Genomic DNA, 144,179 nt, shown 5'->3' on the forward strand with positions numbered 1-144,179 from the left:
CTGCCCATTGGCGCTATATAAATGGTCAAACTAGTTTGACCAAAATGGTATTTTCAAAACACATTTGAAAAAGAAACACCATGGCATGGTGTTTTTTACAAAAACACAACAAAAAACACATTAATTACCAAAGTGATTTCTCACTGGTCAAAATATCAAAACAAGTTGCAGATTGACATGCATCACATATTTAATGTGAGGCCACGCATGATTGGCAACAATAAAAAATCCGAAATTATTTTGGATCGTATTTCCATTTTTGGTTCATTTAGAAGATGCGGAGTTCGCAATTGCTCCCTTTGTTCAATAGTTAGCTAATTCGTGGTCAATCGCAGTCATAGCTTTTGTTTCTATAAACACTAGTGTGAACATGGCAATTTTTTCCCGCTACAATAATCTTGGTTTAACTGCTACAGTTTTTTTTGGATTTTTTGAATTGCTACAGGTATCCCCGTCTTTGTTAAATATTCCTCTGTGCTATAATAATATTTTTTTAATCACAGTGTCCAGTTTCATAATGCTATCGTGTATACTACTTGTTAGAATTAATATAAAACAATAATCATTGATCCTCACCATGACTTTCGAGTTTTGGTGTAATGGTTAAAGGAACTAAATTTAAGATAGTATCAGAACAACCCAGGTTCAAATCTCACAGGCCACGAATTAAAAGCGGGTTTTCTAAAAAAAATTGACATCGCTACGTGAGTCCAAGTTTCGACCCATAAAAAAAGGGCGTTCAACCTGCGGGGCCATGTTAGAATTAATATAAAACTATAATCATTGATCCTTACCATAACTTTGGAGTTTTGGTCTAATGGTTAGAGAAACTAAATTTAAGACTACTGTAGCATTTACTGTATCATGAGTAGTGAATCTTGGGTTCTCCCGTTTGTATAGAGGAGTAGAGCATGTGATATATATAGATGGACTGGCAGACTAATAAGAAATCTTGCATGAAATAGCCATCTTTTTTTAAAGGCATTCTCCTTCCTACATGTTATAAACAGGAAAATGACCGAAGCATGGCATCTGAAGATAACTAGTGTTTTACTTGTAATAGTTATCCATAAATATAGCAACAATCAATAACTGTGAATGTGTTTCAAAAATAGTTCGGATTGGACGCTTGGTAGCTTGTGACAACTACCTTATCTTTCATTCTACATCACACAAAACACAAGAATAATCAAATATCATTTTAGACCCTAGGATGCTTGTTTAAGCACAATACGTTCATATAGTAGTAAATGGAAATATTGAAAAAGCTACCGAAGGAGGAATTACTGAGGGGCTATTTAGATATTAGTCCCTCAAATCTTCAATAATTCTATAGCCCACTCAAATCTATAAATTAACTCTTTAGTCCCTCGAGTCCTAGGAGTCTTTCGATTTGGTCCCTCGAAAACGAAATTACCCTTAGCTAATAGTCTTACAAGGGTTATTCGCAATTTGACTCACCTTTTTAAACTTTGTTTGACTCACCCCTTTTAAACTTTGATACCCTAAATTTTTTTTGACACTTTGATTCCTTAAAGTTTGTACCTTATTAACTTTGATATCCCAAAATTTTTTAACATTTTGATACCCAAAAGATTACACATTTGTATCTTTTATACCCCTAAAGATTCCATATTTCTTCACTTTATTACCTCAAATTTTACTTTTCTTTTTAACTTTGCGCATGAAAAGCATTATTGAAATTTATTTCCACTTCATACGAGAAAAGGTCGTTCAGAAACAATCGCTAGTTCGTCACATCAACCCGAGTAAACACTTAGGATCCCTCCTCAATCAAGAGAATCCCATGTAATCTGAGTTGTTAGCATGAGAAGTGGTCGAGATAACAAACCTGTACATTTGAATTTTAAATTTATACATCTAATCTATAAAAATATGATGATGCCCATTATAAAGGGAAATCTCTTCTTGCTCCTTCAGTATTGAAGTTAAAAAGATGTAAACTTTAGAGTATCAAAGTTCAAATAACCTAATTTGAACAAGATGCGCTTCAAGAGAGAGATCGTAACTAAAGAGTATTTTGGTCAACGAGGGACCAAATTGCAAGACCCCATGGGATTTGATCAGAGACTAATGAGCAATTTTAAAGATTTGAGGGACTAATATGGGATTATTAAATATGTGGGGGACTAATGTCTGAATAACCCATCAGTAAGATATATTTTCTGATAAGAGGTTATAAATTCAAGAAACATTACTAAATACTCTCTCTTTTGTGTGAGGGTTTTTTTTCTCCGCCTCTATCTCAAGAAACAAACATTTGGGGATGTTTGCCTAAATGTTTGGTTGTATGTTTTTACCATGTAAAAGGATGGAAAGTGTAAAAAAGTGGGTCCCAATGTCAGCTTTCATCACTTTACATTGTTTGTTTAAATTCCTTTTACATGAAAAGCTTACACCTTTTGATGAGGTGTCACTGAAAGCAAAATCATCAAAATTAAGAGTGATTTTGTTGGAAAGCTGACACAATGTCATAAATGTGTCAAAAAAATAATAAAAAAGTCAAAACCTTGTAGAAAGTGGTGAAGTGAATAACCACTTTCCATTTTGTGTCATAAATACTCTAGTTTACATTATACTATCCAAACAATGTAATACTATTATTTTAGGATTCATAAAGATTCCTAACCAAACAATATAAACACTCGAATGGAAAGTGGTGAGGTGGATAACCACTTTCTATTTTGTGTCATAAATACTCTAGTTTTCTAAAGGCATCCAAACAGCCCCTTAAACTTCTATACTTTGGGAAGTGAAACTCTCACCATAAAGGGACTGTTTGGTTGTTGTTGGTAAAGTTGTGTATTTATGACACAACTTGGAAAGTTGTTGTCCATCTCATCAATTTCAGTTTCATACTTTTCTTTGTTTGTTTTTTATTCCATTGGAATCATAAATGGCTTGTTTGGTTTGCAAATGTAACTTTAATTGTTTGTTTAGAAAGTGTAAAAAGTGGTCCCTACTCAAATAATCATATTCGTTGGAATTATTTTTTATTATTTTTTCCTGGCTTCAATGGCAGCTTTCTCCTAAAATCATGTTTTTTTTTTATGAAATCGCTTTACAAGCCACATCAGCATATGAAATTACTTTACACTATTTTCACAACTATAAACAAACAATTGAAAGTGATGAAAGCTGACATTGGGACCCACTTTTTTACACTTTCCATCCTTTTACATGGTAAAAACATACAACCAAACAGCCCCAAACTATGCAAGCTGTGTGAAACTCTCACAATGAACTATGCAAGCTACAACTCTTAATTCATTTTTGAAAATTACACCTTGACTTGATATTAAATAAACATGTGGACAAAGAGTGCAGTATTAAAACTCCTACAGCTAGATATTTCTAGTATCTTCTATGAACGAGAGGTCTCAGGTGCAGTATTTAATAGCACAGGTGCTGTATCTCAACCACCATGCTATAGTTTAAGGTAACCAGTCAAACCCCATGAAGAACAATTCCCAACGGAAACATGAAATCACGCCATTTCCAACGGAGTACTCATTAAATTTAGGGCCCGCTAAATCTTTAATATATCTGAAATTAGTCCCTGAATTAATTTATTATGAGGGCTTATTTTTGAGTCATTAAATTTGAAACAACATATGAGAATTGCAGACCTAATAACAACATTTTGGGGAACTGTTAGAAACGACCTATAAAAATTGGGATCTAATAGTAATTTCAATGATTTTAGGGCTACTTTCTAAATATTTAAAGTTTTAAAGGACTATATACCCACAACTTACTATGCTTTAGACTATAAAAAATTTGTGTCGTAGTCGAAGTGTCAAGCTAAGGACAAATTTTCAAAACCGACCCTTTTGGGTTTTTAATTACAAAAAACGACCGGTTTTGAAAATATTTACAAAAATCGACCTATTTAGCTGAAAACAGGTCGGTGTTTTTAAATTTTTTTGGAAAACTTCACGGGAGTTGAACTCCCGTGAAGTTTTTCTCATAACAAAACTTCACGGGAGTTGAACTCCCGTGAAGTTTGGAAGAAAAAATTTCAAAAACCGACCCAGTTTCAACCAACTGGGTCGGTTTTTATAAATAAAACTGAAATAGGTCGTTTTTTGCAATTAAAAATCCAAAGGGGTCGGTTTTGAAAATTTGTCCGTCAAGCTAATGAACGATATTATGTTAGATTTTTGGAATTTTCCCCAAATGTGAGGGCGCGCTTCTTTAGTTTTTCTTAGCGTGTGGTGTTCTAAAATTGTGGCTCACCCGGACTAGAAGAGATGCTTCTCTTAATATATAGTAAAGTATTAGAACATAAAACAAATATGTTCACGTGCAACGCACGTGCACTATACTAGTATATAAGTCCTCAAATGTTGTTATAATTACATTCAAAATGAAACTCTTCCATTAATTAAATAATGAATTGTGTAAAGTATTAGAACATAAGACAAATATGTCTACGTGCAACGCACGTGCACTATACTAGTATAGTAAAATATAGGTTAATGAACTCAGTTACAACAGTAGTCGTAAACGAACTCTCCATTTACGGCGGATGAGTTGCAGAAATTGTAGTTATAATGCAAAATACTGCTCAAAATGAAAATCAACCCCCAACAGAAATACAAAAAGATTTGTATTCAAAATTATTCTATGCGATTATAAAATTTAAAAATTAAATCAAACAATTGCTAACTAGAACAAATTTTGAAAAAAAAACATTTTAATATTTAATAACAAAAAGTCAACTCACTTTTAACTTATTTATAAATTTTAGCCCATTTTGGCCACATTATCAACCAACTTTGGGTCGAATTTGGGAAATCTTGATATGTAAAATGATTGGGGTTGTGATCCCCCTATCTTTTGTGAAACAAATATTAGGAAACGAAGTGAAAAAAAGAGCAGCACGTATATATGGATATAAATTTAACTTGATTGGGATTCTTGAATTTTTATTGTTTAGAGGCTTTTGATTGAGATTAATTTTTATTTGATGAGGAGTCTTAAGTAACAAAAATTTGAAAAAGAAGCAATGACAATAATGTTAGCATTTTCTTAAGGAAAAGGCAATTTTGCCTTGTGAATAGTCCCACATTGGAAGTTGAAGAGAAGTTCAAGTGGTTTATAATGGTTCACTTCCTAATGGGCTTTGAGTAATGTTTTGGGCCTACTAGTGTTTGTGCTCTTTCTCCACACACGCGCGCACGCACGCCACGCCTCGCCACGACGCGACGCGCGCCACGACGCACCGCACTCGGGTTTTGCTTCTCCAGCTTTTATTTTTTTGTAACGGCAACATTTATTATGTAACGGCAGCATTTATTATGTAACGGCAGCGTGATTTACGCCCAACGGACGAGGAGATTCAGCATCGGTTACTGGTTCATGAGGCTATATAAGGAGGCAGAGTTCATTCGGGAAAACACACAGAAATTCACAAAGAATTTCATAGCTCCCTCTTCCTCCTTCTGCTACTCTTAGTACTCAAAGATTTTCGGCTACATATTTTGAGGATTATTTTTGGGCAATCATCTTCATCTGAGCAGAAGCTCTGCTACTCGCGCCCGAGTAGAGAGGCCGGCCGTTTCCGGGGGGCTTTTACCGCTAGGGGGGAGGATCAACTACGCCAGGGCGACAGGCGGGTCCTCTATCTTCTAGGGCAGTGTATCACGACTGCACCCCGTTCAGGCCTGATTTTTCATAACTCATTTATTTTCAGTTAAACTAATATTGTTTATTGATAGCAATCTAGAAGATAGATAATTTATTGCTGTTAATTTAAATCTGAAAATAAATATATATTAAAAAAAAAAAATTTGTTACTGTTCACCCGAATTTCATATTTGTTTAACTGTTTTAATTTGTTAACCTTTTGCATCTAAGTAGTTAACAAATTATTTTACTGCAATAGTACTGAATTTTATATCTGTCAATTTTCATATTCAGTATCTGTCATAAAAAAAAAAAAATAAAAGAAGATAATAAAAACAAGCAGAGAAAGAGCTTCACCCCAGAGATTTATCAGGTGCTCCTGAACTGAGTAACTACAGTACGCATGCCATTAGGTTCTGTTTTTCTTCAGCTACCCTCGTTAGACTGTGGTGTACTAGGGAGGCAGTAACCGCCAGAATAATACCCGTGTTCTTGGCAAAATTCAGCATATAATTGAGGTATACTCCCCCCCACGATCAGATCTTTAGAGATCTTGATCTTTTCCTGTCTTAAATGGTTCTCTAGATCAGCTTTATAGAACCTTAAACGCTATCTAGGACTTCATCTTAGTCATGAGAAAATATGTGAAACAATATCTGAGTGATCGTCTATAAAAGGTCGACAAAATATCTCTAACCCCCTCGTGAGAACTCGATTCGAGTCCACCACAGCCACTATGAAATTCGAGGGTCAGAGTTTCTATGTTATAGACTTGAAGGTTTTGTTTGTTTCCCTTGAACACAAATCTCACACACTTGCGATGAGCAGGTCACTAGATGATTTTAGGAATAAGATCAAATTGATCATTTCTGGTAACAGTTTGAAATTGACATGTCCCAAGTCGTCCATCTGCCACATCACAAGATTTAACAATTTGAATAACAGGACGACTTAGATTTTCATTAAGACACTGAATTGATTACATGAGTTTTGAAAGAGCCATATAGATAAACTTTTTCCTATAAATATTACTTTGTAACAAATCTGTTGGATTCTTTTACAATCCTATAACCAGCTTCTAAACAAGAAGATTCACTAAAATCCAGAATTTCGACGAGAGAAGGGAACAAGGAGACCCTGTGCAGATGTAGGGCTTTCCCAGAAGTCAGTTAGGAGCTTTTATACTTCCCTTCCTATTATGGTTAGTGAGTCATATTCTGCAAGTTATGGCTCGCTCCCACGAGATCCTGATTAATTTGAAAAACCAAGAAGCGATCATTACACGACGTGTATATTTGCTCCGAATCAGATAACCAATCAGTGGAAGAAGTTAGCAGAATTTACAAGATGAGGTGATGGCAACTGAAGGAGTTGGATACTCTTCAATCATATTAACTTTATTTGATCGCCATTTCCTTAGAGGCAGGTTTAGCCGGTTCCTTCTTCCGAAAGAAACAGTTGAAGAATGTGGTTGGTTCTAACCACAGGACAAGAGCAGACTTTCAATCAACTTATGGCTGAAGAATGCGAATTGGAAGAATTTGATTGAAAGAAGATTTTATTGAAAGATTGTTGTTTTTTCTTGAATTCTTCATATTGAGTTTGAAAATTCCTAGATTAGGCTTTTCCATCTACAAGTTTAGCTTTAGCTTTGATTCATCTTCCTTGGTTTTGGAATTTAGCTATGCTGGTCTCAATAAGAATGGCCTTAAGGGCCTCAGTTAAGGTAGATCTGCACCTGCTTTGTCGGAGATCTCCAGCAAATCTAAGCGCAGGAAGGAGGGAGTTATCATCAAACCAGGAAACTTAATAGTCATCAGTCAAATGGTTTCCTGTTTGATGGAGATGAGCGATGAAATCTAAAATCATGGAATTTTTCAATTAAGGCTTGTCATCTACCCATCATGACTTATTGAAGGAGCGAAGCGTGTACGCGGCAGAATCCGGCATCATCATAAGCCATATTCTGCTTCAGAGCTGCATAGGTCTTTTGCATCTTTGAACTCAAGTATATATGTCATAAAGGTTGTCCTCAAGGCAAACATAGAGATTCGCATGACAACAAGAAATAATATCTTGCTGGTTTCATAGAGCTAGAAGTAGAGCTAGCACCTGAACCAGAAGTGGAAGATACAGACTGTTCAGGATCAGAGTCAAAGCTTGAGTACCACTAGTAAGAGACTCAGGAAAGCAATGGCTATAAGGACCTAAGGTATGGAGCCAGTATCTCATACTGATTAGCCCACCGTTTAATAGTTATAGAACCGAGTGAACTTCTCAGGTTTGACAGCTTTTTGAATGATCAATGCCATACAGTCCAATTTGAGTTAGATAGTCTAGGTAGTTGAAATCTGAACAGGTAAGATTTTATTATACACTAACCCAGATAACTTATTAAACCTGCTCTTAACCAAAAACTCTAAAAGTGAAAAGATTAAAGTTTTCTCTCGGGTAGTTGGCCAGTAAGTAGTACTTAGAGGTGATCAAATGATCGATAAGTATCGTTTCTGGGCAGACGCTTTACGCACCTTTAAACACTTTCCTTATAGACACCAACTAATACCAAGAAAACTTGAACTCAATAGGATTCCCCAAAGAAATTCCAATACAACTTCCTTATGAATATTGGAAAGGGAGATCTCCTAATCTGAACTTTCTTCCGAGTTGGGGTGCTGGCCTAGGATAGCTGATTCCCGAACTAAGAGAGGAAAATTGGTTCCAAAACTATTGATGTGCTTTCATTGGATATGCAGTCTAGGAATAGCGCCAATGTAATAGCATTATCTAGTCATAACTCTGAAATCAGTGACATAGTCCAACTAAACACTAATCACTTGAAGCTCAGAGTGCAGTCTTCTTTTGAAAATATCTTCTTTCAAATCCAATAATCTCAGAAAATCTAGAACATCTATTTCCTTCTGATCTTCATCATTTAGTTTGTCCCAACTTTTAATTAGCCCGAAGAAGCAAAAGAGGCATAGATTCAAAAGGATTTTGAGAGAAGACTTCTTGTACCTTCTTGTTGAAGGTGATCCAACGCTCATTTCACAGAAGCAATGGATTACCTGAATCTCCTTTCTTGGAAAAGAAGCCATTAGATAATGAGGATTAAATCATATCATAGGAAAACATACTTGGATACTCAGCTGACTAGCTCCAGCTGAATCCTGTTGCTGTAAGTGATATTCAAAAAAACTTAGAGCTGATGTTCCAGTAGATAATTTAAAGCGAGATTAGTAGCTTTAAAAAAACAAAAAAAAAAAAAAAAAAAAAAAAAAAAAAAAAAAAAAAAAAAAAAAAAAAAAAAACAAAAAAAAAAAAAAAAAAAAAACAAACAACGCATTATACTCAAAAAAGGGCATTGCATTACTTTGATACCTATCTCCTGCTAGCCCGAATTTTACTATTCAGAGATTCTTTTAGCCTTTGCCTGCTTATCCATAAACTGATCATACATCAGATGTGATGTCAAACTTGTTTCCTGAATGGTGATCTAGATGAAGAAATTTATTATGCCACCAACTGAAGGCTCATTCCCAAGGGTCAGGAAACAAAGTTTGTAAAACTTGTAATCTCTGTATGGGTCTATAAACAAGCCCTAAACTAAGGGCACCAGGAAATTTAACAAATTCATTTGCACAATATGGGAATTCACGTGTGAATGAACACGACAAATGTGTTATTACTCAAAACTGAATAAACAATGACTAGTTAGCCGAGTCTCTATGTTGATTCCTTGATTTTAGAACTACTCTTGAAACTAATCATTAAAAGTTAAGGATTATCTCTCCAAATTTTAATGAAAGACTTAGGTCTTGCCTCCGATATGATACTTTGGAATGAAAATCATGAGACACTAGAGGAATATCCTATGAGTCTTTTCTCACAGTATTTGAAAATCCTGACATAAATTCAACTTTCATAATTTAAATCTGTTTTCCATCACCATATGATTCCTTCATATACCTTTGAAGAAGAAATGAAGCGGAACCTGTCTCTCAGTGAAATATTCCCAATGATTGGATCCCTTTTATACATATAAAACCGGACTAGACCCGATATAAGCTTTATGCTGAGGACGAGATTGAGTTCGGCTATAACAGTAACCTTAACCCAGATTCAATTGGTCTGCCATTAGAAAGAGTATTTGAATACATTAAAATGAGACAGTTGACTATTGCTAACTTTACATCTGGATACCCTGATTGCCCATTGAAGGGTATAGTGACGCCATTGGGTCACAGATTCCAATCAGTAGTAAAGTCAAACATCTGCCGGTATGATATTTCTTTTGGTGCGTGCTGTGATATCTGCGAATCATGTAAGCAGATAGTAATTGCCAGGGGCACCATGGAATCGAATTGATTTGACTTGATGAACTACTTGCTCAGAGCCGAATGGTTTAACAAGATCTTATCTCTTAACTTCCCTTTGCGTCCACAAACCTTTCTCCAATTTCCATTCATTCTGATTCTAGATCTTTCCTCTTCATTCTTCTACCATAGAGACCAATTAGAGCTTTAAGCAAGTTAATGCTAATAAAAAACTAACAGACATTCAAATAAAGATATATAAAGTCGCTACAACGCCTGTTAGGCGCAAAGTTGTGATCTTGCGATTATATGTAAAGTCTGAGAAAAATATTGCTGACCTTTGACTAAGGGAATTATCCAGGAGTGTTAGTCCTGCGATTCATTCCGAGGGAGATGGAGTTAAGTCATTAAAGAGCGTCAACTGACATGTGGGAACCCAACCATTATTTGAAGACGTTGTCCCAATGTCGTGCAATGTCGGAGTAGAAACAAGCTGGACTCGATGATACTCGGGTGGAGCAGTCGGACCATATATATTATTCATAATCATTATGTAGTGTGAGCTAGCTACCCCTTCGTCTATGATGACGATTTGATGCTCCTATGATACAGCCTGGTTAGCGCCCTCTGAGTTTTTTATCTTAATAAGTCCAACGATGTCAATTATTGGGGGGGGTAGTTAAATAAACAGGTTTGTAGTACCCTTTGAGGACTTACCTACTGTGAGAGGAATCGTGATGGCCGGCGGTTTGGGCGGCTGGACTACTGAACCGCTAGAACTCTCATGAGTCGGTTATTGATGCATGCCTTTTAACGCCTCAACACCGCTTTCGCTCAATAGATGAAGTGGTATTGTGATGTGTTTTGGCATACCTCGATTCAAGGGGCGCTAATTCAAGGCCTTAGTCCATTATGTCCCTCAGTGTGCGCGCCGCAAATCTCACTTAAGGAAAGGTTCAAAGCCGAGGACAGCTACCTTTCCCGAATCACGATACGAAAGGTGCCAACCGTATATCATATATATATATATATAGTATTAAATATATTAGTATACTATATTATATCAATATATTTTTACTAATTGTTTTGTGTCAATATTGCCTTTGGGGGGGCACTGTTAGCATTTTCTTAAAGGCGAAAAGCGCATTTTTGGGCTTGTGAATAGTCCACATTGGAAGTTGAAGAGAAGTTACAAGTGGTTTATAATTGGTTCACTTACTAATGGGCTTTGAGTAATGTTTTGTGCCTACTAGTGTTATTGTGCTTCTTCTTCGCACAGCACGCGCTGGAGAGGCATTACGGGCGCACGCACGGACGCCTCGCTCGCCACGCCACGGCCCTCGCCTCGCACGCTACGCCTCGCCTCGCCACGACACGACGCGCGCGCCACGCCGCACCGCACTCGGGTTTTGCTTCTCCAGCTTTTATTTTTTTGTAACGGCAGCATTTATTATGTAACGGCAGCATTTATTATGTAACGGCAGCGTGATTTACGCCCAACGGACGAGGAGATTCAGCATCGGTTACTGGTTCATGAGGCTATATAAGGAGGCAGAGTTCATTCGGGAAAACACACAGAAATTCACAAAGAATTTCATAGCTCCCTCTTCCTCCTTCTGCTACTCTTAGTACTCAAAGATTTTCGGCTACATATTTTGAGGATTATTTTTGGGCAATCATCTTCATCTGAGCAGAAGCTCTGCTACTCGCGCCCGAGTAGAGAGGCCGGCCGTTTCCGGGGGGCTTTTACCGCTAGGGGGGAGGATCAACTACGCCAGGGCGACAGGCGGGTCCTCTATCTTCTAGGGCAGTGTATCACGACTGCACCCCGTTCAGGCCTGATTTTTCATAACTCATTTATTTTCAGTTAAACTAATATTGTTTATTTTGATAGCAAATAAGGACTTGTTTGGCAATCAAAAAGTAAATGAAAGATAGAAAACGAAGAGAAAGTACATTTTCGAGAAAGTATTTTCTATTCGCAAATATTGTTTGGTAACTAAAAAGTGAAAATGTGAAAAGTTGATGCGGCAATGACATGACATCCACTTTCTTCATATGAACTGTTTCGTTTATGTGGAAATCAGACAATGGAAAATAGACTTTTTTAAACAAGAGTGTATAATAAAACATAAAAGATATATTAGCACGTACAATATATCAATGTCACAAAGAGAATAGATACCAAATATGAATATTTTGCCATATTAATTCAATCAGACCCATCAAATACTAACTGTAAGCATGTAATTGGCTTTTTCCTTATTTTTAAATTGGGTATCCTAGGAGGTATCCTCACATCTTGTTATGGATGAGACTAATTTCCACTCATGCTTTGTGGCTGGTTTTGGCTCGAGGGTTTTTACCTGCTGGGGGGTGACTTTTTCCTATTCAATGTTATAGTATCTAATAAAATAGTGTTTGAATGATTTCAAGTAATTTGTATGTATTGTAAAAGACGTTAAGTCGGTTAGGTTTTTTTCTCATTTTTCTTGTGGGAGCATGGTTAGACACTATCAAGATATTCATGTAATCATCAAGTTTTCTTCTATTTGAAATATATTGCAGATGGTAGAATAAACGTCATGAACAAATATTTAGAAGTTGTGGGCGAGACAATTGAACCACACAAAAGTATGAAGCAATGACTAGATTAAAATAAAAAAGCAATTTTATAAAGTGAAAAGATATGAAAAATACTAAAATAATATTTTCTTTTTCCTCTCCCGTCACTTTCCATTCACTTTCTCCATATTAAAAAAAAGTGAAATTGGTTAAAAAACTGATGTGGCACTCCTCACTTTCCAGTTATTTTCAATTGCTTTCCAAGTGCCAAACAGTCAAAGAATAGAAAGTTGTCTCACTTTCTAATTTTTGATTCACCTTCTATTTAGTTTCTGACACGCCCTAATTAACAGTTTAGCCTGGTAGAGATTCTTAAAAATTTTAGAACTTTTTCATTGATGATTAGTATTATCTGATTTAGATTTTAAGAGATATCCACAATCTCATTTTTCACTTTGGGCCTGTTTGTTTGCACGGAAGTAATTATGAAGTAGCTGAAGTAAAAAAAGTAGATGCTACTTCTGCTAGGGCCTGTTTGTTTGCACGGAAGTAATTATGAAGTAGCTGAAGTAAAAAAAGTAGATGCTACTTCTGCTACTTCCAAGCAAAAAAGTGTGTTTGGTTAATGAAGTAGCTGAAGTAAAAAAAGTAGATGCTACTTCTGCTACTTCCAAGCAAAAAAGTGTGTTTGGTTATCTGAAAAACTTACTTATAATACTTTCTTAAACGCTTATGCGGCACCTACGTGTCATCCTTACTTTCAAAATATTTTTCCAATCCTCAATACTCAGAAGTAGCTCGGAAGTAGTTGAAAATCATATTAATTAGGAAGTAAATAAATTTTTTATTAATATTTTCTTTATTAGTTACTTCTAACAATTTTTTATTGATAAAATTACTCTTAATTTTAACAATTATTTTATAGTAATTTGTGATGGTCGTCGGCCAGGTTTTTTTTGGGATGAAGAGAACAGTCTATTAATTCTTTGTCTAAATACCACTATGATGTTACGATCAAAGGAACGAGAGAGGAGGAAAATTAGAGATTCATAGGAATTTATGGTCATCCGAAGTCTCATTGTAGGTGAGAGATAAACAATTATTTTGAAGCTATATGGTTGAATGATTCTTCTTGCTCTCAAGTGACGAGGGGTCATATTGGTATGAAACTGGTTGTAACGTGCTAGATCGAATTAAAGAGCGTAGCGTGACTTTGGAATTGTGGAAGCAACATGTGTTAATTACTTCCTAGTAATATTTTTAAATATTATCCAAACAAAAAAAGTAAATGAAGAGGAGGAAGTTCTACTTCCATTACTTCTAAAAATATATGAAACAAAAAAAAATGTTATTTCCACTACTTCCTCCTTCATAGTTTTAAAAGTTACTTCTATAACATATTTCATACTTCCAGTACTTCAATTATCCAAACGGGCCCTTTGCAGAAAGAGTAATAGCCGGGGATGGTATCCCTGGTTATTTCTTTCGAAGCCCGAAGCCTCATTGGTTGATCCAGCTCCTGCTGCTCTGTCAAATGCCGTCACGAAAAAGCCCGAAGCCTCATTGGTTGATCCAGCTCCTGCTGCTCTGTCAAATGCCGTCACGAAAATCACGCTTATTCTCAATAAGAGTATGCCTTGATCCAGCTCCTGCTGCTCTGTCAAATGCCGTCACGAAAATCACGCTTATTCTCAATAAGAGTATGCACGTCCATTAGATTCTTAGCAATCCTTTTTCGGTGAAGCGATGGAATCGAAAAAAAAAAGTTCTTCTTTGGAGCTACTCAAGAGAATCGCATGGAAATTAAACAACAAGAGACCTACTGCATAAGGCTTATGTTCGTTATCGATCAGTATAGTCTCGGTATCGGCAACTATGAATGGTTCTCGCTCTGTGCGAGATGGTTTGAGTGCCTCGAAAGAGACTTTGGCTAAAAAAGAGACTGTTCACGGAATAGATCTAGTTGTGAGTCTCCAGTGAAAATCAAAAATATTTATCCATTTAAAATCCTCCTCCAATTGAATTAATGGATCGTCCAATTGGAATCCTTTTTTCTGTCATTAAGGTGGAGAACTGAACCAAGAATTCTCTTTCTTCATCATCAATCGAATCACTGTTCGCGACCCAGGATTCGATTATTTCACATTAATTTCCAAGTACGGAACCATTTTTGTCTGTAATGGCCAAAATGGGTCAAATTTTGTCATTAAACAAAAAGTGGGTAGGTTTTCGTAACTAAATTTTAAAATGGGTTTTCTTCAAAATTTGACCTTTCTATGTAGGGGTGCATTCGGTCCGGATACGGCTCGATGCTTACCATATTCATATCCGCTTATCCATCTCAAAAACGGATATGGATACAGATATAGCTCAGTAAGGAAAATTCATATCCATGTCCGTCAAAATCGGATACAGTTACGAATATATATGTGGATATATAAACGGATATGCATGCGGATATAAGACAAATATGAGAAAACTAAATAGTATTGAGAAAAGTATAGTTCATGTGATACAAAAGAGTTCGTTAATATGTCCATTATAACTGAAAAGCTAAGATTAGACATCTTGATCATCAAAATTAACCACAAATCCATAATCTAATAATCGAAACTATCATAAAAGTATGACCAATATGTTTTCGGATATTTCAGATACGGATACAGATATTTCACTACAAAATCATATCTTTAACAATATCCTATCGGTTATAGATTTGAGTAACTATATCCATATCCTAACAAATACGGTTACGAATATTTCCTCGGATTCGGGTACAGTTTAGCACCCTAATTGCCAGCCACAATACAGTTGGAAAGAACTAAATATAATACCCTAAAGCCATTTGTATAAGCCTACAGCTTCGGTGCTCCATGAAAAATTGTTAGAGCACTGGTGGCATATATGTAAATATATTCCTTAAAGATAGCTCTCACATTTCTAGATAGATAGATTTGGTAGTTAGGAGGTGTTCTACACCCAAAATTGTAATTAACTACAGGTTAAAAGGTTACTTTAGGAAATACAATTTAGGAGAGAAACCGAATTGTTGATTAGTTACAATTCTTCAACTAACTAATTTCAATTTAGCATAATCCTCTACCGTGGTTTTGCTCTTGTGCTTTCAACTAGAACTTTTAATTTTGATTGCTGAAGGAAATTAGTTAATTGCTTACATTCACTAGTATCCACAGATTCATTCTGATGTCTTGGTCATTTACTCGGTGGTAGGTAGCTTTGTTCTGTTTGTCCATGGGAGAAATCAACCGCACTTTCCATAGTTCAAAGAAAGATAAAGGCAACGACTCATCCTATTTCCCTAGTTTATAAGCTAATTTTTGCTAGTCTTATTTGTCCTCTTGATTAATTACCTTTTATATATTGTTTATAAAAGGCAACGACGCATCCTATTCTCCAAAATTTCTCGTGAAGGGGCGCTATGAAAGGTATCCCCATCTTTTTCCTTTTAATTTTTTTTAATTATATAGAACACTATGCTATGCTCATTGTTCTTCGCCTCTATAAAGGCATTGGATGATGATTAAAAGACTCTAAAGTAATTATGTCATGTGATGAGAAAGGAAAAAAACAACAGAGTGGTTGCGTTTAGGATAGAAAGCAATTAGAAGAGAATTTTGAAAGACTAAATTACCCTTTCTTATTTTAGCTCATTTGTTATTTTTGTCAATTTAAAAATTAAAAAAAAGCCTATTTTTGGAGCACGGAAGCAAACCTCTTTGTATAAAGAGTTTATTTAAAGGAGTCCACCGTCACTCAACCGAACAATGCAGTGAGATCTGAGATCCAAAAACCTTCATCATTCCTGAGGCGCTCTTTAATTTTATTATTGTTTTTTTATCTCTCTTTTCTCAGTTGTATTTTTCTATGGCGAATTCAATGAGAGTGTCTGTCCCAGTTCTTTTTTTTCTCATCACGTGCAACTCTTTTTCTTCATTGTGGGGATAATAATGAGAGAGCTCCATTCCCAAACCTGAGTAAGAAAAAATTTTCTAGAAGCATGATGTAAACGGGCCGGGTCTGATTCGGACGTAATTGGGGGTAACGGATGCCATACTTACCGCATGTGATACTTAAAAGAGTATTTGTCTCGGTTTACTACTTTCGGATGTATATGGCAAAACTTAGTCAATATTTGCCAATATCAAATACAGATACAAATAAAATAAATAGAAATATGTATGGATATAAAATGGATATAAGGAAAATAAATAAGCTTGAACAAAATCGATAGACATATTCTTAAGTGAGAGTCCATCAGTATGATAGACGGATTCGAGAAGCTAAGGTTAAAATCTGGACCATCAAAACTGATCTCAAATTTATAAATCTAAAATTCAAAATAATTTCAGTTGCTTTTTAGATACATATATTCAGATATTTGGATATTTGGTATCCATATTCGAATTCGTATTTTATTCAAAACTATATGTCCGTAGATATTTGTATTCGTTTTGTATCTCTAATCCAAATCCAGAAAATTATTGAATCTGCACTTGAGTTTCAGATATTTCTAATATGTGATACTTTTTGTTAGATATATCAAATCTTATAAATAATAAATATAAATTTAAGAATTCGTATTGCCTTTTGTATTGGTTTTTCTCGATTCTGACAACACTAATTTTGTTTCGATATGATTAAATAGCATTGTAATTTGTAAGTATCAATTTTTCTTATAGCGATTTTGGCGCAGACGAGAATTGAACCCAAACTCCCTACAAGAGAGCGACACGGCTTTGCCATGTGACCTATTAGGCCGCCCCTCAAGTATCAATTATTTTATATGAGTACTTATCAACTTATTTGTTTAGATCGCTAAAGTTTCATAGATACATGACATCCAATAACAATATACATGTTTCTATGATTCATAGTTAGACCCGATAAGTTATCGAATATTATTTAAGAATCCAATATGATAATTTAGATTGTTAAATTACACAACCTTCTCGCCATCTTTATATATATATATATATATCTATACTTGCAAATTCATTCATAATGTATAAAACGCCTCAATATTCTTTATGGTTTGAATTGACAATTTGACTAAAATGAAGAAACATCTTTAGATGTCCAACCAAGCAAGATCCCTGGTATCCATGTTACATGCTCCCCGCAACCATCATCAAAATATGTGGTCATAAGTCACTCACATCCTGCTGGCTATTAAAAGAGCATCAAGACTTTGCATAATATTCACTGTGACGTTAATAGATAAATTTATGCATGCCTTAGTGGACCTAGAAAATGAATGTGGGCCTTTGGCCCATGTTGTCCTACAGATAACTATGCACCCAAATTTATGATTTCCTTTCGGAGGTGGAAAAAAGAAAAGAAAAGAAAAGAAAAGAAAAAAAAAAGGAATCTTTAGGAGCCTCTATACTCTATAGAAATTAGAAAATCATTGACGGAACAAGGAAATTGGGATGTGTCTTTTGCACACATTTTCAAATAGTTTATCAGACCCTGCAATATTAATGAATGTATTAATTTAAAATTGACAGTAAAACATGCATCGTATTCTTCTTCATTATTGGATGATTATTTTTAATATATTGTTGGAGACGATTCCTTCGTACTAACTAGTATTGACGTGTGCCCCTCATCAAAAAAAAAAGCTAGTATTGACATGTGAAGTTCATGTACTTAAAATATGAATAAGACAAGACGAAAAAGGAAACAAATTTTTTTTCTTTTTCTCCTAATTTTCCCCAAAATAGCTTGTGGGTTGTTGAATGTATATGCCTTTTAAAACCACAAATGATAAAATTAACTCCCAACGTACTTGGCTTGATTATAAAGTAGGATGGAAAAAGGTTAACTTTGTAAAACGAATTAATCTCTTTAAATATTCACACTTTCACTACGCTAAATGACGCATCAAACCTAACGCCTACCTTCACTGTATTCTAATACGAAAAGAAACAAAGAACAACAATGAAAGCAACCCTGAATACCATGAAAAAATCCTTTCCTTGTTCTAAATGAAAAGCACAAGTACAATATTAACGCATGCAAGTCCAATGAGAACCATAATCTCCATACTCTTTTTGTTGCTCACACAATCAGAAAACCAAACAATTGAACCATCTCCAAGTGTAAATAAGACAAATCCAATAACCAAGTGTCTTGAGGTTTTGGAGAAAACCAAGATTTCATTCATCAAAATCTTCACTAATCCAAAAAGATGTTTCAATTCTACCTTGGTTACATCTGCAATGTTTGCAAATACAAAACCTAAGCCCCTACTCAAAGCCTATTATAGAAATCAATATGTTTTCAAGCTTACTACCATCTTGGGGCTCAAGCTTAATCTACCTCTTTCTCACAGTTTGCACAATCTTTGTCATTCTTCAATGCTACAAGCTCATCCAAAAACAATTCTTCCCCTCCGTTTCCCACCGAAACAATCAAATGCAGCTTCCAATAGACAACAGTCTCGGTGAAACTCCATGGCACATTCATAGCGTCGGCTTGGCTTCTGCTGTTATTCATTCACTTCCAGTCATTCAATTCAAAGAGGAGATCAAGAAAGCTAAAGACCAAGAAACAGAAGATTGCGTCGTTTGCTTAGGAGAGTTCAAAGAAAATGAATGGTTGAGATTGCTACCGAACTGTGCTCATGTGTTTCATGTTTCTTGTATTGATACTTGGTTCAGAGATCACTCTACTTGCCCTCTTTGTAGAATGGGTGTTCTTTATGATATCAGTACCTGTAGCTCATCCCTTTCGCCTGTTGCTTTGTTGGCGAGCTTACGAAGAGAAGATCCTGGTCAAGAGAGAATGACAGGTCACCGTCTTTCGGAGGATCTGCATGAAGGATCACAGAATTATAAGGGAGAATCCTCCATGGGTGATAGAAATGTACAGACTATAGATGCTCCTGAAAGTCACACATTAAGCAATGAGAACTCATAACAAAGAGCTGAAAAGAGACTACATTATCCAATATATTCATACAATCAAATCGTTACAATTGTTCCCATTTATTGGATAATAGTCAGAAGAAAGGAACAGATGAGAAAGAGTTTCTGTAAACTCGGTGTAATATTTTTTGAATGCATTAATGTTCTCTACCAGCGACTCCATATAAATATCATCTGAAATGATCTCCTTTTACCTCCTATCGGTTACTCGTGTCATTAAAAAAAACACCAAAACAAAAGATCGCATGATATGAAATTTTTGCTCATGTGTAAGGAATAGTTTATATGTCCTGCGAACTTATTTTTTGAAGTAAACATGTCCTGCAAATTTGAATATCGAACAAATAAACATGTCCCCAAGATCACAAGAAAACACTTGAACACCTACTTAATCATAGATGTCGAGTATCACTAATGAGACACGTTGAAACATTGTCATGTTAGAATTTAGATGCGATGTATATTATTGCTAGCTTTTAACTACAAATATGCAGTTGAAACATTGTCATGTTAGAATTTAGATGCGATGTATATTATTGCTAGCTTTTAACTACAAATATGCAGTTTTGTTTCAGTTACTTACCTCTTCAGATGCGATGTATATTATTGCTAGCTTTTAACTACAAATATGCAGTTTTGTTTCAGTTACTTACCTCTTCAGTTCACACCCAGGTTCATGCCAAAACACTGCGACAGCAGGCATATGCAAGGCAATGATAATATGAAAAGAAATCAATGTAATAAAGGAAACAATCTCAATACCTGAAGCAAATATCACCAACAGTACTGCTGCTTTTATGCGTATAATGCAGGAAATATCCATCCAAATCGGTTAAATCCTTTCTTGAACCTGATTTAAAAGCGATGATGCGCGCGCACAATGTATTCAGATGGTAGAAACACACAAGTGCACTGATCCACACATAAACAAGAACGAAGCAGGAATCAATAAACTAGGACTAGGATGGTATATTTCCGCTCATGAATCCAGTAACTTCAATTTTCTGGATATGAAACTTGATGTGCAAGTTAAAAAGCAGAACGTGCAGAAGCAGCAGCTTCTGGTGTACAACACTTGCCCTCCACAAAGGACGACACTGATATCATAACATTACATCTCAGCTTTTACACTAACAATTAAATACAACATGGACAATGGAGGCAGCATCATCCCTATAAAGTACATATACAAGCCTCCCAAAAGAATGCAACCCAGAGTTTCCAATAATCTCTCAAACCCGAAAACTAGCCTGAATCCTAAATCCTGAAAACTGTCAGCTACCAAATACCAAACCTTGTTACAAAGCCAACAAGCAGTTCTCAATCCACCCTTATGCACATTTTCCACCTCCATCAAAAGAATTCTCTTCTTGGGTCCGGATGGGGGTTTTCACATCTCCGATAGCCCATAACGGGAGAGTGAGAACTCAACAATTTACACGGAAATAATTTACACAACCATCAAATGGAGCTGTTTAAACTAACCGATTGTGCCTAAGACCCTTGTTGAAATGAGGCTGCATCAACCGTACATACAACCCATTCATCTGAACCAAAGAATCATGGGTTCCCTGTTCTACAATCTTGCCGCTATTAAGAACCACAATATTATCCACATGCCTCATCATCGCTACTCTATGTGCTATGAGAATGGTCGTCTTGTTTCCCATGATTAGGGTATCAAGGGCCTCTTGCACTACTCTGCTTGATTCTGATTCAATCGCTGAGCTAGCCTCGTCCAATAACAAAATGGGAGCATTCTTCAGCACAACTCGAGCAATGGCTATTCTCTGCTTCTGCCCAGGAGTCAAATCGACTCCTCTCATGCCAACATGAGTATCATAACCATGAGGAAGACTGCTGATGAAATGATGGGCATTTGCAATTCTTGCTGCTTCTTTCATCTCAGCCTCTGTCGCATTGTGCCTCGCATATATAATATTTTCTTTGATGGTTGTTGAGAAGATGATGGGATCTTGTTGTACTAGACCCGTGTGGTTCCTCAACCATCTCACGTTAAATAGCTTCAAATCCCGAATCTCTCGATCAAGGAAATAATCGTGCTCTTTCCAGATCCTGATACACCTACAACTGCTACAGTTTGTCCTCCACTGACTTTAAGACTAAAATTGCTCAGTACATTGACCTCGGGGCAAGTTGGATAACAAAAGTCTACATTCTTGAGCTCAATGCTTCCATAGACATTGGGAGGTTTTAGGCCAGCAGTATCATCGGGATCTATCTTTGGGACTCGGTCGATAATTTCAAACACCGAAACAAGAGACTTGCGTCGCTTCAGTATGTATGGGGCAAGCCCGAAAGGTTCCACAAGCGCAAAGGTGGCAAAGGAGAATACAATGTATTCTTTGAGCGCTGTGGCAATTGTGAGATGGCCGTCCCTTACAGATACAGCAGTATACCACAGAAGAACAGCATTACAGGCAAAGAGAAGGAATTGTGAAAAGCCAAAGGCAAAACCAATGCCCATTCCATGAATAAAGCTCTGCTTGAGTATTTTTCCAAGCTGCCATCTGTACAGTTCCATCACCTTGTTGCCTGCACAGAATGCCACAACAGTATAGATGTTTCTAACTGCATCCTCGAGGACCAAAGAAGCCTTCCTGTGCATCTCCTGAATGCCCCTTGAGAACCCAGCAAGCCACATTTTCTGCAAGTACATCATAATCATAATTCAAGACCACATGTTCTGCAATTTTTATTACTGTTATGTAATTATTATCAGTTAAATAAATTTAATATACAGAATAAGACCAGCGAGCGCTTTATGCATGTAGAATTGAGTATAAAGCACCCGGAACATTTAGGCATAAGTTCCCACAGATAACTAGCATGCTAGCTTTCACAAGATAACCAGTAAATAACATTTGAATAAGATGTATTGGACAACTAATGCTATACATGTCACAAAAAGCTTTAGCTCTTTATCATTACAAAACCCATGTCATGTCCGATGTTGCATACTCAGATCCAAAAATTTCACACACACATTCATAGCAGATGATGGAAATGAGCTATCACCTCATTTCTTGGGGTTCACACCGAATCTATTTGATAGATGATTTAGTAAAATAAGCAACTGAGAGATACAATGCGGCCCAACATGTTAGTCACATCTAGCTCATTTTACAAAATAAGGTGGCAAGCGCGTACACAAATATACACACACAAATGGGCAAGGTTAATGCACATAGCATGCAACTAAAAAGTTAACAATTATCAATATGCATTTGCTGATCCATATCATTTACCAATGGAGGCACTCATCCATATTGTTAATCCAAACCATTCATTGTTATTCGCACATCATCAAAGACAAGTGAACCGAAACTTATGTGTTTTGAGTTTTTTAACCTGCGAGTCAAGCAAATTACCAGCCGTTCATTTATAGATCATAAGATGTATACACTAGAAATTTGCAATCGTTGTGATTTTTTTCAATTGTATATAGGTCACAGTGAACAGTTTAGATCATCAACATATATGGTCGAACATTAAATTATATAAAAATAGCCAACATTTTTTTAGGGAACCACCCACTTTTCAAGTTTTCATGAATTGCTCTCCAAAGTTCTCATTTCGCTTGATAGAAACTAAGTGACACCCATACCCAAAAGAACCTAGATGCAAATCGACAATATTTTTTAAAAGTGAGCGCCTAGCCCGACTAAGCCTAAGCAGTACCTAGTTCGCCCACCTAGTTCTTTGGAGCACCTAAGAAGCATGGATTGCTTATGCGGATTGCATCATTTAGATCTTGGTCGTGATTCTCTCCATTACCACCTCCGACCTCCTACGGCCTCCTCCACCAACTATGAACACCTCCTTCACCACCTCCATGTAGAAATGGCAGGATTCAGGAAGACAGATTGGCGGTCGACCGCGGCGGTGGACCCTAGTTGTATCCCTAGTTGTATTTGTTGAGGGTTTATGAGAGATTTGTAACCCTAGTTGTATCCCCTTGATTTCTAATAGTGAAAACTCCCCCCTCCTTGCCCCGTGGACGTAGGCATCTCGCCGAACCACGTAAAATCTGGTGTTGACTGTGTTTGTGCTATTGTTTGGTGTGGTTGTTTATCTCTCTCGGCTATTTGTTTGGATCTCGGCATAGGGGTTTCTTCCCAACACTCCAACCTTCAGCAAAACCACCTTCACCACCACTTAAACAAACCAAAACAGAATAAAAAAAAGAAAGAAATCCACCTAGGTCCTGTAGGGTCAAAATTGTCTATCTTAATTAGTTGCATATAGGCACATCAGGCACATCCAATTAAGGTAGATAACTTTGATTTGCATATCAATCCCGTCAAATTCACCTTACAGGAGAGAGTTTTATTTTTTATGTGGGTTATTGGTTTCCAATAGACTCAAGAGTCTATTGTTAATTACCATTTATTAAAAAAAAACCTTCAATTAAGAGTCAACAAATGTCATCAAAATAAAAGAAAACTCATAAAGTAAGAAAGCACCATAATTTTATTTAAAAAAAAAGATCATATACATGGCTTAACCAGGGGCATATCCCCAATGTACAACTTTCATGTAAAATCTTATACTAAAAATGCGACAATTGAATTTGGATTTGGGTTTGCCTTTGAGACATGAAATAGAGTTTGGATTTTGAGTCTAGTTTAGAGATGCAGAGGTCAAGTTTGGATTTGAGATTTTAGTTTAGTAACATAGATATCAATTTTGTATTCGGAATTCCAGTTTAGCGACGTAAAGGTCAATTTTAATTTGAAAGAGGTTAGTGACATGAAGGTCAAGTTTGGTTTGGCATAATTTAACGACGTAGAGATCAAATTAGATTTAGCCTAGTTCAGTGACGTAAAGGTCAAACTTAAAATTTTCCTAACCACACTCAAATTAGACATCCTCTTCCAGTTGAATTCACCAATGCAAAACTCTATAAGTTAGCAACATAGCTAGGCTTGAAATCTTAAGAATAATGTCGCATAGGTGTTTGTGAAATTTTTAAAGATTGTAGGAACGAATCGGCTGAGAGCATATACTGCAATTGAGAAGGTGCATATAATTCTCTTATTCCATTTCTTCTTATCAATTGTCAAAGTTAACTCGCATTAATCGTGCATCATGATAGGCACAATACTCACGCAATATCTTTATAGTCAATTATTGGTTCTTTCCTTCTCCTTTTCTTTTCCTTTATTTTTGATTTAGTCATGACCCAACGACGATTCTTTACGCTTTATTTTGCTTGCAAGATTCGGCTAACTTCTCATCTTAATGTAATTAACTTTTCTAGTTTCTTATTTTTTTAAATATATAATCACAAAATTAGGACCAAGGAAACTCAAGATAAGGAGTACAAAAACTCCGAATCATGACGATTTCTTTTCATTTTATTCTCTTTGCCCTTAAGAACAAACACCATGGTATCTCCTCTTTTTTATGTTTATTTGGTGGGAAGATGGCTGGAAGACTTAGGCTTGAAATGAGATGACATGAGAAAGAAACAAAGCAAGAACACCTGATTATCGTTTTTGCTGGGAAAGAGGAGCTTTAGGCTTTGTTCTTCTGTGGAGCAATTCAGCGATATTTTTTCTTTTTGTCTCTCTTCTTTTTTTTTCCTTTCTAAGATCGCCCGAGGCTTTTATATATGATATGCTATAGGCGGTGGCTAAATTAGATGAGTATGATAATATATGATTTATTGGGAAGATGATGTCAAACTCAAACTGTAAATATCTATTCTTTTAACATGTCTCATAAAGAGTGAATTCTAATTTAAAATCTTACTTTATATTCAACCCTATGAGATTGGATTTTTTTTAACTGGGTTCTAAACTTGATTGGATGTTGTGGATAGATTTGATAAAAATCAAATTCAATGCAAACAGTTCCAATTTGCTTTTGCTCATCCTCTTTGGTATAGGCTATTGGATAAAAAAGCATCCAACATATAAGCTCTTTTATCCTCTTGTTATCACCATGTTGATATAATTTGGAGTTTAATTTTCTTTTATGGGAGTGCATTCGAGAACCAATGTGCATCAATTCTCTGTGAGTTATCCACAGCTTGTAAATACCCCTTATAGCAATAATTTAAATTTGTTAACATTATTATAGCCAATAAAGTCCAATTTAATTCCTTGTTTATGTTGCTCGATATGAACTATTCACCCCTACCTGCCCACATCTCTCTTTTATTTGAACAAATCAGGAACCGTAGGAATCTTGTTGAATGATGAAGCTAGTTTGTAGCTTTTTTAAAAAGCTTCAAAAAATGCCCCCCAGTGGGGTTCTTCAGTGTTAGCTATACATGAGAAGCCCATTGTATACATCATATTTTTTTATTGCTATCATGAAATTTTCCGCTTATATGTTTATGAGGCCTTTTTAGTTGTTGCAGGTCATGGGATTCAATGGAACTCAATCACCCGAACGCCCCTCGCATAATCAAGCGTTACGTAAGAGATGTTGATTGCGATGGTTGTTTTAAGCTTGACAAATGGAAATAGGTCAATTCTATGTTGGATGGCCGAGACAAGTACAACAGGCTCTTCCTTTGTAATAACCTGTTTCCTTGGGAATATGAAAACTGTGAGCTTGTACCTCTCATTGAGAATGTGGAGGATTAGACTCTATTAGTTCAGAGAGCGACTGCATTATTGTTCAAAGGAGAGAGTAAAGGAGACTGAAAATTCAAGAGATCTGAGTGCTACAACTATGCAATAACCCGATCAGCTTGCTAAGCAACAAAGTTATTAGGTGGAGAGATAGCGTAAGAGAAGGCAGAGTAATGAGGCACCTCTTTTTGCATCCACGACGCACCAAAATACAACAAGATCAAAGGTTTCGCAGAATGGACAAGATATATGCTCATCAAAGCACGGAGTACTCTTATTAAATCTGGTACAACAAGATCAGAGGTTTTGTAAAATGGACGAGGTATATGCTCATCAAAGAACAGAACACTCTTATTAAATCTGGTGTTTACAGGGCTGTGTATATCTCATTGTTTAACTACGAAATGACTACCACAAAATTTTTGAAAGGCTTTGCTGCAAATTGGAATCATAAGACGAATATTTGTATCATACAAGATCGTGAGTGGACAATGACGCTATGGGATTTACGGGTGATTTCAAGCTTGCCAAGTTATAGGGATTAGTATGATGAGTATGTTCCATCTAACTCGGAATTATTCGAAGTGGAGGAGTCTACAGAGGAGGAATGTGAGATTTAGAAATGGCCTAACTCAATGAGAAAAGTCTAGGAAATCAAGTGTGGGTTTTAGTGGGTGGATCACTCATTCCATCACTGCAAATGGAGCACTTAAGAAGGGTTAGGGCGACCCAAGGAATCCCCTTGATATGGGAGATAATATGCTTGAATTTTCTAGGAGACCCTAATAAAGTGGACAAGGTTACACCGGAGACCCTAATAAAGTGGACAAGGTTACACCGCGAGGATTTGATGAGGAAACATTCTCAACTGCTTATTCCACGTTATGGTTGAATTCATTTGTCTTGCCTTTTGGCTCAAGATCTATAAAACCTGAAACCTTCGTGATGGCTAATAAAATGGCTCAAGGAATAAAGATATCACTTACTCCACCTACACTACATTGCATTTATCATGGATTACAGGAGGTCTCAACCACTACGGCTTCAAGGCAGAACAACGTGACTCTTCCTCTACATTACTTGTTCAGTTTCTTTGCGTATTATATCCCGAGTTTGTATACAAACCTTGCTCCAAAAAATTTGAGAAAGCGTTTCACAGAATTGGTCGCTATAGCAGGGAGTATTTATGCAAATATTTCTTCTTATGACTTCTCTTTATTTTTCTTGAATACCATCAAGCAAAAACATTGTTTTGTCATGCCACCGCTACGTGTTGGTACAATACAAAAAACAACGCCAATTTAAAGATGGACTTTCCTGACAGTTCTTCTGTAGCAGAACTAAATCTCAAGATGGATTTTCTGATTAGTATCAGAATGAGTTGGCTTCCATATAAGAGTAGTCCCACCTATATTTTAGAGGCATACAACCCTCATCGCGTTGCAAATTAGTTTGGTCTTTTACATGATACCCCAATTGATTTTCTTGACAAATCTCAGATTGAATGTAACCTAGGCTTCCTTGCAAAATCATAGGTTTCCCTTTTGAGAAAAGACACTAACTCCTCTTTCGTAATTCTGGGCAATGCAAGCGATTTTTATATCACAGAAAAATATGCATTAAATATTCATATTGCCTATACAACATACAGATAATTCATGAGAAATCGACTAGGCATTGGTAATTCTAGTCATCAAGCTAAGAGGAAACGAAAACTCAGGACGATTCTGACAAGAAGAATGATAAGAAGCTAAAGATTGACCGCTTTCTTCTCATGGGAACTCAAAATCAACCGCTTCAACTCCTCGACCTCGTTGACATCCACCACCTCTTCTAATCAATCCTAACCTAATTGACAGGTATTTCTATTTCATTGTTGTGAACTATGACAATTTGATATGTTAAATCCTACCATTATAATTTATATCCCATTTTATTTGGTATTGTTTTAATTTGCCACGCTCTTTTACGTATATTGCTCACATGTCAAAAATTTCTATCTGAGCAATGTCTTTATTTGCTTCTTCTTTTTCTTCTTTTCTTTTCTTTAATTTTTTTATGGTTGCTTCTTATTAGTTAGAAGGCTAACAAAGATATTAGTTGTTATCTGATTAACACACGTCATTTCGAAAAATATTTTCTACACAAGATATTATTAAGTTGTGAGACGTCACTTTTTGCAATAAGTTTTCATACAAATATTTATATTAGCACTGAGTGTGTAACATGTAATGCACGGATTTGCTATGTTGAAGTCATTATTAATTTATCATCAATTATTAAGCTGTTAACTCTTTTCACATAAATATGAACTATGTTATGCACACATTGCATGCACCGGGAGTACTAGTTACATTTAAACTAAACCTTGACCCGTGGTTAATTGGAACTACCATATTATCTCATAGTCTCCATATGTATATCATGGTTCTACACGTTAAGAACTAATCTAACTTCCGCATTTTTAACAGAGGAAAGATGTTTGAAAAAATCCACCATTAAGCATGCTTGGATAGGCATAGTACTAGGATGGTGAACTACTAGAAATGCTCAGTTGGATATCCCAGTCAGTTTCCAATTAGACTTGAAATTCAACTTTTAGTTTTATTAACAGAACAAAATGCCAAGTTCATAAATGAATGAGAGATTAGTATAAGTGATTTACAATCCTTCCATTGAGATATGTGCTTCAATCCCCTCATCGTTTTCCAATTTGAATTGTGGAACGTGACACCCAAAGAAAGATGATACTTGGAATGCAATGCACATCTGAACTAAATTAATAAGAATAAGCCAAAGTTAAAGGGACTTGTGTAAGGATAGTTCAATGCAAGATGGATCAATAAAAAAACAAGTCAACAAACAGATAACTCAATAATGTCCAAAAGATCACAGTGTATAATGTATAGTGAATACCTGTGCTATAGCAGAAACCATAAGCACGGGTATTGTTGCCAATGCCACAAGTGCAACTCGCCATTCCAGCAACATCCCAATACCTAGGGCTACAAGAACTGCTGCAGTGTCCTGTATAAATATAGAAAGTCGATTGCTGAAAGCAGCACGCACAAATGTTGCATCATTTGCCAAACGCATGGATAATGTGTCTGCACCGTTCTCTTCTTCATCAAACCATCCAACCTCATTACGAAGCATCGCTGAAAGTTACAAGTGATCAGATAAAATCAATCTACACTGCAGTCACATGATATGCTACAAATATGTGAAAGTACAACTGCCAAGAAAAAATCTCGCATCATTACCTGAAAACATCATCCTTCGTACTCGCTCAGTCATCTTCTCCCCCATTATACCAAAATAGAAGTGCTGCAGAAAGTTAGCAAGCACAGTGATAAAACCCATGCATGCTATGATCAAGCACCATCTATTCACTTCATCGCGTATATCCTCGATATCAAGTCTATAATATGCTGATACTATAAGTGCGATAGTGTAAGCAAGGAGCGGATTAAATGAACCAAAAATAGCAGCACCGGTACTCCCCAGAAGTGCATAAAGCCATTCCGCAAAACTGAGCTGTGCAAGCCTCCAAAATGATGGTGGCTTTTGGTGCTGTGAGTCCTTTGCCTTCCTCTGTTTAACAGGGAAGTCGTCAAATTGATTAAGGGGGCGACTAAAGGTTTTTGAATGGGATCGTTCATTTTCCGGATCAGATGTCAAAAGTGGTGAAATAGGTGATTCTGGATCAGAATTATTTGAAGTTTGCCGATGTAAAGCTTGAACATCAATTTTGGGTAGCTCAGGCAATTTGATTTCAAAACTATCTTGCCTTTTGATAGATGGTGCTCTTTCTACTGCCACCAAGGGCATCCCATTTTCCACCATTTGCTCAGAAGGTGGGCTTTGAACATCTGGTGACTCATGAGCGCTGTAATTAGCATCTGACTGCTGAAATGCATGAAATCCATGTGTCCTCTGGAGGGAGGGTGACTTTGCCATCTTGGGAGAAGATGGATCTTGAAAGCTATGACTTGCTGATGAATCCTTCTCAACCTGAAAAGCTGACGGCTCTTTGTAATTCTTGATAGGCGTCCTGAAAATGTTTGAGAAATGGTTTTACTGATAGAAATTTCAGGGTGCAATTTTTATTGGCCTAGTTTCTGTACACCTATTCAGGCATGTATATATACATGCTCCGGTCATGTTAAACTATTACTACTATTATTATCAACGATCTAAATGGTTTTCTAATTTTCTTTTATGTTTAAATATAATCTTACATAAAAATCATGCCAGCAAACCAGACCCAGTATAGCACAAATGTGGATTATACAAGGACCACATGCTTTTTAACATCCAACTAACAGAGGTCCAAAATAGCATTATGGCCAAAGAACTGTAGAGGATAACGCATGCAAAGATAATGCAGTTAATGATCTGTAATAGGTAGTGCATGCCACAAAGGTTTCTAATTCAACAGTAAGACACGAAGACAACGCAAGCAAAGATAAATATTAAAAGTGCAAATGGAATCATATTGAGAACAGAGAAGGTAATCAAGTCAGACCACACACTTGAGAAGGCACTTGTTAGAGAACAAGGACTATACAGATAAGATGCAAATATGGAACTTTATGAAGGCAACAGTAAAGAACTGGAGGTGCGTCCTTTGGCAAGTTTACCTTTTGGGGAGCTTTGCTGCTTCCTCACATCTGAGAAGTTCTGCATAAAGGCCATCCAGTGTCAGCAATTCATCATGTGTACCCATTTCAACAAGTTGGCCCTCCTCCATAACAGCTATATAATCAGCATTGCGAATAAGGCCAAGTTGCCGAGCTATAATTATAGTTGATCGTCCCAACATTAGTATATCTAATGCCTCTTGAACAGCTTTTTCTGCCTCAAAGTCTAGCCCACCAGTGACCTCATCAAGTAAAAGAATATATGGACCTGAAAGAACAGCTCGAGCGACAGAAAGCTTTATTTTATGTTCTTCTGTCAGAGCTAAGCCAGCCCTGCCAACCTGAGATGCATCATATTAGATATGCATGGAAAGGATTAAAAGATGGAATATGAAACATAGTGACACAGTGGATAATTTGAAACTGTGCACTCTACCTGGGTATCATATCCTTTTTCCAATGAGCTGATAAATGTATGTGCATGTGCTGTTTTCGCAGCCTCCTCTATCTGATCAAACGTAGTAGATCTTCCATATGCAATGTTCTCTCTGATGCTCAAACTTAATAATGCTGGTTCTTGAGTCACCAGACCTATTTGACTCCGTAACCATTCTAGCTTTAAGTTCTTTATATTCTCTCCATCCAGAAGGACCTCTCCTGCACCAAAAGACGAGGAAAAAAAAAACCATTCAGTTAATCATACGATCTAGACTTCAACAATCAAAATGATATGTGCACAAAAGAGAAGCAGATGTTGAACTTCACCCAATGTGGGATCATAGAAACGCTCCATAAGAGGAATTATACTGCTTTTCCCAGAACCATTCCTGCCAACAAGTGCCACAGTTTTTCTAGCAGGTACAGTTAGGTAGAAACCACTCAGTATGGGAATTTCAGGACGAGATAGGTAGCTGAAGTATACATTCCGAAATTCAATGTTTCCTTGTACTGAAACCAAGGTATTTCCATCCTGATTCACATTGGATGTTGAACGACTTATCATCTCATACAGTCTATAAGCAGCAATTCTTCCTTGCTCGAATGAATAGAAGTTTGTGGCAGCTTGATTTAATCCACTGCAAATAATATAGAAATGTAAGCAAGAAGAATGTGCAGTTGTACAAATTATAATCTTAAGAAGTTAAAGATGCTTACAGGCCACTCAAAATCACTGCAAATAGCGCTGTGATAATTTCACCACCATTAGCTTTACCCTGTGAAATCAGAATCCTTCCGACCCAAAGTTGCAGAGCACAAGAGCATATGGCAAGTCCATATGTGAATCCAAGTCCAAGCCCTTGCACAAGACTGATCAATATCCCATAACGTAATGTTGCTTGAAGAGACGTAGCATAAGAATACTTTGCTAATGTCTCATTAGTGAAGGCATAGAGAGTTCTAATGTAAGATATAGCCTGCAAAATTATGAAGGTAGAAATGATAACCAGTTATATCTCTTAAAATATGAAGCACAAGTAAAGAACATATAGGCCAATTGATTACAGATTTTACACTAGTGTGCACTCTTCTAATTAAAAATTCAAAATGTAAAAATCAAACACATCAAGAAACATCAGTACCCATTGCTGAAGACACAAATGTGACATAGCATCTACTTCTTTCTATATGTGTGAGTGTGTGTCTGTGTATACACACACACAGAGAGAGAGCATCTACTTGTTAACTTAAGCATGCCAAAAACACTGATATTTTAAACTTGTTCTTGGAAATAAAACAAAAGGCAACAAGTCCATCAAAATAATGCAAGGCTTTCAAGCAATTCAATCCTTTCAAGGTTAACAAACTGATATGCAAGTTGACGGAGTTCGCATTAAGAAAGTACCTGCTCAGCTATGCTTGCTGCTTCTGCATAGGCATCTTGAATATTTTCTGCAAGCCTATGAAGGAATATATTTGAAATTCCTCCAGCAGCAACAATGAAAGGCCCGGTGCCTAGAGTCAAAAGTGCAATCTGCCAACAATTGATCACCCCAATGACAAGACCACCAAAAAAAGTCGCCATATTATGTATATAATTGCCAACCTGTAATATCAAACAGATGGCAAAAGAAGATTACTTTTGGACTAAACATGCAATTTGTTAGGAGGAAAAGTAAGAGCAGTGCACAAGATGGATCACTTGAGTATTTGTACATACTTTCTCACTAAGAGCAGACTGAATGAGCAAGACATCACTCAGGACTTGACTGACTATATCTCCATTGTTCCCATAAGTGTCAAAAAAACTCATATCCTGGTTGAGCAGTACTTGGACATATCTTGATCTGATCACTGCTGTTTGTCTTTCCCCAGTAAGAATCCAACATGAGACCTCTATCCGATTTATGCAAGTTCAGTAACCAAGTCCAAAAATGTGAACCAAGAACATGTGAACAACGCAGAAACTTCATAATTAAATTTACCTATCCATCCAGCTGCAAAAACACCTGCAGCTATATAAATGATGTACAGAGCATGCTGCAATGTTGACAAACAAAAATCGGTCTTAACAACAGATTGAGAACTTTTATCAAGACATCAAACTTCGGAATGAATCACTCTTATAGAAGTTATAAATATAGAAAAAGAAAGGAATCATGAGATCTAATGGAAAATTGACAAGATCATATCTCATAATAAAAGTAAGTTACCTGGAAGGAACAAAATACACTATCCTAAAGCAGCTTATACATGAGAAATGGAAGAATAATAGACTACATGATACAACTTAAGAATTGTCCTACCTGAAACTAAGTTATCGCTACAGAAAGTTTGAAGTGAAGTCATGCTACAATTTGCAAAACCGAAATTAGCACGACAAAAGAACGAAGTGGATGAGATGTAGTTAATATTAACTGTCATCTAGTGTACACTGTAGTGTGGCAGAGGCATTAAGATAATGAGCCCTCCAATCTAATTAATGAAGCAATTATGAAATAGAAGTTAATGGAAAGAAAGAAAAGAGGAAACCACATGATGGATGATGAGTATAAATTTATTCAAATGTATAAATTGACACGGTAAGCACCACAAGTAATATGCTAAAAAGATTTATACCTGTCAATTTTTCCTAAAGTAGAATTTTGATCTGTTGATGTTCCAAACTTCAGAAAGGTATAAATCAATATGCAGGTATATGCACAAGTCTTTTCTAAAGAAAGTTCTCTTTCTGATACATACTTGAGATTAGTATCAATTTAATCATACAGTTTTCTGATTTTACCTCTTTCCAGATAAAGTGTGGCCATAATTAAATTTACAAAAAACTTTGTAACCTATTGTTCTTTGTACAATTACTTGAAGAAGTATCAATCTTATCATATAATTTTTTACCTCACCACTTTCTTTTAGATAAACCATGCTTTATAATTTATATAAGCGTTAATTTAATCCAAACTTCACAATTCGTTCTCTTAGGTACATAATTCCATTTTTTTATTAAAGAAAAATATGTATTTTTATTAGGGTTAATTACATATAGAAACCCTGTAATATAGACCAGTTGCAACTTAACACTTTTAATTACATATAGAAACCCTGTAATATAGACCAGTTGCAACTTAACACTACTCATCTGTGACACTAGCATATAGACACTCCCGCCACTACCACCACTTATTAGCATCATCAAAACTTAATTAATTAGTCAGAACTATAACATGCAAGACATGTGATAGTACTTGACCCTTTATCCCTCAGGCTGCAATTGTAGATAATCTCTCCCCCCTTCTTTTTCATCTCTTTTTCCTCAGACCAAACTCCAAGTTGAAACCCAGACACAAACATGAAAACCCAAGTCGAAAATCTTCCAAGAGTGAAACCCTCCCTCTATATAATATTTTCCTTGTTAACCTTACCCCCTCTACTTTAAGAAAATTCGCCCCAAAATAATCTCCTGTTTCACATGAAACCTTCATAGCTTCGCTGCTTCAGTCTCACAGCTAGTAGATATCAACCTCTCACAATCTTCTTATTTGCTAGCGCTTGGTCCAAAAACAAAAGACAATATTTTTCTACACATCAAAATTAACATGTCATATTTTGAAGTGTAAAATTAAATACTTTTCGATTGAGACATTTCCAGAAATGTTAGTTTCATGTTATAAATTAGAGTTCTTTGCAGATACTCTTAGGGTCAGAGTAACTTGTCATCCGCCTTCTTTCATGTTTTAATCTCTGTAATCTCTTAGCATTAATTTCATTTCTTCTGTTAGGTGTTCTTAGGGAGTTAGGGTTATTCCATTTAGCTAAAATAACGCTTTAAATTTAAATCCGAAATTATATATTTATAGAACTGGGTTTGGATTGCAGATTGCTAAGTTTTTTAAGATAAGAAACTTGCTTAGTGGATCCATTATGTAGCTTTTGGAGATTACAATGCCTTAAGAGTGGTTCAATATTAAAAGAATTGACATCTTAGATAACACAAACTTGATTTTATCAGAAAAATATGGCTCTTTGGCATATGCATGGACATTGCCAAGAAGAAAATGTTTGCCAGAAGCTCCATATAAAATTATTGGAACATATTGCCATGAATGTAGTTTTTATGGAAGCACCAACATGTTGATCTTGTCCATGCGAAAATGAGGCAATATTCTGGATCTAATAGAGTAGCTCGAGAAAAAAAGAACATACTAAGAAAATGAAGAAGTAGGAAGACCATTTAATCAAAATCAACCAATCAAACAATAGAAACAATAAACATAGAGCAGAGATGAGATGTGCATGCAGGAATCACATGGATACTAGAAGGAATGACTGTAAGAAATAAAAGGTTTTGGAGTGACTTATAGAAAAATGACGTGACCAAGTCAAGATGACAAGATCAACTAAAAAATCAAGAAAAATTGTTAAGTACAGTGCTCAATAGACAATAAGAACCATGGCAATTGTGATAATAACAAATTGAAGGGAAAAAAACATAGGTCGTGACAACCACAAACACCTGTAGAGATGAGTTATGATAAGAAAAATATAACTCCGGATAGTGAGAAGGACAATTCAAGGCTGGTTTCTAAAAACACAAAATTTAACAAGCAGTAAAACATAATTACGTCAGCGGTAACTAGTAACTACCTGAATTGTTTGGCAACTTCTATGAAAAGGCACCACAGAAGTAAATTCAGCCTCAGAGGTTGAAACATGCTTAAGCTAGTTTTTTATTCTTCTTTACAAATGTATTTTTCATAATAATAAAAATTCTCCTAAATTCCTAATAATAGATAACTGAAGAAATTTAAAATGTCAAAAACAAGAAATTCAACAATAATTCCCCAGAAAGTCTACCCCAAAGTTTAACCCTTTTCTTTCCCCAAAAATCCTCAAAATCTAAACCTCACCACCTTGAGCTTCTAAACAACTCACCATCATCCCCATGCATGGGCCAATTCAATGTTGTGAATTTGTGGGTTCAGAAAATTGGTTGTTGTCCCAAAGAATTCATGTATATAATTAGTTGAGAAAGAGAGGATCATTCGTGTAACAGAAAATGAACTCCCGATTTCAATATAAAGTTGTGAGGTTTAACTACTTCTTGGTTTTTCAGATAGTTTGCTTGTGAGGTAATAGGGATTTTTTATGTTTATTAGTGTTTCTAGAGGACAAGCACATTCATTGAGAGTTTTTACTTAAGTTCCCTCCCATAGTTGTTGTACTTGATTTGCAAAGCGGAGCCAGATAGATTTCCTGCAACCTAAGTTTAGGAAAACCTAAAGCAATACAAACAAGATATTTAGCACTAGACCCTGCCTTAAAGTTTATTAAACCTTTTCTTTACAGAAAATCCCCCAAAATCTGAAACTCACCTCCTTAAACTTGTAATACAGCTCATCATTATCCTCGTGCATCGGCAAATCAGAACATTGGGATTGCGAATCCAACAAACTCGATCACCCTCCTAGCAAAATTTATGTATAAGAGAAATTGTGCCCCTGGTTTCAATATAAAATTGCAACGTTTAATTAGTTCCTGGTTTCTTAGAAAGCTCACTTGTGGGTTGTTAGTGATTATCTTGTATTTTGTAATATGTTGGGAAGTAGGGTGTGATAAATTTCCTCCCACCCAAGTTCCGTAAAAACTAAAGCTCTACAAAAACAAGACAACGTTCACTTGTTGACTTTATGACATTATGTATATGTTAGCTGAAAGATTTATGCATATGTTTAATTGAAAGAGAGGGATAAGCTGAGTAACAGAAACTGTACTCATGGTTTCAATACAGCATTTATGAAGTTTAATTAGTTCTTGGTTTCTCAGAAAGTTCTCTTGTTGATTGTTAGTGATTATTCGTGGATAAGTTGAGTAACAGAAACTGTACTCGTGGTTTCGATATAACATTTATGAAGTTTAATTAGTTCTTGGTTTCTCAGAAAGTTCTCTTGTTAATTGTTAGTGATTATTTGTGGTATATTTGGAAGAGGGGAGTGAGAAATTTCCTGCCACCTCAGTTCAGCAAAACCTAAAGCTCCAGAAAACAAGACATTGAACACCATCCAAAGAAATATATGACATCATGTATATGATTACTTGAGAGATGTATGTATACGATTATTTGCAAGAGAATGGTGTGAAAGAAAATACTCCTAGTGTCAATATAAAATTGTTTAGTTTAATTAGTTCCTTGTATCCTGGAAAGTTCGGCTGCGGGTTGTTAGCGATTATTTGTAGGGGGTGAGAAATTTCCAGCGACCTGAGTTCAGCTACAAAACGAGACATTGGGCACTAGAAATTTATGACATTATCCACATGACTAGTTAATTAATTGAGATGTTTGTGTATATGACTAGTTTTCAGTCATTGTTCCTTGTGTTTTGGAATGAGGATGTGACGAATTTCCTGCCATTTGAGTTCAGTAAAACCTAAAGCTCTATAAGAAAAAGCAGTAAAGATTAAAATCTCACAAAAGATCAAAACTCACCTCCTTGAACTTATAAAACAACTGATCACTATCCCCATGTATCGGCGAACCCGTCCGCTGAGAGTCCAGCAAATTGATCGCCCGCCCGAAGAAATGCAAGTACACAACCAGCGCCATCCGTGCGCCCGCGCCGCCCAACGAACCGACGGCCCATGTCGAGCGCCATCGAGCCCGCTCAGCGCAAAGCGAACAGCCTCAGAGAACGCACCGCCCGGCCGGCGGAGGCTCGATCTCCTCAGGCCTCGTCGACTACGCGCCTCCTCGTCCTCCACCTGCCCCACTCCCTCGACTCACGGAGCTCCAGTACTCGAGACGACGCGACTCCGGACGCTCTGAGCGATCTCGGAGACTGGGCGTTAGGGGCGTCGTGGGGTGGGGACCACCCGAAGAGGCTGCGGGAGACCATCGTATAAGGAGCTCCGGCGATCTCAAAACCCTAAACCCTAGAAATTCATCGGAGTTTTGAGGAGGGAAAAGGATCTATTGGGCCTTTTGAGGAGAGAGAAGAGGCGTGGCTTTTGGAGCACGCGATTTGGGAAAGAAGAAGGAGAATTTTGTAATTTCCCCCCATTTTTTTAGTGATTTGAAGCTCGACGGCGAAAAATTAGTGCTATTTTTGCAGATAGCCCCTTTACTTGGTGAATTTGTCGTAGAGATCCTATTTTAGGAAAGGTTAATCTAGAGTTTTGAGATGAGATACCATTTTCCTTAATTAGATTGTCTAGTTGAGCTTGGTCGGGGAGTGCCTCCACATAGATTCTTGAATATTAGGAAGATTTTAGAAAGATTAGATATCACTTTAAGGAAAATAAATGTATCCAGAACTGTCGAATAATATGTTGGGAAGAAATACAACCCTTACCAGAGTTGCGCTTTAAACAAAGACTAAGAATTAACATGAAAGCTTAAACTATATATTTATTTATTTTAATTTAGGCTCACCACTATTTCATAAACTTTTACGGTGCAAGACTATACTCACATGTGAAATCTCTAACAAAGATTGGGCTCATGCTATTTTCTTGTAATAATATAGGAAAACTAAATTGTGGATTTGGAAAAACGTCATTAGTAAATAATTTAGGGTCTTACATATGAAAATAACCACCAGGTAACTTGATCAGTCTAAATATTAGAGAAGACCCATTTTTAACTAACCACTTGCCATAGTTGTACCTATCTTGATGCAAGAGGGCCCGCGAATAAATAGGGTGAAAGATTTGGGTGAAGTTAAAAGTAGGCAAAAAAAAAGAACTTATCCTTGACTTGACCAGAGTCCTATGTTGACTGAGCTCTTGCAAGACCGGTAAGGATTGATAAAAAAAGAATCACCAAAGTGGAGAAAAGTAGCCATGTTTTGTGAAATTTACAAAAGAAGACATTGTTGTTTGTTTTTTGAGAAAAAGTCAGGGTCTGGGAGAGAATTTTCCACGAGCGGTCGACCGTTTCACCTGCCAGGCTGCCCCCACCTGAAAACAGCTGGATCCCGACACTCGGGATAAGTTCCAGCGAATCCAGACACCAGTAAATTAACACTTAACAGGGGGTTGTTTGCATATACACCCCTTACATCATGTGTATTTTCAAACATCAACTCTAAATCCCAATATTTCCAAAATAACCCCTCAAATCATCGATTTTGGAAACATCACCCTCAAAACAATTAATCATCAACTTTGATAAGCTAATTTGTCATTAGAATATAAAAATTATCAACAAAATAGTCATATTTCAGTACTATGTTGATGATTTGTTGACTGTAGGAGTATTTTTTTTCAGAAAGTTGATGATTTGAGGGATAGTTCTACAAATATTTAAATGTAGGGAGTATTTTTTTTTCCAACTATCCATGATTTAGATGGTATATATGCAAACAATCCATTAACAAATTGTAAACATTTTAACATTTTATTTACATACAGTAATTTATTCCAAGAAAACCTATCTTCACACAGTACTTTGTCTTTCTTCATTTCCTTAAATATTGGTAAACCCCTTTTTCGGCGTGGAAATACAAATTTTGGGGTTTTCCATGGTTTTCTTGAAATTGTGAGTTGTTTGTTTGTTTTGCTCAAAATCACCCAGAAAACTATCATGAATATCGACTCTTTCTCATTTGTTAGTTTGGAGAAAACTCTAAAGGAAATCACCACTTCCAGAAAATGAGACAGAATTAGTTTTTAGCCTATAATCAACGCTTAATAGTAATGCTCTATTATTTAATTTTTATTTTTAGGTTCCAACCCATTTCTGCTCAAAAAACTCGGAAATGAGTTTTCATATATTTAGATAACGTTTGTTAACATTTTAAGAATATATTTTTTGAAATTAAAAGTAACCAAACAAAATATTAGGATTGGGTAGGATCTATTAAGCATAGTTAACTTGAGACACTTGTTGACTCCTAGAGTAGGATTAACACTTAGTTATTTATGTGATATAACAAGTATTAAGTCTAATCTCTATTAGGATCTGGTATTGGGCGAAGAAACGAGTATTGGGTAGGATCTCCATTGTTTGTTTTTAGTGTATTGTTTTATTGTTGGAGAAGAAAGATGAAAAAACGGGCATGAGTCTTTATTGGGTTTAAGGGGGTTTAGGTATTAGATCGGGAGTGTAACTATCCTTACAAATAAAAAATTATCTTAAACAGAATATTCCCATTATTTATAACACCATCTAACCACAAGGACTAATATCGACATACTTAAGCAATTTGGGGGACTAATATCAAAATATAAAAAATTGAGGGACTTATAGCTAGAGACCGGTGATTAAGGGATCAATATCGAAAAAGCCCAAAAAAATAAATATGAATATTTTGGAGCGTAATATACAAATATGAAAAGTTGTAGGGTCTCTTATGATAAAACCCCAATCCAAACCGCAACAAAGACACTACGTGCTCCTCTACTCTGCCGAGCTCCAGCCATGGCCGCCTTCTCCTAAAATCCCAAAACCCTAATTCAACAGAATCCCAGAACTCTGACCCATGGATTTTTCACCTCTAAAGCCCTTTACCCATCAAAACCCTCTCCTCCCTAAAACCCTAATTTCCCTCAAAACCCCTCTCAAACCCTCACTCCCTCTCATACCCCGGCAACCCCATCTCAAGCCGCCGCGTCCTCCGCTGCTCCCCCCACCGTCCTGAACCCGCCGCCGCTCACCCTCACCGCCCGCCGCCGCCCTCTTCCTCTCCCGCTATCGCCTCCCCTCTCCCCATTCCCCAACCCGAAACCCTAACCCTAACCGACGACCTCCTCGATTCCGAACAAACCCTAGATTCCAATCTCAACGACCCCCGTTCCCTTCGACCCCTCCTCGACGTCAAAATCAAGTCCAACGAGATCCCCGAAGCCATCTCGGTCCTCGACCGCCTCATCGAGCTTGAGCCCGATGACCTTGATCTTCAACTATTGAAATCTCACCTACTCATCCAATCTGGTGATGTGAACTCAGCTAGGCATTTCATCGAACAGGTTATCCACAGAAACCCATTTTCAGTGGAGGCCTATAATGCGCTTATAATGGCGAACCGAGAAGCCGAAGAGGGATTGGATGGGATCCTTGAGAGGGTTGAGAAAGCTATGGAGATGTGCAAGAAGGCAAAGAGGAGAGAGGATTTGAGGGACTTTAAGCTGTTGAAGGCACAAGTGAAGGTTTGTGAGGGGAAGTATGAGGAGGCGATTAGGGTTTATGAGGAGTTGGTGAAGGAGGAGCCGAGGGATTTTAGGCCGTATTTATGTGAAGGGATTGTGTATAGTTTGATGATGAAGAAGGAGGAGGCGGAGAAGAAGTTTGAGAAGTATCGGAGGCTCGTGCCAAAGGGGCATCAGTATAGAGGGTTTTTCGATGATAATGTGATTGCGATGAAGGTTTTCGGGCAGATGGAGGAAAATAGGAGGACCCTGAAAATATGAGCTTGGAGGTTTTGTATTGCGAATGTGGGATGGTCTTTTTGTGTCAATGGGTTATATTTTTGTTGTTTCGACTTTGGTAGATTATCTATGATGTTATTCATCTTTGAGCATTTTGGTGATGATTTATTTATGTCACATGTTCATGTTGGTGATATGAATATCTTTTCTTCATGTCTAATTTTTAAGCCTTATTCATGATCTTAGATGTATTTTTACTGTCAAATATAACTGGTGGGGAACAGTAGTTATGATGTTGATAATATGAGATTGGAGGCTTTTGTATTGTGAATATGGCATGAGATTTTTTTTTATCGGTTATGTTTTTGTTGTTCCGACTTTGGTAGAGGATCGGTGATGGTATTTACGTTTGAGCATTTTGGTGACAGTGGTTTGAAATGTTCGTGTTTATGTCATGATACCTTTTTGTTGATATTTATTTTTTTTTAATCTTGGATGTGTTTTTATGATTACCATGATTTGGAGAATAGATTGGCCTGAAACAATTGCGGATTGAAGATATTGAGTTTGAAGGCTTTTGTATTGCCAATATGGTAAAGTATTTGTCTTTATCATATATTTGTTTCAACTTTGGTAGATGATTGATGATGTTGTATGTTATGATGGTATCTTCTAGTCGCTATTAAATTTCTGATCCTTATCTATTCTGCTGGTTATATTTTTATGATTTGCCGTTACTCAAAATATGCAGCATTTCTGAATGTGAGGGTCCGATTGAAGACATGATTTCGAAGGCTTTTGTGTTGTGAGTATGAGTTTGGAGCCAACAAGGTTTTGATGTCTTGTGTTTTATTGGTTATAATTTTGTTGTTTCAATTGCGATAGATGATTATTGATGTTGTTCATGTACGTGCATTCTGTAGATGGTTCTTCAGGTTATTTTAGATGTCGTGCTCATGTTGATGATATGATAGCCTCTTGTTGTTTTCTAATTCTTGGGTGTTATTTATTTTCTCGGATGCAATTTTAAACCATGATGCAAATAGAGTCAAAATTTCGAGCAATATTTGTACTTCCTCAATGATCTACCCTTTTGGCAGCATGGGCACCCTCCCTTCATCAATCTCTACAAATATTCGAAGCCCCTAGCCAAATGCGTTAGCTGATTAAACTTGTCAAGAGGAAAGTGCATAGAGACAGTTGAGGTTTACAAAAAGCTAGTGAGGGAGGACCTTACAAATCTTTTGTTGTATCTTCATAAAGTAATTTTTTTGGCAGATTGAGTAATGTGGATTAATTTACAAATTGTTTCCCCCCCCCCCAAGCTTAGCAGATTAGACCTGATAAGAGGAAGTACATACAGTTAAGGTTTAGAAAAAGCTAGTGAAGAGAAGCTTATACAAATATTCTACCAAGTGAGTTTTATTTATTATTATTATTATTATTTTTGCAAAAACCACTGCAAAAAGGAGTTTGTTTGTAAAATTGCATAATAATGTGAGGGGTTCTTTGGCAAAAAATATTAGAAAGATAAGTTAGTTCTGAAGAAGGTGTGGTGGGCAAAATAGAGGATGACGGAGGAGCAAGATCTGAAGCGCTTAGGGCTGGCTAGCAAGCATTACTGGCACGATTGAAACCTCGTTTTTTCTCCTTTCAAGCCTGCTCAGCTGATTTCTTTCTCCTTTCAGATTTTGATCAGTTACTGTTTTGATTCAAATATCTACGTAAGAAGTAAACACCAATTTAATCAAGGTATTAACATTCTGTCTCTGACAATTTCTTGCACATCCCGGAAAACTCTGCCTTAGTAACTAACATTTTCGAGTTAGCTATCATGGCGAATATCCACTGCCGAGTCTACCGTCTCATCTGATGGAAGCTCAACCTGTTTATCGGTCTCGAACAAATCCTGGTTTGACGAGTAATCCGACGGAGCCTATACGGTTCTCGTCTGGGCAATTCCACCCCCGGTTCAGAACTGACGGATTTAGGCTAATTCTCGATTCATGACACTTTGCTGACCCCGAGATCAGCAATATGAACGACATGACACGCCTGTCATCAGTCTGGTATATAGTTCATAGTTACAATGTACAGGTAGTACTCTGCTCTGCCATCAGTCTGGTATATAGTTCATAGTTACAATGTACAGGTAGTACTCTGCTCTGCGCCGACATATTTAGAAATCAACCTTCGGATAAAGGCATGTAACGTATTGATCCCTCACATGCACGCATATGCAACAGATTCAGAAATCAACCCCCTTGGTCGTAGGATTCTTGAAAATTACAATCAAACAGAATCTCACAGAAGGTTTAAGGGGACGGGACAATTTCCATACGAATAGTTTTGATAAGAGTACAACTTGAAGGTGCCATATGAAAATCAAAAGGAGTAACTTTGATAGAATACCAACGGGCGACAGGAAGTATTACGGCCTCGCCCAAAAGCGAGAACACCGGCAAACTGCAAGATGGCATACTGAGAATTCGATCTCTCATCTCATGATAACAGGTCTCATTCCATCTTTACTACCAAACTAAGGTTAACGTGCCAGAGAAAGCACCACTATCACCCACATTGAGCTTAGATTGGGACATACTGATCAATCACTTATAGAAATCATACCGATTAATGTTACATCTTTCTCCTTTACCAAACAAAAATTAAAGGCCTTTCGTACATCTACATCCCAATAAAAACATCGCTACACATACAACACAAGTGTGCTCAAATATCTCCATATCTGTTTTGCTAATCCATCAAGGTGAAGCAATACCACGATATAGAAAAAGACGGCAGGACTGAAACTCTCTTGCTCCACATAGAGCTTCAGGTTTGACATAATAAATAATCATTCTCTTCTCATCTACAATGCTGCTAATTTAGCGAGGCTGCTCATTTCCAAAATCTTTACTTCATATGTATCATCAAGCTTCACAATACCGTCGTTACCATCAATACCAATGAGCTTGCCGGTCAGTCCTCTTTGACCCCCGCTGGTGATTTTGATTATATCAGATTTCTTCGGTCTCACGGGCTCTAATTCTCCTTGTAGAACCGTCACCACCTCATCATCGCCCATTGAGCCGAGGGCAACCCTACAGGATCCATCCTGCAAAGGAAACATGGTATATAATATCAGTGCAATCGTAATACTGTAACACTGGAATCGCCGACTTCAAATTCTAGGTTGGAACCTATAGATGGCTCTCTATAAGATTTTTTTTTGGGTTTTCTTTTGTACATGTACCTCCTTAAATTATGAATAGTTGAACTATGCTCCAAATTTCAGAATTTACAAAACTAACCTTAATCATCAACTGTGGAAAAAGAAAACCCAAAACAGCGTATCATAAACTTTAATAGGCTAGTTTGTAACTGCAATGTAGAAGTATCTCAACAAAATAGTCAAAAATTTACTAGTCACATTCAACAAAGTTGATAATTTGTTGATTTGAGTTTTTCTTTCCAAAACTGATAATTCAAGGGGTAGTTTGCAAATTTTTCTTTTGGGTTGGAGATGGGGGTATTACAGGGTATACATAAAAAAGACTCTTTACTCAATGATCGGGCTTGTAAAGCATGTGAGCACTTTTCAGCAAGTAAGGACAGAGCACTTACCATTGTCACCTCCCGAACAACCCCAATATGTGGATATTCTGCCGGCCTTATGATGTTCACCAAAATATCGGGCATTACCCAGTTTCCTTCCCCTTCCCCACCTGCACAAAACTCTTCATTATCAGCCCAACGGTATGCATCTACTATACATCATTTACTAGCTAAAATTTGCACCTTGAGCTGGAGTCCAATTGTCTACACATTTCAAAGTTCAACTGGAAATTAAACAACCCGTGATAAATCTAATTCTTTCAGTATAAGGGGGAAAAATGATTCGGAAGTTGGGACAGAAATGGAAATTGGAGAACCTAGCACTTGATCGGTATTTACAGTGAACAAAAATACTAGGATGACGGGCATCAGCAGAGAAAATGGGGTTCAATATCCAAAACTTTGACGTAATTGCAGTTCCTTATATAACAATCCATTGGTCATCCCCTCAAATATGTTATGGTTCTTGGTTAACCAAGTCCAGGTGTTCAGACATTCTGCACAGTAGATATGTTACACCTCTTCATATTACTGAATACCGCAGTATTATAGTAGGGAGTTTGTGTGATACCCCATTTGACATGGCTGAAGATATCAAAAGCCCCCACAAACCCAACAAGTTTGCAGCATACAAATTATACAGGTAATTTTGACAATTCCTTGACAGAGGAATTCTACCCTTAAAGTCAACTTGCAAGAGGTCAAGATCATATGAGCACCTCAATTTCTTTCAAAAGGAATTTTGCATAAGTGGTATCAGAAGCAGCTGGCAATTAGCTGCATAAAGAAACTACTAAATAAATTGAGCTTAAAAACAGAGATAATGATGTAGAACATAGAACAACATGCATTTCTTCTCGCCTGGAACAGGTACATGATGAGGCTGTCTTTCTTGCCATAAAAAAGTTCATTGAGTGAAATGGAGGCCAAATAAGTACAATTAAATGATACAAGATCCCACTACGGCTTGTGAATGAAAGTGGTAATGATGGTATCCCTTATGCTTTCCTTAGCTGCTCCTGGCTATTTCCTATTTTTCTCTTTCAGATATCCACAATATTCATTTTAGGAATCATACATGCTCTTCCTGTCTTCCTATATCTTGTCAGATGTGAAAACCTAGGTAACAAAAGGAAGTGACAAGCTGACTGCACAATTTTCATTGCTTTGGTGAAATTTATTGTCTTAAAGATCTTTAACGATGTCATCTATGTTGCATTTATCATTGTTCACTGAATGAAGATTATTTTTATAGCACAGATACTCCTCGCTTCATTTTAAATTTCTGTTTACTGGCATTATCTGTATTGCAACTATTATTTGTTTACATATGCAGACAATTTAATTAGCATAGATACACGTTTCTTCCTTGTTCCATAACTTTCAGTTAATTTACTTCTGTTCATACTCATGAAAGAAAAGCATGGAAATTTGCCCACATCTGATCCACTAAAAAAAATATTTTTTTCTTTTATTTATGTATTTATTTTTTGTGGCTACTGCTGCTGCTGTAATAGCAACAATTATCAGAAATTATCACCTTCTTAGCATTTCCTGGATATCCCATTTACACAAGTCTGAAAGTAGGGTAACAATTCTCAATGAAATATACAGCAAAGAAGATACTCAGTTTAAGTATATGTCAGCAATGAAATTTAATCAAGACAATTATCCATAGAAATACTATATTAAAGCAAGTAGCCAAAAAAGGTAAATAAATGTAGGCCATAGTGATAACACTGAGATGCATTTCAAAGAAGGACCACAAATATTTATGGGAACCGAGAATATAAAGCAGCCAAACCTATAGCCGGTGACATCATATCCAATCCCATATTTCCTGGTGTCATTGGCTGCCCGCCAGGAGTACCCGGAAGATAAGATGCAGAACTGGGCGTCATGGGCTGGATACCAGGAGTTGATGGCAGGTAAGGGCTTACAGCACTTCCTGGGAAAATAATGTGTCTATAGTTAGACCTTCCACACTTTTCTGACTATTAAAAATAAGGAAATTAAAATCCATTCATTTGAGAAAGTACCATATAGTGGACTGCCTTCTCTTGTTATCCCCGAGTCACTGTAATTGCCTCCTGGAGTGTTAGCCCAACCTGAACCAGGGGTAGGTGCTTCATATGGACGGGCAGTAGGCGTTCCTGGCTGAAAGAGAAACAATGCATGCATTATTCAGGCATCCAATAAGAAGGTTATTATTGCAGGCAAAAAAAAAATTATAATCGGATACAACAACGGACCTGATATTGTGGACTTGCTCCCCAAGAGCCAGGGTTTCCATCTTCCCAATTATCCCTGATTTCATATTTAAGGAGATAATTAATCCCTATTCTTCTAACTATAACAAGAACAAAAAAAAAGCAGCAGCAGCAGCACAAACAACTAAGCCTTTATCCCAGATTTTCGGGGTCAGCTATTAATCCTACTCTTCCACTGAGTTCTGTTAAGGGTTATCTCTCCACTAAGTTAATCATTATCTTATACTTCCCAATAATTTCTAATCAGCTCTAAGGCCTGCCCTATTCCTTTCTCCATCATTTATAATCTTGTCACTTTTCCTAATTGGTGCAATTCTATTAAGTATAAAATCCAAAAAAAGAAAAGAAAAGAAAAAAGGGATATTAACTAATTAAATTCTGATAAGTAAGCACTAATGGAAACATGGCGTGTAATTTAAAAGAAACTTGAAGAACATGCTAAGATAAATTTATAATGAAAAACAGCGTTAATTCCAATAAGCGCTCAAAAAACACCTTATAGAGAACATTAGACATTAAACTAAGTCAACAAACAAAATCAAGATGTCTGTAATCAGATAAAACAATGGGAACACACCTTGGTGGACTCATGGGAGCCCATGCTCGATTAACCATGGGAGTTCGCATGCCGTCATGTATAGGCGTTGCTGTAGATAAGTAATAACATAAGAAAGAAGATCTAAATACCAATATACCACTAAACAATGCTGACAACCCTATTTCAGTCAATCATATTAAGAAAATACAGAGAAGGAAAGATACAAGTTCTGACTATATGCTGAGGCACATCAACAAGTAAAGAGCCTTTTCCCCCCCTTTTCAGTGGAGGAAAAACACAAAAAGGGTTTCCAAGAATGAATGCACATGAGATGGTTCAGTAGACTCCTCTATCATGGGAGGAATCTAAAAAGACAGCTTGACATATAACATGAAAAGCTACAGAGATGTTCCAAGGGGGGTCTGAGTTTGTAAGCCCTTCATTAAGAAATGTTGAAAAGGCTAAAATAGCTAATATGTTCATTTGTCTACGTGGGGAGCTCTGCGTCTGTGCATGTGTTTCCAGATTGGTCAGCAGAAATGAGCTTCTTGACTATCTTAACCTCTACTTTGACCCGAACCAGACAGGGCCCAATATCACCAAGAAATGTGCTAAGAATAATCAATAAGTGACAGAAATAATCACGCTTCATAATTAGAATTATTAAGTCAAAAATTATCTTAGAGAAATGCCGAGAACAAACCTCCAGGATCCCTCATTGGAGTTTGATAAGGATGCAGCGGAGTCCGTGAAGGGTGCATGGGTGTCTCACTCCCCATGCCATATCGAGCGGTCTCCCTGATAAAATGTTTAGTCTTCAATTAAACTCAATGGAAAGGAATTGGAAAAAAAAAATCAAAAAAAAATCAAAGCTAAGTGAAATGTATAATACCTGAATGGAGTTGAAGGAACAGCACCATCAGCAATATCATTCTTATTAACTACAAGTTTAGTGAAGATGTTACGTAAATACATAATATCAAATTGAATTTTCCCTAAGCATGTAGGTCTTGGTGCAGTGGGCTTACCGGTAACAACCTTCATTTGTGAATCCAATTCAACACGCACCAATATGCCCGTGACTTCTTTCACACGACCACGATATCCCTTCAAAGGGCCGGATCGAATTTTAATAGTTCTACCAACAAGAGGATCATGTCCTCTACCACCCCTAAATCCTCCGCCAACTATAAAAGTTCAGATAGGCATCATTAGACATAATTAATATGAAGAGACTACTGACTGTGAAGCTAATATGGCAGCTAACATTAATATGAAAAGACCACTGACTCTGAAGCTAATATGGCAGCTAACATAACTGAATAGCGAAACAAGTTGCTCGATGCAAATGAACATAAAGAATCAACTCTACATTAAAAACATTAACACACATACATCTTCCCGCAGGCCCTCTAGGTGGTCTTTCAGGAGAATCACGAAATGGCGATTTCAAATTCTCCAATTTTGAGTTTAAGGTGTTCAAACCCTGTATAAAAACAAAGTGGGCATTAGTTTGTGATGTCAAGATAGAGCTGGATAAACTAATACTGAATTGGAGAAAATTAGAGGCATACAGGTTTTTCACGGTTCCTATGAGATCCACCAACTACTATACAGGACTGCGCTTTGACACAAATAAAACCAGCATGTTCTAGGTGATGGCGATCATAGATGAACAATATTCCTCTATGAATGTGTTCAACGGGGCCTTGCTTTCCCTAGTTAAGGATAGAAAAACAAGTAAGAAAGAGAATGTATCAAGGCGTTCAGGTAAACCAGAAATATAATTGTGAATCCCACCTTACACGGTCCCTCGAGAACTCTCACAATATCCTTAGTGGACACCATGTTCCTTGATCGATCTTGGGCATTTGACCGTCTTTCAATTTTGCTTTTAATTTCTCGTAATTTGACAAGCGTGACCTCAGGCCTATCAGGGACACCTTTGAGTACCTACACACACTTACAATGAGCAGAAAGAAAAAATAATCCGCATTGAAAGCATGAAACTTTTAGTATCTTTTTTACCTGGAATGCATCGTTTTCTACACGTATAATCACTCCAAAAGACATATTGCTACAGAAAAGTTCAATAGATCATAAGAGATCAACAAAACAACATCTAGACCTGCTTTGCAGAACAAACAACTGCAATGCATATAGAATAACTTACTCCAACAGCACAAGATCGTGCAACTCATAGTCGCCAATTCTGGTGATTCCGGTGGTAACTTCAGAGCTCTCTACAACATTATCTGCAAAAACTCGGATCTGCACGACAAATAAGCTAATAAGAGGCACTACACTGCCATTAAAATACGCTCTTCTGTCTCATCTAAAGGCATCACTATCACTTACATCTTCTTTAGTGGTGTCCGATAAAATGATGAGGACATGACCCTCAACCTTCACCACCATACCAGTTGCTCCTTCTTGAACACCAGAGACCACTTTCACATGGTCCCCTGGCTTGAAATACTTGCAGAGCTCCTTTTCATTGAAAGCCAATGTTTTCTGGAAAATACAAAAAACAAGTAAAGCAGCGTGCCTATAAAAAGAATATATAAGGTAATTAGTAATAGGTGATTAGAGAAGAAATTACCGGTAACCCTTCCATCTTTGGCCTGATATGGACATTCTCTTCCTCTACTTTTTCAACCCAGCCCATCAGATTCTTCAGATCACCCCGAACAACTACAACTGCATCACCCTTCATAAAATGACCTTTCTTTCTGTTCACAAATAAAGTAGACAAGCTAGCCATATCACCATCAGCATCATCACCCGGCTTCCGAAATTTCTCCAATTCATCAAAAGTAGGTTGTATGCTTTGTGAACTGATTGACTTCATGGACACCGTTTTATATAGAAATCCATCTTTGAACATCATATTATCTACCGTTTCAAAATATTCACCAGAGTCTCTATCCCTCCTGCGTTCTACACGGATATGCATTTCTCTGGAAGAAAAAAAAAAGCACAGACGACAATTAAGTTCTCATTTCCTCAAATACCAAATTCATGTCAATTTCAGCCAGCATGAAAGAGTGGAAGTACCGTGCTTCATCAATGTTGAAAAAACGTGGAGGTGGAACAAATGCCTTCTTTCTTCCAACATCCCTACCTTCCTGGACAATACATAATTGCAACTCATAATAACTGTACAATTTTGGACTGAACTATAGGACTTAACCAACAAGCAGAAACATACATGTTTTCCAAATTTCAAATGCAAAAAAACGCATAAGCAAAACTCTAGCTAAATAACAACTAACCACCAGCGTGCAAACTAGCAATGTTATAAATGAACAAAAAGTCTTAATGATTTACCTAATCATAACTTAAGACAAATGATAGATGTTAACTATGGGGATGGCAGAACTGATTTACTCATACCAATTTGGCAGCAAGGTTTTGTAAATCAATCCTCGGAATGAGCTTAACAGTCACCTTCTGCCGCACATTATCAACATCAACAACCTGCAAAATGAAACACAGAAAGCTTACAGAAAGAAAACTGTGTGATCTAGAGGAAACTATACTACATGCATAAGGAAAACCATATGATCTAAAAGAAAGTGTCAACATACATACTTTTGCAAGATCTCCTTTATAGATCCCAAGTTTCATCCGAACCCATGTGTCTCTTGCAAGATCAACTATTTTGCTTTCCACTGAAAGTACATCGGTCATTTCCTTTATTGGCACCAACATCACCTTGGCCGAATTGAATATGTTCCTTAGACCTTTGCAAGCCTGCAAAGCAAGGCTGGCAGTTTAGCAAAAAAGAATAACTAACACATCCATACATGTTACACAAGGAGGAAAACAATTTACACCTCTTTAACATGAGCTTCTTTGTCGGCTTCAACATATATATAATTTTTAAGGTGATCTAACGCAATTGCTGATCGGATCTGAAGTTCGGGTCTGTCTATATATTTTTGCATGAGGCAAATAGCTGTCTCACGCTCATGACCAATCTGACATGCAAAAATAAGTTGCAGAACATCAGAGGGAGAAGAAAAAAGAGACTATAACTTGAGATACTCTTTCAGAATGAACTACAAGAATAAATTTCTTACTGCACATTTCACCATCCACAACTTTGGGTCCTTTACAGAGGGTAAAAGAGCTTGTTGTTCAACCTCAGTGGCCTCCTCACCATACTCTACATGACTTGATTTAGCATATCTCTCATAAACTTGCCTTTCCATCTCCTCCACATCTTCCTGATCCTCCGTCAAGAAAGTTGTAGGCCTGTGTGGTCTTCTGCCAACTTCTTCCTCTCCCAAGTCAGCACCACGCCCATCGTCTATGAAATCTACATTTTCACATAAAAGTAATTGACATTAAATGGAAAGGATGGGCGAATATTACTGTATAACATATCTGAATTAGCCACATTAGTAAACAACAGGCAAGACAACACTTTATCATCACACTCAGGTTGGCTACATGTATCATTTTCCTCCATTCCTATCAACACTATCTCCTTATTGCACTAGCAACTGTACATTAATATATAAACACAAAAACACACAATTTTCCGACTACATGTATCCTTAGCCACATTAATAAACAACAGGCAGGACATCGCTTTATCCTGTCCACTCAGGTTGACGACATGTATCCTTTTACTCGATTCAGCCCTATCAACACTATCTCCTTATTGCACAAGCAAATGTACATGAATACGCAAACACAAATACACCCACACACGCAATATGCTTGTACATGTAAATGATGTCCTGGAATTTAGATGTGAGAACATGATCTAATGAATGCAAGAAGTGATACAGATACTCATCCATAAAACCAAACAGTATAAAGTTCAATATAAATTTCTCATGTTCTGAGTCTTGATGTTCCGCAAAGGGTGAAGAATAAACCTAACTTCAATAAGAAGACGATAAGCACATTAGATCATTCTAAATTTAAGACTAAAACATCATTCTAGATCAGACTGAACAAACATATCACGAAGAATTCCTTTACCCTTTCTAACAAAATAATAACGTGGATGATCTATCAGCATAAAGAGATACCGTAACAATAGTTCTATAACTTTTTAAAATTTCAATAGCTTATGGCATATGAGGAGATATATATGAGAAGTCTCAAATAAACAGAGCAATAACTACATCCTGACTCATAATTCCTTGCTGCCTTTTCCTTTTCCCCATCTTACGCATGTGTGCCATAACTCAAACTATCTACTTTGAGAGCCAAATCATAATTGAGCATAGACTGCTCAATCCAAAGTGATGGTCCCAATAATTTATATTCAGACCAATATTATTATATTAATAAAGGGGAAAAAAAGAAGGGAACAAATTCTTGGTTATTAAGCAGCACTTGACCACCCCCGGCGTTAATATATATCAGTTAAATTCTCAATTCCACCTCACATTATCCTCACAAATCCTAACCTAAAGGTTTAGGTTCCTTTTTTTTCTTTCCATGTTATAAGGGTTCTCCTCTCTTTTTGTCTCTACACAGAACGCAAAGGACAATTTAGTCTCTCATTATCATTCTACAAACTTAAAGGCAATATAATATTTCCCAAATAAAAAATATATCGAAATAGTCTGTATTTAGTAATCAATGGAAGCTTAGAAAATGAGCAACTAAGAAATTCCTCCTCCTACTCCGGTCTCCCCCAAAGTCATTCTTGTTTCTTAAATTCTCAATTCTACCTCACATTGCTCTCATAAAGGTCTTTGCTTCCATTATCTTTTTCTTTATCATATGCCATTCGGGTTCTTATTCTTTCCAAAGGCAAATTTAATATATAACTACCATCCGAGAAACTTAGCAAGCAATGTAAAATTTCCCAACTTTAAAAGTATATACAAACCATCAGCAATCAATGCAAAATTAGAGCACACAACTGATAAATTGTGTCACTTGCAAGAGAACAACACCCTAATCTTCAACAATCATCACTGCAGATTCAGTTATAAACAAATCTAACCCTCCCTAACTCACTCAAGTTTCCCCTCTTGTATGTGCAAATACTATCTAACAAAGTCCTCCACCCCTAATTTCCTCAATTCAGCTCAAAAAAAGTAAAAAACAAGAAACTAATTCATCAAAATTGGCTAAAAGGACCGAAACCCTAATTTCCAACAATTATAATTGCAGATTCAGTTAGAAACAATAGAACTCCCGAACCAACTAATTTTTTTTATTCTCTGTGCATAGTCTCTAATGAAGCCCTAAATCACCAAAAATTCTTCAATTTCAGCAAACATCTAAAAAAATTTACCAAAAGAAAACAATAAAGAGCCAGAATCCCTAAATAAAAACCAAAAGCTTACCGTCTTCCGCATCCTCGTCCTCCTCTTCCTCCTCGTCGGTGTCAACCTCCGCCTCGAAATCTATAAACTCAGACCCTTTCATCTTCTTCTTCTTCTTCTTCTTCTTCCGACTCCCCCCAAAATCCTCATCATCATCGTCGTCCTCGTCCTCTTCATCCTCCTCATCGTCTTCAACCGCGGCATCGTCGATGAAATCAGATCTGCCCCTTTTCTTCCTGCCCTTCCCCCCGTACTCCTCCTCCTCCTCTTCCTCGAGATCTTCCTCCTCCTCCTCCTCGTCGAACTCCTCCTCGTCGTCGTCTCTGCGGCCGCGAGCCATCACCGAGGAGAGAGAAAACCCTAGAAACGAGCGAAACCCTAGAAGACCTTTGGAGAGAAATTTTCCTCTTGTCTTCGGTTCGCGGAGCAGCGTCTCGCCCCTGGGGCTTTGATCGCTGTGGCCTCGCACTCTATTTATAGGAATTCGAGGGTGCTCAGGAGTCGAGAGATAAGAACCGGAGAAGGGTCGGTACCGTTCGGGTCGGATGATTTGTCTACAATTGCATCCGAGACCCGCTATCTCTCCTTCCCGTTCAAAATTTGGATTCGAGTTTTAAATATGAGATGCTATTAGTACTAGGTAATCACTGTGACGGATTAAGAGTGTACTGTGATTGGATGTTAATGATAATAATTTAATTTATTCATATCATACTTAACCTTCATAATGAATTCACTTGTCTTGAATATGTCGTTTATTTACATGAGCTTCTCATAAATTTTTATGAGAATAAATTTTCACTGTAAACCTGAATGAAGTTTTAATTACCAAAATCGACCTTTTTTTAATTACCAAAATCGACTCGTTTTATGCCACGTAGGCTTAATCCCGTTTCATAATTAGTCGGGGTTGCCAACCCCGACTGTTTAGGGCATTACAAATCGGGTTTTAAGGCTTCTAATTAGGGTTTAACAACTCCTAAACAGTCGGGGTTGACAACCCCGACTAATTAGGAAACGGGATTAAGCCTACGTGGCATAAAACGGGTCGATTTTGGTAATTAAAAAAAACGGTTGATTTTGATAATTAAAACTTCATTCGGGTCTACAGTAAAAATTTATTCTTTTTATAAAGGTACGTTACACTGAAACCCTCAAGAATTTTCAATATTTTTACAATAAACCCCCCCAACAACTCTCAAATTAGCATCGTTACGCTCTGATGTGGCTTGTGCAGCTACTTAGTTAAAAAGAACAAAGTATCCTTAAATTATTAAAAACCCTTTATAACTTTTATTTCTTTCAATTTCAACTTTAAAAACAAAATCTCTCATCTTTAGGGGCTGTTTGGTTGTTGTTGGTAAAGTTGTATATTTAGGGGCTGTTTGGATCGGGTTTTTTGAAGGTGAAAGGAGGGGGAAAGCTGCCAATTTGTCGGCTTTTTTGCAGCTTTCCCCAAAAATCGCCTATTATAGAGACGATTTTGGGGGAAAACTACCAAATTGGCAGCTTTCCCCCTCCTTTCCCCTTCAAAATACCCGATCCAAACGGGCTCTTATGACACAACTAGGAAAGTTGTTGTCCACTTCATCAATTTCATTGAGTAACTTTTATTTGTTTGTTTTTTATTTCGTTGGAATCATAAATTGCTTGTTTGGTTTGCAAAATGTTACTTTAATTGCTTGTTTGGAAAGTGTAAAAATGGTTATTGTGTGATCCCTACTCGATTCCATTGGCCTAGCCCCCTCACTTCTAACACATATGTCAGCTTTTCTTCAAAATCAGACAATTTTAAAGGGATTTGTGAATCCATACCACATCAGCATAATAAATCGCTTTACACTATTTTCATAACTACAAACAAACAATTGAAAAGGATGAAAGCTGACACTAGGAGCCACTTTTTTACACTTTCCATCCTTTTACATAGTAAAAACTTACAACCAAACAGCCCCTTAGTCATTTGTTCTCCTCTTGCTCGTATTCATGTCAGGGTCTATAATTTTCTTCTTCTTTCCTTTTTTTTAAATTGTTCAAAATTTTAGTTCTAATTTAAGGAGATTACCTGGAAAATTGCAAAAACTTATTGGAAGATTTTTTTAATTCCAAAAGTTACTTAAGGGTCTAGTGTGTTTTTAAAAGTTATTCTTCTGATGTCTGGACAAACATTAGCGCCTAGGTACGTGTCTGAACAAACATTAGCACATAGGTACATGTCTGAACAAACGTATGAACTTTATGATCATTAATTTTTAGAAGTCGGAACAAATAAAAAAGGAAGAAAAAGTTGATAGTAGACTATGCATAATATTAATTTCTTGCAACTTACCATTTTTATAATGTTAGATGCAATGAAATTCAATGCATATGATTAATTTGAATGGTCTATTAGAAATAGAGTCGATTTTACAAACCCCACTGGACTTTGGATTTTTTGCACATATTCCCTTAAATTATTTTATCTAACATACCGCTCAAATATGGAGTGTCTCACGAGAACCCCCTCAGCTTTAAACTTTTCTCATCTAATGCCCTATTTCAAAGAACTCGAATGTTCTTGAGAGAATTTTTTCCCCCAAATTGAAGCCAATTGTCATTTAGGGGCTGTTTGTTTGTCTAAAAAAAGAGGGAAATCAAAGAATATGAAATGTATTTCTTAGAAATTTTATTTTGAGGTTGTTTGGTTAGAAAAAAAAAGAAGGAAATTAAAGAATAGGAGATGAGATGAGATGAGTTGTCGTCATATTATTGGATGATGTGAGTGATTTTTTAAGAAAACTTGTTTTGAGGTTGTTTGGTTGGCTAAAAAAATAAGGAAATGTATTATAAGAAACTTTTTTCCTATAATATGTTCTTTTCTTGTGTTTGGTTCATTCTTAAAAATAAGAAAATATATGAGATGAGATGAGTTGTCATTATATTATTGGATGATGTGATCCACACTTAAGGAAATCAATTTCCTTATTTTTTTGGAGGAAATGGGTGGAGATGAAAGTTTAAGGAGATGAGATGAGTTGTCATCATATTATTGGATGATGTGATTGATTTTTAAATATGAGATGAGATGAGTTGGATGATGTGATGATAAAAATAATTTTTTATTAGATGTTGGATGATAAAAGTAATATTTTATTGGATGAGTTGGATGATAAAATAATATGTTATTAGATGAGTTGGATGATAAGATAATATTTTATTGAATGTTGGGGTAAGTTTTAGGGATGGAAATGGTTGAAAATAGGAAATGGGAGATTTCCATGCTCCCATTTCCTATTCTTGGTTTTTAGGAAACCAACCAAATAGCCCCTTAAAGGTAACTTATCTCTCTCCCCTCAATTGAGGATTTTTTTTTCTACTCTCAAGAAAATTTTAATTGTTTATAAATTATAGGTAAGCATTTGATGAGAAAAAATTAAAGTTCAGTGATATTTTGTAAAACACCTGAACTCTAGGAGTACGTGAGATTTAAAAAAAAGTTCAGGGGGTCATATTAAATACCCCAAAAGGTCAGGGGAATTTTGTTCAATTAACCCAACAAATGTCATATAGTGTTGTCATTGATGGGCCTCAGAAGCAGCCCAATAAAAAACATCTAAACCCCAGTTCTCTCTCCCAATTACAGTCGACCCGATAATCCTCAGCTACAGGGCCCTAGAATTCTATCGGTCTCTGCGCCCTGCAAGCGTTCGATAAAATGCCTCAACGAAGCAAAACAAAAATTTCGATAGCAAACTCCTAAAGCCCTTGCGATTTCAGTCACTTCATCGTCTTGAAAAGGCGAAATAGGCTCGCGGTTGCGGTTATGATAAAACGATGCTGGTGATTTCTCCCGCCAAGTTCACGGAGAGGTGCTTGCTTCGTCCTTGTTCGGCCAAAGGCTTCTTCTGTCAAAGGTTGGATTCTTTTTTCCTGCAAAATTTGATGGGTTATTGTAATGATAGGATACCCATTTCAATTTACTTCTTTGCTGTGCGCGGTTTCGGTAGTCAAGTGATTGTTTACATAAAATTACAATGCAGTAACTTCGTTGTGATTTAGCTCCAAATGAACTTACAACATAAGGGTTAATTACGAACTGACCCCCTGTAGTGTCGTCCAATTGCGAATAGACCCACCTAAGTTCTATTTGGGGCTAATAGAGCCCCTGTAGTACTGGCCCAGGTGCGAATACACCACCTTAGTGAAGTCTTTTTAGCCTTTTAAAAGTAAAAACTAGCAATTGAGAGTCTATACTCACCAAGGGAACTGTAGGGGGACTATTCGCGAAAATAGAACTACAGGGGGTCTATTAGCTGTTGGGTGAATACTACAGGGGTCTATTCACAGTATTATTTATTTATTTATCTGAGAAAAGGCCTAGAACCTACACCATAAAGTAGGGTATTTGTGGATATGAGTCCCTTAAATCTTCAAACTTTTGTAGTTAGTCCCGCAAATCATTGAATTGCTATTATGTGCCCCAATTCTTATAAGTTGCTTCAAAATTAGTCCCTCGCATCATTGGATTTGTTATCCCCAATTCTTATAAGTTGTTTCAAATTAATCCCTCCAATCAAGAGTGGAAGTGGCAAGAATAATACTTGAGGGACCTAATAGCAAGTTCTGCGATTTGGGGGACCATTCTCAAACTAAGATATATCAGAATCCTGGATAGGCATGCGCTAATTGTTCTAAAGGGTATATTTTGACCTCGTGTGGTCAGTCAAGGCAATATATGCAATAGCAATACAAACTCTTCTCTGTTGTTGACTCTATGGTACGTGAATATCGGGGAGAGTTGACCTTGAACTGTATGTAAAATAATACACAGATAAAGGAAGGGAATACATTTTTGAGAGTACAGGAAGGAAGGAGAGGAGCGAAGAAAATATATTTTCTTCATTAATTTTCTCATCATGTTTAGATAACTTATTTTCTGTTCTGTTTTTTACAGGGAAAATGATTAAAATGTAATCATTATGATCATACTATTATACCATTTAATAGGGTCATGAGTTTTGACTGTTTTGCCTGTTTTAATGAAATAAAATTTGTCTCGTTACTGTTTTCAGATCATCGAGGGTTGGTGGTATTGTTTCTCCACGACGAAGGTTTGGTTGGTGTTTTCAAAGGAAAATGTCTCAAGATCTGAAGAGATGCAATGTGGCTTCGGAGACTAAGGAGGGTATTATTCTGCCAGCATCAAGAGATCATGTGCAAGAGGCAATTGATGCAATTAAAGCTGAGAAGGTTATCGCGGTTCCGACCGATACTCTATATGGATTCTCTTGTGATGCCTGGTATGTAGTCGCTTTGCATTTATATTTTATGTGTTTTTCTTCAAAATTGCTTTCTCCATAACTTCCCTATAAATTAAGGAAATATACTGATAGGCTTTATAAGGAAGGTACTAAATTTTCCTTTTTAGTGTTTTATCTCGCTTGTTCATGTCGTTCCTTTATGGTTTTGTTTGGTGGCACATTAATATTTGACAACATATTTTTGTTGTTCGATTCTGAAGTTGTGAATTTTCCCCTATGGTATCAGCTCATTAGTTCTCTGATATGCAATATCTCTAGTAGACCTGAGAATAAATTGTAGGTAGCATTTATCTTAAATGCCTATGCTACAATAGAATAAACAAATATTTTCTTTTCATGAAAACTTGCACTATTTTACATCGACATTGATTGACCGGCTGTTATCTTTTTCCAAATTTTAATGTGGCTCTCAGTAAAGTTTTGGAAACTTTTCTTCCTATAAAGTACAAATGCATTGAAACTTGGGAGCTAATTTAGGAGTTCTCAGATAATTCTAAGTTTGATCCTCAAAGGCATCCTCAATCTGTATAGCTAAACACCATTGTTCAGTTAAGAGTCTAGACAAAGACCTTTTAATAAGTAAGGAAAACATATGCATAAAGGATCAAAGGACTCATATACCTAATTCTGTCCTTATAACTCATCACTTACCAAATGCCTATTAAAGTATTCTAGAAATGCTCAACTTTCTGTAGGACTCAGCATTCTATCAATTAGCACAATAAACTGGCTAAACTTGCAAATACAAAATCTCTTGATACATTTTGCTTGAACTCTACATCCAATATTTTTCACCTCCAAGCAGGATATATAACTGCAAAATTTTCACAACCCATTCCATAAAGGTCTACACTAGCCTATGTGGAGGTTTTGCAGTGTCCAGACTCCAGGCAACATCTTTAGTAGCAATTATAATAGCTTTCTATAAAGGAACCGTATCAAATAACAATAGTTGTTTAGGTATTAAATATGTTAGTCAGCTCATTTTAGTATAATAGTATGGCCTTTGTGAATGTAATAATGGGTTCCCCCCTCCATGGATAACCATAAACGAATCTAACAATTCATCGAATGGCATCCTAGAATGCATGGATTTGATATGTTCTGATAAGTCCTACATTGCTGTGATTAGCTAATATACAATAACAGTTATTCTATGTCTAAGATTTTGAGGCTCAACACGATGAATACAGAAGCAGTCATGTTTTCATTTTTTATATTTTTTGGATGCAGTTCGCCAGCAATGAAATTTATGAGCTAGCAGGGTTAATAGGGGTTGCAAGTTAGTTTGTGTGTGGATCCTTATGTTATTGAGAAATTTTTTTCTTACGATAATGGTATTTGGGGCACATATATAATGAGACCAGGAGTTGAAAGTAAATCAACTTGAGGAGCACAGTTTGCGTGAAAAGAAATAAGTTGCAGAAAGTTTCTTTAAAATTTACGGCATTTGGACCTTCTCACCTGTTCTTAGAAATCATAAAGAAAGCTACTCACTGACTCACACTGTCTAATAGAGGTTCCTAGCCAAATTATTTCAACAATGATATAGGTACCAAATTACATTCTATCCTTCAAATTTCATGTGGTTCCTGCAATTGGTATCCTGACCAGAACTCAGATGGTAAATAGTCACTGCAAAGTTGACAGCTTTCTAGAATCTAAAATTTAGTGCCTGATTCTACACCGCACTCGTATCTGCTGAAAAAAGAGTAGACAAGGAGCTGTATGTGTTCTCTATGTATCCAGTGGCATTACATTTGTTTTAAAGTTCTGTGGTTAGTGTGAATTTGGTCATGACTCACGTAGTTTCAATGTGTTCTGTATCTTAATCATAGAAGCTTACACCTACATTGCACCCATATGCCTACCATGTTATATAGTCAGCGAACTTCACTATGTTGACATTTATTCTCTTTTTTCACTTTCTACAAAGGAAAAAAAGGAAAAAAAGAAAAGAAAAAAGCACTACTCTTTTTGGAGAAAACGGTGTTCTCAGGTTACAAAAGTGTCAATTATGATAACCCTGGTTACTACCTACCTAAATGCAATAAAGTTTTCCTTTAAATGCCACCAAAGTTACTTATGAGTTATATAGATAACTGGATAAGTAAAAAAGGTTGATAGTTGGAAGAGGTACCACTATCAAATGGGAGTTTTTACAGTTGTATTTATCTTCACCAAGTCTTTAAGGCAATCAACAAGTCATGTTTTCCGTACTGCTTATACAACTTTCTATTTTTATCTACTCTAATCAAGGAAGTCTTGTTGCTTGTGTTGTCATTACATCCAAACAAATATTTGTGGCCACCTTTAACACAGGAATGCAATGCTAGTGATTTAAATATTTTTGGGAACCCGCCTTACTTGTTTTTTGTCTACCTCTCATTTGTGTTTGTGGTCACTTTTTTAAAAAGAAAATACACATAAGTAGTGCGTGCATCCTTTTTTATTTTTTCTTATTTGGTAAGTTTCTCGCGTCATTTAATTTGGTCTACACTAGCTGTTTAATGTATGTCAAGATTTTAAACTTTGCTAATGCACTGACAGCTCAGCTCAAGCAGTTAACCAGATCTATGATATTAAAGGGCGTAAAGTGACAAGTCCTCTTGCAATATGTGTTGCTGATGTGTCAGATATACCACGATTTGCCACTATTGATCATTTACCTCATGGATTGCTAGACAGCCTCCTTCCTGGACCTGTGACTGTAGTTCTGAAGCGAGGTTTGAGATACTTCATGTGAAGCATATTCTATTCTTGTATTTAATCTTTGGTACATTTCACTAAACTACGTTGAACTTTGTGGGGTTAGCACGAACTCCTGTTAACTTTATATAGAAAAAAACCCCTAAACTTTTTGAATCATGAGACACCTCTGAGATATTGAAATCTCAGAAATAGCCTTAACAAGTCGAATAAAAACTTAAAAGTATGACCTGGTTGATGTCTCTTGTTCAAGAACATGAATGCTCTTAATTCAAAATTTCATCACAGTTTCTATTTATTGTAATTCAAACTTTATACCTGACCCGTCAACATTGTTTATGGAAATCTCCAATAGTTCAGGGTGTTTAGTATAAGTTTGAAAGTTCAAGAGGGGTTTTCTCTGATTATAAAGTTTGGGAGGGTTTGGCAAAAACCACCCGAAGTTTAGAGTGTTTTTTGTGCCATTTACCCGATTTATTTTTCTATCCTAACGTAAACTTTGTATATTTCAGGTGATTTTAGCATATTGGAGAAGTCTCTGAACCCAGGTTTAGATAGCATTGGTGTACGAGTTCCAGACTGCGACTTTATTCGCTCTATTGCTCGAGGGTCTGGAAGTGCACTGGCTCTCACAAGCGCCAACCTCAGTGGGCAACCTAGCAGTGTTAGCATCAGAGATTTTGAGGACCTCTGGCAGTACTGTGCATACGTTTACGATGGTGGTCTCCTTCCTTGTGGACGTGCTGGTTCAACGGTTGTGGATCTTACAAAGCCAAGAACATATAAGATTCTTAGACCGGGAAGGTGACATATTCATAACTCAGTGTTTATTATGCTTTTATATCATTTTATTATGTTGTTTTAGATAGCTATCAACTGGCCATGTGATAGCCTTTCTGAACATGACATTCCAATAATTTTCCAACCTGAAGTACTGAAGATAACTAGCCTAGAATATTTTATATTTTCTTGTGGTCATAGACCTATTTTTCAACTTTTAGTTTAGTTGCCTAGTTGCATGTTACTGCCCATAGAAGTCGGGAACATGGTATGCTATAGCGAATCACGACCCGGGTTCAATCATCCTAGCTTCGCGTGGAACATGACCCGATTCACCAACTCATGCAGCCCAATTTAGAATTCAAACAAGTTAACATTTTCAAAAAAACAAAAAGAACTCTTCTTAAAAGAATAAACAACAAAAAAAATGTGAGCAATTAAGCAAATAAAGTATTCATATCTTAATTGCAACATGATTCTTAAGGTTCTTTTACCATTACTAATATTAACTAGCATTTAAGAACCGAACCTAAACCGTACCACGTTCCCTAACGTACCATATAAGCCTACCTTCCTCGTACCCGATTCCTAACGAGTGGCGTACCACGTTCCCTTACCCATCCCATGAACCGGAATGAACTGGGTTCCATGAAACTATGTTACTGCCTTTGCCTGAGGTGTAGCTGTGGAATTGGATCGTTGCTTTAGTAATAGTTTTGGTCAGTTTGCTTTAATCAATGATGGAAAAGGAGCTTGCAAGTCTATTTATGACACTTAGATTTATATGAATAAGTTTAGCAAGTTTCCCCCCTTGTGCATTGCCTATTTTTCTCAAGCATTTCAGGCCAATCTACAAGCGGAGGTCTGTGGTCATTGATAAACAATTAAAAATTCCTATATATAGCCCTATTTATGGGCATGTAAGTGCAATCACAACTACAATTACACATATCATATCTGTGCATCCCTATTCATGATATACGAGGTGTCACAATCCCTTTCTTCCCCATACGATGTTTTATAGAGGGCCATCTATAGGCTTTTTCCTTGATAAAACTTGCACATTCATCACTTAAGGGTCATTGTAAATACAATGTAGACTAGATGTTCAGTAGTTTTGGTGTGAACTTAAAGATACGATTTAGCATGGTGAGATAAATATTACAATTTAGGGAGCCTATCATTTACCTTCACAAACGTTCTCTATTAACTAGATTTAGAAACATTAGGATGACGGCAGCTTTATAATATGCAATAATGCTTGCAAGCTGGTTACTGATCAAGTATGCTGCTTTGTAAGTCATGGCAGATCTTAGTAAAAGGTGGTAAATGATGGTGCTTTCTGTTTTTGCAGTGCAAGAGAAGAAACAATAGCTGTACTCCAAAGATTTTCATTGGAAGAAACTCCTTGATGAAGAAGTGGTAGGTTTTTTATGTTCTCTGGCAAATTTTTTGTAGCGTCTTTTGAAAACTCATCTAGGTTTGGATGGTTAAATAAGCACTTGATTCACCTGTAGGATTTTTTCTATTTTTTTATTGGAACTATTCATTGCACATATTTGAGTTTTGATTATGCTTGAGACTCTGGCTTTTGATCCTCTAATATAAAGTGGTTCAGGTCTACATTACATGTGTAGGATAGACTCGCCATAATAGACATCAGTATACTTGATCAACAACCCTATTAAATAAATAAAAGAAACTAGTAAAATATGATCTTGAGCTAAACAGGTAAAACCTTACAAGCTCAGTAATTGAGTTTCATGAACTAAACTTAGACAAGGAAACTATATATTAGTATGGATAATAAGCATATGCTAGAGCTTTCATGTCATATTTCAATACATCCGCATAGATCACAAAACTAAAAATATAACTATGACTACAGAACTTTTATCCCTAATACTTGGTTCTAATAGTAGTATGGATGATTTAACGTGAAAGAGAAAATTGTTTAGATTCTTTTACCCTCAGAGAAAGTTTTTTTTTTTTTTTTGATAAATGGACTGCTCAAAGGTAAAAGCGACAAAAAAAAATTCACTCAGGGGATCTATCTGCAACAATAGAAGTACTGGGGTCTATCCGCTATTGGGGAATACTACAGGGGTCTATTAATGGATTAAAGAGGACTTCTGGATAACAATCAAGGCACAAAGATGGTGACTGATGACATTTAGAGATAAATTCAAGGGCTAACAACGACCCGGGTTTTAATACGTTCTTCTGCATCACTTCTTCTATTAGAAATAAACACCCCAGCATTCTTTTAACTGGTTTATTTGGCATATGTTTTTGCATTTCTCAATAAAAAGTTGTTTTGTGTTCTTAGCACGAATGGTTTTAGATATTGGTGTTGTGAGACTATTCTACATTATTCATTAAACTCTGGCCATGATTCGCCTTAATGCTTTGGTTGTGCTAGCCTCTGCAACTTGAATTCGATCCGATATTGTTGTGCTTTGTTTTTGATTCAAGTTAAGATGAAATATTTGTGCTGCTTGGATAAAAAGTGCTTTGTTTTTTATTCAAGTTGAGATGAAATATTTGTGCTGCTTGGATAAAAAGTACTATGTAACGCCATGTTCTTATATTTCTGTTTCCTTACAATGAGAGGTGGATTATTTCCCCGTTTATTTTCACCAGTATATAGTTTAGTTCCGTGCTTCTGTTAATTTTTTTTGTAAAAACTTTTTTTACCCCCCAATTATTTCCAGCAGGTGGTTAATGCATGATAGAGATGTTACTTGGGAGCAAGGAAGTCGTTGGTAATGGAGAAGCTTCTCCTGGGGGAAAGTATAAAATTGCTTTCAACAATTGTTTGGTTTAAAAAAAAATGTTCCCTTTGCAATTTGATATAAAACTTGCTAAATTAAATTTGTAATGCAACATGAAAACCGATGTTTAAGTTGAAAATGGCGGTTCTGTGTGGAAAAAAAAAAAAGTATTCTTCTTCTACATTGTATTATTTTCTTGGAAGAAAATTTGTCACGGTACTTGTAAGTTTCATAGACAGCTGTCTGTCTTTATTTCATAAATGTGCTGTTGTAGAAGAATATGGACTAAAATAATCTCTTCTTTTCCTTAATTTAACTTTAGCCGAGTTCGGTGCATATAATTAAAAAGAATTATTTACATCTTGGTACCCTATGACATGCACGAGTGATCCCGTGTTCTATGTATCTACATGATTAATCCTGATATCACGGATAACCTTAATGAAAGCAATGCTAAGTTTTACTTGGGGTTACTTGTGTAATCTATGTCAGTAATTTCAATTTTATTCATGTAAATACATGAACCTCAGGGTTACATTTGTAATTATACTATACCACAGGGTACCAGAACGTGGATAATCCTATTAAGGGGCTGTTTGGTTGTTGTTGGTAAAGTTGTGTATTTATGACACAACTTGGAAAGTTGTTGTCCACCTCATCAATTTCATTTTTATACTTTTCTTTGTTTGTTTTTTATTCCATTGGAATCATAAATTGCTTGTTTGGTTTGCAAATGTAACTTTAATTGTTTGTTTGGAAAGTATAAAAAGTGATCCCTACTCAAATGATCATATTGGTTGGAATTATTTTTTATTATTTTTTCCTGACTTCAATGTCAGCTTTCTCTAAAATCATGTTTTTTTATGAAATCACTTTACAAGCCACATTAGCATATGAAATCACTTTACATTATTTTCATAACTACAAACAAACAATTGAAAGTGATGAAAACTGACATTGGGACCCACTTTTTTACACTTTTCATCCTTTTATATTGTAAAAACATACAACCAAACAGCCCCTAGGGCTGTTTGGTTCCTGTTTTTTGGGTGGTAAAAGTGGGGAAAGCTGTCAAAAATATCAGCGTTTTAGCAGCTTTCCCCCAAAATCACCTCTTAAAAAGGTGATTTTGGGGGAAAGCTGGCAAAAAGCTGACATTTTTTGCAGCTTTCTCCTTTTTTACCACCCAAAAAAACCTATCCAAACAGCCCATAAAATTTGACTTGACGAAAATTTATTGTTAGGTGTCACCTCGACTTGTTGACATTGGCAAACCGAGTTATAGCCTTAATCGTAGGATTAGAACCAATTTGCAATGGACTAACACTTGACAGACTTGGTATCATCATAAGATTGCTTTGAGGAGGCCAGCCGATAAGTGTTAACGGGTCCGGTCGGATCCCAATTCCGACGAGACCTGGACCTGACCCTGATATTTTTCAGCGCACGATCTTGATCTTTTTCCCCACTCTTTTTAAGGTAGGTCAGCTGAAGTCACGTTCAGGTCTGAAAACTGAGGCCAGCCGTAACCACTTATGGAAATCGGACCCCCACCCAAACTCAAAGTTGGATGGGCCAAGTTTAGGCCCAACGTAGGTCCATCTTTTACCTATAATTGAGGCTACAGATTATGAAGCACACCATTGACACAAGTTTGTCAATAATCCTTTTTTGAGAAAAAGCTCATTGTCAAAAGCTAGGGATTTCACTTTTATCTGACGAACAGATTAATTACAATATTAGTAATTAATGAGTGTGATTGTCCTTAGTCTAGATTCACTAGGTGTTAGGGCTTCATATGTTAGGTTCTAAATTTGAATGTGCTATCGTGGGAGATCTCTTGGAGGGTTACATTTTCTTTGAAATATTAATTTATTAAACTTTTACCTTTTCTTGCCGCCGTGGAACTTTGCTTTACGACTTGTGAAGCTTCACACACGAGGTAGAGACTAGAGAGTCTTCTATGAGTATAAAATCTTATTCTATTCATTTTTTTCACTTCTTAGTGCGAAGAGTGTAAACTGTACATCTTTTTGTTTGCAGCTCATAATTGATTAAATGGATCATACAATTTCATAGGGTATGCAAAAAAAAAAAAAATGGTAGTTATTTTTGTTGTTGTTATTAAAGTATAAAACTATAGATCTCAGTCTTCACCACAACTTTGAATTTTTAATGCACTAGCAATGTTCTTTGATATAGCACCAAAGCCAATGGCGGATCCACGTTGATAAAAGTGAGGTCACATTACCCCATTTTGATCAAGGTAGATCAATAACTCACTTGCAAGGGTATATTTCACAAATCCCCACTCAAATTTGGATTTTCTTAGAAAACCACTTTCGATTTTCATTATTTACCAAAAAACCCTAAAAAAAAGTTAATTGTATCATGTGAAAACAACGGTCAGTAATGTTAGGTTTTTCCCCCCGAAAGATGTTGAGTATTGTAGGGTTTTCCTAAGAGCTCCAAAACTTGAGAAGGATGTTGGGACAATTTGAAAGTTAAGGAGGTCATTGGAGGAACACCCAAACTTAAGAGCAATTTTTTGAAATTTATCACTAAAAAACTCATCATGCAATTCAAAGTTCAAATTGGGGAACCGTGATTAGTGACATGTATTGAGGATAATATATTTGGAATCCCAGAATTAGTAACATATATTGAGAATGATGTATCTGATAGTGTTGTTAAGGATGCGTTTGTGTACTTTTTATCAAACATAAAAACAAATTGTAAACAATTGTAAATTTTTGTAATTGATAATCATATAGTGACACCACTTTCTAACAATTCTGAATCTACAAATGACCAAAGCGACCTATCTTCAAATTTCATTGATCATTAATTAAAAATAGATTTGTAAAAACATTGATACCACTGCATGAGTCTAAGTTTTTGTTGGGTACCGACTCAAACTCCAAGTCAGATGCGGGTTTAAAGGCTAGGCTCAATCATAGTAATTTTCTTAGAGGTCAAGTTAACTTGGTGGGTAGGTCAGATGTGTCTTTAAATAAGGCGTCATATTCTAGGGTTTTAGAGTAGATAGAAGGAGAGAGACAATATTCTTGTAATCAGGGTTTTAGAGGGTGTAACCGAGTTTAAGGGTATTGTGTGAGAGATGGTTTGGCAGTCTTTGTCCGTGCAAAAGATTGTAATTCGGAGGTGATAGTGGATTGATTTTGATACCGTGGTTTTTCCCTATTGAGGGTTTTCCACGTTAAATCTAGTGTGATTCTATTTGCTGCGTTTGATGATTTTTGGAGTTTTTGTGGTATCTAGAAATCCCAACAAGTGGTATCAGAGCGGGATTCGACGGTCTGTGGAGGTTGGAGCCGTGTGCGATTGGTGAAGGCGTCAGTGGTCGAAGCGCGGTGATCGACATTGGAAAAAAAAGAAAAGTACTGTAACAACGTGAATACTATAGCGGTGAGAACACCGTTCACGTGGGTGAGGGTTTGGTTACAAACTATTAAATCAAATCTGACGATGCAGATTGATTTATCTTTTTATCGAGGGTTTGGAGGTGGATTTTGGTGATTCAGGAGTCATTCCTAGGGTTTTTTGACGTGCTGAGTTTGTTTTTAACATCGATTTTATCAAATTCAATCTCTACAGTGACTGATTTGAATTTTGATTATGGTTAGAGGATGATGACTTCTTTGGGTCCGAAGTTTGATATTCCGTTATTCAACGACAAGACAAATTTTATAGTATGACAGTATACGGTTCAAAATATTCTTGTGCAGCAGGGTGTTGATTAAGCTTTGGAGGAGAAAAAACCTAAATGATTGAAGGATGCTGAATAAAGTTCCTTGCAAAAGAGGACGGTTAGCATAATTCATTTGGCACTCGCCTCCGAGATCAAGTACAATGTTATGCCGGAGACACACCAAGGGGGTTATGGGAAATGCTTGAGGTGATTTATGCGTAAAAGTTGATGACCAACAGATTGAATTTGAGGATTGAGCTTTATTCATTAACGATGGAAGAAGGTATAGTAATTCAAGACCACATTAATGCCTTTAATCAGTTAGTTTGCCAACTTATGAATATTGATGAGGAGATTAAAGAAGAAGAGCAAGCGCTACTCCTACTGCCTTCTTTGCCGAAATCGTACAAGCCGTTAGTTCAAACAATAATTGCAGAGAAGGAGACTTTGAAGTTCGACGATGTGACAACACTCCTACATGAGAATGAAAGAATAATAGGAAAGGAGAGTGCATTTAATGATAGTCAGAGTGTACTGGCTTTTGAAGGTTCTAATCGAGGGAGGAGTAAGGGGAGATGTGACAGTTTTTGAGGAAGGTCAAAATCTCGGGCCTGAGATGACAGCGAAAGGGAGTGCTATTATTGTAGAGAGAAGGGTCACATTTAGTTCAGATATTCCTAGACGCGAGATGATTTGAAGATTATTAAACAGATGAAGCTTTAAGAAAATGGAAAGAAGGTGGACTCCTCGATAGTTATGTGTGATGAAGATGTGGTGCTGTTAATGTAGAGTGCAAGTACTGATACAAGTAACAGTTGGATGTTAGACTCTGCAGCTTCTATGCACGTTCGTAACAACAAAAACTATTTTGACACATTGAAGACAGACATATGAATGATTTGACGACGTGTGTTGGGGATTCGAAACAATCAATCGAACCCTTGCCCTTCCGAACCTTGTGTTGAAAGTAGGAAAGTAGGAATAAAACCACAAATAAAGATCTAACTTGCAAAAAACAGTAAGGGAGATGAACACACAGATTTAACGAGGTTCGGCAACGTGCCTACGTCCTCGGGAGCCACACCACACAATCTTTCTATTAATTGAAGAAGAAAATACAAGCTCTCAAACAAGGGGTAAATCTCTCTGAGATTCTCTCTCTCTTTGCAGTCAAAAAGCTCTCTTTTTGATGTAGTACAAACCCTAAAATCGCTGTGCACGTTTGCGGTCGACCGACCCGGTCGACCGCCGATCTGTCTGCGTGTTTTTCTGAGCTTTTGATTCTAGCTTTCATCTCGAACTTTGGGTCTACACCTTAGACTAACAATCTCCCACTTGGAGACCAAAGTGCCTGCAATGAGTTCCCCCGAACTCTCCCCTTCTTCGTATGTATCTTTTCCTTGAAAGAATTCTTCCTTTCAATCAACAATATCCCGGTGATCTCGCCGATCCTCGTAGTGTGGCTCTGCCTTCTTCTTCTACTCGTGAAGGCCAACTGAAGTTGCGCACAACTCCAGTTTCTCAATGGTGACTGCCTTCGTTAATATGTCCGCCGGATTTTGACTCCCCAAAATCTTCATTAAATGCAACTTTCCGTCCTCGATCAGCGAGCGTATAAAATGGTATTTGACGTCGATGTGCTTCGTTCTGGCATGATATACTGGATTCTTGACAAGATGTATAGCGCTCTGGCTATCACAATAAAGAACTCCTCTCCCTTGCTTCAGATCCAACTCTTCCAAGCACCCGTTCAACCAGATCATCTCCTTGCTTGCTTCAGTCACCGCGACATACTCAGCCTCGGTTGTAGACAAAGTCACAATCTTCTGCAGACGTGAGACCCAGCTCACTGCTGTCGACGCTAAGGTATAAACATACCCCGTGGTGCTTCGCCTCGTATCATGATCACCGGCGAAGTCCGCATCCACGTATCCCTGCAGCACCAACTCCTTCCTCCTGAAACATAGTGGCTTGTTCGTTGTTCCCCTCAAGTACCGCATTATCCACTTCACGGCCTCCCAATGCTGCTTAATCTGCTCACAACTCCCACTGCATGAGCGATGTCCGGCCTCGTGCAAACCATCGCGTACATGAGACTCCCAATGGCTGAAGAATATGGCACCCTGCTCATATGCTCTCTATCTGCATCTGTCTTAGGCGATTGCTCCTCAGATAACTTGAACTGACTTCCAAGGGGTGTGCTAACAACTTTAGCATTCTGCATGTTGAACCTATGAAGTACCTTCTCAATGTATTCAGCTTGGCTCAATTTCAATGTCCCTTCAGCTTCATCCCTACTGATTCACATCCCTAGAATCTGCTTCGCTGCACCCAGATCCTTCATTACAAATTCCTTTGCTAGCTGCATCTTCAAACTGTCTATCTCTTCTAAACACGGTCCTGCTACCAACATATCATCAACATATAATAACAAAATAATGAAGATGGACTCGAACCTTTTGAACTCGAACCTTTTGAAATAACAGCAATGATCCGAATTGCATCTTCTGTAGCCATTATTCTGCATGAAGTTATCAAACTTCTTATACCACTGTCTCGGAGCCTGTTTCAAACCATATAAGCTCTTCTTGAGATTGCACACCATCTCTTCCTTTCCTTCTTCAATGAAGCCAACAGGCTGCTTCATGTAGATTTCTTCATCCAAGTCACCATGAAGAAAGGCAGTCTTCACATCTAACTGCTCAAGGAAGAGGTCTTCTGCAGCTACCAAACTCAACACCACTCTGATGGTTGTGAGTTTCACAACAGGGGAAAATATCTCCGTGTAGTCCACTCCTTCCCGCTGTTGAAACCCTTTCACTACTAATCTGGCCTTGAATCTCTTGCTTCCATCACTCTCCTGCTTGACCCGGTAGACCCATTTATTGTGCAAGGCTTTCTTCTGTGCAAGTAGCTGGGCTAACTCACATGTCTCATTAGTGAGTTGTAAGGACCCTGATTTTCGATAATGGTTTAAATAATTTTTCTGGTATTTTAAATATTAAATTATTATCTTTAAAAGAGTATTTGTATTTTTTGTGATTTTCTAGAATTTTCTATGATTTAAAAATCCGGTTTTATATAGTTTTGTTAATTATAAATTAAATTGTTACGATAAAAGTTTTTTTCTAATTAATATTAAATTATTTCTTGTTATTATTATTATTATTATTATTATTATTATTATTATTATCATTATTATTATTATTACATGATTTATCCTTGATTTTCTCCTAATTCCCTCACTTAATTATTCCCCTAATTTCCCCTGATTCTCTCCCCTAAATTTTCTCTCATTGTTGAATTCTTTCCATAAACCCCTCCCCAATGCAATCCCTAAATCACGTTTTATCCTACCTTTTCTTAGTGCACGTGATTTTCTCTCCCTTCAATAATTCACTCATTCTCTCTCTACGTGCCTCTTCATTCTCTTCTCGCTTCATCACTCATAACCAGACCCCCTTCATCCCAAACTCCACGCGCCGCCTGAATCCCAGCGCGTTCGTCCGTCCGCCCAAGCCCGCAGCCACCTCGTTCGCTCAACACCAGCCGCCGCCCTCCTTTGGAACACCGCCTGTCCCCATAACTACCTCTTCCTCGCCTTGCTGCTGCCAACGCTCTCCAGATCGACCACGCGTGCCGCTCAAGCTCCGAGCTCCTGCAACGCGCCAAACTGGGCCCCTACGTCCGCTGCTCTCCCCTGTCGCCTGTCCACCGCGAGCTCCTCCCCCAAGCCCCGAGTCCTCTAATCCGCTGCTCGAAGCCGTCGCCTAGGTCATAGATTCTGCCTGCCTCGTGTCCTCCGCCTCGACCAAGCAGCACTTCCCTGTCCACCGCGAGCCTAAAACCATCAGCTTCCACCCTTGCCGTCGCCCACACCACAGCCTCTCGCGCCTGCAAGATCCGTCGACCGGTCGCCTGCTGCTCTCACGCTTGCTCCACTAGCCGAGAACAACACACAGCTCCACCGCAGCCGGCACCTGCCATGAACCTGCCGGCCACAGCGCCCCCTAAACCTCCGACCACCCCGCTGGCCATCTCACCCGCCGACCACCCACTCATCCTCCTCCTTGACCCCCTCCCCTTGGTTGTTCGCCATGGCCGCCGTCTTGGCCAGCGCCGACAACAGCCCCCACCTGCTGCCTCCCTCAGCGTCGTCGGCAACCAGCAGTCCCTGACAGTGCCCCGCCGAGTCACAGCCGACCAACAACCATCCCCTCTCGCCGTCGTCGCCTTGCAACCCCACGTCGAGGTTCCCTCCGCCGCTAAGATCTCCGCGCCGTCAGCGTCGATTCGTTCGACAAATACCCCGAGGCGAGATCCCGATCCTTATTTAGTTTCGTTCCAATCCTTATATTTGTCATAGATTATTTATGTGCAAGATTCCGCTCTCCTGTTTCGTAGTTTGATTATTTACATTTTTTTATGAATTATTTGCATAGTTTAATTGTGTCGTATTTATCTGTGTAGGTTGTTTAGTGAATAATATTGATTTACATAATGGATATGTGATAAATAGTATTTTTAGAATAATTATAATGAATTAAAAGAATTTAGTTCAGCATTAGAATCATTTTTAGATAATTATAATAATTTAAAAGAATTTATTTTGGAAAATGAAGTAGTTTAGATTAATTGTTAAGCAAAATAATTTAAAATGAATTAATTTAGAAAAAGATTATTTTCTGATTATATAGCTGCTGTTTATGATTTATAATTCTTATTTTGATTATCTGAAATATTATGATATTATTACACATGATTAGTTGCATTGATTGATTGCTCCATGTTGTGATTGAGAATCATTAGGAGTTTATGACTATAGTGACCCGTATGACACAGTTAGGATCTAGAACACCGTGTGTAGTTGACCTGGAATTACGAGAATTGGGATGAGAAGTCTTGGTCCATGTGAGCGGTTGGGATTGTTGGTGTATATTCCGGGCTCGCGCTGGTGAAGTTTGTGTAGTCACCGGGGTGGGTCCGAGGAGTTGTGATATGTGATTGTTGATGTATATTCCAGGCTCGCGCTGGTGAAGTTTGTGTAGTCACCGGGGTGGGTCTGATGAGTTGAGATGTTTGTGTATTCCGGGCTCGCGCTGGTGAAGTTTGTGTAGTCACCGGGGTGGGTCCGAGGAGTTGTGATATGTGATTGTGGTTGTATTCCGGGCTCGCGCTGGTGAAGTTTGTGTAGTCACCGGGGTGGGTCTGAGGAGTTTGGAGCTATTTGTGATTGTGATCTATCAGTTATCTGATAATATGAGCCAGTGACCTGTTGTAGGATGATTAGTTACATGACCTCGATTCTTGGCTAAGTATGATTCTTGTGAGATATAGGCCGGTTATACTTCTTTTCATACATAGATCAGGATTAATATTTAATTATTTACAATTTGAGACATATGGTATATACACGAGGGTTTCCTTGTTTGGATTATTTCGCTCGACGTACTACGTCTCGAGTTGTAGATTTTTAAGTATTAATTCCATCTATTGTATAACCTTGTTCCTTGGATGATTGTTCTGATCGCTAGCTACATGATCTCGTTACTTGACCGATTTTGGATGCTTTATGTTATTATGATTTAGTAGTGTTTTCATGTTGATTTGGGGTTTTCAGTTGTATGTTCTTTTGTTGTTTCTTTTATCGTATCGATTTCCTCTTTGGTTTTTGTTTGTTCCATTTTCTTTGTGGGGTCGGGTCTTGCCGTGCGTCATGCACCTGACGTACACCTGTTTTCTCTGGTGTACGTCAGACTTAGGAGAAGGAGAGGTTCAGCTGGAAAATCATCAGGAGCCAGAGGATTCTCAGCAGGAGTGCCTTGTAGATGGAGCAGAAGAAGAAGTCGAAACCTATTCTTTGATGGTTCTAGTTTACCTTTATAGTTCTTTCTTTTTCTATTGATCGATGTATTTTGTGTTTCTTCAGTTCACTTGTTCAGATTTGTATAAGGGTACGTTTGACCCATTTTTTATGTCTGGGATGATTTACCATTGATGATATGTCTATTTTTATTCTGGGTTGTCTTTATATTCTTGCTATGTGTGATCGGGGACCTGTGACTTCGTATTGTATTTGTTTCCAGACGCTTAGCGTATTGGATTGAGAAGAAAAGAAAGAAAGAAAAAGATAGTGTATATTTCTTCTCAATCTAATACGTCGCGGGCTTGTTCGCATCCCGGTTCCCGTGTATTTTGGGAAGCGGGGCGTGACAGGTTTAGAGAATCCATCTCCTCCTGCATCGCATGCTCCCACTGCTGAGATTCACTCACTTGCACTGCCTCTTCATAACACTCCGGCTCTCTGCTATCTGTTAAGAGTAGATAATCAAGTGACGAGAGGTATTTGGGATTTGGTTTGGGTACCCTAGATGACCTCCTAGGCTCCACGCCCTGGGTAGTAGCTTCTGCACCTGTAGTCTCCTCCATTTTACGGCCAGAACTGACATCGTCGCCCCCATCTGGAAGTTCCTCCAAATCCATGTACTCGGATCCACCTGTATCCGTAGTGCTGCTCCCACTGCTTTGGCTATCCTTGGCATTATCCCTGTCCTTGTACATCACCTCCTCATTGAATATCACATCCCGGCTCCCGATGATCTTCCTGTTCTTCTCATCCCAGAGGCGATACCCGAACTCATCAATGCCGTATCCAATGAATGTGCACTTCTGTGACTTAGCTTCTAGCTTGTCCCTGACATGGTCACTGATATGAACATAAGCCACGCAACCAAATACCCGCAAGTGTGAGAGATTTATTTTCTTTCAGCTCCAAACCTCCTTTGGAATCCCAAAATCTAATGGAACTGATGGCCCGTGATTAATAAGGTATGCTGCCGTATGTACCGCATCTGCCCAAAATGTCTTAGGTAGACCTGCATGTAATCGCATGCTCTGCACACGCTCTGTCAAGGTCCTGTTCATCCTCTCTGAAATGTCGTTCTGCTGCGGCGTCCCTGGAGTAGTCCTCTCTAAGCGAATCCCATTCGTAGCACAGAACCTCTTGAACTCCTCCAGCTTGTATTCTCCACCATTATCTGATCTCAAGTACTTCACCTTCAGATCTGTCTTGTTCTCGACCATGGCATTCTACTTCTTAAAGATCTCGAACACCTCTGACTTGTGCTTCATGAAGTAAACCCACACCTTCCTCGAGTGATCGTCGATAAAGGTGACGTAGTATCTCGAACCGCCAAAAGAAGACACACTGGCTGGGCCCCATACATCTGTATGAATCAACTCTAGCTTCTGAGCCTTAGGTGGCCTTCCACCCTTCTGGAAACTAACCCTCTTCTGCTTCCCAAAGATGCAGTCTTCACAAACCCCGACTTCCACGGTGTCGATCCCGGTTAGCTTTCCTTGTGAATGTAGAATTTTCATCCCTTTCTCGCTCATGTGCCCCAGCCTATTGTGCCACAGATCTGTACTCTCCTTGCCAGCTGCAATTGCGAGGGTGTCACTCGCATGGGAAGTGAGGTAGAGAGTTCCCGTTTTATTGCCTCGGGCAACAACCATCGTACCATTGGAGATTCTCCACGAATCCCCGGTGAATGTCGAAACGTAGCCTTCTGCTCCAAGCTGTCCCACCGAAACAAGATTCCTCTTCAGCTTCGGCACGTGTCTCATGTTCTTCAAATTCCACTTAGAGCCCTTTATTTGTATCTGAACGTCGCCCTTTCCAACAATATTACAAGGTTCATTGTCCCCCAAATATACTTTACCAAAGTCCCCTGCTACATAGTTCTGAAGTAGTTTCCTATTAGCAGTGGCGTGGAAAGAAGCTCCTGAGTCGATGACCCAAGAATCAGAATCGCTATCCATAGCAAGGATCAAGGCATCCTGCACGATATGAGCCTCCTGCTCACCCGCATCCTTCTTTGGTGCTTTACAGACCGAAGACATATGGCCCTCATGGCCGCAGTTCCAACACTTCCCTTTGATAGACCTAACCTTCGAGTTCGGCCTCTTCTTCACTGATTTCGACCGATTCCTGTTCTGGTTCCCTTTCTTCTGGCTTCTGCCTCTCTGCTCGAAACTTAGGGCTGAACCTGAACCTTCTGATTCGGACGATTTCCTTCTAACCTCCTCGGATAGAATCATGCTAACAACCTCATTCAGCTTCAACTTCTCTTTCCCCGCCAAATTGTTGATTGCTGTCACACAACCTGCCCAACTATCCGGCAACTGCGATAGTAGTAGAAGGGCCTGCACTTCGTCATCGAACGTGATGTCCACGGAGATAAGTTGATCAACAATCGTGTTGAACTCGCTGAGGTGCATCGTGAAGGACCGTCCTTCTGCCATCTTGAGGTTGAAAAGAGTTTTGACTAGATGCACCTTGTTTGCTGCCGACGGTTGCTCGTACATCTTCGCGAGCGCTTCCATAAGCCCCACCGTCGTCTTCTCCTTCAGAATATTGTGGGCTACTGATTTGGCGAGCGACAACCGGATTTGCCCTAGAGCCTTCCTATCCAGTACCTCCCAATCACCATCTGACTCCTCTTTCTTCTTTCCCTTTTCCTTGCCCATCAGCGGGCGATACAAGTCCTTCTGGTACATATAGTCCTCCATCTGCGACTTCCAGTAGGCGAAATCCGATCCATCGAACTTCTTAATCTTTGATTTGCTTTCCTCTGCCATGGCTTTCACACAAATTGCTGAACGAAGCTCTGATACCAGTTGTTGGGGATTCGAAATAATCAATCGAACCTTTGCCCTTCCGGACCTTGTGTTGAAAGTAGAAAAGTAGGAATAAAACCACAAATAAAGATCTAACTTGCAAAAAATAGTAAGGGAGATGAACACACAGATTTAACGAGGTTTGGCAACGAGCCTACGTCCTCGGGAGCCACACCACACAATCTCTTTATTAATTGAAGAAAAAAATACAAGCTCTCAAATAAGAGGTTAATCTCTCTGAGATTCTCTCTCTCTTTACAGTCAAAAAGCTCTCTTTTTGATGTAGTACAAACCCTAAAATCGTTTGGGGTATATATAGAATCCTGGTTGAAACAGATTCCTAAACAGAACAGGAAACTGCCAAAACTACGTCCGGTCGACCGGCTCGGTCGACCGATCAGATTCCAGAAACATTGTCGGTCGACCGGCCCGGTCGACCGATGCAAAACCCGAGAGCAGTTTCTCCTACAGGGTTTTGGCGGTCGACCGGGCCGGTCGACCGCGACCTGATCCAAGCCCTCCTTTGCTCCTGTGCACGTTTGCGGTCGACCGACCCGGTCGACCGCCGATCTGTCTGCGTGTTTTTCTGAGCTTTTGATTCCAGCTTTCATCTCGAACTTTGGGTCTACACCTTAGACTAACAATGACGTGATCATTAGAAACAACGAGAAGATGAAGGTTGAAGGCATTGGGAGTGTTCGCGTCAAGCTTCACACTGAGAAGGTCAAAATTCTTCATCATGTGAGATATGTACCGTCATGTAGTGCTAATTTAATTTCGTTGGGTGAGATGGCATCGAGTGGGTACAAGTATGTGGGTGAAGGAGAGTGGTGCAAAGTGTATAAAGATGGTGATTTGATTTTGCGAGGGAGAAAGAAAAGCAACCATATTTACTATTTAGATGGGCAATCTGTTCACAAGGGAGAGGTGAAGAACAAGAAGAAGAGAGTGAATTTTTCTGAAGCCGTTGAGATACTTGAAGATTTTTCGTCGGGGGAGGATATGTTGGGTACCGACTCAAACTCCAAGTCGGATGCATGTTTGAAGGCTAGACCCAGTCCTAGTAGTTTTCTTAGAGGCCAAGTTAACTTGGCGGGCAAGTTAGGGATGTCTTTAAATAAGATGTCATATTCTAGAGTTTTAAAGTATAGAGAAGGAGAGACAATATTCTTATAATCAGGGTTTTAGAGGGTGTAACCGGGTTCAAGGGTATTGTGAGAGAGAGGGTTTGACAGTATTTGTCCGTGCAAAAGATTATAATTTGGAGGTGATAGTGGATCGATTTTGATCCCGTGATTTTTTCCCATTGAGGGTTTTCCACGTTAAATCATGTGTGATTCTATTTGTCGCGTTTGGTGATTTTTAGGATTTTTGTGAGATCTAAAAATCCCAACAGTTTTGTCTCATGTAAGGGGAGCTCAAACTATGGAGACATGCTTGAGCATAAAATCATAACCTCAATCCTCATCACAACCTCGACATTTCGATGTAATGACAAGGTTCTTCGACATTATTAATTGGAGATAATTAAGCTAGTTGTAACACGTGCATTCTAATACATCTGCAACCAACTAAAGATTATACGGCATGAAAAGATAATCTAACAAATTTTAACACATTATATATTTTCTCGTTATACAGGGGGAAAACATTCAAACATGAAATCATTTTATCTAGCCATAGTTGGGTTTAGTGATAATTCAATAGAATAGACTATCGTTATATGACAATTTGCCATAGCTTATTATTAGCAAGTTTACACTTTTGGACCTACTATGGGCTCCAGCGTCAGTGACATACCAAAGGGAGAAAGAAACAAATAATCATACAGTCTCACGTTCAGAGAATTTTTTGTTTTTTGACTTTAATGACAAATATTTTGGCAGCTGCGACAACTACACATTATAATAATGATTCAGGATGATGATTGTCGGCGCTTTCGGGTTGCAATTTGAGACGATAGATTGCGCTTAGCTTTAGACCATCTCCAGCAGGAGGTGAAATTTCACCTCCTTCTCTCCTGCCACATCACTTTATTTAATTCAATAATCTTTATTTCCCTATCAACTCTATAGCAGGAGATTTTTCAGAAAGTTTTTTACACCCACCATAAACCACTTCACTTCAACATATACCCCACCATATTTATTCATTCTTTTTCCTATTTCATATATATTACTATATTATTATTATTATTATTAATATAACTCATATATTTTGTGAAGGATAGTTTTGTGAAGGATCCATGAAGAAACTAGCTTCAAATTGTAGAAAGAAGAAGAATAGGGTGTAGAAACTCAGATTTTTTTTTGTGTCCAAATGACACAAAGTTAGTCTCTATTTATAGAGTTTGAAAAATGAAAATTAATGGTATAAAAATTATAAATTAATTCATTGTATTTATCTCAAAAAATATCAAATAAAAATAAGGAGGAAAAAAATAAAGCTTGCCCAATAGAAATTCGCCATGTGTCCGCTTGCATCAAGGCGCGCGCGTGGGCTTGTCAGATTCATCCGGGGTGAAATTTTCACCCTCTCTCCGATCTCATTTATTTCACCCCACAAAAAATCCCCAGCTGCCTTCAAATACCCAACAAAAAATCCCCTGCTGCATATGGTCTTATGTCATATTATGCTTCTAATCATTAATCTTGTGGGCCATCGTGAAGAGATTGCTCGCTATGTTAATTAGGTTCTATTTAGATATCATGATGGTTTATTTATTTTCCTGATATTTTTTTTAAAGTAAAACATTATTAGGTTAAAAATTATAGTGTTTTTTAAGTTAAATCATTCTCAAATGAAAAACACATCACTTGTTTCAAAACACATTTTAAGTGTTTTAAGTTTAATGCTTTTGTTTTTGAGCTTGAGGAGGTGTTAACATATTATATTAAATGTAATTAATATATAGTTATTATCGATGTGGTTATTATATTATATTACATTATACTATACTATATTATAGTTAATCTAGTATATTAAAAATATTTATTAAATACTATAAAATATATTATATAATAATATAATAACATATACAATTCTAGCATTAATATTATTGATATTGCATTATGTATATACTAAATAATAATAAAATATAAATTTTAACTATAAAAAATTTCTGATAATAAATAATAATATAATAATAACTATAAATGATATCACTATAATATTATTAAATTTTTAATAAATCAATTGTAATAAACTAATAATCATAAAATAATAATATATTTAATAATAGATGATAATATATTATTATTATTATTATTATATATTTTATTATAAAGGGAATATATATAAATATTAATATGTCATATACACAATAATATAGTATTATAAAGTAAATAATTTTAATACTAAAATAAATTATTATATTATGAATATATATTTTACATTAACATCATAAATACTAATATATTATTAAAGTACTATTAATAAACTCTAACTTAGAAACTATAATATATTATATAATATTAAAATATTTATAATATACTAGTTATAACAAAATAATAACATTAATAATAATATTATATTATATTAATAATAGTATAATATTATACTAATAATAAAATAATATTATTTTATAAATATCATATAATAAATAACGATAACAAGTTGATATACCAAAATAATTAAATACATTATTATTTGAAAAAAATATGTAATAATTATAATATAATATAACACATAAAAGTGTAATATGATATTATAATAAATTATACAATATTATATTGTATTATATTTAATATTTATATTATTATAATAACACAAACTAAATATTATAATATTTTATTTATAATATATTTTATTATAATCAATATATAATATATTAATAATATGTTTAATACTAATGTTGTAACGTGTCAAACTGGTGTTGACCAAAAACACTTAACATGGTATTTTAAAAATATTTTAAGGGGAAAACACAATATCAAGATGTTTTTTTTTACAAAAACACAACATCATGATATTTTTTTTACAAAAATACAACAAAAAAAACACTATGGTATCTAAACGAAGCCTTAATCGTTATATCCACATTGAGTAGCCAAATAGTTGAAATCCTTGAAGTATTAACTTAGTAAGGATCTCCTTCATAGCTCAACGAACTTTATTTCCTAACATGAAGAGAGATGATGATGTTTATTTTGAGCTCCACTGTTTCTCTTCTACAAGCACTTGAAAGTAAAAGCTATCATATGAATTTTTCAGGGGTATCTACGAATGTTCTTCACTGCCATTTTAATTACACAATTAAATGATATACAGATGATTGTGATTAAACAATTAGAAAGGAGAGACTTCGTTTTGAAAAGGATTTGTGTCCATAAAAGAAGCATAAAGTGCAAGTAAAATTTTTTTAATTACTACATTAGTAAGGGCACGTAATTGTACCGGCTACCAAACATATTTTGTGGCTGTTTTGCTCACTACATATAATTTGCAGTTATTGTGACTTTCGCACGTGTACTTGTTATTGTAATTTCTTAGTATAATTTTGAAAGGATAAATTGAAGATAACTTCTCCTCTTCTATACGTTCAGCAACGCTTACCACTTCCTCAATTATTTTATTAGAATTTACTAATGATGGAGAGCGGAGGTTAATTATCTGCAATATTTTTTTCTTAAAGCTTTCAATCAAATGATGTTAAGTGTCACTAAAATAGTTGATGAATGGTAAGTGGAGATGAAAATCTAGCTAAGAGGGAGTATTTGCAATCTACCCAATTTAAAACTTAACTGCTGTTTGCAACCACATTTGTAGTTGAAATTGCAAATCATGCCCCTTTGATGCTCAAAAGATTAGAACTGTCACTTCTGTTCAAATGTGTTGTAGCCATCAATTGCTACTGCTATTATTATTTTTACTTGCATTGAAACAAATAAGTCTTGTTCCAACTACATACAAAATTTAAAGCCTTGTTTGTTGCTAAGGATATGTGTGGTTTGAAGTACTTGGAATCTAATATAATTCCATTTACATCCAATTTTTAAAAGTCTCATTTGGTTGGATGTTGTTGCGAGGCTAATAAATCTATACAACAACAAAATAAACCAAAAATGGTGCTGCCGTAACAACATCTGAGTTCAAGAGTAACCAACAACGAGAGTTGCAGGCCGAGACACGATGTTGCAAAACACTTGTTTGTTTCAACCACTCTCGATCAAACATATTTTAAATAACATTATAAAAATGAAATAAGTCAAAAATAGAAGTATTGAAATAACATTCAGAATATCTGAATATCCCACCCGGGCAAACTTCAAAACCAACCGCTAAAGTGCACGCTATTTTCTCTTTTGTTTTTCTTTTCCGCTTTTGTTTTCGTTCAAAGGGCATGCGAGTGCGGCCGAAGCTCCCAAACTGACTCCATCCGCTTTCCCCGTGGGACCCGCACACTGTTTGCTTCCCTCGAACTGCACTCGCGCGCGTTCCCCGTGACTGTTATTCTCACCCCCTTTTCCCCTCCGGCGGCCGGGACGGCGCGAATTCACTATTTTACCCTCGCGACCGCTACACGCGAATCCTCTCTCAGAGGAAAAAGGCGCGGGCATCCTCGGGCTTCGAACCCCATCAGGAACGAACGACTCCGTTCGTTGGAAGTGCTCTCGGGCCTTTGTCGCGTTCCTCGAGATTCGCGCGCGATGAGCATCAGCCGTTGGATGGACGTTAATGCGTGCTGCGGGTGTTCTGAATTTGAAGGGGACTAAAGTGAGCGATACATGTCATTTCAAGTTGTTACTTTTTTTAAGGGGTAGGAAGCAACTTCTCCGTTTTTTATGTAAAAGGAATAAAGAATACACAAAGAGAATGTTGCACAGAGCTAAAGTTATTATCCAATATAACAATAAAAAATAATGAAAAAGGTCTTAACCAGGCTTTCATCTTTTTATCAAGTTATTTTATTATTTTTCCTGACCTATATTTTTAGTTTCCTTTACTTTCATAATGGCCTAAATGACCAAATTGGTATTTTTAGTAGGACACGTTTTACGGTATGGTATTTTTATTTTCTCCGATAAAATTAAGGTATTAGTACTGGATTTCTGTTTGCAATAAGACATGAATGCTTGCTGTCGACGAAGAAGACCATCACGTAACCTTTTGCGAACCGTTTTAAACTCTCATGTGAAAGTGACTAAATGACATAACATTTATAAATGATAATTGACAGTCCAAAATTTATGAGACTTGTGTAAAATTTGCATATTTTGAAGTTTTTTATTTTAAACTGAGCATAAATATTGACAAATGTCTCACAAAAATGTCATGTGATGGTCGTATGACGCTTTTGCACCAGATTCTTAGCCAAGGACAAGAATTCATGTCTTATTATAAGCAGAAATCAATAATTAATACCTTATATTGTCGAATAAAAATAAAATTTCATATCGGAAATCGTGTCTTACTAAAAATACCAATCTGATACTTTAGACCCTATTTTCTTTTACTAGTTTGCAACACGCTAGTAAATATGCAACAATGGCCTAAATTGCAAACTAAGGAATTATAAGGGTTTTAAGTGAAAAATCAAGGAACACACTGAGGTAAGAATGTTTCGGTTGCCGCCTCAAAAGAGACCGGAGCTCTCTAATCTCTTTAATTAATGCTTCTAATTAATCTCTCCCTCTCTCTTGTCGCTTTCTTACCCCCAAATGCTTAAATACCCCCAAAATTTCAATTTAAAACCTCTTGTAATTCTCATTTTCCTCTCTCTCTCTCTCTCTCTCTCTCTCTCTCTCTCTCATATTTCGATCTCTAGGGTTTTCTATGCGGAGAAATGCATCGTGCGTCTCGAGAGAAGAGGGGAAGCAGCAGCAGATCGCGATCCAGAGAGAAGAGGGCGATCGTGGATCCTAATATCGTCGCGGTGGAGCGAGCTCAGAGAGAAGGTTTGATCTCTGTTACTTTCGAAATTTGAGTGAAAATGTGTTTTCTTTTTGTTGAACTTGATTTGGTTTAGTGGAGAATTTGGGAATTGAGGTTCCAAAGAATTTTCCGGTTTGAAATTTGAAAAGAGAGAGATTTAGTGATGGTGTTTGATAAGTTGATTACTATTTGTAATTCATTAATGGATTGATTTGTAGATTTTTTTTGTTAAGCAGAGTTTGAGCTTGCCTGTTACTCCTTTTTTTTGGTTCTTTCTTTAAAATGTGATTTCGAAATTGATTTCGGAATTGAGGTTGGAAAGATTTTTTTTTTTTAGAAGTTTAAATTTTCGGATTGAACAGAGAGAGGTTTAGTGATGATAATTGGTAAGTTGATTAGAACTTTGTAATTAATTAATGGGTTATCTACAGTTTTTTATGTTAAGCAAATTTGAGCTCGTCTGTCACTTCCTTTTTGTTATTTTTCGAAAAAAGTGATTTCTTTTTTGAATTTGATTTGGTTTTAGTGGAAAATTGGGAAATTGAGGTTGGAAAGAATTTTCTTTGAAGAAATTTAAATTTGTGGTTTTAACAGAGAAGGGTTTAGATTAGAATTTTGGAATTCATTAATGGGTTATCTATAGTTTTTTTTGTATGCTAAGCAGATTTTGAGCTTGTCTGTCGCTCCCTTTTTGTTTTTAAAAAAATGAGATTTCTTTTTTTTATTTACCAAATTTGATTTGGCTTTAGTGCAGAATTGGAGAATTGAGGTTAGAAAGGATTACGTTTAGAGATTGAAAACTGTAATTTGAAGAGAGAAACTTCAGTGATCCGATTTAGTAAAATTAATTAGAAAAATAATTCAGGGGCTAATTTATAGATTTTTTTAGAGCAAATTTTGAGCTTGTCCGTCTCTCCCTTCTTGGTTTAGTAAAATGTGATTTGTGTGTGTATGTGTGGCGAAATTTGATTTGGTTTTAGTGCAGAATCGTGAAATTGAGGTTGGGAAGAATTTTCTGTTTTGAAATTAAAATGTGGTTTGAAAAGAGGAGCTTTAATGATGACATTTGGTAAAGTAATTAGAAATTGTAATTAATTAACGGGTTAAGTTATCCATTTTTTGTAAGCTAGTCTGGCTCTCCCTTTTGGTCCTAAAATATGATTTTTTTATTTAAAAGTTGAAATTGATTTGGTTTTAGTGAAGGAATTGAGCTCTTGGAATTTTTTTTCTTCCCCTGAAAGTTCTGTTTAGAGAGTAAAAATTGTACTTAAAGAAGCTTTAGTGATGACACTTGGTAAGGTAATTAATTAACAGCTTAATTTATTAACAAGATTTATTCTGATCCTTTTTTTCTTTTTTTAATTTGGGTTTATTTTTTCATTGATTATGGCTTTTCTACAAATAACTCCTTTACTTCAAGTGATCTTTGGTACTGCTCGTGTCTGTTTTTTTGCATTGGAGTTTTGCTACTCCAACATCTCCAGCTATTTGGTGACACTTTCTGATTTTTTATATAATGAGTATTTATTCTGTTGGGGCGACACGCCCACTCGCCGCGGAAGCAAATCACCTCGAGAAAAAGCCCTGAGTTTTGTTTTTCACAAAACTCAAGCCAAACTCGATGTTCCTGTTTCGATATGAAATAAGAACAAAAGTGAATATCTCAGCGAGGTGAGATATACACTCTTCCCGATATCAAATCTAGATCTGAATATCGAGGGAACGACAAGCAATGGCAAATATACAGAGAACAATAAAGAAAACATAAGATTTACGTGGTTCGGCAAACTTGCACAACCTATAAGCTCGTCCCAAAGACGAGGCTTTGATTTTACCCAAGAGAAGATGACCTCTTTTTTGTACAATCTCTCCAAGCACTCTCTCTTTTCTCTCTTCACGATCTCACCTTTTTCAGATCTGAAAAACTCTCTTTTTCGTTGATGACAGTCCCCTTACTCTCTTAAAAAATCCTAGGAACGAAGTTCCCATTTATATCAAGAAAACAAGGTTCAAAACGAAAACAACTCGCCTGCTCCGGTTACGCCCGAGACACCCCGAGGTGTCTTGGGTGCCTAGACACTTCAGGGTGTCTCGCGCTCACAATTCTCCACCTCGTACATCATTTGATAAACCTTAAATTTTGGACGAATACCAGAAGAACACCACGAACATCACAAGAGAGATCTGAAACACTAAACCAGACCAAAAAACCAGTTGCACCATTATACCATGGCTGTCTACGTACCATCTGACCGAGATCAAGCTAATCCTAGTTCTGCACATTGTTCTCTATATAGTCTCCACCTCACCCCATCACCGTCCCGAATGACCATGCCCTCTTAGGCAGATCAATACGGGCTGATATGAAGTAAGTCCAAGCAATGCTGTAACTTACTACCTGTTACCACCTTGGTCAACATGTCTGTGAGATTCTCATTTGTGCACCTTCATGAGAGAAATATCACCTTCCTCTATGACATCCTGTATAAAATGATACCTGACGTCGATATGCTTGGTACGTATATGATGAACTTGATTCTTAGCCAAATGAATCGCACTCTAGCTATCACACCACAAGTTCGCATACTCCTGCTCAATCCCCAAATCATCTAGAAGATCCCACAACCACAATGCTTCCTTCACTCCCTCTGTCATGGTCATGTATTCTGCTTCTGTTGTAGAAAATATCACTATAGCCTGTAACATCGATCGCTAACTAACTGGAGCACCATGTATTCTGAACACATAACCAGTAGTAGATCGTCGTCTATCTAGATCGTCCGTATAATCTGAGTCTACAAACCCATCAATCTGATACGTATCTCCAACAAAACACAAACCCGTATCAGCGGTACCCTTCAAATATCTCAGGACCCATTTTACTTCTTCTCAATATGCCTTTCCAGATTTGCCATGAACCTACTGACCACACTGACTGCTTGTGAAATATTTGAACGTGTACACACCATTACGTACATTAAATTGCCAACTGCGCTAGCATAAGATACACGTTCCATGTGTGCCTTCTCTTCTGCTGTAGTGAAAGATTGCTTACCTGAGAGCCTGAAATGTGAAGCCAATGGAGTCACCACTGACCTATCACTTTGCATCCCAAACCTTACGATAACCCGCTTAATATAGCTCTTCTGACTCAAGAACAATCGTCGATTCACCCGCTTTCTTCAAATCTCCATACTCAGTATTTTCTTAGCAACGCCCATGTCTTTCATCTCAAATTGTTTACCAAGTTGAGATTTTAACCTATCTATCTTCACCTTGCTTCTCGAAGCAATAAGCATGTTATCCACATACAAAAGAAGATAGATATAATCACCTCCACAAAGTTTTCGAATATAAACACAACAGTCATAATCACTTCTGGAAAACTCATGTTTTAGCATGAAGAAGTCAAATTGCTTGTACCACTGCAAAGAGATTATTTCAATCCATAGAGTGTTTTCTTAAGCGACATACATGATACTCCTTATCCTCAACCTTGTAACCCTCAGGCTGATACATATAGATTTTCTCCTTAAAGTCTCCATGCAAGAAGGCTGTTTTGACATCGAGTTGTTCCACCTTAAGATCACAATGAGCAACAATACTCAATAGCACCCGAATAGAAGTGTGTTTCACCACTGGAGAAAAAATCTCATTGTAATCTAGACCCACTCTTTGTGCAAACCCCTTAGCCACTAGTCTAGTCTTGTACCTTGTATCGCCAAGCTCGGAAGGATCATCCTTTCTCTTGTATACCCACTTACAACCAATAGCTCTTCTCCTTACGGGGAATGAGACTACCTCTCATGTTTGGTTCTTCCGGAGAGATTCCATCTCTTCCTCCATCGTAGCCAACCAACTCTCACTATTCCTGCCCCGAATAACTTCTTTGAAGGTGACCGGCTCATCATCCTCCATCGAGAGTGCGTACTCAACCAAATTTATCTGATCATAGTGCTTCAGAGGCTGAACTAACCCCAGCTTCTGAACCTGCTTGTATGCTTATCTTAGCCTAGTGGAAGCTAAACTATCTTCGAGCTGTTGCTGTCGTAGTGCATGTATATTTTCTTACTGAACCTCCCCCCGTTCAAGCTCATCATCACTCTTTTCCCGAGTGTCTCCATGATCCTCCTCTTGAACACGACTAGAAACTAATTGGTCCTTAGGTTCTATGTCAATCATCTGGGACTTTAAAATCCCAATAATCTCAACACCATCATTCTCGAGCGCTCTAGCTTTTGATAAAGCTATCATAGATTTCTCATCAAAGGTAACATCTCTGCTAATCACGAACTTAGAAGTTTCTGTACACCAAAGGTGATAACCTTTTACGCTTTTGCATACCCCAAGAACATTGCCTTCTTAGCTCTCGCGTCAAGCTTTCCCTCGTTCACGTGGTAGTAGGCTGTACATCCAAAAATTTTGAGCCTATCATAATCTGCATGCTCCCCTGACCATACCTGATAGGGTACATCACCATCCAATGTCGAATGTGGAGAACGATTCACTATGTAACAAGCTGTAGCAATCGTTTCTGCCCATCATTCTTTATCCAAACCAATATATGATCGCATACTCATTACTTTCTCCCGTAGTATACAGTTCAGTCTCTTTGCGATTCCATTTTGTTATGGAGTAGACCTAACTGTTTAGTGTCGAGCAATACCCTCCTGATCACAGAATTTCTTGAAAGTACTCTCTGTATACTCTGTACCGTTATTAGATCTCAATGTCTTCAAATTTTTGCATGTTCTGTTCTTAATCATTGTTTTCCACTTTTTGAATGTTTCGAATACCTCATTCTTATGCTTAAGAAAATAAACCCAAGCATATCTGGAATATTCATTTATAAACGAGACAAAATACCTAGAACCGTCCTTGGAAGTTGTCGGAGCCGGACCCCAAACATCTGTATGCACATAGTCTAATATACCTTTGCTATTGTGCTTGCTTTTCAGGAACTGAACCATGTGCGCCTTTCCGTACACACAATCCTCGCAAAAATCCATGCAATGTTTCTTCATGTTCTTCAGCAAACCTTCCTTATCAAGCAAATCTAGACCCTTTTCTAACATGTTCCCAATCCGTCTATGTCATAATCGAGTGTGCTCACATGGGTCTCTACCACTTTAATCAGTTCTAACTGTTGCATCTCCTGTCACCGTCGTATCCGAGAGAGTATATAGGTTATCATGACGAATGTCCTTTATCACTACCAAGGAACCTCGAACAACCTTCTTTACTCCGTTATCTGTAACTATCTTGCAACCACCAGAGACCAAAGCACCAACTGAGATAAGATTCTTTCGCAAGTCAGGGTCATACCTCACATCCATCAGGATTCTGACCAGTCCATCATGCATCTTGATTTTGATATCACTAAGCCCCATTGTTTTACAAGCATGGTTATTTCTCATCAATACGGTTTCACCATTAATATTCCTATAGACAGTAAACTACTTCCTATTTGGACACATATGGTAAGAGCAACCCGAATCAAGAATCCACTTACCGAAGATATCTTCACCGCACGTAACAGAATATCATTTTTTTTGTTCCCTTCCTCTGAAACATAGCTCGCCTCTTTCTTGTCTTCTCTTCTCTTGTTTTTCTTATTGTTCTTCTTCCTACATATTCTCTTATTAGGACAATCGACCTTGAAATACCCAAGCTCACCACATTTGAAACACGGTCTTCTTGCAAGAGGTCTTGATTTCGATCTAGACTTTTCTCCCTTGTCTTTTCCTCGCTCATTGCTCTTTCCTTTTACAAACAATCATTGTGCTTGCTCCTCATTACTACTAATAGTTATGTCACTAGTTGTAAATTTTTGAAGATCATCCGCTAGAAGTGATGTTCTAGTCTAATCCATCTTCAAATTATCACCTACAAGCATCAATATTTGTATCAGGTTCTCATAAGACTTTGGTAAAGAAAGAAGTAGCAGAAGTGCTTGATCCTCGTCTTCTACTTTCACATCAATGTCTTTCAAATCCGATATGATCCTATCGAACTTATTGATGTACTCTCGGATTGATGAGCTTTCCTCTATTTTACAAGTACACAATTTAAATTTCAAGTAGATCCGATTTGTTAGACTCTTCGTCATGAAGGTACTCTCTAACTTTGACCACACACCCATAGCCGTTGCCTCTCCATCCACCAAGAAAGCTACATTCTGTTAGACCCTAGAGGGGGGGTGATTAGGGTCTTATGCTAATCTAATCCGATTATATGCTAATTAAAATTAATTAATAAGTTATCCTAGCAAGTATGAAATACAACAATGTATATGAGCTAGGATAAGCAATATGAACAACAAGATATATCCTAACAAGGAGATATAGGCAATGTATGTGCAAGGATATATAAACTCAAGGGTAAACAATCTAAACTAGATAGTGGGCAATATAATTAACAAGCAATATACAGAGGCGATATAAGATATGAACATAAAAGAAAGTGCGCCAATACAATCACAAACAAACAATATGATTACGAAGTTCGGTCCCCACGACCTACGTCTCCGCTCCTCACCTCGAGGAGATCTCCACTATCACAACCGGGTTTTCTACGTTCACCCGAACAACGTTTACACCTCATAATACAATCACTATGTAATCACACCTCACACACTAAGTGTTGGTCTTAGCCCGTGTCCTCCTCCTTAAGTGCTCGGTTACAACCTCTCCCTAGGCACGTCAACCGACGCCACTCCTCTTGGATTCGACCCCGTCTCTCATCACACACTTCTCTCGGTGTACAAGTGTATTACAAGTGAATTCTCACAAATAGGCTCAATACAAAGTGTTTGTTTTCTATAATGAATGAGAACGAATTATAAGCTCACTCTCTAAGTTACACAATCCCACAACCCAATTATACTATGAATGTAAATACAATAAGCTCAATGGTTGCGTGTGTACAAAGAGATAAATAAAATCAACTAAACTCAATATAAACACTAGCTTAATAAAATAATAATCAAACAATAAAATGTAAAGCTAGATTGAGTTTAGAAAACTTCTCCAATAAATGACAAGAGTGAGAGAGAGATGATTTGAAGCTCAAACACCAAAGATTATCTCCTCAAGCCCTTGTGAAATTATCTTCACAAACCAAAATCTTAAACACTCTTTTAAACAAACACAAAACACCCTTAAACTTGTTTAAAACAATTCTCTTGGTTGAGTTGAAAGAGAACATCAATAGGGTATTTATACCCACTCAAAATCTCAGCCAAACCCCCAAGCAAAAGTCCAAAAAGCCCCAGAAAAATCAGCTCAGAAAATAGCCGTTGGGAAATCAACGGTAATATGGGCGGTCGACCGGAAATTCTATCGGTCGACCGACGGAGAGCAAAAACCCAAAGAAACAATCTGGACCATCGTCGGTCGACCGGTGCGGTCGACCGATGGAGCTTTCGGTCGACCGCATCGGTCGACCGACCAACTCTCTGGACCATGCTGACGAAAGAACAAACGAGCGGTCGACCGGATCGGTCGACCGAAAACTGATATGCAGAAAAATTGATATGCTGATTTAAAATACTGTTAAAAAATATCAAATAAATTCCAAAAAATGTAAAACTTTGGGGAATGATTGTAGACATGATAATAAACATGCTACAGCGACTGGTTATCAGAAAGGACCTCCAAAATAAAAAATATCATCATTTTACAAAATAGTTCAAAACATAAAAATATAAGATACTTAAATTTTGATGTTTTGACATAAACCAACTTTTGAAACTTTGTGAAATATTTTTATAGACTTAGTAAAACATGTATAAACTGATATTGAAGTCTACAAACTAAGAATACAATATTTTCACAAAATTGCATATTCTATGTAATGTTTTCAAAAACACAATAGTAAATATGAAATATGTGATTTCATATTATAAACATGAAAACCCAAAACATATGTATGTATATATATAAAACTATATATATGCATAGAAACCAAAACTTATGTATATATAACTATATATATAACTATATATATATATACGAAGAAGCCAATTTCAAGTGTGTGTATAAATAATTGAGCTTAACGTACTTAACACACATAATATAAATCCTAAACTAAATTACCCAAGCTTGATATTGATCTTCATTGAGCTCAACTTGGTACACGTTGCGGATGAAGCTAAACTTGGATCTTGAACTTGAATTGTACGATGCTTCACTCCATAATTCCGTCAACCTCCATTGGATATGATCGTTATGGCGCAATCCATCCATCCTTCAACTACGTTGTTTGTCTATAATAAATAAGAAAACACAAATACTAGACAAACAACATTAGTGGTAAAATATTTGTTAAACATCATCAAAACAAAAAGGCCAACAATCTCCCCCTTTTTGATGATGATAAATAATTTACAAAAAGAAGTATATACATGAAGTAAATGAACATATACAAGATAATAACTCACATGCATATAAACAAACAAGATAGATATACTCACAATATTTCTCCCCCTTTGACAACATCAACAAGGGGACAAAAGAATTAAGAGAGCGAAAGCTTCCCCTACAAATAAGCATGGGTGAGTATGAAGCAAGTATAGGGATTGCTCCCCCTATCAAAATGCCATATAAAATATAAGCAATAAAAGATCATGGCAAACATGTGAGCAAGCATAAAAAAATATGCTAAGAATCACTCACATTCAAGAGATAATGAGAACATATATAAATATATCAAGATGAACATATTGTCTCATATCAAAAACATAAAAACCATGTAAAAAAAAGATTTATGAAATCACAAGAAGGAAGACATGAGAATCATGTAAAAAGTTTTCAAATGAAAACAAATCAACCAATGAAATCATAAATCAAAGTTTAAATCCAAAAACGATGTTTGATCAATCAAGAAAATTTTCTTTGTGGGATTTGATCAAACCACATATGGAATACATTATAAGGCACGAATAGATGATCCATAAGCACAAACACATAAATATCATCATATAAGTGAAATATAATAAATTCAAAGCAATAATTCAAAACAAAATCTTTAATAAAAGAATTTCAAGAGAGGCAACAATATATCAAGCCCTTAAGCTTGTTCTAACCCATATAATCATTCTAGCATCCGGTAAACATGATTTGGGAATAAACACCCAATAAATCCGGAGGGTTATATAAATACAAACCTCTCATCAAAATCAAAGCTAGGAATTATGAAAACAAAAGAATTTGACCAATAAAAAGAATTGTTTTCATAAAAGATTAAAATACATTTTTCAAAACCAAGAAAAAGGAAAATAAAAACTTCTAAAATTCTTGGTAAAAAAAAAATTAAATTTATTTTGGTACCCAAGAACTCTTGGTACCAAAAGATTTAGGGACATGACCCCTATCATTCAAGCTCAAAGCCCTAGGGTTATGAACCCATTTGGGCGCATTTAGTGCACGGGTCCGGTCATAGCAATAATTATGCAAATGACCCATTCGATTGCAATAAGTGCAATGAAGAGGATGCATTTGATTCTTGGTTAAAAAATTAAATTTGTTTTGGTACCCAAGAACTCTTGGTACCAAAAGATTTAGGGACATGACCCCTATCATTCAAGCTCAAAGCCCTAGGGTTATGAACCCATTTGGGCGCATTTAGTGCACGGGTCCGGTCATAGCAATAATTATGTAAATGACCCATTCGATTGCAATAAGTACAATGAAGAGGATGCATTTGGTTATGTTGACCATGTGGAAGTGCACGAGGAACATTTGCAAGTAAAGATGGTCTTTTAAGATTATTTTACAAATGAGAAACATCATTAAACAAAGGTGGCCTTTTTGGAGCAAATTGCAAATTTGGAGTATTTTGCAAATCAAAACAAAATTTAGCAAGATGTCCAAACCTACCACAAACCTCACATTTAAAAACATGTGGTCTACTAGATACATTTGGCAAACGTGATTTTCTTTTCAAATCAAAATAATATTTGGCCAAATGACCAAAATGATCACAAAACTCACATTTGTACATATGGGCATGTTTATGATGATTTATACGTGTGTGTACATGTGAGTGTGATGATGAAGCTTGATGGGATGCATAAACATGATTAATCTTGATGGGTTTTTGTGCATTATAACAAAATCTAGCAAGGTGGCCTTTACGATCGCAATTAGTGCATTTATAGACTTTGTTATACATGTGTGCATAGTGTGTAGGTTTCTTAGAAGAGTTTGCATTAGACTTTGCACACAAGTCCATAAGCTTGTTATGATTATCAATGCATGTGTTTAAGGTTGAATCTAAACAAGATATGCGGTTTTTCACATGATTCAACTCATCATTAGATACAACATCATTGATAATAGAAGTAGAGCATGTATGGTTATTCTTAAAAGAATCAAATTCATTTCTAATGCATTCTACTTCTAGCATGGCATTATTTGCATGAGTTAAGCTAGAAATGGATGAGATCAATTTTTCATTTTCCAAATTTAACATATCATTGTTTTCTTTAAGCATTATATTTTCATTTTCAATGATGTCAAATTTGGACACTAGCTTCTCATGATCGGATTTCAATTCTACATGCTTGCTTTTAAGATCAATAAAATTATTTTGTAATTTTGTATAGGCATGCAATAATTTCTCATATGCATAAGCGAGTTCATTGATGGATATATCACTTTCGGATTCCGAATCGCTTACCACACTATGGCTATCGCCTAGTGACCGTGTGCATGATGCTCCACATAAACTTGAAGAAGAATCCTCCAAAGCTTGTCGGATTGCCTCCAAGTCCCCTTGATGTGCTTCAATAAATTTTTAAAGTTTGTAAGCACTATCAAAATGAACAAATTTGTTAGAAAAGGATGAGTCAAAAGCATTAAGCAAAAATTCTAACAAACGCTTGTTCATTGTAAATATTTTATTATCATGATCGCTCCACTCGGATTTCTCCAATATGGGCACAATATAAGCACAATCAATAACTTCCCATAAGTCGATATTTCTAGATTCAACAAATAGTTTAAATCTAGAAACCCATTGTGCATAGGGAAAATTAATGAATTTAGGAGCAACATTGGATTTATAGCCTAAACAAAATACATTCATATTCAAGATATATATATGAACATATGCAAGCAAGACAAATGCAATCATAACTAGATTAGCACAAAAAGATAACTTGGATCTTTAACTCAAGGCGATTAGACCTTAAATCAAAGAGCACCAAGCTCTGATACCAATTGTTAGACCCTAGAGGGGGGGTGATTAGGGTCTTATGCTAATCTAATCCGATTAAATGCCAATTAAAACTAATTAATAAGTTATCCTAGCAAGTATAAAATACAACAACCAATTAAAATTAATTAATAAGTTATCCTAGCAATTATGAAATACAACAATGTATATGAGCTAGGATAAGCAATATGAACAACAAGATATATCCTAACAAGGAGATATAGGCAATGTATGTGCAAGGATATATAAACTCAAGGGTAAACAATCTAAACTAGATAGTGGGCAATATAATCAACAAGCAATATACAGAGGCGATATAAGATATGAACATAAAAAAAGTGCGCCAATGCAATCACAAACAAACAATATGATTACGGAGTTTGGTCCCCACGACCTACGTCTCCGCTCCTCACCTCGAGGAGATCTCCACTATCATAACCGGGTTTTCTACGTACACCCGAACAACGTTTATACCTCACAATACAATCACTATGTAATCACACCTCACACACTAAGTGTTGGTCCTAGCCCGTATCCTCCTCCTCAAGTGCTCGGTTACAACCTCTCCCTAGGCACGTCAACCGACGCCACTCCTCTTGGATTCGACCCCGTCTCTCACCACACACTTCTCTCGGTGTACAAGTGTATTACAAGTGAATCCTCACAATTAGGCTCAATACAAAGTGTTTGTTCTCTACAATGAATGAGAACGAATTATAAGCTCACTCTCTAAGTTACACAATCCCACAACCCAATTATACTATGAATGTAAATACAATAAGCTCAAATGGTTGTGTGTATAAACATAGAGAAAATAAAATCAACTAAACTCAATATGAATACTAGCTTAATAAAATGATAATCAAACAATAAAATGTAAAGCTAGATTGAGTTTAGAAAACTTCTCCAATAAATGACAAGAGTGAGAGAGAGAGAGATGATTTGAAGCTCAAACACCAAAGATTATCTCCTCAAGCCCTTGTGAAATTATCTTCACAAACCAAAATCTTAAACACTCTTTTAAACAAACACAAAACACCCTTAAACTTGTTTAAACAATTCTCTTAGTTACTCTGTCGCCCAGTGATGAAAGATCAAATGATCGGTCGACCGGTGCGGTCGACCGAAAACTGACATATGAAAATCTGATTTGCTGATTTTAAAATGCTGTTTAAAAATATCAAATAAATTCCAAAAAATATAAAACTTTGGGGAATGATTGTAGGCATGATAGTAAACATGCTACAGTGACTGGTTATCAGAAAGGACCTCCCAAATGAAAAATATCATCATTTTACAAAATAGTCCAAAACATGAAAATATGATATACTTGAATTTTGATGTTTTGTCATAAACCAACTTTTGAAACTTTGTGAAATGTTTTTATAGACTTAGTAAAACATGTATAAACTGATATTGAAGTCTACAAACTAAGAATATAATATTTTCACAAAATTACATATTCTATGCAATAAGTACTAAAACACAATAGAGTATGAAATATGTAATATCATAAAAACAAACATATGTATGTATATATATAAAACTATATATATGCATAGAAACCAAAACTTATGTATATATATATATATATATATATATATAACTATATATATATATACGAAGAAGCCAATTTCAAGTGTGTGTATAAATAATTGAGCTTAACGTACTTAACACACATAATATAAATCCTAAACTAAATTACCCAAGCTTGATCTTGATCTTCATTGAGCTCAACTTGGTACACGTTGCGGATGAAGCTAAACTTGGATCTTGAACTTGAATTGTACGATGCTTCACTCCATAATTCCGTCAACCTCCATTGGATATGATCGTTATGACGCAATCCATCCATCCTTCAACTACGTTGTTTGTCTATAATAAATAAGAAAACACAAATACTAGACAAACAACATTAGTGGTAAATTGTTTGTTAAACATCATCAAAACAATAAGGCCAACACATTCCTCTCAAGACATAAGGTAATCGATGCTCGTGCTTCAAGATTTAACTCTTCCTAATCCTCATTAAACATATCTTTGTGCTTCTTTTCCCTTCCTGCCAAAGCCTTATGTAATTTCTGCGAAATCAACGGATTTTTCATTTGTATTTTCCAATAAGAAAAATCATTCTTCCCATTGAATTTTTTAATCTCATACTTTTTAACTTTAACTGTTTTACTGGTAGACGTCATTCTCCGCTTGTTTTAGTAAATCCGCTTCTCTCAGGAATTTCAACAAACACATTGTGTGCACCACACAATAACCAAGCACCACCTCAAATCGGAAGCTCTACCACCCTTAATCTGAATAAGGGCTCTGATACCAATTGTTGGGAGTCACGTCCACTCGCCACGGAAGCAAATCATCTCGAGAGGAAGCCCTGACTTTTATTTTTTACAAAACTCAAACCAACCTCGATGTTCCTGTTTCGATATGAAACAAGAACAAAAGTGAATATCTTAAGGAGGTGAGATATACACTCTTCCCGATATCAAATCTAGATCTGAATATCGAGGGAACGACAAGCAATGACAAATACACAAAGAACAATAAAGAAACGAGATTTACGAGGTTCGGCAAACTTGCCTACATCTAAGGGAGAAGGGAGATTCCCCTATGATGGAGAATACCGATGATTTGCACAATCCACAAGCTCGCTTCAAAGATGAGGTTTTGATTTTACACAAGAGAAGATGACATCTTTCTTGTACAATCTCTCCAAACACTCTCTTTTCTCTCCTCAAGATCTCACCTTTTTCAGATTTGAAAAACTCTCTTTTTTTCGTTGATAACAGCCCCCTTACTCTCCTAAAAAACCCTAGGAACGGAGTTCCTATTTATATCAAGGAAACAACGTCCAAAACGAAAACAACCCGCCTGCTCCGGTTGCGCTCGAGACACCCCGGGGTGTCTCGGGTGCCGAGACACCTCGGGGTGTCTCGCGCGCCGAGACACCTTGAGGTGTCTCGCGCTCACATATTCCTTTATCTTTCCTCTCTTCTTTCTTGAGTGCTTCATTACAAGTTTGATTTGTGATTCTTTTCCTCTGACATTCAGTAAGTTGTAATTTTTGGTAAACTAAAACATATTTTAATTTGACGTCTTATTGATATTTGCTCCATTAAACTGTTAATTCTTATAATAATCATACTTTCTTTCTATTTAATGTTTTGTCCTTTGAAATTGGGTGAATATCTTTGCCTTTCCATGTTATTGCTACATCAATAGGAAGATGGTTTGGACTATTCTGTGCTTTTGGCTTAATTTTGGTAAAGTAAAATATAAATTTATCTCAAAACTTTGCCATTGATTCTTATTTATTTATTTATTTCCATTGCAGTTGTTTTATTTAAATGACATTGGTCATCCTTTTGTTATTGCTGCTTAGCACAGTTTTTGTATTTCAATTTGTCATTTCAGATTCTAAGTATTTCTTGAGTTGATTCTTGCATTGAATATGGCTTTTCTTGACGTAATTCCTTTAATTTAAGTGATCAGTGGTTCTTCACGTGCCTAATTTCTGTTGCAGTTTTGGCACTTCAGAATATTTAGCTTTTTGGAGTTATTTTCCTTATTTTAAATAAAAGTAAAATTGTTTCTTCTTTACCCCTTTACCTATTCTTTCTTGAGTGCTTCATTGTAAGTTTACATTCATGATTTTTGTTTTCTCTTTTACATTCAGTAAGTTGTAAGTAATTTGGGCAGCTTCTAATTGGACTTAATTTAGAAAACTGTTCAATGATTCTTAAAGTCTTTCCAACATTATTGTCATTTGTTCAATAATCAATATTTTTTATTTAATGTTTTCTCTGGTGGGTGCTTACTCTTGTTTTCTCCAGTTCATCTCCACTTCAATATGAAAAATGGTCCAGGACATTTTGTGTTCTTTGGTCAATTTTGGTAAATTAAAATAAACTTAAGCTCAAAAATTTGCAATTGATTATTTTTTCATAGCAGTTATTCTATTTTGAATGACACAATATATCTGTTATTTTTTTATTCCCATCACATTTTTTAATATAATTTGTTGTACCAGATTCTACTTTTTTTGGAGAACTTTTTGGACAGATCTATTTAAATAAAGATTTTGTTACGTTTTCTTTCTTCCTCCTAGTTCGATTGATTGATTGATTAGTAACCACGAAGATCAAGCTACAGTTTTCTTCTTCTAGTAGACCTTCACTAAATTAGTAGTAAATGATTCTGGCTGTTCACATGATGCTGACCGATATTAGTTTTTTTTATCTTGGGCTTAGGTTGTGATTGTCTCAATGAACTACTCTCTTATGAATACATCTACTTACTTATGAATATAATAAGGTGTTATTTATCTGAGCCTTGTTAATCATCTCTTCATCTATTTCAATTGCTGGGACGTTTTCTAAAGTTAAAGGTCTGTAGCCATGTTCCATTTGTTAAGTAACTTCCTTAGTGGAGTTTAGCAAATGATGATCCTGTTCTGTTTTATCTGAAGAGAAGTCTTCTTTCTTTCTACTTTTCTCTGTTACTACTTCTGTGAATTTATTCCATTGGTTTAACTTTTTTTGTTTTCTTTAAACAATTGCTTTTTTGATATTGAAGCTAATTTGGTTCTACTTTTTTCTAGTGTTTTTAAATATATAAAATCAGTACCTTGGTGCCCGTTATATTTATTGTAAACTTTGAGCACAACGGGTTGCTCTTTCTCCTTTTCAGTTAAAACCATAACCTTCACTTTCTTTGTTATACCTTGTATATTTCTTTCTTGTTTCAACCTTTTTTTCTGTGTTGTGTTTTAATTAACTGGAGAATTGCCTTTTTGTTTGAAAGAGGAAGAACTCTTCAGTTGTTTCGGGCCTAAGTTGCTGCTTTTCTTTCTGGAAATGCTCCTGTTCCAAGTAACCTTTTGATTGTTCTGGGTCTAGTTCTGTTGAATAAATTCATCTCATGGAGCTGTTTTTTAGGATCTTTACCGATCCTTCTTCCTATGACACACACACACACAAACACATACATACATACATACCTTTAAATGTGTGTGTGTATGTGAAGAAATGAAAACCCTAATTCATTATGATATCTCTTGGGCTTTATATAGGCCCCTACAAATCTTACAAATAAGTCCCTAATAATACTAATATGTCAACACTCCTCCTCAAGATGGGCGAAAGATATCTATTAAGCCCATCTTGTCACATCCTCTAATCATATCTACTGAGTTGAGTCCTTTAGTCAGACAATCTGCTGCCTGGTCCTTAGTCGAAACATGACTTAGCTCCAGTAGTCCACTATCCAACTTCTCTTTGATGAAGAACCTATCGATCTCGATGTGTTTGGTTCTATCATGCTGCACTGGGTTGTTGGCAATACTTATAGCTGACTTGTTGTCACACCATAACTTCATCTTATCTCCTTGATCCAGCTTCAGCTCCACCAGCATACTCTTCAACCATAGCAACTCAGCAACTCCTAAGGCCATAGCTCTATACTCTGCCTCGGCTGTCGATCTCGCCACCACTGACTGCTTCTTGCTCTTCCACGAGACTAAGTTACCTCCTATAAAGATGCAATATCCTGAGGTGGACCTCCTGTCATCAGCACAGCTAGCCCAGTCAGAGTCGCAATAACCCTCGATGTTCACATGTCCATTCTTTCTGAATATCAGCCCCTTTCCGGGGGCACTCTTTAAATATCTCAGAATCTGGTACACAGCGTCCATATGACCCTTCCTCGGATCGTGCATGTAGCGACTCACCACGCTTACTGCAAAGGAGATATCAGGACGTGTGTGACTCAAATAGATCAGCCTTCCCACCAACCTCTGATATCTGTCACGATCAACTGGTTCTCCAGCCTCAGCACCTAGCTTGAACCTCTGGTCGATCGGTGTAGTTGCAGGTTTGCACCCTAACATTCCTGTCTCTTTGAGAAGATCCAGTGCATACTTTCTCTGGGATAGGATGATCCCTTCCGCTCCTCGAGCTATCTCTATTCCAAGAAAGTATCTAAGCAAGCCAAGATCTTTCACCTCAAATTCCTTACCCAGTCTCACTTTGAGTTGGGCAATCTCCTTCTCATCATCCCCTGTAATAATCATATCATCCACATATACCGCAAGCATAGTAATGTGGCCTCCACTCCGTCGAAAGAACACTGTATGGTCGGCGTTGATCTGTTGGTATCCCATACCAATCATAGCCCTTCTGAATCTGTCGAACCAAGCACGGGGAGATTGCTTCAGACCATAGAGAGACTTCTTCAATCTGCAGACCTTTCCCACTGTCTGATCTGTACCAAATCCTGGTGGTATCTCCATGTATACCTCCTCCACTAGATCTCCATGAAGAAATGCATTCTTCACATCTAGTTGGTGTAGCTTCCATCCACCATTTACTGCCAGAGAGATTAAGGTCCGAACAGTGCTCATCTTCGCCACCGGTGCAAAAGTCTCATCATAATCGATGCCATATGTCTGACTATACCCTTTTGCCACCAGGCGAGCCTTGTAGCGCTCAACTTGTCCATCTGGATTCTGCTTCACAGTGAAGACCCACTTGCATCCAACTGCTCTCTTTCCTTCTGGTAACTTTACTAGCTCCCAAGTGCGGTTCTTCTCTAGAGCTCCTAGCTCCTCGTGCATAGCCGCTTTCCATTTTGGGTCCTTCTTAGCAACCTGCCAATTGTTAGGTACAGTAACAGAGTCCAATGATGCAATGAATGCTCCATATGCAGGGTGGATACTAGAATATGATACATACTGGGCAAGATCCCAACCATATCTATCGGGAGGATGTCCCGCATTACTGCGAGTAGTCCTCCGTACTGATATTGGTGTGGGAGGAGTAGGGAGAGGAATGTTATCAGTAGGAATGTTATCACCTTGGGATGAAATTGGTGGTGGTGTAGGTATTTCAGGAGTCGGGGTGGGCTTTGGCAAGAGACTTGGCAGCACTAGTGGCACTGTAGGTACTGTTTCTCCAATTTGTTTGCCCTTCCTACTATAGGTTAGTAGCTCCCCCTGAACAGTGGGCCTAACACCTCTTGTCTCTTGTTCCTTTTCTTCGTGATTCTCCGGCTCCTCCTCAACCAACTCCTCCTCAACCAATTCGCCCTCCCAAGGAATCGATACAGAAATGGATTTCTCCACATTGTTCTCCGGTCTCTCACCATTCTCCTCCTCTCGCCCCATACTTCTAGTATTGGACGAGTTACCAGCAGATGAAGTTACCTTCTGAGTGTAATATGGCTCGAGTTCTCGAAAGTGCACATCCATGCTCACAAACAACCTTTTTTCCACCGGGCTCCAGCAAACATATCCCTTCTGAGTAGCAGAATATCCCACAAAGATACACTTCACAGCTCTAGGGGCAAGCTTCCCGACAGACGGCCTGTTGTCCTTCACAAAACACACACAGCCAAACACTTTGAGTGGAAGGATCCCACCATTATCTCCTTTCAATATCTCACACGGAGACTTCCAATCCAGCACTCTCGAGGGCATTCTGTTGATCAACGCTGCTGCGGTCAATACTGCTTGTCCCCATAATGTCTCTGGGACATTCATAGAGATCATCATGCTTCTAGCAACCTCTAAAAGATGTCTGTTCTTCCTTTCCGCTACCCCATTCTGTGCTGGAGTGTATGGACAGGTTGTCTGGTGATGTATTCCTTGAGCTGACAAATATTCTTCAAGGGCTCTGTTGGTATACTCTGTCCCATTATCTGACCTCAATACTTTCACCACTGCTCCGTATTGAGTCTGAACAGTCTTATGAAAATTTTGGAAGCACCCAAACACATCACTCTTATTCTTCATCAGGTATAACCAAGTAACACGAGAGAAGCAATCAATAAATGTAACAAAATATTTGTATCCATTCATAGAACTTGTGGAACAAGGCCCCCAAACATCTGAATGTACCAGGTCAAATGCATGAGAACTTCTATGACCAGAACTAACATAAGAGCTTCTAGTAAGCTTTCCAAACTCACATGCATCACACACAAGTTTCTGTTTATTTGCTTTCTCAAATAAAGAAGGATACAATCTACCTAAAACACTAAAGGATGAGTGTCCCAAACGCTGGTGATGGAGCATTAACTCATTTTCAGCACTCATTTTAGATCCTACTCCTGCTTCCTCTATGACTGACACCAATGCTGAATCCAGCCCTTCACGATCCAGATACCACAGTCCACTACGCCATGTGCCAGTCCCAAGTCTCCGCCCTGTCCCCTTCTCCTGGAAGATTACCTTGGGAATATCAAAAGAGACGATGCATTTTAGTTGGAGGATGATAGAACTAATAGATAAAAGATTGACTGGAAAAGAAGGAGCATGCAAAACATTGGACAAAGTTACAGAACCAGTACAATCAACTGTACCCTTACCAACCACCGGCTGAAATGTACCATCAGCTGTTTGAATACTATCAGGCGATGCTAAGTGAGTATATGATGAGAACTCACTAGCATTACCTGTCACATGACAAGACGCACCGGAGTCGACTATCCATGCTGATGATCTGTCAGGAGACATAGAAGCAAGAGCATGTATGTCATCAGTACCTTTGTTCGGATGAGCATAGGTAGCAGTGTTGCCTCTGACGAAGAACGAAGTAGATGCCTCCGCAGTCCCATTCCTCAAATCTCCATCCCCTGCTACTTGCTGTTTTTTCCTGAGTATCGTGAGGAGAGCACGATCCTCCTCTGTAAAGACCACCTCAGCTTCTTCTTCTTCTGCTACTGTCAGATTTGCCCGATTCCCTGCTCCTCTTCCACCACGTCGACCCCCACGGCCACGACCACGACCTCCGAACTGTCCACGTCCACCCGAATCTCCATCCTTGGATGGCTTGGTGCAAGCATGCCGTAGATGACCCACCGCACCGCAGTTATAGCACTGTCGGGTCTCTCCCCTAGATCCAGTGCTGCTAGAGGCTGCCAGTGCTGACTTCACCACAGGAAGTCCACCTGTCCCCGCCTGCAGCCGAATGCGAGTCTCCTCCTGGATCATAGCAGAGATAGCCTCCTCAAGCGTGGGAATCTTCGGCTGAGCTAGGAGCAATGCAATTCGCTGAGCGAACTCTGATGTCAATCCTTTAAGAAACACCATAGTCCTCTCTTGTAGAAAGGCCTCCCGCTCTTTACATCCCGGGTCCTTGCAGCTAGCCCGGGGAGAGAAATGATCATAATCCAGCCACAGGCGTTCCAACTCTGTAGCATATTCCTGTACAGTCCTTTCACCCTGGACTGTGGCGTCGATCTCTCCTTTAATCTGGAATACCCGCAGGTTATTCCCCACTCCATCATACGTCCTTCTTAACTTCTCCCAGACGTCCTTCACCTTCTCAATGCCATCTACCGTGGCGGCGATCGTCGGGACCAACGAGTTGAGAAGCCAGATGTACACCAACATATGAGTGGTCTTCCACTCATCTCTTCCCTCCGAGTCCTCCTCCGGTTCTGTCGCCTCTCCTGTCAAGTAACCCTCCAGGTTCCTCCCTGCTAGGGTGTATCTCACCTGCCGCGACCAGCTCAGGTAAGTACTCGGTCCATCAAGCTTCAGATCGATGGTCGGAAGCTCCAACTTCTTCGATGGTTTTGTCGCACTCTCCCCAGCCGACAACTTCATTAGCTTCATCAAAGTGGACACCTCCGCGGGGTTCAACTTCTTGATGATCTCCTCCATCGAATAGGCTTCAGACCCACCACCTGTTCACCTTCTCTTCCGACCCTTGTTGTGTGCAGTAAAAATTTCGGCAGCACCTGCTGCACAACAAGAGTAGGAGCTCAAACAAATTCTCGTATCTCAGAGGAAACAAGAATCAAAACCAGTTATATATCTCATCGATGTGAGATATAAACTCTTCCTGTCATCAGTTCGAGGACTGAGTCAAGGGAACCCATGCCAAACTCGAGGTCCAGCATAGCGCAGCAAGCGGCGGCAAAGGTCTGAGGGGGGGGGGGGCTGTTTGGGATCGGAAAAACAGGGGGGGGGGGGTTCGGTCTGGAACAGAGTGGGGGGGGGTTCGGGTCTGGGAACAGAGGTCGGGGGGGGGGGGTTCGGCTTCTGGAACAGGGGTCAGGGAGGTTCGGATCTGGGAACAGGGGCCGGGGGTCGGGTTCGGGTCTCGGACAGGAGGGAGAACAGGGGGGGTTCGGGTCTCGCGACAGAGGGAGAACAGGGGTTAAAAAAGGGGGAGGCGGGCTCGAGTTGATCGGACGAAGAAAGAAGGAGGGGGGGGGCTTTCCGATGGCTTGAGTGGGGCGTCCGGACGAGGAAGAAGGAGGGAGGGGGGCTCGTTGATCGCACTGAGAGCAAGGTAATTGGGCGGGGGGGGCGGGGGGCAGCCGGTGAGGAAGAAGGAGGGGGGCGGCTAGGGTTTTGGTGTCTCTGATACCATGAAGAAATGAAAACCCTAATTCATTATGATATCTCTTGGGCTTTATATAGGCCCCTACAAATCTTACAAATAAGTCCCTAATAATACTAATATGTCAACAGTATGTATATATATATACACACACACACACAGACACACACATAGATCTTTAATTATTTTCCATAAAGAGGAAACATGGTACAAGTAGTTTGATAGTTTGATAACTTAATAAATCGGTCCAGCAACAGTATATCACGTAATATTGTGCTATTACTTTGGATTACTGTGCTAATACTTTGGATTAAAGTTTGATAACTTTAATCTAGTTTGCAGATATGTTTCTCTTTTGGCCTATGTGCATGACAATTTTACAGTATCTGTTTTAAGTTTGGAAGGCTAAAGGTGATGATTTTCAGTCATTTGTATTTATAATGTTTTTCCTGTTCATGTACATCTCATGTATTCATGAAGCTTCATTCTTTCATAAAAGAAAGCTCTTCCTCTATTGTACTTCATGTTGGCTTTTCTACTACTGGAACTCAATACATGATAACTTTCTATGATTTCTCCATTTGTGCTCGAAGCTATCTAAAATTGTCGTTTCCTCCTTTTTGTTAGTGTTTGTAAATCCTGTTCACATGTACATTATATGTTTATTGGATTATGACTTCTTCGAGCCAATATGCTCCCTCATTTGAAGTGTCTTTTTATATTTCCTTGTATGGGTTGTTGGACTTGTGTTTCTGATCTCAAAGTCGAAGGTTTAAGATCTTTCCTTAAAAAGTTGCTCCACTAAACATCCAATTAACGGAATGCACCTTGCTTGGATTTTTCAAATATCTATTAGCGATTATTTAGGCCAGTTTTGGAAGGAAGCAAATCTTTCTCCCATAAAGGTTGGCAATTAACTTTTGCTAAGCAATAGCTTATTATGGAATTGGTTTGAACTATGCTATCTTAAAGTTGGTCATGTTGCAATTAAATCCTTAGCTCCTTTAACTGAAGTCCTTGCTGCATGTGAGATTCAACAAGTAGTTGCCCAGTTACCTTACTGAATTAGAGAAGCAATGAGGAACATCTAGTAAATGATACCTAGTCAAGCATATTCTACGTAATTTAATAATGGTTTTGTATATTTTCATTGTAGTGAATACTGAACAGTGAACACTATGGCAGTGTTCATAGATAACATTTCTGTAACTATAATTGTGGCTAGCTCTTTTTAGCAAACTATATTTGACAATCTTTTCTTTAATATTTCAAACCTGTGTTTCAGGAAATGTTCAATTGAGAAAGCAAACTAATCTGTCAAAGATAGCATTGGATTTTGCTCCAGGCAGTAGGGTTCCCATTGATGAAGAAAATTTGGTAATTGCATTTTTTCCCCTTTGGCAGGCATATGTATTATGCTTTTCAGATGTATAAAACATTGACATACTTAACTTTGGGCTAAGATAGCTGGGTGTCATTGAATAATGTATAGTAAACACTTACCTCCTATTATGCTATGCCGTTTGACTGGCATATTGTTGCTAAGTATAATCTATCTGAAAGAGACCCATGAAATGCATTGGGATTTTTCCATAACCCCTTTTCCATATGATTTACGAAGCACTGTTTTATTATGATGCTCATTTATAGACTTACATTGATAAATTCTAAAAGCTTTGTATTGTTCAATTTCCCAGTTTGATCCTGAGATCAGACATGACTCATTCAAGAAAGACAGCAAAACAACGACAACTAGATTAATAAACAAACAACTATCAAAAGAAATGGAAAATAGATGGTCCCCAGCGAATGTGGTTGCACGATTGATGGGTCTTGATGTGCTGCCTCCTGTTTTCACTAGACAGCACAAGGAAAAAGGAAGCAGTATCCAAACGGCGCCATCTGTCGGCTTTCGCGAGAAGCATAGAGTATATGAGGCTTATCCTCTTCAGATGAGTAGTGATGAGCACCCGGAATGCATAGATGTTTTTGAAGTTAATGAAATGTCTAAAGTTGAAAAGCAAAACACTAGGCCACCTTGGAAGAAAATATCAAGCTTGGGACGAAGTGAGGTGGACTTGAGATTAAGTGATATTGACCTGGCTTATGCAAAGAGGTTCATAAATGCAGCCCATCTGTCAGTTGATGATGAATCTAATGATGCATCGGACGAACTTGAAACCAATGAAAGTCGTTTTGTGAGAAATCGTCAAGAACCCAATTCCTTATTCAGAAAACTTCTCCAGGATCAAAAGCGTTCCCCACCTCCACACCCAAGCCAAATCACCATTTTAAAGCCGTCAAGAGTTGGTAAGTCTGATAAATACTTATCTTATAGACCCGAACCAACTACTGAAAGGTTCTCTCGTTTGCTAAAACGTGACGTGAGCTCTTGCAGGAAGCCTGTACCTGACCTATTTAGTCACTCTCTCAAGGAACATAGCTCCTCTCTCTCATATAAGTCTTCAGAACCATTAAATGAAGGAAAAACTAAAAATCAGTTTCAGATTCCAATTGTTATTCTGAAACCTACTTTGGAGAAGGCCTGGGAAACGATGAAAACTGTTCCATCTGCAAGATCCCCCGACAATTATCCTTTCAGTCTCAGAAGGCGAAAAAGGATTCCACTATCTAGGAGTTTTGATATTTATGGAGTAGGGAGAGCAAGGCATAGACTATCTGATAGTGTGGAAGTTATGGGACAGAGAGAGAAACATTGCAGAGAAATTGCTAGAGACATTACTAGACGCTTGAAGAGTGCAGGAAGTACTGGTCGTAAAGTGGTAGAAGACCAGGAAAAATGCGGGTACAGCAGACATGAAAGCTCGTGTCATATGTCAGGCATGGAAAATCTGACTCATAAATCAATCTTTGATCAGGTAAACGAGTGTGTTGATAGCCTCGGTGCTTCCTCATCTTATTCAGTTAAGTCTTCAATTAGCAATGAGGCAACAAAACGACTGTCTGATAGGTGGAAGTTGATCCGAAAAATTCAGGAGGTTAGATCTGTTCATAAGGGATATGGAACTCTGGAAGAAATGCTCGTCTCTGATAGAGAGATGCCAAGGTTTATTCAGAATGTTTCAGGTGAGGAAGTAACAAGAAATGAGATATATGCAAGACGGGATTTCCCTGTGTGCACTAGTGGAAAGGATGGCTGGAGAAAGGGGAGCTCAAGTAATTCATCTAGTTCAAAATCTCTCCCAAATTCGCCATATCTTCGTAGAAACCATACACCTAGCAAAAGAGAGAGGGTTGGAATCAGTGACAGAATTTATCTCCAGAATTTTCCCAATAAGAGTCCAAGTGTTTCATTGGCTAGAAATATGAGTCAGAGGAGACCTTCAGTCCAAAACATAGATTATCTCCATAATGCATGTACATTTTGCAGAGAGGAAAATGAGATGTTCGAAAGGGAAATTCATATGAATTCAGAACGATTGTGCGATAAGATTCATTCAACACACCCTTCTGAAGAGGCTCGCTTGTTTCCTAAACTCTCCAACAGCTCTATTGCTGGAAGTAGCTGTGAAAGTAGTAGCTTAGTTTCGCAACATAAAGATGCCAACTTCCCTGTCTCAGTTGATGATGAGCATGTACAGAATTCCACGGTAAAGGAAGCACAAGAGAATGAAGAGTTTTCAGGTGCTGGTTCAGACTATGTTGCGGAAGAGGTTAGCTTTTATATATTCAAGTTTCTTTGAAGTTCTTTTATTCTAATAAAAGTTTGTAAACACTAGATAAAACTGCAAATACACTATAAAACTGAATGATCTGCCTGGTTGCAATTTCCTCCCTTTTCCGCATGTTTAAGTTTGCTTATATTTATGTTTTAGTTCCATCTTTCCTTTTAGGAATGCGGATGACAACAAACATATTGCATTAGTTTCAGTAAATGTTTGAATAAGGATATGCCAAGATTCATGAGCAAGGTAAAGTTTAATGGTCAGATTGATGCATATTTCTCTATGCCAATTTCTTGTTTTTGGTGTAGCATATCTTACGGAGTTCATTTCCCTTTTTTTAATTTTAATTACTCATTTTGGTGAGAATGCAACAACTAATGAGGAAACTCAATGTGTGTTGAGTTTTTTGTCGAACATTGCCTAACTGGTCACAGGTTTTTAGGAGGTATTTGAATGAACTGACATGCTTCCAGCAGCTCCCAAGTATCTTATACTGTGTCATTAGGCTCATTTTCTATACTTGCTCTGTTTAGCTAGAAGTTCCATTGATGCATTAATATTTTTTCCCTCCTTGTAGCTCCTGCTATGTTGTTTTAGCGCGGAGCTGATGCCGAACAAGGCCTTTAGGATGACTTACATTCATGATATTCTGCATGATTCTTCCTACTAAAAATAATCATGTTTTCCTATGACCCAAATAATGCATATTCTCCACCTTATTTGAAGCTTGCAAATATGTTTTCTTTTAAAGAAAAGGCTAGGGCCTAAATTTTATTGATAGAAAAGAATAATTGGTTTCCAAAGATGAGAATACAAAGAGATAGAGGGATGAGTGTAAACTAGAAACTTGCGTCTGGTCGTCTGCTGCTTCTGTGCAGTAGAAGATGACCAAGCCACAACTCCACCAAGCATGAAGCACTTGCTGACATCTTCTTCAGTCTGACTTTTTTTGTTGAAAATATGCTCATTACATTCTTGCCAAACGAGCCAGCATGTTGCAAGGACCGTACAATCCCAATCATTTCTTCTACTAATGGGGATTGTATCGAGTGCCAAGAAGCCCAGAATTCCTCTATTGAAGTTGGCCAAGATGTGAGATTGAACTTTATTTTGAAGTATGTCCTTACTGAGAGGGTGAAACATTAATGGAGGAATAAAAGTTGTGAGGTCACTACCATAGTTCCACAAAGCACACAGTTAATGTTCGATCCAATACCTTGTGTGAAAAGATAGTCACTGGTTAGAAGATGATTAAGATAGATGAGTCACATATCTATTTCGTCCTTAAGAGGAGTTGCTATTTTCCAAATAATGGAAATACCAGGTTAAAAGGTAAATTAGCGTTCACTAAAGAACGGTACAAACAGTTTATGGTGAAGTTGTTCTTGGAAGAAAATTTCCATCTTCTAATGTTTGGCGAAGCCTTGCAAGTAAATTGATGGAGGAGATTAAGCATAGATTGGAATTTTGGCAGTAAGTGTAATGGCATTTCACTCTTGAAATGGAGGGCCTACATATGTATACCATTCAAGTAAACCCATTCGCAATCAAATGTAGTTGTGGGCTCCAATGCAAACTCAAATAACTCCGGAAATCTATGTTGTAATGTATCAATCTCTGTTTAATTGTCCAACCCAAACCGCGTGGTCTGACCATGGCCACTCTTAATGGACATATCCACGAGAATGCCGAATAAGCTTTGAGTACACTATGCCAAAAAGGTGAAGCATAACCATTGATACAAGATACAAAATCAAAAGCTATTTAACATTGATATAAGATACAAAATCAAAAGGTATTCAACTTTGATATAGTTCCTCCTTACAAGAGGATCTAAGGTGTAGTGCTATCCATAAAGAATCTCCACCACCGTTTAGCAAGTAAAGCTAAGCTGGAGTCGTAAATTAGAGATACTGGATCTGCCACTGGATCTGCCACTATACTTTGGAGTACAAACTTGTTAGGAATTTACCGGCCGGGGCTACACAAATCCCCTAAAACAGCAGAAACGCGGTATAGAGAAAAGTACACCAAGTTTAACGAGGTTCGGCAACTACCTACGTCATCGGGAGCCACACAGTAAATTTCTTATTAGTCAACAAGAAATTATAATACAAGAGCAAATCTCAAACTTGAGATTCCTCAAAAATTACAAATCTTCACTATAGCTACAGTGAAGATTCCCCTCTTTAATTCTCCCCTCTTTAACCGAGTGCTGGAGATAAGAGAACCCCCTCTTTAATTTCTCTTCATTTAATTTCCTCTCTCAATCTCCCCTTAAATAACCGCTGTTGAGATCTGGAGACAAAAAACGGAGAAAAGAAAGTGTCGTCGCCGCTGAAATGACGAGGAGAAGAAGCAGCGTGGGAGGAGCTCTGGGTTTCCCTTTTATAGGGAAACCCTAGGGCCAGCTGTCGACAGGCTGTCGACAATCTAGAGCGTTCGACCCGCTGCGGCGCTCTCGCCCTCGCCTGTGTCAACTCGCCTGCTTGAGTTCGCCTGCCACGACCTCGCCTGCTTACAAGGTGGCCTACAACGAATCGTTGGACCTGAGCTCGCCTATACTGTCGAGCTCGCCGGTTCCACTCGTTCGAACTCGCCTGCAAAGGAGTCGCCCACGCTCGCGCTCGCCTTGATCTCCGCCTGGACCTCCGCCTGGACCTCATCGCCCACGAGCTCGCCTGAAGCCACTGATCTCGAGCTCGTCTTGAGCTCGCCTCCGTCTCGAGTTTGCCAGCGGCATCCCCCAAAGCTTGCCTGCGGAGGTGAGTTTGGTCTACACCCGATTCTAACAAAACTCTCATCCGAGCTATTAAACAAACACCCCTGCCTCTTTCATGCCTATCCAAAAGAAGGATCGTCAAATTCTATCAACAGTTCGTAGGATCCATTCTGGTGGTTGTTAAAAAAACATGAAGAAGATAGGCAGAGGATAGGATGCACTTGATGATTCTCCAGCATAGGACGTGTTGCAGCGGAGGGGTTTCACAGACACAAAAGATGTCTATACAAGAGTAGACAACGAGAACAGTACAGAAGGATTTAACGTGGTTCGGTCAGTGTGACCTACGTCCACGAGCGAGAACAGCAGAGAACTTCACTAATCACAAAGAGAAGATTACATAAGAGGAGACCACTCTCTATCGAGAGACTTACACAAAGAAAGGAATTTTTTCTATCTCACTCTCTTCTCTCTATTTTTCTTTCTCTACTCAACTGAGTTCTGATGCTCTTAAACCCTCTCCCTATACTCCCTTATATAGCCATACAAAAATAATAAAATAATACAAAGGGGATTGTTGAAATAGTAGAAGTTAGGCTGCACAGTGGAATTAGGTTTTGAATGCTTTTTAATTTTCAAAGGAACATGTTTCACAGGACGCAACTCAAGACATAATTCTTTAAAGGAATTTCTACACTTTACTAGAATGCAGAGGAAAGAAGAAGACTTCCCCCATTTAACAAAGCCAATTTCCATTAGACATAATAACTCCATTTAGTAATACACGCATTAACTGCCAACCAAGAAATAGGATGAGTTTGGCTTAGCCTTTTTTGTCAACTTCAGCCTATAACTTCAGATTTTTATCAAATTTCGTGCTTAGTAAAATAAAACTAGTCACCTTATAAAAGTGGCTTTAGCTTAAAGTTGGGTATTAAAAGGTAGGTGAAGGGTAGAACAACATTAAAAGCACGACATCTTATTAGATATATTTTGATAGAAGTACTCGCCATCTTTTCAATATTATGCTTTTTATAAAAGAAAAACCGCATGAGTTATATGTGTGTGCATGTGCGTTCAATGTCTAGAAGATCATCTGACACGTTGGCCAAAATGTCATTATAGGCTTGCCACAACAAGAAAGGTTTTACATATCGATTATCAATCTTTTTGAGAAATTATTGGCGATTCGTCAGAAAATATTTTGAAAATTTTCGATATATGGAACGACATTTCAGTGTCAAATATTGTACTGGAACAATGTCATGTCAGATTTTTTTTGTTTAGGTTTGGCGTTCCATCTGAATCTGTCATAGATAAATCTCAAAATAGGAGAACTAGCAATCAATCCAGTCTCAATGCTCCACCATACCTTTCTCAAGTCTTGAGCTTCTTCACCTTCGATTGCATGTCACTTGTTCACCAGTGACTGCATGTCGCAACCGGTAGCGCCTCTGGTTTCTCAATTTCTCTACTTCTCTCTCAATTCCTCTTAGTTATATCTCCCTCAGCTTCTGTGCCCAATACTTTGGTATATTTAGTGTTGACATATTAGTATTAGTTAGGGACTTATTTGTAAGTTGTGTAGGGGCTTATATAAAGCCCAAGAGATCTCATAATGAATTAGGGTTTCTTCATATATTTCTACTTGGTATCAGAGCCTCCTCTAAACCCTAGCCGCCACGCCCGCTTCACCCGTGACACCCGAGCGCCCCGCCCCTTTTTGCTGCTCGCGATCAATCGGCAGCCCCCTAACCCCGATCTCCCTCTGTCGCGATCTCAACCAGAGACCCCCCGCCCCTCCTCTGTCCGATCACCCAGATCCCCAGACCCTCCTCTGTCCGATCTCAACCAGACCCCCCTTTTGACGCGATCAACCAAACCCCCCACCCGACCCCTTCCAAACACCTGACCCGCCCCCAAAACAGCCCCTGACCTGACCCCTTCCAAACCCCTGACCTTCGACCCCCAAAACAGCCCCTTACCCGACCCTAAAACAGCCCCTGACCCCTTCTAGCCGCTGCCACCTCGAACCCCCCTGTTGCATCCTGTCGAACCTCGAGTTTGGCATGGATTCCCTCGACTCAGTCCTCGAACTGATGACAGGAAGAGTATATATCTCACAGCGATGAGATATATAACTGTTTTTGGTTCTTGTTTCCTCTGAGAAACAAGAATTTGTTTGAGATCCTACTCTTGTTGTGAAGCAGAGGTGCTGCCGAAATTTTTACTGCACACAACAAGGGTCGAAAGAGAAGGTGAACAGGTGGTGGGTCTGAAGCCTATTCGATGGAGGAGATCATCAAGAAGTTGAACCCTGCGGAGGTGTCAACTTTGATGAAGCTAATGAAGTTGTCGGCTGGTGAGAGCGCGACAAAACCATCGAAGAAGTTGGAGCTTCCGACCATCGATCTGAAGCTTGATGGACCGAGTACGTACCTGAGCTGGTCGCGACGGGTGAGATACACCCTTGCAGGGAGGAACCTGGAGGGTTACTTGACAGGAGAGGCGACAGAACCGGAGGAGGACTCGGAGGGAGGAGATGAGTGGAAGTCCACTCATATGTTGGTGTACATCTGGCTTCTCAACTCGTTGGTCCCAACGATCGCCGCCACGGTAGATGGCATTGAGAAGGTGAAGGACGTCTGGGAGAAGTTGAGGAGGACGTATGATGGAGTGGGGAATAACCTGCGGGTATAGGTGAAGGACGTCTGGGAGAAGTTGAGGAGGACATATGATGGAGTGGGGAATAACCTGAGGGTATTCCAGATTAAAGGAGAAATCGACGCCACAGTCCAGGGAGAGAGGACTGTACAGGAATACAAGTATGGGGGCAAGCAGTATTGACCGCAGAATCCAGATGGACAAGTTCTATGAATGGATACAAGTATTTTGTTATATTTATTGATTGCTTCTCTCGTGTTACTTGGTTATACCTGATGGAGAATAAGAGTGATGTGTTTGGGTGCTTCCAAAATTTTCATAGGACTGTTCAGACTCAATACGGAGCAGTGGTGAAAGTATTAAGGTCAGATAATGAGACAGAGTATACCAACAGAGCCTTTGAAGAATATTTATCAGCTCAAGGAATACATCACCAGACAACCTGTCCATACACACCAGCTCAGAATGGGGTAGCGGAAAGGAAGAACAGACATCTTTTAGAGGTTGCTAGAAGCATGATGATCTCTATGAATGTCCCAGAAACATTATGGGGGCAAGCAGTATTGACCGCAGCAACATTGATTAACAGAATGCCCTCGAGAGTGTTGGATTGGAAGTCTCCGTGTGAGATATTGAAGGGAGATAATGGTGGGATCCTTCCACTCAAAGTGTTTGGCTGTGTGTGCTTTGTGAAGGACAACAGGCCATCTGTCGGGAAGCTTGCCCCTAGAGCTGTGAAATACATCTTTGTGGGATATTCTGCTACTCAGAAGGGATATGTTTGCTGGAGCCCGGTGGAGAAAAAATTGTTTGTGAGCATGGATGTGCACTTTCGAGAACTCGAGCCATATTACACCCAGAAGGTAACTTCAATCGCTGGTAACTCGCCCAATACTAGAAGTATGAGGCGAGAGGAGGAGAATGGTGAGAGAACGATGAACAATGTGGAGAAATCTATTTCTGTATCGATTCATTGGGAGGGAGAATTGGTTGAGGAGGAGCAGGAGAATGACGAAGAAAAGGAAAATGAGACAAGAGGTGTTAGGCCCACTGTTCAAGGGGAGCTACTAACTTATAGTAGGAAGGGCAAGCAAATTGCAGAAACAGTACCTACAGTGTCAATAGTGCTGCCAAGTCTCTTGCCAACGCCTACCCCGACTCCTGAAACACCTACACTACCACCAGTTTCATCCCAAGGTGATAACATTCCTCTCCCTACTCCTCCCACACCAATATCAGTACGGAGGACTACTCGTAGTAATGCGGGAAATCCTCCCGATAGATATGGTTGGGATCTTGCCCAATTTGTATCATATTCTAACATCCACCCTGCACATAGGGCATTCATTGCATCATTGGACTCTGTTACTGTACCTAACAATTGACATGTTGCTAAGAAGGACCCAAAGTGGAAAGCGGCTATGCACGAGGAGCTAGGAGCTCTAGAGAAGAACCGCACTTGGGAGCTAGTAAAACTACCAGAAGGGAAGAAAGCAGTTGGATGCAAGTGGGTCTTCACTGTGAAGCAGAATCCAGATGGACAAGTTGAGCGCTACAAGGCTCGTCTGGTGGCAAAAGGGTATAGTCAGACATATGGCATCGATTATGACGAGACCTTTGTACCGGTGGCAAAGATGAGCACTGTTCGGACCTTAATCTCTCTAGCAATAAATGGTGAATGGAAGCTACACCAACTAGATGTGAAGAATGCATTTCTTCATGGAGATCTAGTGGAGGAGGTATACATGGAGATACCACCAGGATTCGGTACAGATCAGACAGTGGGAAAGGTTTGCAGATTTTATGATGAGACTTTTGCACCGGTGGCGAAGATGAGCACTGTTCGGACCTTAATCTCTCTGGCAGTAAATGGTGGATGGAAGCTACACCAACTAGATGTGAAAAACGCATTTCTTTATGGAGATCTAGTGGAGGAGGTATACATGGAGATACCATCAGGATTCGGTACAGATCAGACAGTGGGAAAGGTCTGCAGATTGAAGAAGTCTCTCTATGGGCTAAAACAGTCTCCTCGTGCTTGGTTTGATAGATTCAGGAGGGCTATGATTGGTATGAGGTACCAACAGATCAGCGCCGACCATACCGTGTTCTTTCGAAGAAGTAAAGGTCACATCACCTTGCTTGCAGTATATGTGGATGATATGATTATTACAGGGGATGATGAGAAGGAGATTGCCCAACTCAAAATGAGACTGGGTAAGGAATTCGAGGTGAAAGATCTTGGCTTGCTTCGATACTTTCTTGGAATAGAGATAGCTCGAGGAGCGAAGGGGATCATCCTATCCCAGAGAAAGTATGCACTGGATCTTCTCAAAGAAACAGGAATGTTAGGATACAAACCTGTAACTACACCGATCGACCAGAAGTTTAAGCTGGGTGCTGAAGCTGGAGAACCAGTTGATCGTGACAGACAAGGTTTTAAATATCGGTTATCGGGGATTTATCGGACGGTCAAAATCCTTATCGGATAGCGGAAATCGGGGATATATCGGGGATAAGTAGTATTTATCGGAGCGATATACTGGATCATGTATATATAAAATATAATAACTAAAAATGTTATCTAACCATGCTTAATAAAATATAATAACTTTATTTATTTCATCACATCATAAAATTTTATGCCTAACATCAGTCAGTTTTATTTTTGTTGCAGACTTGAGTTCAAAATGACATCAAGATTCCAAGGAATGAAGGAACTAAAGAAGACAACTTAAAACAGCAATTGTAAACTATCTGCAGATCCAAGTTGTAAAACTAATTGCAGATATAAGTTTGCTATAAATTAATTGCAGTGAAAATTAACTGTAATTAAAATTAAATTTGCTTATACATTACAGTCTCACAAATATTTTCTTAAAATTAACTACAAGACTTGTAACTAATTTCTTATAAAGTCTTACAAGAAGTCACAGTATTTTAACACAGATATATGGGGAAATCCTAAAACTACATAGAAATTCTTACAGAAAACAGTTATAACTATTAAGTTATGTATGATGAAATTGACAAACATAGATCAACGTGTCTTTTCAGAGAAGAAAAAAAAAAAATGGAAGAAAAAGAAAAAAAATAAACTTAAAAGGAAAAAAGAGAGAACAGTAATCAGAATCAGAGGAGAAAAAAAAGAACTTAAAAGAAAAAGAAAAAAAATGAACTTAAACGAAAAAGAGGAGAGAACAGTAATCAGAAATTCAGAATAGATGAGGTGGGAGGCAAGCTTAAAAGAAAAAGAAAGAAGAGAAAAAAAATGAACTTAAAAGAAAAGTGAAAAAAGAAAGTCGAGGTCGGGGAGGCGAGCATATACCTGTTCGAAGAGGAGCGAGCGATGATGGCGAATGCTAGGGAGCTGCGAGGTTGAGGAGCTCTGAGCTGCGGAGCTGCGGAGGTGAGCTCTGAGCTGCGGAGGTGAGCGGAGCTGCGATGTCGGGGAGCAACGATGACGAGGTTCACGAAGTCGAGGTGAGGTTCGCTGGAGATTCACGAAAGCGAGACCGCACGGGGTTCACGAAGGCGAGACCGCACCGGGTTCACGAAGTCGAGGCGACGAAAAGGCGAGGACGAAGAGGCGACGACGAAGATTTGCTGGAGAGCTTCGTCGTCGACGACGAGGCGATGAAGAGGCGAGGACGACGAGGCGACGAAGAGCTTCGTCACGACGACGAGGCGATGAAGATTTGCTAGAGAAAAAGGCGACGACGAAGAGGCGACGGCGAGCTTTGTCGGGACGAAGAGGCGCAGAGCACAGCCGCCAGAGATTAGGGCTTGAAGGTCTGGAATCGGGTTTGAGACTTCGAGCTTTCGTTTTATTGTGAAAACGGGTCGGGTGGGTTTAATATCTCAGCAACCTAATTCACTCACAAACCCGATAAACCCGACAAAAAATGGAAGTTATCGGGCGCTATTAGCGGTTATCAGCGATAAATCGCCGATAATTGGTCAAAAACGCTAACCGATTACAATTTCCTGTTATCCTAGCGGCAACCTGAAAATTCCGATAAATCGCCGATAAATCCTGATAAATCGCCGATATTTAAAACACTGGTGACAGATACCAAAGGCTGGTGGGAAGGTTGATCTATCTGTATCACACACGTCCCGATATCTCTTTTGCAGTGAGCGTGGTGACTCGCTACATGCATGATCCAAGGAAGGGTCATATGGACGCAGTGTACCATATTCTAAGGTATTTGAAGAATGCCCCCGAAAAATGGCTAATCTTCAGGAAGAATGAACACATGAGCATTGAGGGCTATTGTGACTCTGATTGGGCTAGCTGTGCTGATGACAGGAGGTCCACCTCAGGATACTGCATCTTTATAGGAGGCAACTTAGTCTCGTGGAAGAGCAAGAAGCAGTCGATGGTGGCTAGATCGACAGCTGAGGCAGAGTATAGAGCTATGGCCTTAGGAGTTGCTGAGTTGCTATGGTTGAAGAGTATGCTGGTGGAGCTGAAGCTGGATCAAGGAGCTAAGATGAAGTTGTGGTGTGACAACAAGTCAGCCATCAGTATCGCCAACAACCCAGTGCAGCATGATAGAACCAAACACATCGAGATCGACAGGTTCTTCATCAAAGAGAAGTTGGATAGTGGACTATTGGAGCTAAGTCATGTTTCGACTAAGGACCAGGCAGCAGATTGTCTGACTAAAGGACTTAGCTCAGTAGATATGATTAGAGGATGTGACAAGATGGGCTTGGTAGATATCTTTCGCCCATCTTGAGGAGGAGTGTTGACATATTAGTATTAGTTAGAGACTTATTTGTAAGTTGTGTAGGGGCCTATATAAAGCTCAAGAGATCTCATAATGAATTAATGTTTCTTCATATATTTCTACTTTTAGATTTCATTTAGGATATTTATGGTAAGTAAATGCACTGTGCATTATATCACTCTGATATTTACTATAATATATTTGATAATTCTTCCATATCTATCATTCAATGTGGAATTTATTCATCTGATATACCTCTTATGTTTGAACTTAGAAATTAGGATTCTATCAATATTTTAGCAAGTACTAGGCGGTTTTAGGTGCCAGACCTAGTGCCTAGCACCCAGGCGCCTAGGCAAGCACCTAAGCGACATGTAGGCCTTCTTTGAGCACTGAAATGAAGGTTTCTTTTTAAAAAATTCAGGTTCTATCTATTAGAATATCACAATATTCTAGCCGAAATATTCTCCCAGTAGCCGAAATATTCTCCCAGCCGATTGCATGAACAATTCCGTCCAATGTGCGTAGTGCACGTTTTCGGTGTCCAAGGTGAGTTTGATGTGGTTGTTAATGTTTGAGACGGCAAAAGCCGGGTGAAAAACAGGGTGCTTCGAGCCTGAGGAGCTCGAGTCAAGGGAATTAGTCACGCTGCATGTGGTTATTTAAGCATAAATTCAAATCTAATGGCGAATTAGAGCGATACAAAGCTCGTCTTGTTGTTAATGGCAGGTCTCAACAGGTTGGAATTGACTGTACTGAAACTTTTAGTCCCGTTGTCAAACCCGCCACTATTCGCACTGTGCTAAGTCTTGCTTTATCCAGAGATTGGTCTATCTATCAATTAGACGTAAAAAATGCCTTCCTCAACGGTCATCTCAATGAAACCGTCTACATGCACCAACCACCCGGTTTTCGTGATAAATCTCGGCCTGACCATGTATGCCTCTTAAAAAAATCACTCTACGGGTTAAAACAAGCCCCTCGCGCTTGGTACCAACGGTTTGCTTCTTTTGTCACCACTATTGGCTTCATACACAGTCGCACTGATGCTTCCTTGTTCATATATACAAACGGCAAAGACATGGCCTATCTTCTCCTTTACGTCGATGACATTGTCCTTGCCTCTTCTACTGAAGCCGTTCGACAGTTCATTATTAGCAAGCTGCAAAGCGAATTTTCAATGACGGATTTGGGTCCCCTTCATTATTTCTTGGGTATTGCAGTACACCGCCACTCCACAGGACTGTTTCTTTCACAAAAGAAGTATGCACAAGAAATTGTTCAACGCGCCAATCTCTCCTCCTGTAAAGCTTCACACACCCCTGTGGATACAAAGAGCAAACTAAGCGCGAATTCTGGACCACCTGTTGCCGACCCACTCTTATACCGAAGTCTTGCCGGCGCTCTACAATATCTCACTTTTACCCGCCCAGACATCTCCTATGCCGTCCAACAGATATGTCTTCATATGCATGACCCTCGTGAAGAACATTTTAGTGCTTTGAAACGTATTATTCGCTATGTTAAGGGCACCGCCGAAATGGGTCTTACCCTCTGCAAATCCACATGTTCAAAGCTCACGGCGTACACAGACGCCGACTGGGGTGGGTGCCCCGACACCCGTCGGTCCACATCAGGGTACTGCATTTTCCTTGGCGACACGCTCGTCTCTTGGTCCTCTAAACGACAACCCACAATCTCACGATCCAGTGCTGAAGCTGAATACAGGGGTGTCGCTAACGCCGTAGCTGAAAGTTGCTGGATTCGAAACCTCCTTCTCGAGCTACATAATCCGCTGCAAAAGGCCACAATTGTTTACTGTGATAATATTAGTGCTATCTATTTGTCCGGAAATCCAGTCAACCATCAACGCACAAAACATATAGAAATGGATATTCATTTTGTTCGGGAAAAGGTTGCTAAAGGTCAAGTTCATGTCCTACACGTCCCCTCTCGTTATCAATATGCAGATATTTTTACCAAGGGACTCCCACGAGTATTATTCGACGAATTCAGATCCAGCCTGAGCGTACGTCCGCCTCCCGCTCCGTCTGAGGGGGTGTATTAGAATATCACAATATTCTAGCCGAAATATTCTCCCAGTAGCCGAAATATTCTCCCAGCCGATTGCCTTCCATTTTATAATTATCTATAGTTGTTAAGTTGTTATTAGCATATTCTATTATAGTCAAGTTAAGATTTGTATACCTTAATCTCCTCCTAGAATCTTGCAAAGGAGGCAATATAATTTGTATATATTAGGCTGCACACATCAATGAGAACGCAAGGAGATTACACTATTTTATCTAAGATGAACTTGGATCAAGTTCTTATATTATACGTTTTCACCTGACTTGTATGTTATGCTTAAGCAAGTAATAAATTGTTTTCTGACGTGGTGAGTCAACATAAGTGGGCCACGTTTGTCTAGACGCTCTCAAGAAGTGGGGGACCTAGGTATGCTTAGACCTAGGCGGGCGCCAGACCTCTTTTTAAAATAATGAACAATATATATGTTGATCTTTCACACCAACAAGTTCTCAAAACTTTACCAATCAAATCAAAGCTTTTAACAACTGTAGTCAGTAACTTCTCATAGCTAATTTTCATGGGAAATTCTCACAGCTACTCCTTACAAATAACAACTTTTAAGTTTTCAATGCTATCAAATAAAGTCTATCCTATATCATTGTAGCATGCCCTCTGAAAAGCTTATAATTGACGCTTTGTGTAAAGCAGAAGTCCTTCACGACAACGCAAGACAGAAAAGGTTGGAGACTTATTGAAACCTGAAGGTACGATTGTTTGAAGTTGACATGCACGAAAGAAGCTGACAGAGGCAGGGAGGCACTGAAAGGCGAGGAGTTGTTAGGGGGGAAGAAACTTAGGTTTTTCGTAGTCGAATCTTTAGCATATCACTATCGCGATCTGGGAGAAGGAGAGGAAAAGACAGCGAGAAATAAGGCTTAATTCTACTTAAATACCCTATAGTTTTCCATACTTCGCACTTATATACCCTTAATTATTTTTGTCAATATTTATATACCTAAAGTTTTTAAAATTTGCACTTGAAACTCTCAGCTATGCAAAAACGAGAGCTCCCCGCCTCCACGCCCTCCTCCTCAAAAAAAAAAAAAGCCTCATTCGATGCTGATATGTTAATTTTAAAATATCTTAACTCTTATTATTTTGTTAAATTTATTGTTAAACCTACTAAAATCCTATTTTAGAATAAAATTAGATACATTTAAAAAGGAATTATAGTAATTTTAACAAAAAAATTAACAAAAATTAAGGGTAAGATGTTCTAAAATTAGCATGTGAGTGTGGCGTGAGAATTTTAGAAGGGATATTCTTACCTTTGCATAACGGAGAGTATTTTTAGGTGCAAAGTTTAAAAACTTTAGGGTATATAAGTATTGCTAAGAACAACTAAAGGTATTTAAGTGCAAAGTGTGGGAAGTTATAGGGTATCTAAGTGTAATTAAGCCGGAAAATAATTGAGAAATATGGGTTTTAGTAGGCGAGTCTAGGTTTGAGTCGGTTTAGTGTGGGTATTCGTTAAAATTTTATGGGGGCACCTCTTAATATTCTAACAAATTTCAAAAAACAAAAATAAAAAAATAAAATTGTAACATGTGTGGGTGCCCGTGCCCCTAGTGCCCCCACCTTGGATCTATCCTTGCTGGCATTTTACAGTCATTTCAATGATTTCATAGAGTTAAAGATTTTAAACAACTTGCGTGCTTTGACCTATGTTTTGAGTTTACACAATAGGTAATTTCAATTCTTGTGGTCATAGAGTCAGAAGTTTAAATGATTCTAATGTACTGGATATCACAGTTTCCTTTGGGATATCAAGAATGAAACTATGAACCAATTACTTTCTTCTTAAATAATGTACATTTATGCTGTATGGGTGAGTAGACTTCAGCCGGAATAGAGAATAAATCTGGCTAACTATTGACAGACAGATGCCACTCTACTTTTGGAAGAGACTGTAGAGTTATATTTTGACGCAGAAGGTACAATTAGCCTAACTTTTGGTGGAATATGATCTCCCATCTTGTTCTCTTTCCAAACATTGATAACTCCTACATCTTTACTCTTCTAGTGTGTTTAAGGCTCTATGTTATTTCATTCATAGGGATAGTTCTATGCAATCTGAGAAAATTTTCCAGACTTCTTTTTGACATTGCTTGAAAATTATAATTCTCGGTATTTCAGATATGTGCTTAAGATTAAAATAAAATTTATTAATCTAATTCATGAATGATGTGGTTCACAATTCAAACAATGCATTTGTCCAATTTTACTTTTCTTGAAAATAGTTATAAATGTACAGATGTCACTAGTTTACCATATATGTGTGTACTTATTGTATCAATGATGTAGTGATGTTCATATTAACTGTTTTCCAAATGTTCTTATGTGTATCATATCATATCTGTGCTAATGCAAGATTCAGCCTTTCTTATTAGCATTATATCAGATGTTTTTGCCAATGCTGAATGTTTTGTGTAATACATAAAAAGCGACCTAATTATTTGGGTTAAACACTTTATTTTTTGTCGTCATCGTTCCTTCTTCCTTATGTGGTATGCTTTGCTTTTCCACTTTGTAACTTAATGCTTATCACCCAACAGTTTGACATGCAGAACTGCGAACAAACTGCTTTAACATGGTATCATCTTTTTCCTACCATTTTGGTTTTGTGTCGCTTATTTGTTTTCCAAGTAGCCATTTACATTTGTGGCTATCTTTAGCAAATTGCATTCCACTCTTTTCATGGGACTAGGTGAAATGAACTTACGTTGTATACTATCATTTACATTATTCTTTTTTGTTATCTTCTCTTGATTAAGTGCATATTTCTTGCTTCTTACTTCAGGAAACATCAGTTGCTCATGTTCAAGGCAGTCCTGTACCAGTTATAGAACAGCCACAATCTGAAGAGGACAAGTCCAGTTCAGAGTGCTTCGAAAAGATAAATGCAGACCTCAAAGGTATGTGAAACTATGAAAAACTAAAGCAATTTATCTTCATTTCCAGAAATAGAAGCTGCTTTATTACTTATACATTATTGCTGCAGAGCTACAAATACAGCTGAAACTTCATAAATCGGAGTCCACAAGTACAAATCCTGAAGACTTGGAACTTCTTATTTCTACTGATAATGATATCGAAGAAGAGTGTTATTCCCCTCCAATTTCAGGAGAAATACTTGAAGCATTTATAGATGATGATGATAGGGACTTCTCATACCTACTTGATGTACTCATCAGTTCAGGTATTCATTCTACCAGTACAAATGAACTCTTCAATAAATGCACCATACAGGAATCTCCAGCTGGTAGTGACCTGTTTGAAAAGCTTGAGAAGAAATATGGAGTACTGGTTTCATGGCCAAAACCGGAGAGGAAGCTTTTGTTTGATCTTGTAAGTTATATTTTAGCCGATATTATCGCCCCATCCATTGATCTATGCTCAAAGAAATCAAGGTCGCGTGCGAATCTTGTTGAAGATGTGTGGCAACTAGTGGTCGAGCAAAAGGAGCTCAGTGGTACGCTAGAGGAGGAGTTCTTTTTAGATCCTATGTGGTTAAAATTAGAAGAAGATGTGAATATGATAGGAAAAAAGTTGGAGAGTTGGTTACTTGATAAACTCATGGAAGAACTCCTTTCTGAGTTAATCTGAGCAATTTCAGGCATATCAACTTCTTTGATTTGGTAAGTGAATTGGTTTTGATTTACGTAGTTAATTATCAGTTGTAAACCAGTCTTTCATAGTAGTTTGCAGGCAGACAAAATGTATATGTTCTTGTTAGACAATTTTGATCGCAAGATAAGCCACCATCGTCTAAGTTATCGAGGTCAAATCCATTCTAACCAAAAGGCAAGTAAAGGAAATCCTATTGTGTTAGTGATGTTGAGGACCTGGTGCAAACCAGCTTTTGTAGCAAACTGTGTATATAGTGTATAGTTGTATGTAATTTATCGTGGCGCGTAGTATTTTTGGTGGTGGTGTTTTTTCCCCCCTGCTTATAAACAGACTCTCCTTACTGTAATGTTTTTGTTCGGCGAAACATATCCTTTTCTTCTTCCTGATCAAAGATGGTCTTTATCGGTATTTAGCAAGCAATAAAGCTCTCCTTGATGTTTATTCACCCATTTGTTTTTTTCCTTTAGTAATATTTTATGTTGAACCGTTCCATATTTGATTGTCATTTTTGCTATGATGCATGGTGGCAAACTGTATGTCGCTAGGTAAATTTATTAGCACTGATATGGGTTTTTGTCTTTGCAGGGTTTGCTAGTATCAAGTAGTTTCTATTGCGTGTAAATGGAATAATAGAACAATATTTGCTTGACTATATTACTAGTTTGGCATATTAAACTAATTGCCTATTAAATTTGCTTGAGGTTTATAATCCCACGATGGATTAAACGCCATCGTCATTTGTCTGCGGTGACAAAAAGGAATCTTTAGTTTTCTCATTTTAGATCAGATAAAACTTTTTCTTTGATGTTTGTTCAATAGTTGATGCTTGCTTTAGTAGTCTTCTACATTGAATTGATCTATTTCAAAATTAAGCATGAACATTTGATTACCATCTCTGCTATGATTTACGATGACAAATGTTGGTCGGCGGATTTATTGGCTTCTTCTGAAACTGCAGCCTTGATGTGGGTGCATCTTTGCAGGATTGCTAATGGCTGGTAATTTGTGATACATGCATAGGAAAATTATTAGCTCGCTTTCGAATTTTTTGCAAGAATGATACGGTTTAATATACTAACAAATGTTAGGTGTAGAGATGTTGTTTACTTCAAAAATGTAGGGATGTCATGTGTATACAAAAGCCACACAGAACCTATATTTGGTACCAAGCACAAATTTCATATAAACTCCCTAATTTATACTATCAATTTCCCCTAACACCTCATTTTATTTATTAGCAATTAGCCAATCTCAATTTTTTTTTAAAGAGAGGAGCATTGTTTACAATTTATTTTTTCTAAATTAGAATGGACATCTGGCGGTTCATAAAAAAGGATTATTTGCACAAATTTTGCAGATTGCATATAAACTCCCTAATTTATACTATCAATTTTCATGAACTCCCTAATTTATACCAAGCATCTTTGCAAAGATTGCATATAAACTCAAAATTTTGCAATTTATTAGCAATCCCTAATTTATAGTATAAATAAAATGAGGTGTTAGGGAAAATTGATAGTATAAATTAGGGAGTTTATATGCAATCTGCAAAATTTTCATGGGACTAGGTGAAATGAAACTGCAGCCTTGATGTGGCTAATTGCTAATAAATAAAATGAGGTGTTAGCGTATCAATTTTCATGAAAATTGATAGTATAAATTAGAGAGAGAGAGAGAGAGAAATATGGGTATGTTTGGTACCAAGCACAAATTTTGTGCTTGGTAGTGATGTGTCACATCCTCATCCACTCCCTACTCATGTGAATGTGATCCCAAATTTGAATGAGTGGAGGAGGATGTGACACCTCACTACCAAACACAATTTTTTGTGCTTGGTACCAAGCATACCCATATTTCTCATATATATATATATATATTATATGCAACCTCGACAAAAATAATCGATATATTAAGTTTATTAGTTAATTTTCATGAACTTATCTCGAATCAAGTCAATGCCTAAAAGTTTTTAAATTTTGTACTTCAGTATATTCTAAGATATATTTAGTTTAGAGCAGATTGCATATAAACTCCCTAATTTATTAGCAATTAGCCAATCTCAATTTTTTTTTAAAGAGAGGAGCATTGTTTACAATTTATTTTTTTCTAAATTAGAATGGACATCTGGCGGTTCATAAAAAAGGATTATTTGCACTTTTATACCTCCAAAATTTCATCCTTTTTAAACTTTAATACCCTAAATTTCTACCGTGACGGGTTGATACCACAAAGCTTTCAAATTAAATTCAATTTCAATTTGATATCCCAAAATCCAAAAAAAAAAATCCTTAATTTCTCCTAACTCAAAAAAGTAAAATTTGATTAAAAAATTATACTCTCATTAACATTTCAATGTTACAACATGTTTATAAAATTAAAATTAGTTTCTTTTTGCACTTCTATATGTATCAAACTATCAAATAGAATTTTAGGGCACATAAAAAGAGAAAACTATCAATAAAATAGCAAAATATTTACTCATCGTATGACTTTGAGTGTGCCTTCGATTATTATTTAGAGTACAAACTGGTTTGGTCGTTGCGGCACCAAATTGCAAGAGCCCCTTCGAATTTGAGGGATTAATGAACCATTTAGAAGTTTGAGGGGCTAATATGGCATTATTAAGTCGGTTGTGGAATAAGACAGCTGGATGAATATTCAGTGGGGACCCACGTGGCCAAATAGAATAGAGGCGGGTGCAGAAGGGTGAAGAGGAAATTAGGCCACTAATACGATATGATATTTGTTTGATTTTGTTACTAAGTTGGCAGGGCTGGAGGAGGAATTTTTAAAATAACCCCGTTTACAATAGTAATCGTAAAAAAGACTTATTTCTAACTTATTTTCAGAAACCGACCTGGTTTTAGTCTCAGCGCTAAAACCGGGTTAGTTTCTGGAAAAAAGTTAAAAATAGGTTTTTTGGAATTTAAAGTCCAAAGAGAACTATTTTAAAAATTTGTCCTTCCACTGGATCGTTAATACATCAATGACGGCCTCTTTTCAGATTAGTACAAAACCATTGAGTTCGGATGATATTAATATATACTAATCCAGAAAAAAATCCCCTTCCCTTGTTGCATCAACTATCTCATGCCTAGATTAACACAAGGACAGACACCAAAATGCAGTTAACCCATCAATGATATATAACCAAGCCTTTATTACAACCATGCCGGCCTCTTATTCCACAGCAAGAACTAGTAAGGCAGCGTCACCGAAGGAGGAGGGTGGGGATTTGAAGGCCCAGAGGGAGGCACGGGCGTGTTTCTCGGTAGCATATGACCGAACGAAGAGGTTGCGTCGACGTCGCTATCGCCGTCGCGTTCCCTCAAGATCCGCGAATCTTGATCTTTGTTAATTGTTCTCACCGTCACCCGTGCTACCTCTGACGGTTAGACCCGCCGCACCCTCCACCGTCTCTCCGGCGTACGCCGATATCTCCGATGGAGACGACTAAGGCCGATATCTCTGACTGGTTGTGTATCGGGAATTTGTGAGGATCAGATCAGGTGCGAGATAAAATTACGGGGAATTCCGCCTTATATCTGGGATTGGGATGGTTTTTCTGAGATTGTGCAACCCTTTGCTGGTCTTGTTGAAATGGATGCTGATACTAAAGAGCCTAGGAACTTCTCCGTGGCTATTCTGCATGCTAAGTGCGGGGATATTATCGACGTCCCTGATTTGATCTATGTTTAAGTGGGTAAGCATGCGTATCAGATCTCTGTTTCAATTATATCAGAGGGCGGAAAATCTAGTGGTGGGGAAAAGGGTTCTAAATCAAGAAGATGTTAGAGACTAAAATCTCAAAGCTGTGGAACATCTTGGGATAACTGGAAACATAAATCCAAAATTTTAGCTTCACAATGTGGTATGATATTTGAAGTGAAAAAGTGATTTTAATCCCATAATGCAAGTAAGACAGTTAGAGAGGGAAAGAGCTTAAAAATGAGAGTTTTATTTCTTTGTGGGTTGGCATTTGTTTTTAAAATGATTTGTTCATTGAATGTTGGGGGGTTGGGGATGATAAGAAAAAAATATAGTGTAAAAGGTTTCTGCGTGTCAAATAAATTTGATGTCGTTTGTTTTCAAGAGACAAAAATTGAGGATATTTCTGTGTGTGATTTGAGAAAGTTGGGAGGATCCTTTTGTACTGAATGGAGTTGCTGTAAAACCCCGAAATCTTTTCTATAATAAATATATGTGAATTATTAATAGTGAATAATTCTCTTATGATGAATAATCATATATATATATATGTAATTATCTGTGTTTGAGAACCCAACAAGTGTTTATATGTGAGAGGAATCGAGTTAAAAATCCCAGCATGCATATTTGAGCTGCGCGGTCGACCGCATCGGTCGACCGGGTCGGTCGACCACACAGCGATCAGTTTGAGTTTTCAGGTGCGGGTTCTATCGGGTTTCGGGTCGGGTTTGGGAGTTGGTATATCATCTAACTCAACCCATGAGAGCCTCTCTTCATCTCAGACTTAAAACCCTAGCCCCTTCTTCTCCCTAAAACCCTAGATTTTTGTTTTTGGTGATTTTGGAGGATTTGCAAAGGATTTTCAGCGGGATTTTGGGATTTCAACGAAGATGATCTACCTCCTGCAGATCTAGGGCTTTGGTCAACACCTGAGGCGAGTAACTTCTCGCTCAACCCCCACCCCTTTTTGTTTTCATGTCAAGAATTGAGTTTTATTGGTTTTCTTTGAGCCAAATTCGTATTTTTGAATAGCTAATAAATCATTATGGCATAAAGTATGGAATTGGGGTATTATTTATTTTTAAAACTCACCAATGATTTTTGTTAACAGATCTAGATCTGAAAAATATCTAAAAAGGAGTAAAAACCTTGTTTTTATTGTTAACGATGAGTAGATCATGTTTACATATATATATGGGATCTTGGTGACAAAGTTTTAAAGGTTTATATTCGTGATTTTACTGCTTCATGACTTTTCCATAAGTTGGGTTTTCGTTTAAAAATTTGTGTTTCAGGTTTCGAGCTGATAGAAACCCGGATTTGGGTTTCTGTCCGCTTGGTGGTCGACCGGAGCGGTCGACCACTGAGCTCGTATTAGGGCTGCGGTCGACCGCGATGTTCTGCCGGTCGACCGCGACGTTCTGTCGGTCGACCGTGACGTTCTGTTGGTCGACCGCGAAGCCACAGCGGTCGACCGCCAGTCACGTATCAGAGTGCGATCGACCGGTGCGGTCGACCGCCGAACTGTCTGTTGCCAATTTCCTGTTTTGTGTATTTTTTTTGAGTATTCGACCGGTGCGGTCGACCGCCGAACTGTCTGTTGCCAATTTCCTGTTTTGTGTATTTTTTTTGAGTATTTATTCAGGTTCGAGTGATTTCCTAGATCATCTGACATTGGTATTTAGCCTTACTATGTACCCAGGCATGATAGATGACCTGAGGGTACCAATTGTGGGTATACACACTGATTTGATTGTGAACTGATATAGGTAGATTCCATTATGTATCTTAGCGATATTCTCCCTATTCCACAGTCCTCGTGTTGGACTATAATCCATAGAAGCCCTCGTGTTGGACTATAATCCATTTCAGTCCTCGTGTTGGACATTTACCACTTATCCCATGTGTTCGGAAACCACAGTATCTATTTCCTGTATCGGACATATTTCTTAACCCTGTATATGACTTTCTCACAGGAGTATATGACATGACACTTATATAGATTATAACATGGCATACAGGGAAGAAATAACCTGATGCTCATGTAAGCTATGACATGGCACTGTATTCAAGCTCTGAGATTTGACGTATTTCTTTTATTATTGTTTCCTGTACTAGAACCTCGGGTTTAGCGTTTAGGGATTTACAATTTGAGATACAAGGCATATACATGAGGGTTTTCTTATTTGAATTATTTCGCTCAACGTACCTATGCTCGTGTTGTAAATTTCTAAATACTAAAATCCCCTTTAGTAAAATCAATGATTTTAGATCTATTATGTATTAACTGTATTTTCTTATACAATTAGCCCTGTTCCCTTGGGGTTGGTTGTGATGTTGCTCGGTAGCGCTTTGACGCTCGTTGTCCCTCTCCATTTCAGGTAACGAGCCAGGAGTCCGGAGAGTCGCAGGTTGATGGTGACACACTTTAGTGTTTAGCTATTAGTTATTCTTATGTTGGAGCTCCACTATAGATTTTGTTAGATATTTGAGAGTATTATTTTAGAAGTTGTAAAGGCTGTGTGCCTTATTTTCTTCTTGTTAGATATTTGTATTTGAGACTTGTTGACCACTCCAGTTTAGTTATTCAGACATTGACTATGTATTTCCATTTGTTGGATGATGAGATATTTATTTGATCACTATCGTTTCATCATCCCTTCGTGTATTATCTTTTACTTGCTTTTGTACCTATACCTGTTATTGATTCTACTAGATAGATGTTAATTGTGATGGTGAAACTGTTGCACGGTGTGGTGCATGGCAGGTTTGACATTCTTGGTTTTACCTTGGACTACAGCCTTGTGTGAACCCAGGGGCGTCACAGTTGCCTTCCTGCAAAGGGAGCATCTGATGGGGTGTTAATAGGATGGATTGGAAATCAAAGGAAAACAATTAAAGAGGTTCTAGGGAAATTTGTGATGTCTGTGTGGTTTCAAAGCTTTTCGGATGATACAATTTGGTGCATATCTAATGTATACGGTCCTCATTTATAAAGGGAAAGAAATGGAGTTTTGGTAGGAGGTCGAGGGACATAAAGAATGTGATTAATTTATGGTCCTTGGGTTGTAGCACGTGACTTTAATGTCACGAAAAGTGCGGAAGATAGAAAAATTTGTGTTAATCACAAGAGAGAGATATAAAACTTCTGTGATATAATCAATGAATTGGAGTTGATTGATACTCCTCTGGTTGGAAGAAAGTTTACATGGTCAAGCAAGAGAGAATCTCCAACTTTAGTTAGATTCGATAGATTTTTATACAACCTAGGTTGGGAAAATAAATTTCCTTTATCATGTCAAAATGGTTTATCTACTCATGTTTCTGATCATGTGCGGAATAGTTCTGGAGTTCTTACTAAATGTTCAGCCTACTAAACTGTTTAGATTTGAAAAAAAAAAGTGATTGAAAGAAGATACCTTTAAACTGTGTGTTTCAAAGAAGTCGGGATTTGGCTCCTGTTAAGGACTCTGCAGCTGCTAATATAGTTGGAAAATTGAGATTTCTTAGAAAACAAATTAAAATTTGGGAAAAGGAACATTTCTATAGTGTTAAAAAGACCAAAAAATAGACTCATGGATGAAGATTCATTGGCTCAAAGAAGGTGATCAGAATACTAATTTTTTTCATAAAATGGCGAATGGAAGAAAGAGAACTAATAATATTACTTTTGCTAAGGCAAATAGTATTGAAGTATGTTCTGCAGAGGGGATTGCAGAAGTTTTCTACCAACATTACCAAAAAAAATGGTTATACAATAGGTGAGAGAGTTGATTTTCAATGGCAAAAAAATTTTCCCCTCAAAGAGTTGGGGCTGAAATTTTGGAAGTTCCTTTTTCTTTGAACGAGATTAAGAATGCCATTTTTAATATGGGTAGTGAAAAATCTCCTGGCCCTGATGGTTTCCCTGCACTTTTCTCTTCAAGGGTTCTGGGAAGTGATAAAAGAAGATATAGTGAAAATTTTTAATGAATTCTATGAGGGTACTCTTGACATTGAGAGACTAAATTATGCTTTTATAGTTTTAATCCCAAAAAAAAGAGAATTCTGAAGATGTAGGGGATTATAGGCCTATAAGTCTCTTGAATGTCATATATAAGATTATTACCAAAGTGCTCACTAATAGGTTAAATGATTAAACATGATTTATTAAGGGGAGATTGCTTGTAGATGGTGTGGCAACTGCATAGGAAATTATTTCTGAATGTTGTCAACAAGGTGGAGCAGAAGGATTGTTATTAAATTTAGATTTTTCAAAGTCTTATGACATCTAATAATGTTAAAGTTCCAACATTACGATACGCAGATGATACCCTCCTTTTTTGTAAAGCAGATGTTAATAGTATGGTTGTATTGAATCTGCTTTTATATGGGTATGAATTAGCTTCTAGACTGGAAATTAGATGTTAATAGTATGGTTGTATTGAATCTGCTTTTATATGGGTATGAATTAGCTTCTAGACTGGAAATTAATTTTACTAAAAGTTCAGTGATGAAATCTGCTTTTATATGGGTATGAATTAGCTTCTAGACTGGAAATTAATTTTACTAAAAGTTCAGTGATGGTGTTGGGAGATAATGGTTTGTTACAGAAAGAAATTGCTACATTGCTTAACTGTAAAGACAGTCTTTCCCTTTAACTTACCTAGGCATACCTCTTAGACCAGGAAAATTACAGGAAGAGGATTACCTACCATTGATTGATAAGTTTGAAAAGAGATTGACAACTTGGAAAGGAAAAAATCTGATCTATAGGGGGAGACTCATTTTGGTGAACACTATTCTTTCTAGCATGCCTCTCTTTTGGATGTCATTTTTTATTTTTCCTGGTTGGCTAAGTGAGAGATTAGACAAAATAAGAAGAAGATTTTTTTGGTCTGGGACTCACCAAAAAAACCTGTCACGCCCCGCTTCCCAAAATACACGGGAACCGGAACGTGAACAAGCCCGCGACGTATTAGACTGAGAAGAGATAAGTGCTAGACCCCGTCTTCTCAATCTAATACGCTAAGCGTCAAGAAATATAAAGCGAAGTCACAGGTCCCCGATTACACATAGCAAGAATATAATGAACAACCCAGAACTGAAATAATCCATATCATAAAAGAAATATCATCCGAGACATCAAAATACGGGTCAAACATGCCCTTATACAAAACTGAACAAAAGAATACTAAAGAATATAAAATACAATGATCAAGCCGAAAAGGAAATGCTACAAAAGAAAACGGAGGACCAATAACTAAGCTTCAGCTTCTTCTGCTCCGTCTGCAAGGTACTCCTACTGAGAATCATCTGGCTCCTGGCGATCTCCTAGCTGAACCTGTTCTTCCTCTAAGTCTGACGTACACCAGAGAAAACAGGTGTACGTCAGGTGCATGACGCACGGCAAGACCCGACCCCACAAGAAATAGAATGATCGAAAGCACAAGCGAAAAACGATACGAAAACCGAAATAACAAAAGGACGTGCAACTGGTAATCTAACAAAATCAACATGCAATCCACATGATAATCATAAGAATCCGTGAATCAATCGGGTAATGAAATCATGCAGCTAGAGATCAGAATAATCATCCAAGTCAAAAGGTCATACAACTAGATGGAATTAATACTTAAAAATCTACAACAAGAGACGTAGTACGTCGAGCGAAATAATCCAAACAAGGAAACCCTCATGTATATACCATATGTCTCAAATTGTAGATAATTAAATATTGACCCCGATCTATGTATGATAAGAAAACAACTAGCCATCCTATCACAACTCACTGGTCACTATCTCACACAGAGCCAAAGTTCACTTTATCGGATATTTGGTTAACAACCACATCTCACTAGTACCTCAGACCCGCCCCAGTGCGAAATGATTCACTGGTGCGTGCCTGGAAATCACAATACCACTGCTCCTCAGACCCACCCCGGTGCGAAACGATTCACTGGTGCGAGCCTGGAAATAATCAACAATCACAATATCACATCACCTCAGACCCACCCCAACGCTACACAGGAATTTCGTTGGTGCGAGCCTGGAAATAATCAACAAGCATAATATCACATCACCTCAGACTCACCCCAATGCGAAACGATTCACTGGTGCGAGCCTGGAAATAAATAACAACATATCCGATAACATGAACCAAGACTTTCTCATCCCAAGTCCAAGTTAACAACTCATATCTCACGGATTACTATGGTCAAGCAATACTCACGATTCTTAACTATAACAATGTATAAAAACAATGAATACTATGTAACAGTGTCATGAATCATTAACAGGAAACGTGAACAACTACTAATAACAGTGCAAGATGGAACTACAACTATCAAATAATTACACATGAAATGTCGTAATTTCCAATCGTCATGATCATAAATTTATTAATTCCAAAAATTCTTTTAAAAATTCTTTCTCGTTATATTAATTCAAAACTAACCCCTTTTTCAAAATCAACTTCTTTTCTTATAATAATAATTTTAAAATAAATCTAAAAATATTCTTTTTATGAAAAGTGTCTCGTAATTAATATCATTCATCAACAAACTCACGCAGGCAATTACATATCACAGTCTAATCCATGAAATTAATTACTAACGGATATAAATAATGGAATATCAAATCAAGGGAAGCGGGATCTTGCCACGTAATAATTTGACGAATAAACTAAGAATTTAAATGAAATCAATCGACTGGTTCGGTGGTCTTGCCTACGACAGTAGAGGGGCGTCGGACAGTCGCACAGCGTGGTCTCAACGCGGGGCTGGCGGCGTTCGTCGGAGCAGCGCTCGAGCGTCGGTGCGGCGGCACTCAATGCAGAGTAAGGCTACAAGCAGCGGCGGTTATCGCGCTCGGCGTGAGGGACCGGAGTGATGGCGCATGGCAGGAGCGAGGAGGGCCACGTGCAGATCTGGAGTTAGGATGGGCGGCCTGGGGCTGCTTGGGCCGTGGCGAGGGGAGACGAGAGCTGGAGGATCTCTGGCGGAGCTGTGCGCGTTTAGTTTGCGTCGAGGGAAGGGGGGGAGACCGAAGAGGGATCAAGCGGAAGGAGGAGGACGGGGGGTTTTCGGGGAACGGGGAGCTGCCTCACCGGGCGAAAGAGGGGGTTCTTTCAGGCGGGGCGGGCGTGGGCTCAGGTGGAGGTCTTCGCATTCGCGAGCTCGTCGGCGCGAGAGCCTCAGGTCGACGTTCAGGGCGGTGGCAGGTTTGCGGCTGAGGTGGTCTGACAGCGGAGGAGGCGAGGGTCCGGGTTCGTCGGGGTGGTGGAAGAGGAGTTGGTTTCGGTGCTGGGAGGAAGAAGAAGAAGAAAGAAAAATGGGTTTTCTTTTTGGGGGTGTACTGTTGGAGAGAGAGGGGGCTGATGGAAATAAGAGGGGAGAGGGTGATTGGAGAGAGAGAATGAGTTGTCGAATTGTGAGAGGGGGAGAGAAAAAGGAAAGTATGAGAGAGAGAGAATTACGGGAGTAAAAAGGAATGAGTTTAAAAGTTGATTAGAATTTGATTTGGGAGGGATTAGGAAATGATTAAGGCTGATTGATTGAGAAATAAATTGAGGAAAAATATGGAAGGAATTCAAATTCAAATCAGAGGAAAAAAAATAAGAGAGGAAAAATATTTATTTATTTACTTATTCAGAATATTTAAAAATAATACTTATAATAATAATTAACCATATAATAATATTAGTAAATAATTAACAGCCAAATATTTATATATTTACATATGTACTTATATACTAAGCTCAGGTTTACATTAATAATAACAAGGTCACTAATAATATTAGCTACTAAAAGATTATATATAAAAAAAATCACTAAACCGTAAATTAATATTTAGCAGAATTAAAAATACAAGACTATATATTTTATTATTTATTTATTTTGAAAACTCAAAAAATTCCAGAATTTAGGAAAAGTATTAATAAAATATAATATAATATTTTAAATACTAGAAAAATTATTTAAATACGTATCGAAAAATTACGGTTGTTACACTAGTTCAATATGCAAATCCAAAAAGGAAAAAAAAAATCAATTTTCTAGAGAGATATATATTAAAGGTAAAGAAAATTTCTTATGTAGTACAATTGTGAAGATATGTAATGGGAAAAAATACTTTGTTTTGGTTGGATAAATGGACTAGTGAAATGCCTTTAGCTGCAATGTTTTCATATTTGTATGCTTTAGCTGCTGATCGGTTTATAACTGTTTTCTCTAGTAGAAAAAAGATACATGATAGGTGGAAGGATGTGCATATTCATTTTAAGAGGCAGCTTACAAGACATTTAGTTTTGCAATATTTGGATATGTTGAATTATGTGAATAATGTGAACCTTTCTACTGAGCAAGATCTTAGAAAATGGAAATGGGATGTTAGGACAAACTCGGAGCCCAATAGAGCAGGGTCGTAACAATAGTAGAGTGAAAGTAAAGATAAAAAGAACACACAGATTTACGTGAAAACCCCCCTAAAGAATTTGGGGTAAAAACCAAGGACAATGATTGAAAAATCCACTATGAGAAAAACTTAGGAGATACAATTTCTCTTTTATAAGGATCTCTCTATTTCTCTCTCTCACTCTTCTATATGAGGAGTTGTTTCTGGGATGGATTTTTTCTTAAGAGTTTTGAACCTATTTATAGTGTTTGGGAAAATATTATGCACTAATAAAATATTATTAGTGGTAGGCCCGCCGCCCTTTTTTTTCAATCTTCACTTAACTCTGGATGGTGACAAACTTAGAGTGGTGGGGTCCACTCAAAATATTTTGTCAAAAAATTCGGCTTTAGCCTTCAAAAGGTGCGGCTGACAATCTCCCACTTAAAGATTTGACTGAGTATCAATCATATCTTCACATTATTTTTTCTATCTTGTCATCTTTATTTTGCTCATGTCTCTGACAGACCACAGGAGGATCGACACCAAATAAATTTATCAGTATTAACTGTTTTTGTTAAAAAAATCTGCTAGGTTATCTTTGGTGTGAATTTTCTGCATATCCACTGTTCCTTCTTCCACTTTCTCACGAACAAAATAGTACTAAACTCGAATGTGTTTTGTCTTTGAATGAAAGGCTGGATTTCTTGCTAAATGCAAAGCACTCTGACTGTCACAAAATAGAGAAATCTTCTTTTGTTCATGGCTGACTTCCTCCAGCACCATCTTCAACCACATCGCCTCTTAATTTACTAGCTTGTGTAGCTGCTACATATTCTGCTTTTTTTTGTTAAAGTAGCCATAACTGACTATAGTTTTGATATCTATCTTACAACTCTGCCAGCAAGTACAAACACATAGCATGTGGTGAATTTGCTATTATCACGATCACATACATAATCAGAATCAACATATCCACTGATAATAAAATCTGATCCCCTATAACATAATGCAACATTTGAGGTTCACTTAATGTATCTTAGAATCCTCTTTACAGCATTCCAATGCTCTCTACCAGGGTTCACCATGTATCGACTAACCACTCATATTGCTTGTGCAATGTCTGGTCTTGTACAAATCATAACGAACATTAAACTTCTCACTACTGATGCATATGATACTCGGGACATCTCTATCCTCTCTTCGTCATTGCTAGGACTCATAATGGAGGATAACTTAAAATTAACAGGAAGTGGGGTAGAAATTGACTAATAATCTTGCATCTTAAAGCGCCGCAAGATTTTGTTCAAATAATTCTTTTGAGAAAGCCAAATCTTCCTATTAATTCTATCTCGGTAAATTTACATCCCTAGAATCTTGTTTGTAGATCCTAAATCCTTCATTTTAAATTTCCTAGATAACTGAGCCTTTAATTCTTTGATACGATCTTTGTTGGGGCCTGCAACCAACATGTCGTCAACATACAACAGCCTTTAATTCTTTGATACGATCTTTGTTGGGGCCTGCAACCAACATGTCGTCAACATACAACAATAAAATAACAAAGTTATTTTCACCAAACCTCTTGAAATATGCACAAGGGTCTGAATTAAGTCAGTTGTATCCAAGGCTCATGATGAATGAATCAAATCTCTTATACCAACACCTTGGTGCCTGTTTTAGACTGTATAGAGATTTGTTCAATCTGCAAAACAAGTTCTCTTTTCTCTTTTTCCTTTTTCTTCAAAACCTTCTGGTTGGACCATGTAAATTTCTTCTTTAAGATCTCCATGAAGAAATACTGTTTTCACATCTAGCTGCTCTAGATGTAAGTCAAACATAGCTTTCATAGCCAGGACTATTCGGACTGTTGTAAGTCGAGCTACATGAGAAAATATTTCATTAAAGTTAATACATTCTTTCTGAGCTTATCCTTTCACCACCAATCTAGCACGATATCGCTCCACTTGATCATTGCCATTTCGCTTGATCTTATAGACCCATTTATTTCCAATGATCTTTCTTCTATATGGTAGTGACATAAGTACCCAAGTCTTGTTCTTATGGAGAGCTTCAATTTCTTTCTGCATTGCTGTCATCCACAAAAATGCATCTGTGCTATTTATAACTTCATAAAAAGTTGATGGCTCTCCATCCTTTGTTAGAAGACAGTATGCAACATTACTCTATGTAATATACTCTGAGTGCCAAATCGGTGGTCTTCTCTCACAAGTTGACCTTCGAACTTCTGGAGCTTCGAACTCGACTGCTTCTTGTACATCATGCTCTGGTGTTGCTTCAGAAGAATTTGGATCATTTTCTACCTGAACAGCTACAATCTTTGAGTGCTTCCGTAAGCTGCTTTCTTTTTCTTCACTATGTAGTTGAATTCTACAAAGATAACATCTTTACTAATGATAATCTTACGGGCAGGCGATGCCCCTTTACTCCATCAGCATACCCAAAAATATGTATTTTCTAGATTTTAAATCCAGCTTTATAATTTCTTGGGCATTGTACATTACGTACACTAGACCTCCAAATATATGAAGGTTGGAATAATCAGCTAGCTTGCCAGTCCATATCTCCATCGGTGTCTTTAATTGTATTACAGTTGATGGAGATCGATTCATCACATAACATGCAGTTTTTACTACTTCCGCCTAAAAGACTTTATCCAGATTTGTAGTTACCAACATAGCTCTTGTTCTTTCCAATAGAGTTCTGTTCATCCACTCTGTCACCCTATTTTGTTGAGGAGTATATGCAGTACTGAATTGTCTTTTGATACCTTCTTGTTTGTAGAATGTAAGAAATTCACCGTCTGTGTATTCTCCTACATTATCTGACCTCAAACACTTGATCTTCTTTTCAGATTCAAGCTCGACTCGTGCTTTGTAGGTTTTAAAGACTAAGAACGCATCCGCCTTCTTCTTGATAGGATACACCCAATATCTCCTAGAGTAATCATCAATATAGGATACAAAATATTTTGCTCCTCTCATGGATGTAACTGATGCTTGCCATACATCAGAATGAACCAGTTCCAGAATAGCCTTGCTTCTAGAACTCGATGTGTTGAACTTCAGTCGATGCTGCTTAATTGTAACACAATGCTTGCAGAAGGGAAAAGCTACTGAATTAAGTCTAGGAAGCAGCTTCTGATCGGAGAGAATCTTTAAGCCTCATTCTGACATGTGGCCTAGTTTGCAATGCCACATCATGATTTGTTATTCTCCACGGCTTGTTGATGCTACACATGAATCAGCTTCCTGTAGGGTTTTTTTCCTTGAGTATGTATAGATTTGCAGCTATCTTTTCTCCTCTTATCATAACAAACGCTCCTCTAACAATCTTCATGATCCTATTTTCTATATGAGTTTTGCACCCGAGCTCATCTAATTGTCCTAAAGACAATAGATTCTTCTTCAAGCCCTTAACATGTCGCAAATATTAAAGAGTACATATTATATCATTAAACATTTTGATTTTAATAGTGCCAATACCAGAAATCTCTAAGGCATGATCATTTTTCATGAATACAGATCCTCCTGAGATAGGTTCATATTTGTGAAACCATTCTCTCCAAGAGGTCGTAGCCAAGAGGATGCTGAATCTAGAAGTCATACATCAGCAAATCTCTTTCTGCCTTCATCAACAGTGTTTGCTCCACTTTATAAAATTCCACCATCATCTGACGTGCTAATAACGCATCCTTGAGATGTTGATGGTTCTGAAGACTTTTTATCACCACTCTTCTTATTGTGCCAACACTCCGATTTGACGTGCCCTTTTTTGCCACATATGTAGCATTTGATATTCTTCTTACTTCGTAATTTTGATATACCATAGGTATGACTCCCACTGGAGCCATGTTCCAATGTTCTTCCTCTCGTCATCGTTAAGGCCTCCGCTTGTTGCGAACTTATCTGCATGTCTTCTTTGTTCTTGCGCCGATTTTCTTCCTCTAGAACAACGGCTGCAACATCGTCAAAGACTAGATTGTCCGTAAGGACGTTGTTTGTGAAATTAATGATGACCTGATCATACGAGTCAGGTAGACTCTGAAGTAGAAGTTTTGCATGTTCATTTATACCGATTGCATGCCCTAACGTTGTGATTTGGGAGAACAATGTGTTTAGGATGTTGATGTGATTAGTCATTGATGTAGATTACGCCATTCTCAGAGTGTAAAGTCTATTTTTTAAGAAGATTTTATTGTGCAAGGATTTTTCCTCATATAGTTTTGTTAGAGTATCACAGATTTTTTTTGCTGTCTTCTTCTCCTCTATGCTTGACAGCACCCCGTCTGCTAATGCCAGATAGAGATTTGCAATAACATTTTCATCCATCTCATTTCACTTATTATCATCTATGATGTTGTCCGTCGTTGCACCAATGGCCGCTAGACAATTATCTTTTCTTAAGATGGCTTTTATCTTCAATTTTCACAGTGAGAAATTACTCCCGTTGAATTTCTCGATCTCGAACTTCACCGCCATTGCTTCTACCATGAACAGTAGCTTCTTACTATTTTACGTAAACAGTAACTATATTTATGAACAGTACCAATATTCGTGAATAGTATCGTACTTGTGAATAGTACCATATTTATGAACAGTACCATACTCGTGAATAGGAGCCGTCACCTTCAAAGGTTGAATGATAATCTAACTTATTTTCTGATGTGGAGGATTCACTTTTGGTAGCAGCCACAGAGCATACGATAAGTAGATACACTCACCCTAATACAGACTCTGATACCACTTGTAGGGACAAACCCAGAGCCTAATAGAACAGGTTAGCAGCAATAGTAGAGTGGAAGTAATAAAAAAAAAGATAAACACACATATTTACATGAAAACCCCCCTAAAGAGTTTGGGGGTAAAAACCACAGGCAAGGATAGAAGAATCCACTATGAGAAAAAACTTAGGAGATACAATCTCTCTTTTATAAGAGAAACTCTCTTTATTTCTCTCTCTCTCTCTTCTATATGAAGAGTTGTTTCTGTGATAGATTTTTTCTTAAGAGTTTTGAGTCTATTTATAGTGTTTGGGAAAATACTATGCACTAATAAAATATTATTAATGTTGGGGTCTGCCACCCTTTTTTCAATCTTCACCTAACTCTGGACGGTGCCAAACATAGAGTGGTGGGCCCACTCAAATTTTTTTGTCAAAAAATTCGGCTTCAGCCTTCAAAAGGTGCGGCTGACATGGATCCGGATCCTCTCCTCATGCATAGTATTTCCTAATGTTTCCTAATGCATCCATCCCCTCCATCACCCTCCATCCCCTCCAATGGGTCCCACATATGTAAAATGAATGGCCAAGATTGAACATTAGGAAATATTAGGACACTATGCATGAGGAGAGGATCTCATTTCGGCTGACATGGGAGCCATCCAATGTTTTTACAGTTAAATCCTATTATAATTTTTTGATTGATGGGGGAATTAGGTTTGATCCTATGGATTTATGGAAACACCCAGTCCCTTTGAAGATTAAAATTTTAGTGTGGTTGACTATTAAAAAGAAACTGAATACAAAAGATTTGCTCAATGGAAAGGGTGTTGTGGTTGATAATATTTGTTCTCTATGTGGTGTTGAAATAGAAACACACTCTCACCTATTCATACATTGTCCTTTTGTTTTCTCCGTGTGGAGGTCGATTAAACACAAATTTGGTGCGAGTGATGATTTTACTAGTTTGCAGGAATTATGGTCATCCTGGAGAATATTCTCCGTACCAAATAATTCAAGATTGATGTGGGATATGTATGGCTGCGCTTTAGTTTGGTGTATTTGGAGTGAGAGAAATAACAGAATTTTCTCCCACAAAAGCAAACATGCGTTACAGATTTTGGGACAAATTAGGGCTATTGTTCAATTTTGGTTAGGGAATATGCACATC

The 144,179-nt window shown here is 37.8% G+C and overlaps 6 protein-coding genes across 8 annotated transcripts; 4 read left to right on the forward strand and 2 right to left on the reverse strand.

Annotated features, from left to right (window-relative positions):
- On the forward strand, nucleotides 18,586–19,937 carry LOC109843675 (RING-H2 finger protein ATL47-like). The gene has a single exon (XM_020412628.1). It carries the CDS (start codon nucleotides 18,828–18,830, stop codon nucleotides 19,470–19,472), a length of 645 nt encoding a protein of 214 aa, XP_020268217.1. The 5' UTR covers nucleotides 18,586–18,827; the 3' UTR covers nucleotides 19,473–19,937.
- Nucleotides 20,426–38,201, reverse strand: LOC109841469 (ABC transporter B family member 20-like). The gene is given in 14 exon segments (XM_020410436.1): nucleotides 20,426–21,518; nucleotides 21,521–22,148; nucleotides 29,005–29,246; nucleotides 29,352–30,142; nucleotides 30,732–31,072; nucleotides 31,168–31,388; nucleotides 31,497–31,807; nucleotides 31,887–32,146; nucleotides 32,575–32,775; nucleotides 32,890–33,065; nucleotides 33,155–33,209; nucleotides 37,651–37,824; nucleotides 37,945–38,017; nucleotides 38,019–38,201. Coding segments are annotated over 14 exon segments (4,074 nt in total). The 5' UTR covers nucleotides 38,057–38,201; the 3' UTR covers nucleotides 20,426–20,955.
- On the forward strand, nucleotides 40,842–41,852 carry LOC109843611 (protein SLOW GREEN 1, chloroplastic-like). The gene has a single exon (XM_020412556.1). The coding sequence runs from the start codon at nucleotides 41,178–41,180 to the stop codon at nucleotides 41,568–41,570; it is 393 nt and encodes a 130-aa protein (XP_020268145.1). The 5' UTR covers nucleotides 40,842–41,177; the 3' UTR covers nucleotides 41,571–41,852.
- Nucleotides 44,109–54,711, reverse strand: LOC109843714 (putative transcription elongation factor SPT5 homolog 1). The gene is made up of 22 exons (XM_020412667.1): nucleotides 54,275–54,711; nucleotides 52,037–52,275; nucleotides 51,791–51,934; nucleotides 51,546–51,707; nucleotides 51,348–51,431; nucleotides 51,009–51,079; nucleotides 50,554–50,911; nucleotides 50,310–50,465; nucleotides 50,125–50,222; nucleotides 49,980–50,028; nucleotides 49,752–49,904; nucleotides 49,526–49,669; nucleotides 49,347–49,437; nucleotides 48,980–49,138; nucleotides 48,844–48,892; nucleotides 48,655–48,749; nucleotides 47,991–48,060; nucleotides 47,396–47,450; nucleotides 47,183–47,300; nucleotides 46,948–47,091; nucleotides 45,153–45,253; nucleotides 44,109–44,643 (listed from the first exon to the last, which is right to left on the reverse strand). Exons 1-22 carry the CDS (start codon nucleotides 54,591–54,593, stop codon nucleotides 44,398–44,400), a joined length of 3,105 nt encoding a protein of 1,034 aa, XP_020268256.1. The 5' UTR covers nucleotides 54,594–54,711; the 3' UTR covers nucleotides 44,109–44,397.
- Nucleotides 57,826–65,997, forward strand: LOC109843587 (yrdC domain-containing protein, mitochondrial). Of its 3 annotated transcripts, none has more exons than XM_020412530.1 (6): nucleotides 57,828–58,146; nucleotides 59,305–59,532; nucleotides 62,104–62,279; nucleotides 62,775–63,066; nucleotides 64,397–64,464; nucleotides 65,757–65,997. In XM_020412530.1, exons 1-5 carry the CDS (start codon nucleotides 58,067–58,069, stop codon nucleotides 64,452–64,454), a joined length of 834 nt encoding a protein of 277 aa, XP_020268119.1. In that variant the 5' UTR covers nucleotides 57,828–58,066; the 3' UTR covers nucleotides 64,455–64,464; nucleotides 65,757–65,997. The 3 variants fall into 3 exon arrangements, with proteins under 3 accessions (XP_020268120.1, XP_020268119.1, XP_020268118.1); XM_020412529.1 differs by having other exon boundaries at nucleotides 57,829–58,146; nucleotides 65,760–65,997; XM_020412531.1 differs by lacking the exon at nucleotides 64,397–64,464 and having other exon boundaries at nucleotides 57,826–58,146; nucleotides 65,760–65,997.
- Nucleotides 84,868–126,629, forward strand: LOC109840435. Its single transcript, XM_020409083.1, has 5 exons — nucleotides 84,868–85,103; nucleotides 107,941–108,032; nucleotides 108,353–110,329; nucleotides 125,355–125,469; nucleotides 125,556–126,629. The coding sequence occupies exons 1-5, from the start codon at nucleotides 84,992–84,994 to the stop codon at nucleotides 126,158–126,160; spliced, it is 2,901 nt and encodes a 966-aa protein (XP_020264672.1). The 5' UTR covers nucleotides 84,868–84,991; the 3' UTR covers nucleotides 126,161–126,629.

This window comes from Asparagus officinalis, chromosome 5 (genome assembly GCF_001876935.1).
Source record: "Asparagus officinalis chromosome 5, Aspof.V1, whole genome shotgun sequence".
Classification (NCBI taxonomy): domain Eukaryota; kingdom Viridiplantae; phylum Streptophyta; class Magnoliopsida; order Asparagales; family Asparagaceae; genus Asparagus; species Asparagus officinalis.

Coding starts and splice junctions, on each gene's coding strand:
- LOC109843675 (XM_020412628.1), top strand. CDS start 18,828: ATGTTTTCAAGCTTACTACCATCTTGGGGCTCAAGCTTAATCTACCTC.
- LOC109843611 (XM_020412556.1), top strand. CDS start 41,178: ATGGCGAACCGAGAAGCCGAAGAGGGATTGGATGGGATCCTTGAGAGG.
- LOC109843714 (XM_020412667.1), bottom strand. CDS start 54,593: ATGGCTCGCGGCCGCAGAGACGACGACGAGGAGGAGTTCGACGAGGAG. Junction 50,466..50,553: donor CAAAGATGGAAGGGTTACCG/GTAATTTCTTCT, acceptor TGTATTTTCCAG/AAAACATTGGCTTTCAATGA. Junction 49,438..49,525: donor ATAGGAACCGTGAAAAACCT/GTATGCCTCTAA, acceptor GTTTTTATACAG/GGTTTGAACACCTTAAACTC.
- LOC109843587 (XM_020412530.1), top strand. CDS start 58,067: ATGCTGGTGATTTCTCCCGCCAAGTTCACGGAGAGGTGCTTGCTTCGT. Junction 59,533..62,103: donor GGATTCTCTTGTGATGCCTG/GTATGTAGTCGC, acceptor ATGCACTGACAG/CTCAGCTCAAGCAGTTAACC. Junction 63,067..64,396: donor AAGATTCTTAGACCGGGAAG/GTGACATATTCA, acceptor CTGTTTTTGCAG/TGCAAGAGAAGAAACAATAG.
- LOC109840435 (XM_020409083.1), top strand. CDS start 84,992: ATGCATCGTGCGTCTCGAGAGAAGAGGGGAAGCAGCAGCAGATCGCGA. Junction 108,033..108,352: donor CCATTGATGAAGAAAATTTG/GTAATTGCATTT, acceptor TCAATTTCCCAG/TTTGATCCTGAGATCAGACA. Junction 110,330..125,354: donor CAGACTATGTTGCGGAAGAG/GTTAGCTTTTAT, acceptor TTCTTACTTCAG/GAAACATCAGTTGCTCATGT.